At 45.8% G+C, this 121,896-nt stretch overlaps 1 protein-coding gene, 2 long non-coding RNA genes and 2 other non-coding genes across 9 annotated transcripts; 3 read left to right on the plus strand and 2 right to left on the minus strand.

Moving 5' to 3' along the window:
- Positions 1 to 26,840: 26,840 nt before the first annotated feature.
- RCSD1 (RCSD domain containing 1) lies at positions 26,841 to 98,456 on the plus strand. 4 transcript variants are annotated; one of them, XM_071207559.1, is made up of 9 exons: positions 26,876 to 26,934; positions 28,577 to 28,774; positions 29,196 to 29,384; positions 78,121 to 78,228; positions 79,263 to 79,352; positions 82,933 to 83,004; positions 85,594 to 85,797; positions 88,312 to 89,019; positions 96,880 to 98,456. In XM_071207559.1, exons 3-9 carry the CDS (start codon positions 29,379 to 29,381, stop codon positions 96,910 to 96,912), a joined length of 1,221 nt encoding a protein of 406 aa, XP_071063660.1. In that variant the 5' UTR covers positions 26,876 to 26,934; positions 28,577 to 28,774; positions 29,196 to 29,378; the 3' UTR covers positions 96,913 to 98,456. The 4 variants fall into 4 exon arrangements, with proteins under 4 accessions (XP_004464765.2, XP_071063660.1, XP_023446352.1 ...); XM_004464708.4 differs by lacking the exon at positions 28,577 to 28,774 and having other exon boundaries at positions 26,841 to 26,934; XM_058310072.2 differs by lacking the exon at positions 26,876 to 26,934 and having other exon boundaries at positions 28,328 to 28,774.
- Positions 61,435 to 73,188, plus strand: LOC139436288 (uncharacterized). Its single transcript, XR_011645483.1, has 2 exons — positions 61,435 to 62,966; positions 67,170 to 73,188. It is a non-coding gene; the product is annotated as an uncharacterized lncRNA (long non-coding RNA).
- A 2,602-nt stretch (positions 98,457 to 101,058) lies between the features above and the next one.
- On the minus strand, positions 101,059 to 113,699 carry LOC111765636 (uncharacterized). 2 transcript variants are annotated; one of them, XR_009188613.2, is made up of 3 exons: positions 113,465 to 113,699; positions 110,025 to 110,118; positions 101,059 to 101,402 (listed from the first exon to the last, which is right to left on the minus strand). It is a non-coding gene; the product is annotated as an uncharacterized lncRNA (long non-coding RNA). The 2 variants fall into 2 exon arrangements; XR_011645484.1 differs by having other exon boundaries at positions 113,538 to 113,696.
- Positions 113,700 to 114,037: 338 nt separating this feature from the next.
- TRNAP-CGG (transfer RNA proline (anticodon CGG)) lies at positions 114,038 to 114,109 on the plus strand. The gene has a single exon. It is a non-coding gene; the product is annotated as a tRNA-Pro (tRNA).
- A 731-nt stretch (positions 114,110 to 114,840) lies between these two features.
- On the minus strand, positions 114,841 to 114,912 carry TRNAP-AGG (transfer RNA proline (anticodon AGG)). Its single transcript has one exon. It is a non-coding gene; the product is annotated as a tRNA-Pro (tRNA).
- Between the last annotated feature and the right edge of the window lie 6,984 nt (positions 114,913 to 121,896).

Here is a 121,896-nt window from a genome sequence, read left to right on the forward strand (position 1 = left end):
GTGATCCATTTTTCCAAAGTATTTGTACCTTAACATGAGGCTGAATATCCTGGTAACCGATAGCTTTGATACCTGGGGCTTGACCATTCTTTCATAATCCTGAAATTCCTGACAATAAATCTGAGTAACTGGGGGCACTAGGCTCTGAGCTGGGAATAAGAGAAATTAATTGTTCTCCTCAAGTCAGGGGCTCTTTCACCCGCCCTTGTTTCATATGCAGGCCTTGATTCTTGCACACTTTCCATAGCTCTTTCACCTCAACCCCATCAACAGCATCCCTGTTCATGCAGCCTTCGGTAACCCAGGAAACATACTTTCATGAGAAACCTGAGGGACTGGAGGCCCCTTCCGTTCTTCTGATGGCTTATTTAAGGTCCAGTGTCGCAGTGTGGGTTCGCCCGGAGGGCCGCTGCAGGGGCGGTGTGGGCTCGGGCGGAGGGCTGCAACACACGGAGGGGCCTTCCGAGAAGGCGCTCCGGGGCCGGCAAGGTGCGGAGGACGCGCGGTAGGAAGAAGACTACCGAGGAGACCAGGATCTGTGCGCAAGTCTGATTTATTCAGGAAGTACAGCGGTTAATATAGGGCGAAGACGGGGGAGGGGCAGGGGGCGTGGCCGGGGGGGGGCGGCAGACGGCTGATAGGTTCGTGCAGGGGTGCATCACTGGTTGCGGGCAGAAGACGGGGTAGCCAGGGTTCTCGGCGGCAGCGAGGCGGGGCTGTCATGGCGCGGCGGTGGCCCTCGGTGGAGAGGCGGGGTTAGGCCATGGAGGGGGAAGCGGGTGCAGCTGGGCAGAGGGGCGGGCAGTACGCCCGAACCCCAAGCGGAGGGCCTTAACGCCCATTCCCGCCACCCGGGTCCGACTCGCACGGGCGCCTGGAGACAAGCCGACACTTGCTGTCGCCGCGCTCCCACACGGTGCCACCCTACAGTCCAGTTCCCCACAAGCCCCAATAGCAAACGTTTCTCAGTTACTCTATTCATGGACTTACCAGTTTCACTCATTAACAGAGTCATAATTACAATTTTATATGCCGGGGGAGCAGTCTTAATTACTTTATTCCTAACCCTAATTTCCAGAGGAATATATATCAATTCCTCGACCATTCCTAAAACCATGGCAATTTTCATTGCTTCTTCTTTCCGTTTTTGCACACAGTCTTTAAGAGTATACCACAGGTGTTCTGAATTGGCCAAGCTTCCTCAGATGGGTAACGTTGCTGGGCTCCCGGAACAGCGAGCCCGGGCCAGGCTGTCCAGTCGGTCAGCTGTCCCTGGGCAGTGGGAGGATGTTGTTCAGAGCTCCATTCCCTGAAGACTTGTTGTATAGTTGGCTCTCAAGAAATTGTAATAAACTTAGAGGCATCTCCTGGATCTAATCGGATGCCTCTTGCCCCTAATCCATGCAAGTGGACTAGGCAGGCAATCAGAGCCTTGCCATGCTTTGGACTGACACAAGAAATAATATCATTAATTTCTTGTTGGGTAAAATCTTCTACCACATCCTTCTTTACAGACAGCCCTCCTGGCTGAGTTTCCATAACCTTCTGATGAAGGTCTTGCCCCTTTGTCTACAACACCCCCTTCTGGTGGGTTAAAAGGAGTCTCAGGGTCATCATCACCAGTTTCTTCATCCCAGATATTCCCGTCCCAATCATATGGATCCCAATTAGACCTAATGCCAAGGGTACTTTTCTAACATTAACCTTTCCTTTTCTCTTCTTATATGTGTATTTGGCTACCCTTATCGCAGCTTTTTCTGCCATTGTTTGATATTTGGATTTGATCACTAAGAATATATGTTTGACTCTGGAGCATAACCGTTGCCACTCTATAAATCAGCAACTTCTTTTTCTAAGGCCAATTTTTCTTGTACTGTTTTACCCCACAGTAAAACCATGGTTTTATATGCAGTCAAGAAGCAACACCCACTTCATCCCAGATAAGCGTGTTCTTTCCTTTTAATTTCGGGCACCGTTTCTAAAGCCTGAACAACATGTACTGGTTCAGAGTACCAGAGCTGCAAATCTCAATTTTCACATAGACCTGAATGTTTAGCCCATTCCATAGCCAAACTGGAAAAAGGAGAACCATCCCATCTGGGGATAGACTCTACTGGTTTAGCAGAACTTTCCACCAAACAGGATCGAGGGAACAAAGGCATTATGATTTTAAAATCGAATCCTGCTGACTACGCCAAAAGTGTTTGGCCAAGGAAAAGGCAGAGACTCGAAACACAATTATTCAAAAATTGATGTGTAAATGATCAAACATTAATAAACAAATAATCACAGTTATTGATTTAATAGGCTAATTTGACAGTATGAAAAAAGGTGAAAGTATATTTACAAACACTCACCAAACCGCGGGAAAACTCAGCACCTGGGCTTTCAGAGGCTGGGAAGTCCCATTCAGCAGTTGCCCAGGGTCCCGATCAGAATCACGGTCCCAGGCAGAGCGACCTCTCCTGGATGAGACTTCGACTGGACGCCGAGGGACTGCCCCTTTGAAGGAGGTCTGAAACCTCAGATCTCATGCCAGTGGAGCAGCTCGAGAAGGATGAGCGCATTCCGAAACAGAAGCGCCCCAGCCGGGGGAAGAGGCCACTTCCCCCCAGGAGAGGCCCTCAGTCCCAAAGACGTCCTCTTCTAAATCCTTCATGGAACGTTAAACAGGGAAAAAGAAGTTATGTATGGCAAGATAAGGAACTAGGTTACTTAGTAACAGGAATAATGGGTAAGGGGCTATGTGCCTGACGTCAATACCTCTCAAGCACGTTTACATATTAGCAGACCCTCTGTGCGCCTAGCCACCGTCTCCAAGCACGTTCACATGTTCGCTTCATTCCTTTGTGCCTGGAGCAATTATCTCCAGGCATGTCCACCTGTTTAATTTCTTGTTCACAATCCTTCCTTGAAGGTAATAATAATATATATATATCAGAAGGCCTCAGAGAAGATTTTATTTCAATCTCCACTTGTTAAGATAGGGCCCTTAGAGTTTGACCCAAACAGGGCTTTTGACTTACAAAATTGCCATTTCTGCTATAGCTTTAGACTTTGACTTATAATATTCTGAAAATCTCTTTGATCTGCCAGAGGAGTCAAAATGATGATGTTTAATTTGACAATGAACCAATTGCATCTGGGTTATTATCAAAAGATGTGTAAGATTGAATGGTGACTAAATAGTGATCTCTTTCACCAAAGACAGTTATAAGTGACAGACATAAAGTATCACTACTCAATAAATAAATATTCATATAATATTAAATTATTTAAGCTCAAATTTTCAGGCTGGGGTACTTGGAGGTATAGGGTTATTCCACAGACAAGTGTACATGCTTAAATTTTTATGATAAAAAATTGTTTAGGGGAGGGGATGTGGCTTAAGCAGTTGAATGCCTGCTTCCTACATAGGAGGTCCCAGGTTCGGGTCCTGTTGTCTCCTAATAAACAAACAAAAAAACCAAATCAAGGGAGCCAATGTGGCTCAATGACTGAGCACCGGCCTCTCATATATGAGGTCCCAAGTTCAATACTCAGTCCCAGTACCTCAAAAAAAATTGCTTAAATTATGTATCCCCTGATTTTCTGCAAATATATGATATCCCCAGTCTATAAATCAAAAGAGATTTACTTTATTTAAATTTGTTTCATGGTTATTTATTTAGCATCTATTCTGTGCTAAGTACCAAGGAAGCAAAATGAATAAGAAATATTATCAGTTAATATATTTGTTCTGCAAGTAAAAGGAAACTTGATATTTGTGATCTTAATGGAGATTTTGTTTTCTCACATTATAAGAAATCTGAAGAAATACAATCTAGAGCTGATGCAGTGGCTCAGTGACATCATCAAAGATACAAGTTCTTTCTGTCTTACTACTCTCCTTCTTTAGAATGCTGTCTTTTCCATTGTTATGTTTGTTAATTCATGGTCACAAGATGGCTGCTACACCTCCAAGAATCATATTTGCATTCTGGGCAGAAGGAAGGGTAAAGAACAAAGGACAAAAAGCTGCTTTGGCTGCATCTGTGTCAACTGTTTGTTTGACACAGTTTATTGGGAAAACAAAAGCTTTTCAAGAACCACAACCCTCAAACATTTCCAAAAGACTCTTGCTGAAATCTCATGACCACCTCTAGATGCCAGGGACACTGGGAAGTTTAGAGTTTAGATTCCCAACCTCTATAACAAGAGAAACACATGGGAGAAGGAGGTGATGGGTGGTGAGTGAACCAACCTACAACACCTGTCTCATTTTTCTTCCTACATCGCTCTATTGGGATTTAGCATCTAGAGGAAGAAACAAACAGAGTAGAGTGAACAAAATATGGAAGAAGAGGTGAGAGGATTCTGTGAAGGATCTGAGACTTTACCCTAACATATTAACTGTCACAGGTTCATAGATGTTGGCAGAAGATGCGAGACTCTTAGGTCAGAGACAAAGGATTTTCTTACTCAAAGAAATGGCATTAGACAGACTACTAGCATTTGCAATGATTTCCGGAGCCCCAATTTCCACAGGAGACGTGAAGAGGGCCAGGTGTTACCTGCACATACAGTGGGTTGAGTTAGAGGAAAGGAACTTGGAGCTCAGGGAGGCTGAGTCTTTCATTACTGGCAGTAAACCTGCTGACCTTTGTCCAGGAGGTCAACACTATTGTTATTACACTGGACAGTAAGCAAACTGCCCTTGTTCTGGAGGGGGACACCGTCTCTATTTTCCAAGACTCTTTTCTAAACAAACTTCCTTGAAAAGAGAGTCCAGGGAAGTGGATGTGGCTCAAGCAATTGGGCGTCCGTTTACCATACAGAGGGTCCTGGGTTAGGTTCCTAGGGCCTCCTGGGGAAAGCGAGCTGGACCACGCAGCCCAGAGAGCTGGCACAACAAGATGACACAACAAAAAAGAGACACAGAGGAGAGATAGTGAAAGACAACAACCCAGGGAGCTGAGGTGACTCAAGCAATTGAGTGCCTCTCTCCCACATTGGAAGGTCCTGGGATCAGTTTCCCGTGCCTCCTAAAGAGAAGATGTGAAGAGAAGACAAGCAGACACAGAAGAATATGCAGCAAATGGACACAGAGAGCAGACAGTGAGCACAAGTAGTGGTGGTGGGGGATAAATAAATAAATAAATAAATAAATAAATAAATAAATAAATAAATAAATAAAATAAAATAAAATCTTTAAAAAAGAGAGAGAGAGTCTGGACAAAGGCAGTCAGTACCTCTGCTCACAGGATGTACAGACTCATGAACAACTGTCTCCCAATCCCATCCCCATCCTTACTGTTTTAGTTTGTTAAAGGCTGCCAATGCAAACTACAGAAATGGGTTGGCTTTTATGATTGGAATTTATTAGGTTAAAACTTACAGTTCTGAGGCTGTGAAAATGCCCAGACCAAGGCATCATCTAGAGATGCTCTCTCATCAAAGGCCAATTTGTGATCCCCAACTCATGCCACATGGCAGGGCACAGTGGCAGATGGTCTCTGCCACAGTCTCAGCAGTTCTCTCCAGGCTCACTTTCCCCTCACGCTCAGCTGTGAGCCATCAGGTTTATGGCTCATCTCTCTCCTCTCCACCAGGCCTCATTTCTTTCAGCTTCGCAGGGGGCCTCTTTCCACGCCTCTGTGGTCCCCTGATTCCAGCCTCTTTGTGTTTCTCTGTCTCTGCCACTTTTCTCTGTGTGTCTCTGCTTTCAGTCCTTGGTTTATAAAGGACTCCAGCAAGACAGCCAAGACCTACCCTGGGCCATGCCTTATTGAAGCAATCTAATAAAGACCCCCAACTAAATCCAATCTAATCAAAGACTCTGTCACCTATAGAAATGGGCCAATTTAAGAACATAGTTTTCTGGGGTCCACAAAAGAAGCAAACCAACGTACCTACCCTCAGAATCAACATGGTGCCCAGCATGAATAGTGCTTTCTGGAGTTGTCCATCATCCCCAAATCCCCAAATCCCCATGTTCTATGGGATGTCTCTACTGCAATGCCCCTCAGATCAACGCAAACTCCACATGTACAAAATCTAACTCGGGGCCTTCCTCTCCACTATCTGCTCTTCCCGTTTTGATTGGTGCACTGATTACCTAAGCAGAAACTTGAACTGCATCACAGGTTCCTTCCTCCCTCTCCCTCACCACTCTATGTCCCATCCAGTTATTCACCAAGACCTTGAAATTTTATTGCCCCCAAAAGAGCTCAAAAACTGTCAACTTTCTTCCATCCCAACTACCATGGGTTTAGTCCAGGCCTTTATTCTATCCCACATTAATGATTGAAACACCTTCTCAGTGGGGCCCTCTGCCTTCATTCAGTCTCTGCCCCTCACCCAGTTTTGCCTCTATATTTTCATCAAAATGAACTGTATTTTACAAAGCAACCATATTGCTCCCCCAACCATGTAAAACCAAAGTCTCTTCATCCTGGCCTAACTCCAGCTCCCTATCGTCATTCGCCAGGGCTGCTATGACAACTACCACAAACAGGTTGGCATAAACAACAGGAATTTGTTGTCTCACAGTTCAACATCAAGGTATCTCTAGGCCATGTTTTTTCCCCAAATTTGTAGCATTCTGCTACTGGCTTTCCAGCAACCTGTAGGGTTTCTTGGCTTGTAGATACAGCTCTGCTGCCATGACATGGTGCTTTCTCTCACCTTCTCTGGTTTCTCCTAACTGTGTCCAATTTCCTTTGCTTATAGGGACTTCAGCCATATTGGATTAAGGCTTACCCTGATTCAATTTGGCATCATCCAAATAAGATCTTCCAAGGTCCTCTTTACAAGTGAGGTCACACTCGTGAGACCTGGGTTAGGACTTGAATATGTCTTTGAGGGGAACATGATTCACTCTACTATAGTTCCTTCTCCTCTCTTCACACTTCTGCCATGTTATTCCATTAATTAATGTTTTATCTGTACTGTTCGCTTGGCTCAAACCCTACATAGCTAACACCCTCTTCTTGCCCAAGTATCTAAGGGAATTTTGCAATAAAATAGGGCTGTCCGATAAAGTACAGGACACCCAGCTGAAGCTGAATTTTCGATAAACAATGAATAACCTTTTTAGTATAAGTATGTCCCATGCAATATTTAGGACATATTAAAAAGTTAGTTGTTATTTATCTGAAATTCAGCTTTAACTGGATATCCTGTACTTTTGTTTGCTAAATCTGGCAACGCTATCTCCAGGGAGCAGCTCACATATGCATAGGAACAAATATTCATCTTAGCCCTTGTCCCTAGAAAATAAAGCCAGAGGCAAGCCTCACATGCTACAGCTTATTACAAATTCCAAGGCAGCAAGAATGGTGGTGGGGGGGGGGGGCGGGGTAGGTGAGGCAGAGAAGGAGGGGAAGTAATTCAACAGGCTACCTTGTGTTAAAGGCAGAGTAAGAATTTTGAGTGGGAGACATAAATCTTGTTTGAAAGCAACACCTCAAAATGCTAATCAAGGCTGCCCTTGATTTAGGATTGGGGGTGGGGGGTTTGTACTCTTTACTTTTTACTCCAACCCCATTGTAGCTAGACGTGGCCATGACCCTAAGTTCCGGTCAATGAAATGTAAGCACACATACTAGGTGGAACTTCTGGAAATGTCCTTCAAGGAGAGATTGCATCTGTCTTTGCCCATCCTTTTTCTTGCCGTCTGTAATGCAGAGTGAGGGCAGCAGCTCCAGCAGCCACCTTGTGCATGAAGCTGAAGCCACATGCTGAAGATCCAGAGGCATGAAAGGAGCCTGGGTCCTTGTCATTGCAGGGTACAAAACCTTCTCAGGTCTGTCAGTCTCTGAACCTCATTTACGTGAAAGAGGAATAAGCTTCTATATTGTTTAAGCCACTGTGATTTTTCTGTCACATGTAGCCAAACCCAATCCTAATGGATCTAATGGTTTGAGATTATTTATTCTAAAGTCAAATCACTTTTGGCAGATATCCTCCAACATAAAATTGGCTTATAGCAACAATTGTTTACAACAGGTCAAAAAAACATTCATTTGCTTGGGGGCACAATTCTAAGAGGATTTACCAGGAAGTATAATTTAAAATTAATGTAAGACAATGTGTAATATTGAGAGATGATTGTCATAGTGACCAATAACTAGCATCTGCATTAATTCTGAATTTTTTTCCCAGCTAGAATTATCATAGCCCTGCTTTAAGGCTATGGCCTGTATTAGAGCTTCTTGTGTACTTGTGTGAACTGCAGATTTGTAGGCCCACTCTAGAACCACAGAATCAAAGTCAGTGGAGGTGGGCCCAGGGACTCTGCATTTTAAACAAATGTAAATCCCCGTCACACTAAAGTTTGAGAATCTCTTTGAGGCATCTTTTTTCTTCCTCCATAAACTGGAATGAACTCCATACTGTTTTCCGAGGCGGCGGGGGGCGGGGGGGGGGGGGTTGGCTTTCGTTTCTAGTTACTTCCTTAATCCACCCTCTGCTAAAATGAGATGGTCATGATTCAGCCTGGGGAGAATTCTCAATTCTCTTACAAAGACTCAGCTCTAGTCCCTTCCTTTTTTAAGTTGTTAAAAGCATGAAGACCTTTAATCAACAGCCCAGGTTCTTGCCAGAGATTAAAACCTCATCCTCTGCCACACTCAGTTTTAACAAAATCCCAGCCAGAAAAAAATAATATCTGGGGAGGATTTCCTAAGGTCATACAGTACATTCATTTCTTTAGATAGTCTAAATTTTACCCTTCAAATATATCAGAGCATCAGAGAACTGCTTACTTGGATCATATTATATTGGTCCATTGTTTGGATTGCTTTTATTGAAATGTATCCTGGAGTTACTCGATCAGCCTTGCTTTGGACATTGTTATAAGAAATAGCGACGGGAAATTTGTAACTACTTTTGTAGGGCTGTTATTGGGGGTGTTTCCCACCATAAGAAAATAGTCTCCTCCTGAAGAGAAACTCTCTGGTCTCACTGTCAGAAAGCACAATAATTCTGAAAAACAATTGGTTTGTTTTAGTCTAATGGATATGACATACATAATTATTATTTTCTTTCATCCTTACCTAGGTTTCTGAGAAACTTCATGATGAAATAGTTTGTGGCCTACATTGAGCAAATGTAAAGACTATGATATGCATTACTTTGTGCTGATCTTACCCTTGAATTTTAAAATATTACACATATTTTCCCTTCACCAGTTCCCTAAACTAAGCATTGTATCCTTTTTATTGCTAGTGATTCTATAAATGACTGCTAATTGTTTGTGGAAAGAGTACCATGGGTTGGATGGATGGATGGAGGGATGGATGGATGGATGGATGGATGGAGACAAATCCAGATCTCTAATCCAGGCCTGGTTTGCTCTTCGCCATGTCACAGTTCACATCTCTGCACCGCTTTGCCTGCCCCTCCCACACACACTCAGAAAAGAAGAGGTAATTTTTTAAAATCCCCTGAGAGAGAGAAATTAGAATACTGTGGTTCATAAATGAATATTTCTAGAAGTGGATAAGGAAAGAAGAGAGAAGAAAAAAATAAGCAAAGGAAGGAAAAGTAAGAGAAAAAGGGATGAAAAACAAAAAAAAAGTATAAAGAAAGAAGGGAAACATATCAAGGAGGAAGCATCATTTTCAGGTTGAAACGACCAAAGTTTTAGGCTTTTCAGGCTGGTTTAGGACACTGGATCCTGCCAGCAAGGGAGCTGGCAATAGTTACTTGCCTTAATTCTCTCCTGCTGGTCTGAGAACTAAGTAACTTGCCTCTGGGTGGAGTTCTGCTGGCTTAGAGGGTTTGTTTTGTTTTGTTTTGTTTTGTTTTTGGTCATTTCTCCCCTATTCTTTCAGAGATAAAGCCAAACAAAACAAAAAACGTAAAAACTAAGTTCCATGGTTTAACACTTTTTAAAAACTTTTCTCCTGAGTTCAAATGTGTGCTGCACTCCTGACACAGGAGGGCACTATTTCTACAGTTTGTAATATTCACGGTATGACATTCTTGTGACAGAAGCTTGAAGAGAAAGGGGCTTTTCTATGTGTTCCAGGCTTACCAGTTTTTCTGGAATGGTGGAATATGTTGTTAATGTGCCGGACAAACAATGTCAACGGCTTCGGGGCTTGCAAGCTGGCCTTCTGGCTACAGGACTACTGGTGAGAATCTCTTTGAAATCAGGACTGATGGCATCTCATTGATCTGTGTGAGACAGATCGGTATATTAAAACACATGCTCTGGAGTCTGAAAGACCTAGAATCAAAGATGTGTGCCCTAGGGCAAGTTGCTCAACTTCTTCTCAGTTTGAAAATTGAAGTATTCATTATCACAGGGCTGTGGGATGATTAATGATTGGATGATTTAGATATCTAAAGCATGTAGCACAGCACTTGACACCTAATAGTGACTCAGTAAGTGGGAGGTGAAACTCTTTGTCACTTAACAGGTGCTGACACATAGTGGTGCACAATACATGCTCGTTAAGTGAATGAATGAAGGGGGTGTGTAGAAATGCGAAGATTTTACTGGACTTAGGAAAACTAACATCGTCAAGTTTGTTTGGCTGGTTTTTTAGGAGGTACTCGGATTGAGCCCGGGACCTGGGACCTGGGGAGCAGGTGCTTGATCATTGCTCCACACCCCTTGTCAAGGGTCTTGCTAGTGTGGGATCAGCTGGTTGAATCACCTCAGGGCAAAGTAACCAGTTCTGTCTCTGGGAAGCACTCTAACTCTGTAAGGCTTCTCTACTCCTCCTGTGGCCAGTAACAAAAGAGAGATCAGAGGGAAAAGGTGATGTAATAAAATCCACATCTCCTGAGTCCCCGCACAAAGCTTAACCCATAGAGATCACCTGAGGGAGGGCGGGGGTTGAGGGCTGATAGGAATGGGGGTGGGCCTGATGTGCCTGATCATAGAAAATGAATGGGTTTTCATCTGGGTTTGCCGGCACTTGTGAGGGACACGGTTAACCAGCGCAACCACAGGGGGCCTCCCAGCTCCCCCGGCGCCCCTGGGCTGGCCTCTAATCTGAGGGGATGAGCAGGGAGAGCTCTCACTTCCCCAAAGAGGCTAATCCATGTGTTGCAAGGAGCCTTGCGTCATCTCCTCTCTTTGTGCAATGAGGTCAAAAAAGTGATCTTTGTCAGGACCCAAAGGCAGCCTCTGCTGCCCAGTCCAGCCCTGGCTGCCTTTCCCCATCAGAAGCTTCCCCCAAGCTTCCTGACCTTTCCAGAGTAACAAAACAGTTCAAGAGCCCTGGTGAGCTCCCTGGGGGCAGGCCTGCACTCTGCCTTTGATGTAGCAGCAGGAAGTAGTAAAAGTCACTTTTCACACATTTGCTGTGACCATATTTTCCAAATTCAAAGGCAGGACTCATTACCTAACAGGGCTTCGTGCTCCTTCTAGGGACTTTGAGACAGAAGAAGTGAAAATGAACCGGGCCAGGAAATGCAGGGGGGGTGGTTGCCATGCACATGCCATGGGAAATTCTCTCCTCTGGGGGATGCCTGCTAGAAGTCCCATTGGTTTTTGCACAGAGACCAACTGCCATAGGCAACTGGTTAATTTCTACTCTGGTTTTGCCAGGAAGTGGAGCATCTTTCCCTGATTTCACTCACTGTTTTACTGTGTGATAACCTTATTCCCAAACATGCTTTGCAAGGAGCATTCACCTTCAACTATTGGAATGCAACTATGTTTCTTTTTTAAAAGATCAATCCAGCAACTTAAATATATCCAATAAATACTATACTGCCCTCTTCTGAATTTTAGGTACTATGCTGAGCACTGCCAGAGGTAAACTGATGAAAAACGCCATCCACTCTAACGCTTTTGAGCCACTCCTGTAGGCATGAACTCGTGCTGATGCGCAGGGGAGGAGACAAACTCTTAACACAGGGCTTCTGCCCTTTCGCACTCAACTATAATACAAATAATTATGGTATCGTGGAAAGAAAGCCAGGCTTGCTGTCAGAGGACCTGGGCTCAAGCCTTGGCTCCTCCGCTGATGGCTGTGTGGTTCTCAGCAAAGCACTCTTTCAACCCCAGACTCCTTGTCTATTAATATAAATAAGGAAGTAATAGTATCCACTGGCAGGGAGGTTGGGTGAGGAATAAATGCTGGCAGGTTATTTTTGTGCTTGCAACATAATAGATGCTGAGAAAAGACTTCCTTCCTTCCTTCCTCAAGGAGCTCAGAGGCCAATAAACAGGTTCTGCTGTAACTACCACACACTGTAGACTGTAATAGAAGCTAACTAAATGAAGGGTGCAAAAGAATGTGGGGTTGCCCTTTGTTGCATGCAAGATGAAGAAAATGGTGCTGGCTGGCATCACTGGGGGCTGTTGGCTGGTTTTCTCCCGCGGCTTCTGTTCCTGGGCTTTCCACCCAAATCCACTTTGTGAGGAGTTTCAGGGGGGCTGCTTCAGCTTCATGTGTTTAGAATTCAGAAAGAGGCAGGGTGGGAGATTACCAGCAAATTTCACCTGAGGGAGGCGTGGGAGCCCAGGAGAGTGGCTGTGCTCTGGAAGAGCGTTTAGCTAGGTGGGCTAACAATACTGTAACGTTTCAAATATGTGATTTTCACCGTAAACCAAGCTAAGGAGGCAGCGCCAAGTTTACAGTTTAAAAAAATTTTAATTGGGGCTTCCCTATGCATGGTTACTTTCCCTGTGACCTTGAAATCATGACCCCATTGTACAATGTAAAAATTGATAGATTATACAATCTGTCAAAGTCATACTCAAGTGGCAGAGTTGTGGCTCAAAGCCGGATAGTCTGACTCTAAATCCAGATTCTTAAGGAAAATATACACGGCCTATCAAGTCATGCAAAAGCCTCCCCAAATTATTGTAGTAGTGGCTTCTATCTGTCCCCTAATGCCTCTTCTCTTCTTCTACAGCAATAGGATTTTTTACTAGATACATGGCAACTCAGCTAAAGATGACATTTCCTGGCCTCCCTTGCAGCTAGATGTGTCTGTAATTATTTTGGGGCCAACGTGGAATTTAAGTGGCAGTGATGTATACAATATTTCAAGCCATACCCAGGAGAGAAGATGCTCTCCTTGCTGACAGGGATGTAGAATGTGAGGCTAGGAGCTAAGGAAGCCATTTTGTGTTGTACAAGCCCTGAAGAACTCATTTGGAATTTTATGTGAGAGAGAAATAAACTGAAGCTAAAGCCATTGTACTTTGAGTCTCTTTGTTACACTCACCTAACATTTACTCTAACTAATGTGAAAATATTTATCTGATAAGAGTCATGAGAGGACTGGGGATAATAAAGAAGGATGGGAGTTAGAGCAGAATATTCCAGAGCACCTGTTACTAGTAGGCTCTACCTAATGCAGAATCACCTAAATTATATTCACGGAGTTGCTCCCTCATTCTCAGGCACACAGAAGGTGCTCCACCCTGCCCCTCAACAAATTCCCCTTGCATTGAAATGGAGCCATCAGTCACCCTTCCCCTCAAAGTCATTTCAAAGAGCCTAATTCAAAGAGCACCAGACTTAAGACGTGAAGGCTTGAGGTCTAATTCCTTGCCTGCTTTTTCTACCTTACCCTACTTGTTCCGTCTGAGCCCAGGTTTGTTCATGTGTAAAATGAACGTGCTAGCCCCTGCTTCCAGGATCGCTGTGATGGTCATGCTTGTCACACAGCACCTCCTGGGTGCTCGATTCTCTCCTGCACAGCCACTCTGCCTTGTCCTATGCAGAATGGGCTTGTGAGGCCTGAGTGGTTGAACAGAGTGCTGGCCCCACCTCACCCCACCCCACTTGTCTCACCAGCCCACCGTCCGCCCACATCAAGGGGCCTGGACTTTGATGAGGAGAGAGTCTGGAGTAACACTGGCCTGGTCCAGGAGCCTTATTCCAAGCAGGGGTGGATCAGGGAAATTTGGGGAAAGGAGAGTCTTGTGGCATTTGAGAAACATGACAGAGGGGACTGTTATGTGGACGGAGCACTGAGATCATGATCAAAGACTCTGAGCTCTCGGCAGGGCCTTTGGGGTTAGAGGTACCTGGCAGGATCGGCTGCTTGGTTCGCGTTTAGGGTGTCACAATTCTAGTGGCTCCAGTCTCTTCCAAGAAACCTGGGAAAAACCTCCCTGCTGGACAAGCCTGGGCACTGACATCAACCCGAACCTGACCAGGTATCGGGGAGAAGCTTTCTTAACAAATTAGGAACAATTGGGCATTATGAGAGAAGGTACCTGATAGTAGCTGACCCAATTCCACAGGGAGCGTTCTCAGGTATCAGCTTACAGCCCTGGGGGGTGCCATTCACCTGGGGACCTCAAGGCTCCACCACAACCTCCAGCCAGGCCCCACCTGGCTGCCCTTGGCAGGGGCCCCAAGCAGGTACAGGAAGGACTCTATCCTTTGGGGACCTGCAGGGTTCCCAAAGCCAAACTCCAAGGACCCCTGCCCATTCCTGGTCAGCGGCCTGACTCTCTCCCATCCCAGTCCAGTGCAGCCAAGTGCAGGGAAGGCAAACACGCCGCGGGCCTTCCTCTCCCACTCTGGACAGGGATTGAGGCTCTAGGCTGGTAGTGTCTGAGTCAGACAAGGAGCAGGGCTCCCCAATTTATCGGCATTTCCCAAAGTGTGGCATGCAAATTTAGGAAATACGGAGACAAAAACTTTTATTTTATAGTTACATGTTTAATAGGTATAAAAAAAAAAACATGACTAGCCCATCAAATTGGTGATTTTGTGAATGTCATTACTCAGGACAATGCTAAATTTTAAGTGAGTAAGTTTAATAAATACAAAGAAAAATATTGTGTAAATGATGATACAAGTGGCCCATGACATTGTAGATCAGATTTTGTGTTTTAGAGAAAGGACTTAAAATAGGGTTGCCAGGTAAAATTCAGGACACCCAATTAAATTTGGATTTCAGATTAATTATTGTATGGGACATATACTAAGAAATGATTCATAAATGGTCTGAAATTCAAATTTAACTGGACATCCTGTATGATAAATTTGGCAACCCTATTCTGAAAGGGTTGAGTTATTCTCAGCTCTTCCTATTTTTCCCACGTCCCATCCTGGCAAATCACCCTTGTAATGTCTTTCAAAGCCCTTTCCTCCTCCCAGTGTAGGCCGGCATCATGTCTCAGCTGATGCAGCAATAATCTCCTGCCTGGTTTTCCCGTCTGCAAACGTATTGCCTCTGATTTCTCCTACTGTCAGAGTTACCTTCCGAAAATGCAAATCTGACCTGCCTAAGTCTCCCTTCTCCCGCTGGATGAAACACAAACTCCTCAGCTTGTCCAGGCCCGGCCCTCACACTTCTCCACCATCCCAACCACCCTTGCTTTTCCGTCTGCACAATGCACCCTCTCCTGTGCCCTCCGGTTCACTCCCGTAACCCCACAGCCTAGAAAAATCGGAGCGGAATCTTCGTTTTCAATCCCAGTGTCGCTTCCTCGGCGAGACCTCCCCTGCGCCCCAGCTCTCTGGGCTGCCCCTGGCCGAGGCATCTCCAGGGCTCTGGCCACGTCTGTGACGCTGTCACACAGGCTTCCGCAGGGGAGCACTGCCCAAGGGGAGATGCCTGAGTGGGGTGCCGACCACAGCATCGGGTCCAGGAGGAGAAGAAAAGGGACACGTAGAAGGCAGAGAAGAACAAACTTGGAAATGCTGGCTCTTCCTCCTGCTCTTCCATTTGAGTCATCCTTCACTGAGCAGCAGGAGCCGTGCTAGATGCTGTACACACGCGATCTCATTTCATCCTCCACCACCCCCGATTCTCAAAGGGGGAGCTCACCATCAGAGAGGCTGCATGATTTTCCCCCAAACACATAACTAGTCAGAGAAAGAACTAGACTCAGATCCAAGTCTTCTTACTCTGTGGCCAGTGCTCTTGTCCCGTACTCGGCCACACCATCGCCTTCCTCCCCTGACATCACCCTCCCTCCCCCATTACCACCCCAAAGGAGGCTCTGGAAAACAGCATTTGTACTGTACATGACAACTCCATTTGACTTAGTGTATGGAATTTGCGACGATGTTATGGATGTTTTTAAAAGAATCAAAAATAGAAAAAAATGGATTCTTTAATTGCTACTGAGGCAAACACCTGCTGAAAAGGGCTGATGCATTTTGCAAAAGAAATAAGCAGGATGGAAGTCAGGGGCAGGACCAGAACCCTTTCTCTGACCCCTGGACTATAGGACACTCCAGACAGAATTTTCCAAGGAGGAGACTTTTGCTTCCTGAGTCAGAAACTCAGAAAGGTTTTCTTAAAATCTAAAAATATTATCTTAAATTTCATCATCACTTGAGTCTCCCTTGGAAACCCAAAACACTTCAGGGATTTTATTATTTTCTTTTCTTGTTTTTTGTTTGTTTCTATTATTTATTATTATATTGAATTAGAGCATGTTTTGTATTGAGCTCAGTGAATTCTTACACATGTGTACATACACCAGCATCCAGATCAAGATGTAGAACATTTCTATCAGCTCAGAAGAGTTCTTCATGCCCCATCCCAGTCCATGCCATGGCCCACAGATAACTAGAATATTATCCTGAGGTCTATCACCATCGTTAGTTGTGCCTCTTCTTAAATTTTTCAGCATGTACTCTTCTGTGTTAGACTTTAGCTGTTCAGGATTTATGTTTTTGAGATTCATCTATATCATCGTGTGTGTCAGTGATTTGTTCTTTTTTTTAATTGCTGAGTAACATCCCCCCCAGATGGCTCCCTTGTCTGTTCAATTTTTTTTTTTTTGCTTATTGTTTTTGCTCATTTGCATCTGTTGTATACTCATTGTTGTTTATTTTTTTGCTCATTGTCTGCTCATTGTTTTTTGCTCACTGTCTGTTTTGTTTTTTCTGTAGGAGGCACCAGGAACCAAACTGGCGAACTCCCATGTGGGAGGTGGGCACTCAACTGCTTAAGCCACATATGTTCCCTGCTCGTTTGTTTTTGTCATTGTCTGCTCATTGCTTGCTCGTTTTCTTGCTCATTGTTTTTGTTCATTGTCTGCTTGTTTTTTTAGCTGGACGTCTGCTCACTCCATGCTTGTTGTTTGTCTGTCTTCTTTAGGAGGCACTGGGAACCAAACCTAGGACCTCCCATGAGGGAGGCAGGTGCTCAACTGCTTGAGCCACATCTGCTCCCACCTCAGTAACATTTTGTTGTGTGAATATTCCACAATTTGTTCATGTGTTCTCTGAAACACTAAGCTGTTGTTTCCAGTTCTGTACCATTATAGGTAAACCTGATGTGAACATTCTCGTACATGTCTTTTGATAGATAAATGCACTTATAACTCTCAGAAAGCTATGTAGGTGTGCGATTGTTGGGTCATGGAGTAGACTCCCAAATTTCTAAGGAAGTGAATAAAGTGACACTCACAAAAGCCATACGAAGGAGAATGCCCTTAAGCAAATCTCTACGGTAGATAAAGATGTCCTTATTGGGCTCAATTTTTAGTGCCCCCTCCCTGTCCTACAGCAAGAAGACCATTCTGGATGCCCAGGTGCCACGGGTCTGTTCGCTGTTTTTTATTATTATGGAAATTTATAAGGATACATTAACCCAGATAGAATAGTGCTATGAATTCCCATATACCCACACCTGGCCTCAACAACTACCATTACATTCCCAATCCTGGCTCACCTATCCCCCAACAAAAAACTTTTTCAGGAATAGTGTAATAACATTAGCCATGAATATCAATCAGTATGTATCTCTGATAGATGAGGACTTTAAAAAACAAATTTTCCCAGTTGTCTCAATAACATTGGTGTGTTTGAATCAGGGTCCAATTGCATTGTGTTTAATTGATAATTCTTTTGTCTCTTTAAATTTATAACAATTCCTTCTCCTTCATTTTTCAATGTCTTTTATTTGTTGAAGAAACAGTTTGTTTAATCTATAGAAATTTCCCACATTCCAGGTTTTGCTGATCAAATCCTCATGTGTCATTTTACATGTTCTTCCATGTATGTTGTATTTCCTGTAACTGGGAATTAGAGCTGGAGACTTGATTAGAATCAGGCTGAATACACACACACATACAGTAAACAATACATCATAGGTGGTGCCGCACAGTGTGCTTATTGCAGCATATCAAAGGCAGACATTGTCTGGTCCCACTTTGAAAGATGGATCAGTGCTGGCCACTCTTCAGCTTCCCGCCTCTCTCAGGCTTTGCTTGCTTCCCCACTCTACTGGGCTCCTCCCTCAGTGCCCACCTGCCCTTGCCTCTCACACTTCCCAGCCCAATTTTATTGGCCCATAATCTTAGGATCTCAACCTTGGAAACCACCTTGCAAGTCAGAACATGGGTCCTTCTCTAACATCCCCATAAGTGATCATCTGAAATCTGCTTCTGCTCTCCAGTACTGGAGAACACAGTCCTTCTTAAGGGAGACTGGAGCCGGTTGCTACAAAGGTGTTCTCTTTTTTTTTTTAAAGATTTTTTTTTTTTTAATTTCTCTCTCCTTCCCTTCTTCCCCTCCTTGTCTGCTCTCTGTGACCATTCACTGTGTGCTCTTCTTTGTCCACTCACATTCTTGTTAGCAGCACCAGGAATCTGTGTCTATTTTCTGTTGCGTCATCTTACTGCGTCAGCTCTCTCTGTGTGCGGTGCCACTCCTGGGCAGGCTGCACTTTTTTCACGGGGGTGGCTTCCCTACACGGGGACATCCCTGCGTGGCACGGCATTCCTTGCGCGCATCAGCACTGCACGTGGGCCAGCTCACCCTTTATTGACGTCAAATCTGCTTTTTAGAAAGTGTTACCCAGTTAGCCACAGGCCTGGCCTTTCAAGCACACCAGAGAAGTGACTCCAAAGGTGGCAATTTATGGACAGGCATATTCAAGTGTTTACTTTTTAAAAAGGTAGCAATCTTGGACAGATTTAGAAATGACTTTTAACTTCAAAACATCAGTCAGGCATTAGAGATGATAGCCCGGGATTACCAACTGGCAATGGATAACCTGCACAAGGATTTTCCAGGTGTGCTTTAACGGGAGATGATAGGCAGACCCGTCTTGTCAGCTGTGTGCTCTAGGACTTGGGTTTCAAGGGGAGTGATTGCAAAGCAGAGCCGACCTGAACAACCATTCGCCATGCACCACAGGTGACAGCCAACCCTGACATCACCCCCATGTGCGTTGTATGGACCAGCTCCAGGGATGAGTGGGGGAGCCTCTTCTTGGATCCATGGAGGGGACTGGAAGCAGAACTTAGAGAATAATCACCACTTTCCTTCTACCCACTTTGTAGCTTTAGAGACTCAGGGTCACTTAAAGTTTAGAGGTCTTTCCCCTCTAGGCTGGAATGAGAGGCAGGAGAGGAAACAGGAACTAAGATAGAACAAAACGGTGCCCTGATGAATCTAGAACAATATACTGTGGATACTAAAACCAGACATTTAATACATAAGAAGATGGAACTGTGAGCTGCTGCTGCCAGAGATGAAGAGAGAGTACCTTGAAAAGGACCAACCTGCCTTCAGGAGCTGCGTCTCATTTTTCTCAACAAGAAGCTGACTTGGGATAAAATGAGGAAGGTGGGAAGCATCTTTCACTCATTTGACAAGTGTTTCCTGGGCACTCTGTGTGAATAAAACAGCTGCTAGTAGGCACGTGCCCACACATCACGGGGATCTGAGGAAGAGATGAACACCACAAGGTGGTGAGGAGAGAGGGCTATAGGCAGTGCACACTGTAAATGATTTAGGAACCCCTCCTCAGAAATTACTGTTTCTCCTCAGTAACGAACCCTGAGTAAATGATCTCCATCCTCACCAACAGCTAATGGTACAGGCCCTGCTATGCTTTCTTCCCACCAAGCTTTGGTTCTCGTTCTGGTCGACTGGGTGTGTGGTAACCATGACTTGGTGCACATGTGTGAAAGAGAAAGAGCTGGGCAGACACACAGCCACCGAACCAGAGAGATCATTCATGAAGCCTTAAACACAGCTGCAGAATTCAAACAAAACCGTCCGGGGAACAGTGTGTTCCAGCTGACTTAACTTCCTGTTGATAAGTCTTTGGGGAGGAGGGGTGAGGTCTGAAGTCCTAGAATTTGGGGAGAGGGAGGGCAGTGGGCCCATCGGATATAGGGTCGGGAGCGGGAGGAGGCTGTTTTCAGAAATGGTCACTGAGGAGCTGGGTTCCCATCTGCAAGGCTGTTGACACTCACTTCCTGGACTGGCCATAGTCAGAGGAGGCTTTCAGCTACTGATGTGCCCAACCTACAGAAAAACAGGATGTTAGCTTTCAGATCTGATTAAGCCTTCAGATGCAAATGCCTTCCCCACCGCACCCCCGGCCCGCTCCCCCACCCCTCCCACCCACTCCACTCCCCTTTCAGCAGCAGAAATGCATTCACCTCCCTGGGTGCCTTCCGTCAGGGGCTGCCTGAAGGCCCCGGCTTTGCTGCCAGCTGGAGTACAGGTCAGATTTAGTCCTTAAGTCCTTTCAGGATGATTTTAGATTTGTGGTCATTTTGATTAGGAGTTTCTTACCATGTGCTTCAGCGACTGACGAGAATGGCCATCAAATAAGGCAATGTTAAGTAACTTGTCCTTTAAAGAACAAATATGTGGTATAGGTCCTTGAGGCCTCTGCCTGGCCCCTTTGCTTACAGTCTGTGGGTAAGTGACTGCCAGTGTCTCTCTCTTTTCCTTGCTCACTCTCACCCCATCTTGTTCTCTCTGTTCCCTCCTAAAAATCCCCTCCATATGCAATAATGGAAACAGAAAGTGCAAACCAAAAGCAACTCTGCTCAAGTTTAATAATCTTCAAAATGCAAATATCACCTATTTTTAGAAGCAAATACCAAGCATGAAACATTCCCAGGACAATGCCCTGGGAGCAGTTGACTTTCCATAATGAGGCCAGGATGGATTTCAAACCAGTGCCCCTCAAAAGGCTACTGTGAGCCCTGTTGGAGCAGCACTGCCATCCTGAGGAGGCCTGAAGCTGGTCTCTGACCGACTCTCACTTTCCTCTCGACCCCATCCTCAGGCTCCAGGAGCCCTTTGCACAAATGGCTCTTCCACCCAGAGCTCCGCCTCCCTCCTCCACCCTGCAGACCTAGTTCAACTTCTCCCTGTGCCCCAAAGCCTTCTGTCACCACTTCATCCCATGTCAACCCGGCCTGCTTCAGGACCCAGGACCATACAGCCTTGGGGCACTCTAGGAAATTTAGTATTTATTTTTGTGTTATGATTGAAACATTCAGGGTCTATTATTGTCTTCTCAGATAAACAGCTCTCTTAGGATATAGTGCATGCCACACAGGGTCTAGAAGCACACTGGGTACCCCAAAGATGAGCAAAATCTAAAAAAGTCTCAAATACTAACACAGGTCAAGGAGCAGAAAAGATGAATGAAGATATCTGAGTTTAGACAATGTAAAAATGCCATACCCCAAAGCAGCAAAATTATGAAAACGGATTTGGAATGGGAGTTGTAAGGTTATAGGGAGGTAAGAGAGAATAAACTATTAAATATGTGGCAAATTTAGGAAAAAAGCCAAATCCTTGATAATGATAGAAAAACCCTGTAGACATTTATTTGTGTATTGCTTAATTCAGGGTAACTTAAAGCTGGTTTCTGAAATAAAGAAACACTATTCAACATAGTGAATTTTTTCAGGATTGAAGCATGTTGTCTTAGGAGCCAGGGATATGTGAAAACATAACATGCAGAACTGCATCTGGACTTAAAATATTTGAGACCTGTTTGGTAAAGAGCAGGTGAAAAGTGAGAAGACAATGATGAGTCTTTCCTCCAAGGTTAGGCTGTAGCCAAGCAGAGATGTTCACAAAAAGTAGGTGGAAATTATAAGTGGATGGCTTGGAACTGAGCAATGAACACAGAATCTCATTGTAAAAGAAACTCCTTTCATTGCCTAGACCTGCCCCTGGTTAAAATCATTTCTTCATGGTCAAGTATTTATTGTGAAAATTGCTACTATAACAATAATGACCAGCATTTATTAAACTTACTATGTGGTGGCACTATTCTAAGCATTTCACATGTATTAACTCACTTAATCCATACAATAACCCTAAGAGGTAAGCTCTGTTAGTATATCCATTCACAGATGAAAAAAATGGAGGGTCAAAATGGTTAAGTAACTTATCAAGGTCCCAGCTGAACCCAGGAAGTGTGGTTTCAGAGCTGATCTCTAAATCTCTGTGCTATACTGCCTCACACGTTTTTAGGTGGGCATGCAAAATCAGGAACACAAAATGAATTAACTACCTCTTTGCATGAGTCTGGTGTCCATTCAGTCACCCAACAAATATTTATTCCACATTAAACTTGAACCTGGCACTCATCAGAGAACTTTTGCCAAGACAGAATGGAATGTGCCCTCATTTAGCTTAAAGTTTAGTGGGAAGATAAAGAAAGTAAACAGGCAATTATAAAATAACCCTTGCAATGACAGGAGTAGTACACATAGGAAGAATATCTATCCCAGATGTAGGGGAGGGGACAGAGGTTAGTGATGGCCAGGGCTATCTTCCTGGAGGAAGCCTAAGCTGAGAACTGAGAATGGAATAAGAGTGAGCTTTCTACAAAGCAGGCAGAGCAAAGAGGCCATTCGGGAACCTGAAAGCAATTCGGAATGGCAGGAGTGTAGAGTACCTGGGTGTTCTCGGTTGACAAGAGGCCAGGTCAGAAAGGGGGGTTTGAAACCATTTAAGATGTTAGCCTTTCTCCTGAGTACCCTTGAGAGCCAGGTGTGTGTTGTAAAGAGGAAAATAGATGGGGAGAGGCTGTGGGACAAGGGTGGAGAAAAAGAGAACATTAGGAGACACGGAGATGAACTAGGACACTGCTTTCACAACCCAGAAGAAAGATGGCAGTGATTGTGATTGGGGAGTGGGGGTGATGGCAGGAGGGACAGAGAGAAATTTCAGTGCTGGATCTGCAGCACCTGGTTGGTAAAGAGAAAGGTAGAGCCAAGAATGACGACAAGGTGTCTGTCATGAGCTCAGGCTTGGGTGGCAAGCCCACCACAAGAGAGACAGAGAAGCCAAGAGGTGGGGACATGGAGTTTTAGAAGACTTTTGCAAATGAGAACTTGACCAGGGTTGAAAATGAGAATGCATTATGGAGCAAATTTTCCACACATTCCCTGTCTGTTGTCCACGTAAAAAGACAAAGGGGGTAGATGGCGGGTGGGATTTGAATACTATTCTTCCTGAGAACCTGTGCCCCTCGTTGGAGATTTTTGTTTTAAGGTCAAATGGGTAACCTCCAACTTTAAACAGTTCTGGCCCAGTTCAAGATACTGATTCATATTAGTAAATGCCTTTATTGGAAAAACTGTGACTTCACTTAACATCTTCAGTGATATTACAAGGAATTGTAATATGGAGTACTTCATGAAAACATACCTTTATTTCTGTAAATATCACCCCACTTACTTTCCAGAATAAGTTAGTTCTTTTTCTTTGTTAATAATAAGAACAAAAAGATGATTGTCAAACCACCTGCTGTCCACATTGGGTTTAGACACTGCAGAAAAGATCAGTAAACTTGAAGACATAGCAAGAGAAACTATCCTAAATGAAGCATGGAGAGAAAGACTAACAAATGAACAGAGCCTCAGTGAGCCAGTAGACAATATCAAGCTAATTGGAGTCCCAGAAAGAAGGAAAGAGGAGTGACCAAAATAATATTTAAAGAAACAATAGCCAAAAATTTCATAAATTTGATGAAAAATACATACCCACAAATCCAGAAAATAAAAAAAGCTCTAAGCAGAAGAAACAAAACCACACAAAGGAACATCATAATCAAATTGTTTAAGGCCACTGATAAAGAGAAAAATCTTTAAAGTATTCAGAAAAATAGACATTATGTAGAGAAACAAAGATAAGAATGTTAATAGACTTCTTATCAGAAACCATATAGGTCAGAAGATAATGGGGGAAGTGGACTTGGCCCAATGGATAGGGCGTCCACCTACAACATGAGAGGTCCGTGGTTCAAACCCCGGGCCTCCTTGACCCATATGGAACTGCCCCATGTGCAGTGCTGATGCGCCCAAGGAGTGCCCTGCCACACAGGGGTGTCCCCCGCATGGGGGAGCCCCAGGGGCAAGTAATGTGCCCCGTAAGGAGAGCCACCCAGCCTGAAAGAAAGTGCAGCCTGCCCAGGAATGGTGCCGCACACACAGAGAGCATTCCTCATCCCACTTTCACCCACTAGATTTAGCATTCAATGATTTTTTTAAAAAACAAATCCGATGGTGTTTTTACTCTGAATTGGTTAAAACTCTGATGGTTGTCAGATGGTGATTTTCAAACTTTATTATTCTTCTCACATTTGTTAGTTGGCATTCTGCTGTAAGAAAGAGTGCTCTCTTCTTCCCCACATATTTATTCATTTATTTATTCATACGAATGTGGGCTCATCAACTCCTATTTTATTTAATGAGTTATAATCCATCGCCAACATTATTTACTTTGTTGCTTAAAGTACTCCAATATCGCCAGTGGAAGCTTCTTCAAGCTGGCTTTTTCAACTCCCTGTCATTCATCGAGCACTTCCTTGTTTGTGGCACTACAAGGTGCTCCAGGATTGTCTTGTGCTTTCCCTCCCCGGCCCTGTAATCAACCATTTTCTCCAGGGAGCCTGATTTCTGTAGAGGAGAATGGTGTTTAGAATTCAAGATCCGGGTACTGTGTGTACTCATTGCTACTGGAGTGTCACTGCTCCCAGGCCCTCTCATGGCCTCAAACTAGGAAATATATGTAGTATGTACACACATTTATATCTCCTTTTATTTCTATATTTATCCATGTATACTGAAAATCCATGTGTGCAGATTTGGAGGAATGTACCCCAGGAAAACATGTTCTTAAGCTTAATCCATTCCTGTGGATGTGGACCCAAACAAGATCTCTTCAAGATGTTACTTCAGTTAAGGTGTAGTCCAAATGAATCAAGTTGGGCTTTAATCCAGATTACTGGAGTCATTTATAAGCAGAGTGGACAGGTCAGACAGAAAACATGGCCACAGGGAGCAACCAGAAGCTGGAAGTCAGCAGATCTGAGAAGCCAGGCAAGGCCGGCATGTGTATTGGCATGTGACAGAACAGCCAAGGACTGAGGATTGCCAGCAGCCAGCCCCAGAATTCCATAGTCTTCTGGGAGAAAGCATCGCCTTGATGACACTGATTTTGGACTTAAAATCAAAACCGTGGGAGCAGATGTAGCCCAGTGGTTGAGCACCTATCTCCCATGTGTGAGGTCCTGGGTTCAATCCTTGGTACCTCCTAAAAAAAAAAAAAATCAAAACCATGAGCCAATAAATTGCCATTGTTGTGTGGCATTGTGTGGCGAAAGTGGCCATGGTGGCTGCTGTGGGGTAGCGAATGGGAGGAAGAGATGTGATGTGGGGGCGTTTTCCGGGACTTAGAGTTGTCCTGTGTGATGCTGTAGAGACAGTTACCAGACATTGTATGTCCTCCCATGGCCCACTGGGTGGAACGTGGTAGAGTGTGGGCTATGGTGTGGACCATTGACCATGAGGTGCAGCGGTGCTCAGAGATGTATTCACCAAATGCAATGAATGTCTCATGATGATGGAGGAGATTGTTGTTATGGGGGGAGGAGTGGGATGAGGGGGTAGGGGGTACATGGGGACCTCATATTTTTTAATGTAATATTAAAAAAATAAAGACAAAAATAAATAAATTGCCATTGTTTAAGCCACCCATTGCATGGTATTTGCTTCAGCAGCCAAGGACCCTCAAACACCTTGCATCCATGCCAATTTCTCCCATCCAACCCACCACTAAAGGGCTCACAATAGCCCCCCTTTGCTTATTAGTACCTCCCTTCTCGCAGTAGTGAGAAACCTGGCTCCCATTATCCTTAACACAGCTACTTATTTGTTTGATTTCCCTATGCAGCCAACCTTCTGTTGCCCACAGGACCACTTCCCACAGGACCAGCAGGAAGTCCTCCACACAAGCTCCCCAACCCCGCTGCACTGCCTTCCACCGCTCCAACACACTTTGGTGTGGCCCCAGTGCTGTCCTACTGCCTTCCTCCTCAATTTACTTTTCACTTGCAAAGACAGCTGCCATCTTTGTCTGGGAAACTTCCCATTGCTGTTCTTTAAACACATAGAAACACTCAAGCCTTTGTGTTTTCATTTCAGTGCCTTCAACTCCATTCCTCAATGACAGCGGCTTATGGCAGAATGAGTTGTTTTTTTGTTTTGTTTTGTTTATTTATTTTTGCTGCATTCTCAGCCTTTAGAGATGAAGTATATTTATTTTAAAGTTAGTATTTATAGTCATGAAAGAATCTTTGGTTCTTGCTCCTAATTGTAAAAATGGGTGAGCAGCAGCCCAGTTCAGCCACTTGCTAAGAGCTGCTTGATTGGTGCTCTTTGCAGTTCTACTTTAAAACTAATGAAGTTACTGCTTAACTTTGAGTGGCATTTGATGATCTTTTCTCATCCTGGGTCTTTTCTCCTGTTGCATCAATGGCCCATGGAAAAGAACTTTACCTTTGACTTAAAGGCAGAGATGCTACTAATTTGCTTCATCAAAATAGAGTCATTTATCCGTTTACTCATCCAATCATTCATTCACCAAATCTTTATTGAGGGCCTACTATGTGTCAGGCACCCATGCCTGTCCTTGCCGGGGCTACGTCTCGTGTCCTGGTTCTTAGCTCTGTGCTGGTCTCTATTGAGTGCTTGGCTGGTTCAGCTCACCAGCCGGTGTAAAGGGGGAGGCCCAGAAGGAGAGGAAAGGAAGTGGGTCCTTGGGGCCAGCGAGTCCCCCAGAGGGGGAGGGGAACCAACCCCTCAGAGTCAGTTTCCCTTCCCCTTGGGCTCTCAGCTCCTCCCAGGCCACAGAGCAGCGAGTCACAATCTCCGCAACAGGCTACCAGCTGAGCCACCTCTTGCCTGGCTTTGGGGAATCTTCTGGAAGGACGGGAGGGGACAATAAGGTGAGCACACACCCTAGTCACTGAGCTCTGGGCTGTCCCTGCTCCCCTCCCATTTTCAACCCCTTCTTCCTGGTGAAGGTCTCTTCCTGGGCTCAGAGAACCCTGGAGCAGCCTCACCTCTCTACCTCCTGATCTCTGTTAGCGCCAACGGGTTGTGGCCTGGGGCCAGGAGCACGGCAGAAGCGGTTTTGCAGGTCACCTCTTCTCCGCTGGGGGAAGCGCCTGAGCAGGGAGCAGCTGCAAGTCACCTTGGGGGACGGTGATGCAATCTGGGCCTAACGGTTTCCTCTGGGTAGGCACTTCCGCCCACTTGACTGGGAAGCCAGAAACCTGTGCTGGGGCAGCCTCCTTCTGAGCAGAAAGGAGGACTAGGTAGAGGGAGAAAGGCAAAGGCGCCCTGGAGCAGGATTGTAAGGCACGGTGAAGACGATGCTCCCATCACCAACTCACTCCTGCACCTTTAGGGAAGAAAGAAAAAAAGTCACGGGCACAAATGTGCATTTCCTCTCCTCATGCCTGAGCATCCTTACCCGGGTAGCTCTGTGGCTGGAATGGAAGGGAACGCACCATTAATCCCCGGGGTGGGGGCTCTTTCACTGGGCCCCAGGGTGCCAGGCTCTAAATAAAGGAAATACAGGGCTGCTAGTCATTTGAAGCTTATACATGTGGCTAAGCATTATAAAAGAATAGCTAATTTGCCCTGAGTGCCTTCTACACCGCGTAGGTAAGGAAACTGGATCAGAGAAGTTAAGTGACTTATCCTAAGGAAACACACCTAGAAAGTGACGGAGCTGGAGTTCACCCCTTGATCTATCTGGTTCTGAAATCAGGAGGCTTGCCCCTCTGCTCAGCTGTTAGTACTTTAGAAAGTCAGACCTTAGAAGGTTCTATGACAGGAAGGGAGCAATGTTTCCAAGACTGGCCCCCAGAGCGGCAATCTAAGTGCCTGAAAGTCCACAGTGGTGTTAGGCTGCAGGAAAGAATCAGGGCAGTGCTTCACAGAGTAAACCTCGGCTTGTTTCCCTCTGGTTTCTCCATCTGTGCCTTCATGGTGTTCACCACTGCTGCTTCCACAGTCTCCCTCTGCAGTGGTGCTCCTGGTCCCTGGCTGACCTGGAGCCAGGGATTGGGGGAAGTGAGCGGGAGGGCGCAAGAATACTGCAGACTCACGTGAAGGCATCCCTGCCAACTCCCATTCACTCGCAAGGCTCTGGAGCATTTCTCCCTCTTCCTCTCTGCCTGGGGGCAGGCGGCAGGGGGGTAGCGGGCTGATCTAGAAGGGGCACCATGGGCTGTGGCGAGGGCATGAACCGGTACCAGCAAAATTCCTTGATCCAGATGCCAGTCCCTGCATCCCTCCTGTGTGGCCTCCCCTTCTTCAGCCTCTGCTGCCCAGAGGGCTGGGACAGCTCTGGGGGAGGGGTGCTCCGCTGGCCTTTATGGGCATCGGATGCTCAGGATCTTGCCCTTTACTGAATTGAAGAGGAATGGAGAAAAGGCACTTTAGCAAGCAGTTTCCAGGGGCTGAAACTCCCACAAAATCGAAGGCATCTATCAAATTGGAGGAGAGAAAAAGCTTTACTGTGACAGGGAACTTGAAAGACTGCTTGAATTCCTTGTTTTCCTCCTCCTTCTTCTCCAGATACATAGATAATAGGTGGATAGATGGATAGTGATTTCTTGAAAACGTGAGAGCGGAAGGTGTAGGAAGAAAGGGATGTAAAAGAAAAAGCTGGTCCCGCCAGTCACACCGAGCGTGGAAGCTCCCTCTGAGCTCCTGCTTCACAGACACATTCGGCCAAGAGCTGCTCTGCCCACTAAAGAATTCGAGGAAAACCAGGTATGACATTAGTATAATTTTTTTAAAGGAGGAAAGAAATTGGTAAGGACATAAGAGGAGGAAATAGAAACGAGGGGGGAATTAAAAAGAAGGAAAGACCAACTCTAATTTTCAGGGCAAGAAAGAAGAAAGAGGGCATATTAAAAGAGGGAGAAGTTGAGAAGAACTGAAACCGGGGCAAAGCCCAGCAACCTGGAGAAGCTTAGCGAGAAAGAGGAAAGGCTCTCGGCTGCCCCAGCCCCATGTTTGGGCCGGTTAACGGAGTCGCGGCTCCCTCTCTCGAGTCCGGCCCTGGGAGAGACAGTATCTGTTTAGATTTGCGTCTAAATTTAAACCCTGCTCCCTCGCCTCCCTCCCCGCCCCCGGCCCCCTCCCTCCCGCCTCCCTCCTGCCCCTCCTCCTTCCTCGTTCTCTCCGGCAGGGCCCCCGCGGCCCCCGCAGTCCCGCGCCGAGCGGAGCCGGGCTCGCGGCGCAGCCGGCAACCTGCCCCGTGCCCGCCGCAGCCCGAAGCCGGCCGCGCCGGGAGGCGAGACGAGACCGGGCGGCGCGAGCACCGGCCCCCAGCGAGCGGGCGCGCCCGCGGCGGCGGCGGCACCTGGAGGCCATGGAGGTAAAGAGCCGGGCTGGGGGCGCGGGGCGCGGGGCGGCGCGGGCGGGCGGGGCAGGGGTCACGCGCGCCCCTCCGCAGGCAGCTGCCTCTGCGCGAGGGAGGCGCGCGCCGCGCAGTGCCGTTGCCAAGGAGAAGGGCGAATGCCTTCTGCTCCGAAGCTTGCTTTGCCAACTCCGGAGGATGGTCTCTGGTTCCGACCTAGGAGCCCCCTCAGGGCAGGCAGGAGGTCAACTGGGAAAGAGCTTAGAGAAAGAAAGGGGCCCCTGTAGGGGTCCAGGTACATATCTTTTGGTTAGGGACTTAAATGTTTCTGAAAAAAAGTTTAGGAGCAGCCAAGGTTCTGTAGATGGGCACACCGTGTGTGCAAAAACTGCAAGAAGGCAGACGCCCCTGAATCTGAAGAGATGGGGTATGGAAAGAGAAACAGTTGGCAAACTGACCAACTGAGGTTTGCTGTTCTTTGTGGGTCTGTGTGCTTTCCATTTCGCTTGCAGTGTGGCCTTTTAGAGAGGCTCTTTGCACTCTTGCTTCTGAAGTCCCTCCTCTGTCACTCTGGAAAAGCTCCCCTCACTGGGCAGCTGGATGACACTATTTCTGCAAAAACTTCCCCTAGATGCTCCTGCCTTTTGAGACTGTGCGTGTTGGGGTGTGCTGGCCACATCTGTGGGGTGCACTAGGGTAAGACCCACCACCTCTCTACTTACTGAGTGGAGTCCTGGGGACTTTTCTGGAATGGTCCACCTTCAGCCTAGTCCAGGCAATCACCTTCCAGTGAGGGAGAGGTTGGGTGCTTTCCCCACTAGCTCTCTTCTCTGCATCTTGAGGCTTCCATAGATTTCCCTCTTGAAACTGAGACCTGACATTTAGCTCTTTCAATCTCACAGGACCTGGGGCTTTTTTGGGGGGCAGGGGTAGAAAGGTGGGGGGGCGGGGTGGGAAAAGGTGCAAACATTTGTAGCTTCTAAGGCCATTCCCACGCCTATTCAAAAGGAGAGTAAGGCTCCTCGCTAGGCTGTCAGCAGTCACCGCTGCTCCCTCCTACCCACTCCTGGCTTTACCCTGAGCCTTGAGCTTTTAAGCTAGATGCACCCTGCGAAGCCCTGTCGCCATCTGTCTGTGCCCAGCTCAACCAGTTGACTTCAAGGAACCGGGGTCAGCTTCAGGGAGGCTTTGTAAAATGCAAGGGACCATGGGATCCACCAGGGTCTGTAGTGGATCCTCTCTCGACACGTTTTCAAGGAAGGGAACTGCCAAGGCAGGGCGTTAGGGCTGGGGAGAGGTACGCAGAGCAAAGCTCAGTAAGTTGCATTCACAAGTCTACCTCCAGGAGGTTCTCCCAGAGGTAGTATGAACACAAAGCAATGGGGTTCTCTCAGGCTACCGCTTCAGGGCAGAGGAGAGGGATGGCTCAGGGGCCACCCCACTTTTTGGCCTGGGTGCAGCCTCCTAAAGAAGTTGCCTTAGAGCTAGTCTCTCTGGGAGGGTGCAAGGTGGCTCCAGCTGGAGGTTCAATGTGATTCCTGACCTGTCTAATCTCGTGCAGTAATGGGCAGGAGATAAGAGGAAAGCATGCATTATGCTTAAAAACAGGTTGCTGCTTGAGGCCCAATTGCAAGTTTGGACTTTGTTCTGAGACACAGAGGAACTTTCTTTTCTCGCTCTTGAGGAAGGAACAGAGGCCCTGAAACTATCACCAGCGCAACTTCCTGTGTTGCTTGGGGGGGGGAGGGGGTGGGGAGGATGAAAAGAGAAGGTCCTCCAGTCCCTAAACCAAGATGTGTGTAGTAACTGATAATGTGGTTCTACCCACATACCAAAATCACTTTGTGCCAGGGGTTGGGAAAGGGAGGGAGGGAGGGGAGGAATTGCTCAGCCAGCCAGGAAGCCTGTTAGACCACCCCGCAAACACTGTGGGGCATGGATTTGCTGGTTGGCGGTGACTGCTTCTGAAGTTTCTTTGTCAGAATGCTTGCGAAAAACTACAACTGCTAGCTCTGTGGGAAGTAAGGGAAGTGAGGAGGAAACCAAGAGGCTGAGGAAGTGATGATTCTTAGCCAGGAAGTAAATATTTTATGGTGGAACATGATATGCAGGTGTGGCATTCAAGGATTCCTAAAAATCTTAGCAGAAAACCTCTTTTGAGAGGCGGACTCTTCTTTTGAGACAGAACAGGACCACTGTGTTTGGGAAGATTCTGAGTTTTATTACTGCCCAGTGTAAGGAATTCAAACTAGACCAACAAGGGTTACTTAGTACTCAGTCTCTCAAATCCATTTTCCTATTCAAAGCCTTTGGGGGAAAATTTTTTAAGCCATTGTTATTATTCCTTTTGGCCTCTTGGTATGAAAAGATAAAGAGGGCATCTGATCCCTGCCCTTTATAGACTCACAATCCTATAGGAAGGAGACATATCCTGTCATGGATATAATTTTCAAATGCATAAGTTCCAAATGAACTACTGCTGCAGACCCTAAGCTCTACAGGAGTTCAGAGTAGGTGAGACTCGAAACAAGACTTGAAAGACAGGTGTGTGGTAAGGAGGGGAAGTCATAAGCAAATGGATATGGGGAGAACACACCAGCTTTGTTGGCTGGAGAGGAAGGTGGGGGAGCTGGAAGAGTAAAAACATGAAGGGAAAAAATATATAAGGTAAGGCCACAGGACCACCAAGTAGAGTAGATGTTTGGCCAAGTGGGACATGGGGGCTGAAATTCAAGCCACCTAGAGGAAGGGGTACTTTTTCCTCATGGATCTCCTTGCCTAGTTGTGCCCCAAAGGAATGCCTTTCTCTTATTCATGGAGAGGCCCGCAGCAGCCCTCAGAGGGAAACTCAGAAAGGTCTTGAGCAAAATGGAGGCCATGGGGTAGCGGGGACGATAGGGCAGAAGTGCCGGTTCATTGAGTGAGCAAGGAGCCAGGTTAGGGAGCTTCTTTGAGAGTCCAGGTGTACTCTGATTTTGAGATACAAAAAGAAAGGAAAAGATGAAAAAGAGGAAGGCTGGGGGTTAGAAGAGTAGTCAGAAATCACTTTCTATGTTTGAGCTCACCAGGGAGCCCAGAAGAGTAGAGTTGCCCAAGGGGCCAGGGAAAAGGGCAGTGTGAGGTTTTACACATCATATCAGCCTTTTGGAGCAAGGGCTGTCTTGCTGGTCTTTAGGTATCCAGAGTGTAGCTCAGTACCTAGTATGTAATCATATAATTTCTCAACAAAAGTTTGCTTTATAAATGAATTAACAGAAATGGAAATGCCTTCCCCACTCAGTCTGCAGCTCGATGTCTCCACTGGAAACCTTCCCAGATGCCCTCAGAGTCTTGATGAAATTTTGTTCAAACTGCTCTTATAGTTTCAGGCAGAATTGAAACCAATTTACCTGGCTTTCTCCCTAGAAGGCTCCTGGAGGGCAGTGGCTATATCTTATATAGGTAGGCCCGGATGGGTACTCAATAAATGCTTGTTGAATGAATGTGTAAGTGATTGAAGATGGTTAAAAGAGCAGATTAAACAAGTAGGGTTTAAGATATGTTGGTCTTAATTGTTTTAAGCAGAAATGCCCAGCAGTCTAGGAGAAATACAGATCTCTTATGATGCTTGGACTTTATATGCACAGATGATTCTTCTCTCAACGAGATCATAGGTGAATGTGGATAGGAATCCATAGGAAAGAGATGTACAGTAAAGAAAGAGCTGGAGCTTTAGGACTCAAAATTAATATTCTTAGTTGCTTAAATATAAATATTTGGTAGTTGTAGGCACCACCAAAAACCCTGAGTGTAACTTGAAAAGAGTTCACATCTTCCCATATCCATGTTTTCACTATATTGTTGACGAAAAGAGTTCACATCTTCCCATATCCATGTTTTCACTATATTGTTGAATAAAATGAAGAATTTAGTCCATGAAAATTAAACTTTCTTGCCATTGTACATATCATGAATTTCTAAATGAGATGGAGAGAATTAATGAGCCCTGTTCTGTGAGGCAACTCCAAGCGTTTTTCAGATATAGTCATTCATCTATTTATTCAACATTCATTGAGCATTTATGACATACCAGATCTTGTGTTTGAAATGTTAATTTAAAATTATGGGTTTAGGAAGCCTCCAAAAGATCATTTTGGGATTACACCGTGAAGTACTGATAAAAAAACTAACAATCCTTGCTGTTTTTTTAACCCAACTCTTATTAAACCACATATTGGCTGCTGGCTAGTGCTTATGGGTCATAATTTGGGATTGAATGGTCCCTGGAAGCTGGAGTTTGGCTCAGATGGACTTATGGGCACACCCACATACCCCCAAGTCGTTTCTTTGGCTCCCGTGTGCCCTGTGGGGCCCTCTTAGTAACATACTCCCATTTAGCAGACACCTTCCACTTGCCGGGCTGTGATGACAGGGAATCAGAGGGTAGGTCAGACCCAGGCCCTGTCACAGGAGGTTGTGAGTATGCATTCCTGGAGCAGAGTCAGGTTTCAGAGGCTGAGCCCCAGCAGGCTCCTCACAACCAGCCTAGCCAAAGCCTGGGCACGATCAGTTCTGTGGGAAATCTGAGCGCTGGCAGTTCAGCAGACCAGTAATCTTATCAGGGCAGCAAAAGAAAGCATTTTGGTTCCAGAAAAATCTGAAGGCGGCTCTCTGCCTTTCTCCAATAATAATGTTTTAGGTTTGCGGAGCCAGTCTGACCACCCCTACTCAACTCACTAGAATCTGAAAGTCTCGAATCTAAAGCTGAGTGGATTTGAACAATCCCTAAGCACATGCCTGCCATACTGTAAAGGAGAAAACCAAGACTGCAAGAGACACTGAGACTGCCTGAGGGTTTGAACACTATTGGACCTTTGGAAAGCCAGTAGCTTGCAATTTCTTCTCATCTGGAAAGTAGTACTTTTTAAAAAGCCTTAAAAAGTAAGACATTAAAAAGTAAGACAAAAAGACTGGTTCTCGTATTATCAAACTTCTATCACAAAAGCAATATCCACCTCGTGTTCCATCTTCAAGGTCGATGTAGATGTTTCAATCTCTGTGCACAAGAGAAGATAAAATGATCCGCTGACACAATGCAAAGAAGTCACCACCGTCAACATTATTGCCTTTCAGAGGTTCATCAGCTTAATGGCTCTGTCCAAGCCAGACCAGAGGGGTCGCTGACCTCATCCCTTGGTCTTTTGGGCAGTGAGCTTTCCTTTTTTTTTTTTTCCTTTGGGGCTTCCTGAATTGTGGAAAATGGCTGCTGAGCCTGTAGGGCTCACCCTGTAAAGTCATATATTTGAATGGGTCAAATCCTGATCTGGGGCAAGGACCTCCAGTCACTGCAATTCAATTCCAAGCCTAGGAGAGGCGAGGTGGCATGCTAAACCAGGGTGGGCGGTTTTCCTCGTCTAAAAGAGATGCCCCTGAGATGCCATCAGAACCCAACTTAATGGAGTGTATGAAGGGTCCCCAGGCTGGAAGCTCTAGAATGGGGGCCCTGAGAGGTTCTGGACATTGGTGCTGGACAGTCTCCCTAGCCAAGAAGGTGGTCTGCATCATCAGATGTCCTTTGTTTTAAACCTGCTTGCACCATGTCGATGCCACCCACTTGGCCTCAGGGTAGCAATCACAACTATTCCCCTGGCCAGATCTTTTAGCCTTTAATTAGGTCCAACAAACATGCACTGAGCCCCTACTACATGCCAGGGCCTGGATACAAAGATGAACAAGTGACACTGCTGGTCCTTAAAGAACTGCGGTCTAGGAAGGGAGGCAAGCACCTAAACGGATGTTTGCAAAAACAAGGGATGAGAGTTCCCAGACACAGAGGTACCACATCCCGCCCAAGAGGTTTGGAGGCTTCCTGTGGAAGAGATGACCTCTGAGTTGACTCTTGAGAGGCGAGTAGGAGTTATACCAAGCACAGAAAATTGGGAAGAGCCTTCCAAGCAGAGGAAATAACAAGAGCGAAACCACTGGAGCAAGGAACAACATGGTATGCTTGGATATGCCTCAGTATCCTCATCTGTAAACCAGATGCAAAAAAGATAAGAGTGTTTGAGGTGGGCAGGGACTAGATAGGGGGTACAGAGAAATATAAGTGACAGTTCCTGCCATAAAAGGACATGACATGACCAAAAAAAAAAAAAAAAAAAAGAAAGATCAAGGTAGTATCTTGATCATCTCTAAGGTATGTGGGAGTTCAAAGTCAACTTCTCTAATGAGAGCTAGAGAAAATGTACCTTCTCTGCAGGGGACTGCCCCTCCACATGCTGCTCTTCCAGACCTCCTGGCAGCCTTTGGGGTGCACAACAGACAGGGGATGTCAACCTAACAGTGACCACAGTCCCGCCTGAGACCCGGATTCAGTGGCGCCTGCTGAGGAAATCCACCTGAATCAGGCTCCAGGCCCGAGGGGAATGAGCGCCTTCAGTAAAGATCCCAAAATCCACTCCTCAAGCCCTCTTTACCTTCTCCAACAACAGAAAGAAGGCTCTGGGAATACACGACCATTCAATCTGCTTCCATTCAATCTGCTTCCATTCAATCTGCTTCCGCTCACACCTGCACCTGTAGCTCCACTCACCCCTCCCACCGCGGTCTTCGCACCCCCACCCCATGCATGCTCTGAAAAGCCAGCGTTTTTCCTCTCAGCCCAGAGCAGAGCAGGGAAGAGCCAGGGTGGGCCCCAGGGCAGCAGCAAACCACAGGCATCAGCTAAACAGCACAACAGAAACAAGAAGCCGGGCCTTGCGGTTGCTCTTGCGCAATCCAGGCCCCTGCACCAGAGGTCACGGAGCATTTGCATCTCCTGGTGTGCCACAGAAGCCTTCTGGCCTCCCCTGGGCCTCCCCGCCAGTCCCCACCCGCAGTGTGTTCCTTCCAAAGTCATGAGGTCGATGGACAGACAGATCCCCCACCCGGATGGGCGCCCCACAAGCCTCAGCCTTCGCAGATCTGCCCTGGGCTTCTGGCCCCTTGCTTGGCTGGGTTTCCAGATTTATTTGGAAGGATACTGGGAAATTCGTTTCTGAGCAGCGGCACTGATAGCAGAGGGGAAGATACCTAAAGTTCGTAATCATGGTAATCACTAACACTGGTTGGATGCCCATGAGGTACCAGACATTTTAGATAAATTTATCTTTTTTAAGTCCTCTGAAGTCTTATTTGCATCTGGTTTATAGATGAAGATAGGGAGGCTTTGAGATGATGAAATAATTTGCCCAGGGTCTGGAAAATGAGTACTAGAAGAGGCAGCGTTTGAACCCACCTTCTTGTGGGATCTGATGGCCTCTGTTCTTTTTCCTGCACTGGAGAAACTCTGGCTTCCCCTGCAGTGCTTGGGTGGGCTCCCGGGAAGACCACACACTCATGAGGCCAGGAGGCTCAAGGCTGGGGACTTTTAGGGTCTGGCACAGATTTACTCTGAGCCCTCATCTGCACATCTAAAAGACCTCTGAAATGCTCCATTGTATCTCTGGGTAAAACCAGTGTCAATGTTTAAGGCAGAAAAGGAAGTTTAAAAAAAATAAGTCATCTACATGACTTAAAGTTTTGAAAGCAAGAAGGAACCTTAGCAATTTCTCCCATCCCCTTAATTTTTTTTAAAAAAATGCTTAGATTATACAAATGTCACACAAAAAAATATAGGGGATTCCCATATGCCCCGCTCCCCACACCTCCCACGTTTTCCCACGTTAACAACATCCTTCATTAGTGAGGTACATTCATTGCAATTGATGTGTCCATCCCCTGCATTTTAAAGACAAAGAAACTGAACCTGCGTGGTTTACTGGTGATTATGCTTAAAGCCAGTTAGTGGCAAAGTCAGAACCAAACCAACTTCTCCTCATTGCCAGCACAGACCTCCCTTGTGCAGGGCACTCTTGAGACGCATGAAGTTGGCTCATAATCACTTTATTGTCTCCCCACTGGTGTGCATTGTCTTCTGGCTCATCAAAGTTCTGGGGGCCAGTGGTGCTCAGTTTTCTATGTCTCAAGCACTATTATCTCTGGAGATAGAGTGGATGCGGAGAGAAACAGCTTTTATCATTGTTTCAATCAACAAGCGCCAGGAACTCTAGAGCTGAGGCTAAGAGGGCCCTGCCCTGCAGATGCAGCACCACCCATTGCTCTCCTAGGCCTTCTTTCTGCCATGCTCTCCAGGGATCTCTCTAGGAAACCCTTGGCCTTGTTCATCCCCTCACAAAGGCCTGAACTGAAGCAGGAAGAGGAGAATAACAAGGATGATTCCAAATCCTTGTTTTTCCTAGGGGATGAATGGGAGACAGGGAAGGGCCTGGTGCTACATGGTGCCGCCCGCACAGAGACTCCCAAATCCATGGCATTGGCAGGTGATTCATTTCATAGGGCTGCCATAACAAATGACCACAAACTGGGTGCTTAAAACATCAGAAATTGAATCAAGGTGTAGGGGCATGGCCACAGGTCAGCAGTACCGAATTCGCTACACGCCTTTCTGATTTGCAAGCACTGCCCATAAGGACTGGGAATCTGTGCCCTTTCTTCTTCATGTATTTATTTACGTAACACTTAGAATTGCTTCTCCTTCCAGGAACCTTATACAAGATCCCTGTCCTTCATGCCTGAAGGGGTAAATGAAAATCAGTCTGTGAGTAATATTGGATTTAGGCAGTGGAATTTGAAGGAAATGGTAGCAGCAACTTCCCTCTGCTCTGTTCCCCTGAGGTTTCCTTTGTCTGTTACTGGATTTACAGTAGGCCAGAGGTGATGCTGTGCAGGCAGATAGACCATGAGACCTGCGTTTCAGGTCCAAGGTCAGTGTCTACCTAGCCTGATGGGCCTGGTCAGTTCCTCCATCTGTAAAATTGATATCTGCTTTACCTACTTATGGGGCTATTTTGAAAAGTCAGATCATGCATGTGATAAGCTAATTTATGAAAGTGTCTAAAATGTTAGAACATCCCACAATTCATGGTGATGGTGTTAATTGTATTTGCTAAATTGACATTGTGACTGAATCGTTAACAACCCTGAATGCACCTGCTGTGGTAAGTGCTGGCGTTCTCTTTGCCTGTTGTTAATTGGAAGGTGGCAGGAGGGAGTACAACGAGGAGGATGGTGAATATGAGCAAAGCTATTGCTTCTGCTATAGGCCAAAGAGGGTGCATAAAGAGGCTCTATTCTGTGCAGTGGTAACAAGGAAAATACTTCACAAGTCTACCGTTCTTTATTTTCAAAGCACTTTCCTAGATCCCCTAAACTAAGGGCTTCGTTGTCTCCTCTGATAACCCTCCTCATAAGCCCTACGATGGGCATGATATGTGCCCAACACACCTCTTTGAATCAAGGCAGGAACGTGACTTCATTTTGCCTCTTGGAGGGGCACTACAACACAGGGGTTAAAAGTATAGACTTGGGAGCCAGGTGGCTAGGTTGGGACCCTCATTTCCTAGTTTGTGACCTCTCCATGCCTTGGTTTTCCCATATGTAAAATGGAAATAAAATTAGTACCCACCTGGTAGGGTTGTTATGAGGATTCATTACATTAATGCTTACATAAAGTGCTTAAAAACGAGGGAATGAGTGTAGCTCAGTGGTTTGGGTGCCTGCCTTCCATGTACAAGGTCCCAGGTTCAATCCCTGGTGTTGCCTAAAAAGAAAAAAAAAGGAAGTAAAAGGAATTCTGCTGTGACTGGAATGGGAAAGAATTCAAAGAGTTGTTGAAAAATGCAAAGCTACAATCACTATCTAAAATGCTTAAAACAGTGCCAGGCACATCATACGTGTGGTATGCTTGGTGAATAAGTAAGCGGACTATACTGGTCAAACTCTCTGGACTCCTGAAGGAGGCTGGTCCTTGGAGCAGTGCTAGAAAAGTATCCTGTGTAAGTCCAGACTAGAACCTGGGAAACTGGGGGAGCCTTGGGCATGGAATCGCAAAAGCAAGCTGCAGGCTCACTGGGCAGCAAAGGCCTGCAAGAAGATGGGCGTCTCATTGACTCAATAAATACATTTCAGAGAAAAGCAGGGAAGGGGAGACTGCAAGTATATTTTGTGGGTTCACCCTGTGGAGCGCTGAAATGAGGAAGTGGGAAATGGGAGGGAGAGTGGGCTAAGTGAAGCAGAGCATCCCCTCCCCTTCTTCTGTCTCACTTGCCTGGGTTACCTCCGCCCTGACATGTCCTCGCCTTTCTCACTTCCACGGGGAGGCCCCTGCAGGAGAGGTGAATGGGGTGGGGATCTGAGCCTGTAAGACAGCTGCAGGGATTGGAGGGTGAGAGGCTAACCATGCAAACCATGGATCTTTAACTTCTGCCTGGGCTTTGGGAGTTGAGGGCCTTTCTGGGCAAACTCAAGTATTCTAATTCCTCAAACACATTATTTGTATTACAACGGATTTTTTGGCAAGCTGAGTTCAGGGCAGGTTGAGCCATCGGGCCGAAAGTGTTCTGATTAAGGACTCCAGGTCTTTCCTGAGGGAAGTCTCCAGTGGCAAGTCGCAGGGCTCTATCCTTGGCCCTGACTTGTTAAGCATTTTTATTAATGACTTGGATGAAAAATAGAAAGAATCCAGATGACCCACAGCTTGGATAGTTAATATGCTACATGACACATTCAAGTTCAAAATGATTTATATACGAAGGAACACTGGGCCAAAACCAACATAATGAAATTAAACAGAGATGAATCTAAGGTCCGCTGCTTAGCTTTAGGAAAATTTCATGCACCAGTGTAGGGCACACCCATCTTGGAAATAAATACACATTCATTCATTAATTCGTTCATTCGTTCCATCATCCCACAAATATTTATTGAGCCTACAGTAGGAGAGATGTTTTCTGGATTCTTGGAAGGAAGCAAATATAAAAGACCCTATTCAAGAAGCTGACAGTTTAGTAGTGGTGGTGGAAAGGGATAAGATGCATCCCCAAATAAATGCAGGGCACAGGGTGTGCTGAAGTGTCACGTAAGTGGCAAGACCACAAGAAAGACTGGGAGAATTCAGCAGAGAAAGAGAGCATTCCCAGTTCGGCACAACCAGAGAAGGTTTCTTGGGAGAGGGGGACATTGTAGCAGGCAATGAAACTAGGGTGATTTAAAAAAAAAAATAGGGAAGCGGATGTGGCTCAAGTGATAAGGCCTCCACCTACCATATGGGAGGACCCAGCTTTGATCCCTGGGGCCTCCTGGTGAAAAAGAAGAAGAGAAAGCGTACCTGTGCGGCGAGCCAGTGCCTGCGTGGTGAGCCGAGGGCCCGCGTGGCAAGCTGAGGGCCTATGTGGGTGCACGTGATGAGCCGAGTGCGCACGTGGTGAGCTGAGTGCCTACGTGAGTACCCGTGTGGCAGCCAAGTGCCCGCGTGGTGAGTCGAGAGCCAAGTGCCCATGTGGGTGCACAGATGGTGAGCCAAGTGCACATGTGGTGAGCCAAATGCCCACACGAGTGCCTGTGTAGCGATCCAAGTGCCTGCACAGCGAACAAGTATCCACAGTGAGCTGAGTGCCTGCGCACGTGCCTGTGTGGCAAGCCGAGTCCCTGCGTGGTGAGCCAAGTGGCTGCGTGGCGAGCCAGTGCCCATGTGGCAATCTGAGTGCTGCACAGTGAGCCAGTGCCCACACAAGTGAGTCACACAGCAAGATGATGACACAAGAAAAGAGAGACGAAGGCAAGAGTCAAGGTGAAGCACAGCAGAGACCAGGAACTGAGGTGGTGCAATTGACAGGGAACCTCTCTCCACATCAGAGATCCCCAGGATGGAATCCTGGTGAATCCTAGAGGAGAAAGATGAGAAGAAAAGAGAAATAGATACAGAAGATCTCAGCGAATGGACACAGACAGCAAAAAAACAGAAGGGCAGGGGGAGGGGGAAAAGTAAATAAAATCTTAAAAAAAAAATGAGGTGGTGATTGAAGGGAAAAGAAGGCATGGTAATGCTAATGTGACTGAGAGGGAAATGAGAGCTGTATATGGGGAGCTGCGAGGACTTTAAAGGGGATGGGCGCATACCTGGGGATGGGGAAAGGTAGGATAGAAACTGCCAGAAAGATAGGATGGAACAGACTGCATAGCCTGGAAAGACAAAATGGATAACGTGGGCCACAATGAAGGCCTCTGAGTTCACTGGACTGGAAAAGCATGTGGGGCAGAGCTCTGTAGGGCCATTAATCTGGCCTCAGTGTGCAGGGTGAATGGTGCGGAGATTCCAGAGGTCTAAATACCAGGTGAGAGACTAAAGCACCAGTGAGTGGTGGCCTTGGATTGGAAGGGCAAAGAAGCTGCAAAATGACCTGAGGGAAGGGCTTCCAGTATTTGGTATTTGGTTGGAGGCTGCCATGGGGGTGGGGGTGAGAGAGAGAGAGATCAGAGTTCAGTCCCAGAGACTGAATAATTTTACTGACTTGGGTGGGGGATAAGCTTGAGTGTCGGTTGAGACATTGGCAAGACCTCCCATTGGAAATTCACATCTGGAGCCAGGAAGGGCATGGGGCCGAGACGGGGTTCATGGCCATCTGCATGAAGCATGGGCTGAGATGGGTGAAGAGAGGAACTGGCCAAGGGCGGCCGTGGGGAGATCCCTCACGCTTACCATCTGAGGACAGGTGACGGGATGTTTCGACTTACTTGAACAGGAGTGGGAAATTTTAGCTGACCACAAGGTTAACATAAACCACAACTTATTTTTTTCTTAAAAAAAAAAAAAGTTGCCTTATCTCAGGCTTTGTCTCTAGGCTCTGCAAATACCAGACTTGCATTCTCTTCTCTGTCCAAGGCGTCCTCTCCAGATCTCTTGTCTTTGTGTGATCCCCTTGTCTAATGCATTTGAAAGCTGGGGGAACAGGGCTGCACTCCCCATCTGTCTCCTGGGGTTCTGGGGAAACAGGGTCTTCTGTCCCTCTGGGTTGTGACTGGGAAACTGGGATAGTGGAAGCCAAGATGGAGAATGTTGGAGGAGGGGACAGAATCATTTATCCATCAGGCAAATGTCTTTTAAGGGCTTCTAGTAGCAATCAGCTGTGAGTCCTATATTAAATAATGTATAGATCCACAGTCTAGTTTGGGAAGGTCTAGATAAGGCATGTTGTTATTTTTAAAAGAATAAACCCACAGCAACAGAAAAATACTTCTAGAAAATCCTAGGACTTTGTGTTGCGGGTGTTTTCTTAGTTTTCAGTCACTTTGTTTTAAAATATTTATTTTTAAGCTAATCTTAAACATTTTACGGTAAAATGGTAAAAATTCATCACCTTGACATATAACTATTTTCTTTTAGCTGCTCCTTTCTGATCTTCAGTTTTATCTCTTCTATCATTAAAAATTTGGGAAGAATAAAACAATTGTTTAACATAACTTCCAATTTTGAGCATTTATTATTTTTAGCCACATACATCATTCTTACACAGTTACAATCCATGTACTCTTTTTTTTGCTTAATGTTATTTCTAAGACAATATCCTTATTCTACATAGTCATATTTTCATTTTAAATGTCTACATGATATTCTTTGATTCAAATATATCAATTTATTTTATCCTTTTCCTATTTGGGGACTTGGTGCCTGCTTCCACTTTCTCTGCAATATAAATAACATAGCTATGCACAGGATGCGGACCTTTTTTCTTTTTTTGAATTATTTCTTTGGAATCATTTCCCAGGAGTGGGATTATTAGGTCAAAGGATATGAGTGTTTTTATGGGTTTTCATGAATGTTGCCAAATTGGGCCTTGCCTTCCTTCCTTCCGCAAAGGCTCACTGTACCTGGTGTGTGCAAATTGCTGGCTCAACCAGATGAGCTTGAAGTGGGGTGTGCAGTGAGAGCCCCTTGGAGCCTTGTTCAGCAAAGAGCAGTGCTTCCCTTCCAATGCAGTCCTGCCTGTGAGTCCCCTGGGTCCCCCTCTGCCAACAGCGGGGGAGAGGAGGACAGGAAGGGGGTGTGGCACCCTTTGAAAGGAAGCAATATCTGGTACTTCTTGCTGGAGCAGCTATAGATGGGGGGAATTGCATTCCTGGGAGAGGCATGGCAGGGCAGAATAAGCCTGGGGACACCAGGAGCCACACCCACCAGTCAGGGATGGAAGCCGAATGTCTGGGAGGTTTGGGCTAGCCTCGAGCTAAGGACTTGTCCTCTAGGAAATTCCTCAGCCAGGGGTCTGGGCTAGTGAGGAGAAGCAGTCACTCACTTGCTCACTTAATAAATATTTTAATGAGTGTCCATATGTGTCAGGTTCTGGACACAAATTTGGAACACAAAAGAGGATAAAACTTGGATCCTGCCCTAAAAAAGTTGGAAAGGAAATGGGTGATTGTAAACAGTTTGGTTAAGTATTCTATTAAACCCAGGCCCAGGATGCTGTGGGAACTGGGTGTCTGGCCCAGAATGGGACAGGGTACGGGAAGGGTTGGCTTCCTAAAGGAGTGACTTGAGCTCAATCTAAAGGACTAAGGAGAAGTTGGATAGTTGAAGAGTGAAGTGGGGGAAGCAGCAGGAGGGGGAGGCCAGTGTGTGCACCAAGGCTGGGTTCATAATATTTCCACACAGGATTTCTGCACAGTAGGTGCTCAGGGGCAGCAGTCTGACTGCAAGGGAGAGCCTAAGGGGCTAGCCTTGACACTGCATGTGTGTAGCACACTTTTTAACATACCTGGATGCTTATTTTGCTTATTTGAGATTATTGGAGAAAAGTGCAAGCCTTCGAAAGTCACCTCTTTGAATCACTACTTGTTTATTCTCCGAGCAGTGAGGGACTGGGAGCTCCGTGATCAGACTGACATTTTAGCAAGGTCCCTCTGGCTCTGGTTCAGAGGAAGGATGGAGAGAACAAGGCAGGGCCCCTCTTAGGAGGCGGCTCAGTCATCAGGACTAAAGACAAGGAGCTGGGCTTCAGAGGGGGCCAGGAGGTAGAGGGGTGGAGAGGGGTTAGAGAGGAGGAACCTTCCTGTCAGGGCCAAGGACTGTTTACCTAAGGTCCAGCTGAGGGCAAAGGATGGGGCAACGTGGTTCAAAGCAACCTGTGCTCGAATGGCGATGCCCAGGAGTGGCCGTCATGTCTAAAAAGCCCTTAGCCTTGGGACTGGGTTTCTCAGATCCGTTAAAAGAAATAAATAAAACAGCACACTGCCTTCCTGGGCACTTGGGGAGGTGCACTGTTTGTGTGCATGGGTCCACAAATGTCTGTGTATCTGTGTCCGTGTACGTGTGTATCTGCATATTCATGTGTGTCTCTGACTGTGAGTGTCTCTGTGTTTGTGTTCATATGTGTTTCTGTGTGTGTGCTGGAGGAGAGCCAAGGGAACCTTAAGCTCTAGCTGGAGGAAATTGGAATCGTGGCGGCTAGTTCAGGGCTCTAGACCAGACTCCATCGCTAGGTTGCTCCAGGATCTTCAACCAACAGCACAAGATCTGGGGCTTCACCTGGTTGATAATTCCATCCCTGCCCAGCTTTTGGGGAGGATTAAATGAGATAATGTGCATGAGAGGCACTGGAAAGGGAGGTATACGTGACTCTGCAGTTGCAAGGTAGGGTCACCCTTTGTGCTGGAAAACACAGGGAAATATCTGGAAATGACTCGGTCCCTCAAACGGCGCTCTGCAGCCTGGGGGTGTGGCTGAGGGGAGTAGGGGTGTGGGGGGGTAGGGAGTGGTCAGGGCATGGGGTGTGGCCCTCCGCTGGGGCCTCTGCTTCCTCCTCTTCTTGTGGCTTCCCTTTGAAGCTCTGAGCAGCTGTTAGATTAGAGACCAGGCTGGGCAGGGCCCAGATCACTCTGCTCAGAGGAAGAGGCAGCATTTGAAGCTGCAAAGAGGAAACTGCAGCAGGGCGGGCAGGACTTCCTGAATCTCTAGAGTTTGGGTCCCTGCCTCTGGCCTGATACCCCTAGGTCTGCCAGGAAGCCCTGGAGTACCAGCAGACTTGCCATCCACACCAGGACCCCTGCTCCAGCACTCCGGCCAGGAGCTCTACTCCAGCCAAGGTCAAGGCCAAAGTCCAGGAGTTGCAAGAACTTCCCTCTGTACAGCAAAACGTTGCCAGTTTGAGAAACAAAGTCGCTGATTAAAGAACAGAGGTGGGAGAGGGAATGGTGAGACGCCCAGCCCTGCCAACGGCTCTGCTTGTCTGAAGATGGGAAGTTTCCATAGAGTAGGGGAGAGGGCTAGGAGGAGATTAACCTGACGTGTGCCATGGCAGGATTGTGCCAGCCCCAGAGGCAGCTCATACAAGGCCAGGTTCAGGGTTTCTACCCTAGAGGCCCCCTTCCAGCTATGGGTGAGAATGGAAAGGTCACAGCAAAGGTCATCATTCCCAGCCTCGGGCACTGGGGCTGAAATGGAAGGCCAAGGGCCCCAGGACCCCGAGGCTGCCAGGGTCCTTTGGTCCAAGAGGCCCGGGTCCCACCTTCGCTCCACACCTGGGTACTTACGTCATACCTTTCCCTTGCCACATCCTAGAAAGAGCACCAGCTCCAGAGCCAGCAATGTGGCCGCTGGGCTCTCCTCGCCCTCCAACTCCTTCTGGGTTGAAAAGCTCGCCCCCTAACCCAGAGAGCAGTGCTGTGGGCTGGGACCATTTCGAGCCACTTCAGCAAACTGCGTCTTCTAGGCCCCTGCACTCGCTGGTCCCTCTGCCCAGACTCTTTCTCTGCCTCTTCCCACTTCCCCTCATCCTGCCTGAGTTCTGTTACTGTTGAGTTTTTACTCCCCAGTCATTCCTCCATTTGGGGAGCCCCTTCCTCCCAGCCATGACAAAGGAAAGGAGGGTGCAAATACAGAGATGTGGCTGGCACAGAGCAGTCCACTTGCTCTCTGCCCTCTCTGCCAGGAGTCCTGAGGGCAGGTAAGAGGAGGCTGTGGCTCCACCAGGGTTTCTCCCAGCCTTTCCTGTGAGGGGTCCTGTTCCTCCCTCTCTCTGCCCTTATCTGGGTGGTGGGATCCAGATGTTTCCTCCCACCAAGACTATTACCAGCGCCTTTTCTCACAGGAGTGGGGGGGGGCTGTTACCAGGCCCTGGGTGGAGATTTACCCGCCCCTTAATTCCTAGCCCTCCTTTCTCTTCATTCCTCCTGGAGCCATTGATTCCTCTCTTATCATCTGGACTGGAGAGGATTTAAGTTTAAAAGGAACTGGGCCCCTTTAAAGTCGAAACCTCACGTCGCCAAATACTTGAGTGTATTTTCAGCCAAGCAGCGTAAGTAGAGAGATACAAGGACTTGTCAGACTGGAACCAAGCCTGTAGAGAGAGACGGACCAGTTGTTTTCCCAGCCAGGAGCACACAGTGTCCAAATTTGATTTTCTGATCATTGGAAATGTGAGCAACTTCAAAGCTGAGGAATGTTAAATTCTTTGCCTGGACTTCCAAATTCATTCTAAGCTTTGTCAATGTACATTTCTGTTTTATGTCATTGCTATGGACCAGCGCTGTAGATTTTTCAGCCTTTTAAAATTATTGTTCCATGAACATCTCCGTGTTTTAGAAATGTTGATATTTGTCATTTTTAATGGGAGCATAATGTTTCATTGCCTTTATGCTTTATAGTTTAACCATTCTCTAAAATTGAATATTGAAATGGTTTCTAATTTTTCACCTTTTACTATCCACATGCATTTCTTTTTTATTTTATAAGAGTATATTAGAAGAGGCTTGTGTAGAGAAGTCACATCTGAGTCCAACTCTATCACACTCAGGAGCACAAACTCCAAAGTAGGGCCCACTGGCAAGGCACCAAACTCTGGAGCTATCTACCATGACCATAGGACCTGGGTGTCTCCAGAGCCCTCAGAGACCCCACTATTTGGGGTAGTATCTACTTTGGCTGGATATGAGATCCTGCTGACAAGTGCAGAATTGTTACCTCTCTGATGACCTCCTGGGTCATTTTGAATTCTCATTTGTCTTTACCATTTCCCCCTTTTATTCAAGGCCTTTTCCCACTTGCATCATCAGTGGGTACTTGGTATTAATCCTTTGGTGCCAGGGAGGCTCATCCCCACGAGTCATGTCCCACACTGGGGGGAAGATAATGCATTTATATTCTGAGTTTGGCTTGGAGTATGGCCACATTTGAGCAACATGGAGGCTCATAGGAAGTAACTCTTAGGCACCCTACAACAGTAGGCTAAGTTACAATTTCAAGAGCAAAAGGCTCATAAACATAGTTGTCAATATCAAGGGCCCATCAGTAGATCATCCCTCTTTACTAGTCATTGCCCCTGTACTTGGGGGATTTTTACTATTCCATTAGAGAAATATGGCAGAACTTCTCAGGATGGGAATTCAGTATTCTTTTGGTTGTTGTCCGAATCTCTACCCACTGTGGCAATGCCCCGTGAGAATTTGAACACATTTATATACCCTATATGTATGCAGCCTGGGTGAACTTCCTCCCATGTATCCTCCACAAAGCATTTTTGAGTTCATTTCCTCATCCCAGATTATTGTCTCAAAAGAGGGAAAAGTTCATCAATGTGTAATGCTAAAGATTTTTAGCATTTATCTGTAAAATATTTTTAAAGATTTATTTATTTATTTCTCCCCACCCCTCATTGTTTACGCTTGCTGTCTGCTCCCTGTCTCTGTTTGTTGTGTGTTCTCTGTGTTTGCTTGTCTTCTTTTTAGGAGGCACCAGGAATTGAAACCAGGACCTCCCATGTGGGAGGGAAGTATCCAATTACTTGAGCCACCTCTACTCCCTGCTTGTTGTATCTCTCATTGTGTTTCTTCATTGCATCTTCTTGTTGTGTCATCTTGTTGTGTCAGCTCGCTGCACCAGCCCATCACATCAGCTTGCTGTCTTCCCTGTCTTCTTTAGAAGACACCAGGAACTTAACCTGGGTCCTCCCATGTGGTAGGTGGGCACCCAATTGCTTGAGCCACATCCACTTCCCCTAACAGTTGTTTTTAAGGGAACAATTTTCTCCATAATGCTGGCAGCTTTGACATCTTATCATTAAAACTTAATTCTGCCAGGTTAATAGTGATGCAGTGATACTTTAGAGTTAATTTGCATTTTCTTAGTTACTATCAGTGTCATTTATCTTCCTGAGTGAAACTTTGGGTCGGTATTTTCTCCCCTTAATTTGGAAGTTTATCTTCTTTAGTTGCTTGCTGGTGTTTATTTGATACCAATTTCACATGTATAAACATGATGTGGGATTTCCCTTAGCAAGCTTCTCCCCTGGCAGCCTTTGCCTCCACTATCTTATTTTAGATTAAAGAAGTGGTTCTTCTGAATCCTGGGTGCATTTAGAATGATTTGGGTGATTTTTTTTAAAAACACCAAAACCCAGGTTCCACGGCCCACAGTGCTCATGCTCACCCCAGGACCCCTGACACATCCTCAGTCAACATGGGCAGGTGGCGGTGCATGTAGGAACTTGTCAATGCTAAAAAGCTTCCCATGGTGAAAACACCTATGTCCACAAATCAAAATGTTTCTAATTCAAAATAGCTTTTGTGTCCTTGCTACTGACATATGAGATAGAATGAAAACTTGTGACTGAAATATAACACACAAGCACAGACAAAAGTTCTGAGCTGCCCTGGAACTAAAGGAGAGGAGTCCTTGAAGACCTTGAAGCACAGTGGTCCAGAGACTCGAGGAAGAAGCCAAAGCCTGGCTACCCAATGGCGAAGGTGTTAAAACAGCTATTGCATGCCCCTTCTGTGTTAGCCGCTCTGCAAGGTGAAGGGGAAGCCAAGGCCATGGTCCCTATATTCAACGAGGTCACACTCTGGTGACAGATAGTTCCATACTACACTACATAGCATGTTGTGGGGTACATGCTGTGAGAGAGGTTAGCACGGGGTGGCTGTGATGACATAACCCAGGGGAGAAGTCCATGACGGCTTCTTGGAGGAGGTAGCAAGGAGCTGGATCCTGGATGACAAGAAGAGCTACTCAGGTGGAGGGAATAGGAATCAAGGGGTTTGAGGCAGAGGAACAGCACGTGCAAAGACACGGAGGCATGAAACTGCATACTCTGTTCAGAGGGCTGAAAGAGGCTAGTGGTGGGAAGAGCGGGAGTCAGGTCACACCTCCAGGGATGGACTCCCAGCCCCACCGCAGCCTCGTCACCTTCTCCAAGCTCGGATTCTCCCATCCTCAACGTGATGATCATAATGCCTGACTTGGTCAGATGATGGCTGTGAGGATCAAATGAGATCACCTTTAGCAGATACTCATGTAGCACCTGGCACATGCTAAAGGTTCAGTAAGTGTCAGCTATTGTTGTTGAGAAAGTGATATATTTTTTGGAAGGAGAGGCACATCCTGTATTCTCTACTAAGATGTTTGATTACATGAAAGGTACTATGTAGTAGGTAAACCAAGCAAAGACATGATCAGACTTACATTCTAAAAGATTCTTTGGACTGTGTGGTGGAGAATGGACAAGAAGAGGAAGAGCAGAGGCAAAGAAATCAGATAGGTGACCCATAATCTCTCCCACAATCAGAGGCGATGGGGGCCTGAAGTACCTGACCACAGCGGGGTGGAGAGGCGAGAGCAGAGGGATACAGAGAAGGACTAGGCAGTGGTGGCCGCCTGGAAGGGGAAGGCACATTCCCCAAGTCTGCTCCTGATCTCAGCTAAGTCCTGCAGCTCCAGCAGTCACATCACTTCCAAATAGATACCATCTTCCTGGGACTGGGAAGACTGTGGAGGCAGAGCACAAGAGCCCCTTGTTTCCAAAGCTCTCCCCAGGGAAATGATCTCAGATGTCCCAGCCCTTGCTCCTGCAGAAGAAATCTCAAGCTGGGCGGCTTGGAATCTGGCTCCAGGAAGCCTCCCTGACACCCACCCTCAGGCATCCAGATGTCCTGGGCTGTTACAAACAGCACAGGGTCCAGGCCCATCTCTGCCCACAGAAGGGATGTGCTTTGCAGAGAGGAAATGGCTCAAACCAGATATGGCTTTGTTTGTTTTCCCGGCAAAAGAGACCATTATATTTTCCTCTTTTATTTATTTTTTAGGGACCAGGCAGATATTTTTAATTCCTCTGGTTTCCAGTTGTCTCAGGTGTTTCCTATGCATAGTGTTGCTGTTGGAAAGGACAGAGCCCATGACATAATCAACTTTGTTCCTGAGGTTTCCAGAAAGTCTCCCTGCTATGACCTGTGTGTGTGTGCCACCTCAAATGCCCTCTGGACAAGGGCAGGGAAATACACTATCCTTCCATAACCTGTGCTGTGCTCATCTCCCTTCACCTCGTGGTAAAGGCTGTGCTCTCTGTTAATAATACCAAGTGATAGAAGGTATAGATGAAGAGATCAGATCTCCGGCGGTGCTTTGTTGTTGTAGAAAGCTCAACTACTGTGGCTTTGATGACAAAGCCGCTACAGAGCTCAACTACTGTGGCTTTGATGACAAAGCTGCTAGGCAGCTCCAATAGAATATTCTTTTCTTCTCATATGTAGTTCATATGTGCAACCAATTATGACAGCCCTGTAGAAGAGGTGAGGATGCCTTTCTTAATGAAAAGGCAGAATTCTTGTTCATTGGGGAAAAAAAAGATGACATGCAAAAACTAAAACTTCAAAAGAAACATCATGTTTTCCATGGACTAGAGAAGCCCGTTATAGGAAATACTTTCTAAAAAATGAAGAAACTATTAGTAAAGAAACATGATTACCTTTGGTTTATGTTTTAATATATGTGAATTTATGGGGCCACACCTCTATCTTTTAGAAAGGGTGGAACAAACACTGAATACTTTTATGACACAGCTTACCCTTTAAAATCCTCACAACCATTTTGCTCAGCCATTTTACTGATTAGGAAACTAAGGCTCAAAAGAGTTAAGGAAACTAGTCCTGTTCACCTAGCAGCTGAGAGTTAGAGGCAGGACTCAAACCCAGGTCTTCTCATTCTGCCTGGGGGGTCTATACCATGATCCCCTTAGAAGTCAACAGAGAAATATTAACACCTTGGATATTATGTACTATTACGAACAATGATATACTGATGTAAATATAAGAATAACAATAGTGTTTTTTTAAAATTAATATATCAAACCAAAAGACATCTCCTGGGATTGTCTGGGAAAACAGGTAGAATGTGCTAAAACCTTTCTCCCATAAATCAGAAATAGTAAACTGGGGCCCTTCTGGGCCAAATGTGGCAGGCAGGCATTTCCCTCAATTGGGCTACTACTGCTGCTTCTCTCTCTCTCTCTCTCTTATTTTTTTAAGCAGCATTGGGGCTTGAACCCAGGACCCCATACATGGGAAGCAGGTGCTCAACCACTGAGCTACCTCTGCTCCCCCCTATTTTTTTTTCAATCTAGCTGACATTTAGAAGATCAGTAGATTATACTTTAAATCTAGATTTTTAACCTCTTTTGAAAAATCAGATCATTTGGTAAAGCTGCGCCTTAATGACCTGTGACAAATGACCCAAATTCAGGACACACGCAGGCAGTGGGCTGGAGCTGGCAGCAGCGGGCCCTTTCCTCTGGGTGGGCCTGGTCTTTCCCAGCACCCGCCTGCCCCACTCCTCTCCACTGCCTGCCTGGCCTTGAAAGACGTCCCTTGGCAGCACCAGCCCCTAAGTGAAGGGCAGAGGGCAAAGGAAACAGGCTGCAAAGGTAAACCGAGGATCAGACGGGGCTTGCTCTTCGGGAGGGTCTCCATGCCCCCCTACTCTGAAGCGTCAGCTGCATTCTCAGAACAGACACCCCGTAAAGCCCGTGGATTTACATCATGGACATGCAGAAATAGATTTTATAGAAGGGAGGACGGCTGTGTCGTGTGAGGAGTCAAACTGGCCAAGTTTTGAACCCAACTCCACTATACCAGCATGTGACCAGGAAAAGCTACTTAATCTCTGCTACATGGGATTAATAATACAATAGCGCCTTCATAAGCGTATCAAGAATTTCAAACGTATTTGGGACTACTGCAAATGGGGCAAATTAACCTACATTTTACTAAGTCTTATAATTTCTAAAAACTGCTTCAGTGTGCATTTCTCTATTTTCTCTATTTCTCCCCACCCCCTCGTCGTTTGCACTTGCTATGTCTGTTCGTCTTCCTTGTTTCCTTAGGAGGCACCAGGATCCAAACCAGGACCTCCCATGTGGGAGGGATGCACTTAACCTTTTGAGTCACCTCTGCTCCCTTAATGTGCATATATTTAAAATTAGGAACATAATATCTCTATGGAAATACTAGTGACTTCCCCCTTCCCCTTGGGCATATATGCCCTCTTCCCCAGGACCTGGTTTTGATATTTTGAGAAGACTGACAACTCATTCCAGGGTTGTTTTTCAGGTATTGGTTTCTCTGTTCAAACTGGACTTTCTCAAAGGGTTTGGGAGCAGTGCTTGAAACTCTCATTTCAGTATATTTTCTTCATTTTCTTTATTTGATATTTTTCATATTATGTATCTTGGCAACTTGCTTGCTTTCTCTTGAATACATGTCATGGACCGGCTTTTAAGTCAGTTCTAATTTATTCAGGCAAACACATACACACACACATATATAATTTTACATAACTAAGATCGTATTAAGCGCACTGGGATTACATAGGCAGTGTGTTTTTCTTTGTTTGCCTCCCCCAAATCAGTTTTCCCAACCATTTCAGCCTTTGGAAACCTCATATATACCCTTCTATAGGACTCTCTCTCTATATATATATAAATACATACATACACATATAAAATTATATGTTTTATATATATACACACATATATAACTATGTTATATGTTACATAATTATAATTGATTATAATATATAACCAATCCATTATACACACGTGCACACATAGATATACACATACACACATATAGAGGGTAGGTTTTCTTTTTAGTTATCCAGGGCTGGGGATTGAACCCAGGACCTTGTATATGGGAAGCCAACACTGACCATGGAGCCACATTGGCTTCCCTGAGTTGGCTTTTTCATTTGTTTTGCTTGTTGTTCATTTTTGTGTGTTTTTAGGAGGCACCAGGAACCGAACCTGGGACTGCCCGTGTGGGAAGCAGGAGCTCAACTGTTTGAGCCACATCCACCCCCTAAAGGGTAGTTTTTTTTAGTTGTTGCTTTATGAAACTAGGATCATATGATACACATTTCTCTGCATCTTGCTATTCTTACTCTGCAATTTTTCTTGGAAATTTGGAGTGCGCTAATTCATTATCTTTAATGGTTTCACAATAACCCATTCTGTGGACATTTCCCTTTATATGGATGTTCACTTTGTTTCTAGCATCTTACTGCTATACACAACAATGCAGTTAATCTCCATGCCCTTGTACACTGGCACTTTTATGATATGGAGCCGACTCTGCGGGGCAGGAAGGCTGGGTGGAAGGGTATATGTGATCTAATTTACTAGATGTTGCCAGATTACCTTCCCAAAAGGCTCTAACAACTCACATTTCCTCTAGCAACATATCAAGGTTCCTTTCCCCCATTTCCCTAAAATCGATAGCTGTTCTTTCTCTCTCTCTCTACCCTGACTACCTGATAAGCAAAAAGAAAAATCTCAGTGTTAATTTAATTTGCATTTCCCTGACAACTAGTAAGTTTGAGCATCTTTTTATGTTTCCTGGCTTTTTGCATTTGCCTTTCTATGAATCGCCTCTCTCTATATCCTTTGTTATGTATGTTCTTGTCACTTTGCGAAATCACTTTATATTTAGATGTTATCTTTTTCATCTATTAAAAATGCTTTTTCAGATCTATTGTTTTCTCTTTATTTTGTTTATAGTATTTTTGCTATAAAAAAAGTTTTAAAAAATTTATTTATTATAGCCTCTGGAATTTCTCTCAGAGGAAAAAGTTTCGTTTTAACACTTTTTTTCTCTTATCCCTTTCCTCTGGCCATTGCATCCTATGCTTCAACTAAGTAATCTCAGTTTGCCTTCAAAGTGCCATGAACCCCAGAACCAAGCATGGGAATTGAGCAAAGCATTCTGGGAATTGCTACCACAGGCTCCTCTTAGACCACTTGTCCATTTTCTGGCCAGATTCTATAGCTGATACCAGTCTGGAATTTTTCTATCTGCGCTCCCTGCCTCTGTCTTCTCTTCCTTCCCCTGAGAGCCCCCTCCCTGGTTTGCTCCTTAAATGGAAATTTTCCTCCCCTTTTCCCAGCTCTCTTCTATATTTTGTCCTGCTCGTTAGCGGGATAGATGTGGAATGTCCCTGAACTCTACATGCCCCTGCTCCAGAGCCTCCCAGGGTCAAAGGGTCCTTTCCTGCCATCTCAGTGGTGACCCAACCTTCCCTGGAGATCCAGCCCTCTCTCCACGAGGATGTCTGTGTCACTGTGAGCAGAGGGCTGCCCAAGTCCCTATCTTTTTCAGTCTCGGTTTGCATGGTAAAACTTCAGGGCAAACCATTTCCTTTACACTCCTTGCTGGGTTGCCTCTTGGAGATAGATTCCAAATACCTTGACTTGGGGCTTAAAATTGCCTGTAGTTCTTGAGCACTTATTATGTGCCAGGCTCTGTGCTAAGCACTTGACATGTACTTTCTCTCATTTGATTCTTACATGAGCCTGTGGTCCTATGACATAAGTGTTATCTTCCGCATTTTATAAATGAGGCCCCGGAAACTTACAGAGGTTAGCTTACCTGCTCAAAGTCATGTAACTAGTAAGGAGCGGAGTGCGGATGAGATCTCCAGATGTCCACCGAGTGTGCCTTACCATCCCTTCCTTACCCCATTCGTCCCCTTCAGGGGTCGGGAGACACAGCCACACTTACATCACACCTTTGACCATCAGTCACATCTCACTTTGATACCACTTCCGTCTCATTGTCTCGTTAATTAGTTCTTGTATAGTAATCTACCTCAACGTCATGTTTCCCCAAATGGACTGTCAGCTTCCGGGACCACAGAACTTCATTTCTCTATAATTCCCTTTCTTTAGTTGGTCGATTGATTTTCATATTTCAGAAACTTCTCTTGGCCTTCACAAAAATGACGTTTAGTCAAGACTTCTGTCAGAGTGTTGATTGTTCTTAAATCTCACTTGGCTTTAAAAGTCCCTGCAACTATGAACCTACAGAATTCTCTGCTTAACTTAAGCTCGTGACTACCAAGCAGGTTTAAATCCCACGGTGGGCCGGTTCCTGGCCTAACTGAGTAACATCAGTGGAAAGTAGGAACAATAAGTGTTGATTCATAAGGCCCTTCCCATGCGTGTTATTTCACTTTATCTTCATCATGACTCTATCAGGTAGCAAGCACCCCCTTTTACAGAAGGAGAAATGAGGGCCGGAGGAGATAAGTAGGCTGTGCCAGGTCTGACTGCTGGGAGGGGCAGGTGGGCCGAGGACCCTGCATTTGGGATTCCACATCCTCTACCCGCACGGCATCACTTCCAGGTCGTGCCTGGGCTGTGGACAGATAGCTGCAGGCAGCTTAGCATGGGCCGGTCTGCCGCCGAGGTGGAAGAGAACACTGTTTCTGCTCTGTGCTCGGTGAGGATCCAGAGGTTCCTTTGCAATCCCAGATCCACCCTGAGAAATGGGCTGGAAGCCACCAAGAGGGGAGCTGGGAGGCACTGCAGAGGGAGCTACCTTTCCTGGAAAAGCCACAGCCGCAGCGATCCCAGGCTGCTTGGAGGCAGCTGGCAGGTTGTGGGGAGGAGAGAGAGGGGCAGGGAAGGTGGTGTGGGATAGTGAGATAAAGTCCCCATGGGCTGTTCACAGCCCCACTGTCGATAAGAAAACCAGATTGTCCTGGGAATCATTTGTCCAAATACCTACACAGGATGGAGATTGGCCCGTGTCCAAGGGGAGATTTGTCATAAGGTGGAGGGCGGAACAGATCCTGTGATAGGAGCAGAGCTAGAGGAGGTTGGTTTATCTGTGATTTAGACCTTGTAAAGTGTTGTTTCCTGGGCTGGAAGACCCTTCCTGGGTTTCCTGTGAAGGCGGGGAGGCAGCCGCGCAGGTCAGCCTCTGCTCGTCAGCCTCTGCTCGCAGCCCGGGAGCCCCTGGGGGAAGGCAGACCCTCCCCGCCCCCACCGGGCCCTAGAGATTCACGCTGCTCAGGGAGGTTAGTGTATGTCCATCCGCTTCCCTGAGAACCGTTCTATTCTTAGCGCCCTGGACCCTTCCAGCTTCAGAAAGATGAAGCTCCCAAGCTGGCCAGGGGCTGAGCCAGTTGCCTTGCTGTAGCAGAGAGCAAAAAAGTAACATGCCGGAACGGTGTAAACGAGGAAAAGCACACCCATAGTTGTCCCTTCTTTGTGCTTTCCTGAGAACTCGGAAGTGCCGGTCATCCTCTCCCCAGCCAAGCAGCAGCCCCCGCCCTGGGAAAAGCACCCCAGCTCTCTTGCTTTTGCCCTTACACCGATAATTCTTTGGGCCTTCTACCCCTTGATTCATCTTGGTGTGTTTCTTCACTGCCAGCTTTTCTTTCACCCACTTTCCTCATTCATTGCTTTTCAGAGCTGGTCTATTTAGTTATGGCATCCCTTTCTCCTGAAACTTTTCTTTCCAAAAGAATTGCTGACCCTGGGTTGCTAATTTGGGAATGAAAGCATTGTAGCGCAGTGCTCATTTTATTCCAGGTTTGAGAATAGGATAGGGTTCCACTCCTAGGATTTTCTTTGGAGAGAGGAGGAGAAATGGGAGGAGTGTGTGTGAAGCTATCTGGGGGAGCATGTGTAGGGTGAGTGTTCTGTGTTTCCTCGGGATTCCTGAGTTGCCTGGCAGAGTTTGCTTCTGATTCTGTCTGAAGTTAGTTAGGCTGTCCATCTTCATTTTCATCTCACAGAGAAGGGTACCAACTTTTTTTTCCCAATTTTCTTTTCAGTGTTATTAAAATTAGAGGGGGGGGGGGAGAGGGGGAGCTGAAAGGGGCCTTGGAAAGCGTGCTTTGCAAGCCCCTCACTTCCTAGACGAGGAGACGTAAGGGCATGGGGCAGTGAGTTCACACAGCTCCCTTGACCGCCGGGTCAGTGGTCTGGGCTGTTCCTGGGCTGCTCAGCTCTTGAAATAACCCATCTGGGCCTTCCCTTCTGACTCCACAGGACACAGCATGTCTTCTGAGAGACTTAACCCCGTATTCCCACTCCCTGCCCTATTTTCAGCCAGGCTTGTTTTACGCTAGCCCCTCGCCCCCAGTAGGCCCTGAGGGCCTGCTCGCATTTGAGAAATTACCCTGGTCAGCCTTGCACCTGCAGGGGCAGTCACAACCCTCAAATGCTGGCCACACCCCTGAGGCCAGCTGCACCCCCGGACTTTCCTTTTTGGCCCCTTCAGAGTACTGGGCTCTGAGTTAAAGAAAAGAAGCCTCTCTCCACCCCCTACTTCCCGAGCTGGTCCCTGTCCCCATTCTCCCACCCCATGTCCTCAAGACATCCAAATGACCCAGGGCATGAATGGCCCTGCTCTGAATTAGGACACTCCTGGCTGGAGTCCAGAATCACACCCCAATTCGCCAGGCTACTCTTTTGTGTGATCCAGAGGACTCCCTTTTGTAAATTCTTCTGACACTAAGGTGCAATGCCAACTCACCTGGTCTCCTGACTTGTTCTACAAGATGGAAATTAAAATGACTTGGCAGGAGCCAATCCCTACCATCCCCTTGCAATACTTTGGGGGAAAACTGGCAACAACCTGGCATCCCTACAAAGAGTACAAGAGAACCCATATCTAACTAACACCTACTGTGCACCAATTAGTATCCTAGGTGACATAGCAACAACAACAATAATAATAGTAAAATGAGGAAACACTTATTATGAGCTAGGCACTGTGCTGGGACTTTACATGCCCTAGCTCATTTGTGATTTATAGCAGTGCTGTGAGATAAGCCTTATTTTACAAGTTAGGAAACTCAGGCTCAGGAAGGTTAAGTGTCTTAACCTTACTGAGATAGGGTTGAGATTTGGACCCAAACTATCTAACCAAACGATGTCTCTTAAATTCCCCACAGCCAGGAGGTGCTATTATCTGCATTGTACAAATGTGACTCTGAGCAGTTAAATCGCTTTCCTGAAATCCCACAACTCATAAATTGTGCAATGGGATTCAAACTTGGGCTTGTCAAGCTCCAAATCCTGTGCTCTCTGCACTGTTTGCACTGCACAAATCCTGGCAGCAGCCCTAAGCTGGGCGGGAATGGCTGGGTGTGTCCTGTCCCTGGCAGCTGTCAGAGGCTGCCGACTCCCAGCAGCCACATCGCCTTCCTCCCCACGCCCTGGCACCCACAGGACTGGCATCCTGGGACTCTGGACCCTTAGACCCTTAGGCAAATAGAAGAAGACCTCAAGCAGGGGGAATACACTCAACCTTTCTTTTAATTATCGCAAATACTTTAAGACATTGTAATAGCATTACAAGGTTAAAATTTACATACAACTAAATTCCCACATTTTACCCTTAGCGTAATGCTCTTGAGAATCACCCATGCTAAGGGTAAGAAGTCTGACACAAGAGACTCAAATGTATGATTCCATTTACATGACAAAATTATGTATCCGTAGTTTGTTCCTTTTTACCACTGAGTAGTATTCCATGGTATGCATATAACACAATTTGTTTATATTGTTGATGGTTGGTTGGCTTGTTTCTAGGTTGGCGCTATTAATAATAAAACTGCTCTGGAGGTTTGCATACAAGTTTTTATCTGGGCATATGTTTTCGTTTCTCTTGGGTAAATAAATACCTAAGAGTGGGGTTGGGATTGCTGGGTCATTTGGTAGGTATATGTTTATCTTGATAAGAAGGTGCCAAAGTATTTTTCAAAGTGACTGTACCATTTAGCATTCCCACCAGCGATGTGTGAGAGTTTGAGTTGCTCTATCTACCTCCTCACCAATATTTGATATTTTCAGTTTTCCTTTTATTCTTTTTTTTTCCACCTGCCCCAATGGGTATGTAGTTTTAATTTGCATTTACCTAATAACTAATGAAGATAAAGCATCTTTTCATGAGCTTACTAGCCATATACCTTCTCTAGTGATATATGCCCATTTTTATTGGATTGTCTTATTATTATAGTGTCTGGTGAGTATTTTTAACCTTAAAAAATGTTAACTACCAAATGCTTTTGCATCTGGAGACAGTGTGCTTCTGTGGTTAGAAGCCCAGACTTTAGTAGAGTATGATAATAGAGCATGGATGCCAGATCTACCATTAGTAGCTGTGCAATCTTGGACCAGTTGCTTGAGCTCTCCGAGCTTCAGTTTTCTCATTAAGGTGGAGGTGATTACATAAGCCACATCACAGAGATCATGTAAGGAACAAATTAGGTAATCTTCACACAGTACCTGGCACAATAAACTTTCAGTACATTAGCTGTTTTACTGTGGTTGAGGAAATACATGACACAAAAGTACTATTACTAATTTTTAAAGTTTCTACAGAGAGACACTTGAGCGATATAGTAGGTGTGTTTAGAATTATTCAGCATGCAGTGAAGTTGGGTTACAGGAACGTTTGAGCAGCCTGAGGGTCACTCACCACACGCAGGTCTGGACTCACATGGGACCACCAACCTCTAGTGTTCTCAGATGGCCCCTGGAAGGGACAAGGAACATGACTCATCCGCAGCCTAGAAGAGACTGCAGGGGGAAGGGCGGGTAGAAAGGAGAGACCTGACCACCAACAGGCTCCACTAGCCGAACACCAAACACCTCACCCTTCCCAGCCTCCCGTGTTTTGCTGTATAAAAACCCAAAAGAACTTCCTTGTTTTAAAAAAGATTTATTTATTTATTTTCCCTCCTCCCCCTCCCCCTCCCCTGCTCTTTGTGTCCATTTGTCCATTTGTGTTTGCTCTTTGTGTCCATTTGCTGTGTGATCTTCTGTATCTATTTCTCTTTTTGGTCTTCTCATTTTTTCTCCTCTAGGATTCACCAGGATTTGATCCTGGGGACCTCTGATGGGGAGAGGGGTTTCCTGTTAGCTGCACCACCTTAGTTCCTGGTTTCTGCTGTGCTTTACCTTGACTCTCCCCTTTGCCTCTCTTTTGTTGCATCATCATCCTGCTGCATGATTCACTTGCGTGGGCACTGGCTCACCGCGCGGGCACTGGCTCACCGCGCGGGCACTGGCTTGCCTCACAGGCATGCTTTCTCCTCTTTTTCACCAGGAGGCCCCAGGGATTGAGCCACATCCACTTCCTCCAAAAGAACTTTCAAGTGAAGCAACTCAATTCAGCTGGGGAGATTTCATTTTTGTTTATTTCGTTCTCTAAAGAGAGGTGAAAAGAGATAGCAAGGTTGATTTTTCTAAAACTTACCTATTCAATAAATGGTGCTGGGATAGTTAGATATCTACATGTAAAACAACAAAAGTGGAACCCTAATCATACATTATACAAAAATTAACTCATATGGATCAATGATCTAAATATAAGAGCTAAAACCACAATACTTTTATAAGAAAACAGGGAAATAACTTCAGGGCCTTGTATTAGGTAATGGATTCTTAGACCTTACACCAAAAGCATAAGTAACAAAAGAAAAAATAGATAAATTAGACGTCATCAAAATTTAAAACTTTTGGGAAATGGACTTGGCCCAGTGGTTAGGGCTTCCGTCTACCACATGGGAGGTCCGCGGTTCAAACCCCGGGCCTCCTTGACCCGTGTGGAGCTGGCCCATGTGCAGTGCTGATGCGCGCAAGGAGTGCCCTGCCACGCAGGAGTGTCCCCCGCGTAGGGGAGCCCAACGTGCAAGGAGTGTGCCCCGTAAGGAGAGCCGCCCAGTGTGAAAGAAAGTGCAGCCTGCCCAGGAATGGCGCTGCCCACACTTCCCGTGCCGCTGATGACAACAGAAGCGGACAAAGAAACAAGACGCAGCAAATAGACACAGAGAACAGACAACTGGGGGAGGGGGGGGAATTAAAATAAAATAAATCTTTAAAAAAAATTTTTTTAACTTTTTGTGCAAAGAAAATTAACAAGAAAGTTAAAAGACAACTATCAGTCTGCCAAAGGGCTGCCAATGCAAAGTACAGAAATCTGTTGGCCTTTATAAAGGGTGTTTATTTGTAGTAAAAGCTTACAGTTACAAGGCCATAAAAAATCCAACTCGAAGTTGCTTTCTCACCAAAGTCAGTTGCCATGTTTTGAAGCAAGATGGTGGCTGATTCTGGCTGGTCTCTGCCTTCCCCTCTGGGCTTTCTCTTCCTCTTAAAGCTCTGTGGGCCCAGCCTCTTGAGGCTTCATGCTTAAGTGAAGAACTCTTTCTCCTGGAATAGGGCTTGGTTCTTTCCCAGCCTTCTATATCAGTCTTGGCTCTCTTCCCAAGGTCAGCTGTAAGCTATCAGGCAAAACGGTTCATCTCTCCCCAGGGCTTTAGCTGTTTGAGCCTTCTCCTTGAAATGGCAGAGCTCTCTCTTCCGTGTTTGTCTTCTTCTTTCTGTCCGTCTGTGTGAGTGTCTGTTTATATCAGATCCACCAAGGAGGCAGGGACTCAACCTAAGTCATGCCTCACTGAAGTGGTCAAATCAAAAAAGCCCTCAAAACAATCTTAACAGGTAATCTAATTAAAAACCCCTCAACTGAATTTAATATAATCACAGGATATCATACCCAGAGAATAGATTAATTTACAAACATAATCTTTCTCTTTTTTGGGATTTATAAGTAATCTCAGACTGCCGCAACAACCTATAGAATGGGAAAAAATATTTGGAAATCATATATCTGATAAAGGCTTAATATCCAAAATATATAAAAGAACTCTTGCAACTCAACAACATAAAAACAAACAACCCAATTCAAAAATGGGCCATGGGGGAAGCAGCTGTGGCTCAATCACTTGGGCTCCCATCTGCCATATGGGAGGTCCTGGGTTTGCGCCCTGGGGCCTCCTTGTGAAGGCACGCTCGCCTGCACGCCACAGAGTGCCACCCGGTCCGCAAACCCCCCAGAGAGCCAACTCAGCAAGGTGACACAACAAAAAGGGAGACAAGCAAAAACACAGAAGAGCACACAGCAAATGGACACAGAGAGCAGACAGCAAGCAGGCTGCCAAGGGGGGGGCGGAATAAATAAATAAAAATAAAGTACAGACAGAAGAACACACAGCGAATGAACACAGAAAGCAGACAGTAAGCGGGAAAAAAAGCTGCAAGGTGGCAGGGCATTAAAAAAAAAAATGAGCCAAGGATTTGAAAGACACTTCCCCAAAAAGGTATACACATGGCCAATTAGCACATGAAAAGATGCCCAACATCACTAGCCATTAGGGAAACGTAAATCAAAACAACAATGAGATACCACTCCACACTTGCTGGGATGGCTATTATTTTAAAAATGGAAAACAAGTGTTGGTGAGGATGCAGAGACGCAGCAATCCCTGGGCATTGTTGCTGGGAGTGTAAAATGGTGCCACCGCTGTGGAAGACAGTTTGGAGGTTCCTCAGAAAGTTAAGTACAGAATCACCTTATGATCTAGCAATCCCTCTTCTAGGTATATACCCAAAAGAATTGAAAGCTGGAACTCAGATACCTGTATGCCAATGTTCACAGGAGCATTATTCACAATTGCAAAAAGGTGGGAACAACCCAAGTGTCCAACAGCGGATGAATGGATAAACAAAACGTTGTATGCATTTACAAGAGAATATTATTCAGCTGTAAAAAAGGAGTTTTTTGATATGTGCAACAACAAGGATGAACCTTGAAGACGTCATGTTGAGCAAGATAAGCCAGACACAAAAGGTCAGATATTGTATAATTTCACTTACATGAAATAGCTAGAATATGCAAATTCATAGAGGCAGAAAGTAGATTACAGTTTTCTAAGAGTGAGGGGAGAGCTTAATGGAAACAGAGTTTCTTTTTGGAGTGATAGAAAACTTTTGGTAATGGATGGTGGTGATGGTAGCACAACATTGCAAATGAACTGATACTTGAAAATGGTTAAAATGGGAAATTTTATGTTGCTTATATATCACACAATAAAAATTTAAAAATAACTAAATAAAATGGATTCAGGAAGGTCAGCTTTTAAAATTAACATTACATACCAAATAAAGACATCACCCCACCACACACACACACAAAAAAAAACCTTGCATTACTCAATGATGATGACCAAAATACGGCTGTCCCCAAGTGGCCCTCACTGTGCCAAGAGGGCCCCTTCCCTCTCCGGGGTGGATGCTAAAGCCATCTCTAGGAGAAGTGGGCTGGAGAGCAGGCTTTTACTTGCTTTGGGTAAGAACCCAGCATATGAACTGAATTATTGTAGTCACTATCAAAAGCCCAAGAGTAATTCTGGTCTGACAACTCCTTTTATTTATTTATTTATTAAGATTTATTTTTATTTATTTCTCCCCCCCACCCAGTTGTCTGCTCTCTGTGTCCATTCGCTATGTGTTCTTCTGCGTCCGCTCGTGTTCTTGTCAGCGGCACTGGGAGTCTGTGTCTCCTTTTGTTGCATCATCTTGCTGCGTCAGCTCTCCGTGTATGCAGCACCACTCCTGGGCAGGCTGGACCTTCTTTCATGCAGGGCAGCTCTCCTTACGGGGCACAGTCCTTGTGCGTGGGGCTCCCCTACACGGGGGACAACCCTGCATGGCATGGCACTCCTTTGCGTGCATCAGCACTGTGTGTGGGCCAGCTCCACACGGGTCAGGAGGCCCCGGGTTTGACCCCTGGACCTCCCATGTGGTAGGCAGACGCCCTATCCATTGAGCCAAGTCCGCTTCCCTGACAACTCCTTTTATGAACCTGTCTAAAGTGTTACCTATTTTTATGCTCAGAAACTGGTCAAACATCAATAATTTAATCTCTAATCCTTCTCCAATCAAAACTTCAAGATAAAAGGAAAAGTTTGAAAGAGCATAATAAATTGGTTTATTCTTTTCTAAATTAGTGTCTTAATGTTTGAGCAATTACTATTACTAATGAGCAATCATTATATTTGTTAGTTAACTAAAAACAATAATAATTTATACCCCATTTTTGAAATAGATAGATAGATAGATGGACCTGGCATAGAAACAGATTACAGGGACAAAGACTCTTAAGGTACTTGCCTGCATTGGTGAGATGACAGAAGTTTTTAATATTCTTTTTTTTTTTAAAGATTTATTTTTATTTATTTCTCCCCTTCCACCGCCCCCCCCCCTCCCCGCCCCAGTTGTCTGTTCTCTGTGTCCATTTGCTGGGTGTTCTTCTTTTTCTCCGCTTCTATTGTTGTCAGCGGCACAGGATTCTGTGTTTCTTTTTGTTGCATCATCTTGCTGTGTCAGCTCTCCGTGTGGGTGGCACCATTCCTGGGCAGGCTGAACTTTCTTTCGCACTAGGCAGCTCTCCTTATGGGCGCACTCCTTGCGCATGGGGCTCCCCTATACGGGGGACACCATGCACTCCTTGCGCACATCAGCACTGCGCATGGGCCAGCTCCACACGGGTCAAGGAGGCCCGGGGTTTGAACCACGGACCTCCCATGTGGTAGGCGGACGCCCTAACCACTGGGCCAAGTCTGCTTCCCTATATTCTTTTTTTTTGTAATTTGCAATAGTCTGTGCTTCCTATAATAAGCATGTACTGCTTTTGGAATAAACAAAACAAGAGAAACTTCATTTAGAAAACAAACTAACAACTGTTTCTGCAGCACAGAGACCTGGCATCCAGTCTCTCTCCAGTGTACATACTTTCTCTGAAGATCATACTTCCCTCTGGGGGTACCTCTAGGGGTGCAAACTAAGGGACCTGCAGAAATGTCCTGGTCCCTGCAAGGTGATCACCCATGCAAGGTGATCATGATGCCAAAAACTTCAAGCCAAGATTATACTTCATGTGCCATTCTAAGAGTACTGGCAAATTTCAGTGTTAAAATAAAACATTAATTCACCATTCCCCCCCCCCCCCCCCCCAGTGAGTCAGCTTCAAGCCCTCTTTGGCCCCATCCTGAGTAGGCTTTAAAGGAAGTGTTTTAGGCTAGGCTTGCCAGAATGCAATATACCAGAAATGGGTTGGCTTTTACCACGGGGATTTATTAACTTATATGCTTACAGTGAAAATGTCCAAATCATGGCTTTATCAGGTGATGCTTTTCTCCCCAAAGACCAGCTGCTGGTGCTCCTGGACTCTGCTGTCAAGTGTCAAGGCCCATGGTGGCATCTGCTAGTCTCCCTTCTCTTCTGGGTTTTGTGGCTTCAGCTTCTGTCTTCCTCTGACTTTCTCACTGCTTCCGTGGGTTTCCCTCTGCATCTGTCTCTCCATATTCATCCCATTTATAAAGGACTCCAGTAAGAGGATTCAGACCTACCCTGGGTCATGCCTTCCTGAAGTAACCAAATCAGAAGTCCCACCTGCAATTCATTCACACCCACAGGAATGGGTTAGCGCTAAAGACATGATTGTCTGGGGTCCATCCAGCATCTAAATGTCACAGGTACATAGAGCTAGTTCTGTATTTTGGATGGACCCCTTGATATATTAGAGATTGTGGGCTCCTGCTTTAAGTGTCTGTGGGCAGCCAAGGAGCCCTTGGAAGCAGCCTGGGGACATGGGGGCTCCCCTTGGTGACTGAGACCAGACCGGAGATGTGGGACTTCAGATCATTCTACATTGCCATGGGGATGATAAACCCATACTTCCATCGCTCGGTTTGATCCTGATGAAATGGGTCTGAAAATATCAAGCAGCCAACAGAATGATTTAACCACTCTAGATAAAGAAATAGACAAGTATTACATAATTTTTAACATGAGATATGCTGGGTTATTACAGCAAGAGGAGACAAGATACCCAGGGATTGTTATATGAAATTGTAATGGATTTCTTAGCACCAAGTAGACACAGAAGACTCAGATTGTTAAGTAATAGACTGGGCAGGGGGAAGACCTCATTCTTGGCCCTCTAGTTACTAATCCAGTGAACTTGGAAGAGTCATTGAACCTTAATGAAAATATCCAAGCCTGGTGTGCCCAGAGCCAAGCCTGGCTGACACTTTGTTTCCATTTCCACCTCAAGTCTCTTCTATATTTATCAAGCCCTCATAATGTCCCTCCCAAAAGCATTGGTTTTCTAAGGCATCATTCATTTATTCATTCATTTGCAGGCATTTATTGAGCATGTCCTATGGGCCAGGCAATGGGCTAGGGGCTGGAGGTATAATTATACATAATCCCTGTGCTCAGAGTTTATAGGGAAGGAGAAAACCTTGAAAAGCTGCCTTTTCAAATCTCAGATTTTTCAGCCATGCAGCCTCCTTCTTTCAGTTCCTCCATACCTCTTGCTTCTTCTCACTTCAAGGTACTTGTGTGCACTGTACACTCTACTTGGAATGCTGCCCCTGCACACATACGCAGCCTGGATCGGTTCTACATATCTTCCTGATCTCAGTTTGAACATCGTGTCTTTAGGCCAGCTCCCTTTGTGCTTGCTCTCAAAGCCTTTTCCCTCTGCAGCATTTATCATCCTAGTGAACAATAAACTGCGGTTAAAATAATCATGGTTGTTGAATGCATATCTCCCCCACTTAGACCGTAATCTCCATTTTGGAGGACCTGTGTCATCTTGCTCATTGCTATGCCCTGAGCACCTGGCACAGGGCCTGTAGTACTGGAAGGCCTAGTGGATGAATGAAGGAAAAGAATGAGTGAAAATGTCCAAACAAAACAAAAAGAGGGGGCAGCCAATTCTGCCTGAATAGGAGGGATGGGCAAGAGGAACCTCACAGAGGGTTTACTGGAAGTGACCAGGACTCAGCCGTGCCTGAAGGAAACTTAAATGTTGGTTTCTCAAATTGTGTTCTCTAGGTTCCCAGAGATTCTTTCTAGATTTTTGTATAGTGTTTGGCAAATATAAGTAGATTTGTGAATGTTTAATAATTTATAAAACTTAAGTTTTTGTTATTCTTTTATTTTTCTGAATCCAGTTGTTTTTATTCCTCTTCTTCCACATTAGACACATCACCTTGTGAGGGTGCCTTGATTCTAAATACCAAGAAGAGATGATGGTCAGGTGACAATTGGCAACTTGATCAAGCAACCATGTTTCAGAAAATCATCCATGCAGATATGTATTGATTAAAGTGAGAGTGTTCTTTTCTTCCTAGCGTCCTGCATTACCATCCCCTTGACAGCGGGAGCCCAGGCCTGTTGGCCTCCACGGTACTGGCACTGGGCTGTGCCCTGGGCGTGCTTGGACTTCCATGGGCCGCCGTTCTCCGCCAACTCCAAGGATGGGGCTTAGAGCAGGGAGGGCCTGGGGAGCCCTCAGAAATCATTGCTGTTTGCTTCCAAGAGTCACGGCTTCCACTGATCTCCAGCATGACCCTTGTCTTACCTTCTCCTTTCAGTTTCCATAAAACTATTTATATTTAAGATGGATCAGATGGTTCTGAGAACCCCAGAGTGACCCTGCCATCGCTCACAGTTATTCAACCTTTCATGCCGGTTCCCTCAGTCAAGCAGGGCTACTGAAGTGGCTCCCCCGCAGGGTTGTGCCCCACCCATGTACTGTAACAAAACAAGATGATGCACGAGGAGGACCTCACACATGACAGGTGCTCAGGACATTGTAGCTATGAGGATTGTGGCCATTTATTTCATCTGCACATGACCCACATCCACAAGTTAGATGTAAACACGTGTCCTAGTCCTCTCCTCTCTTCCTTCCCTACCCCTGCCTAAATTGTGAGGCTCTTGGGCTGGGACCCCATGGTGACCCAGCGGGCAGAGTGTCCAGCTCCAGAACTGCGCTCTCTCCCAGGGGACGGGGTGGGGAGGGGCTGTAACAGGAGAGGCTGCAGCTGACAGGGAGGCAGGCCTGGGTCCTCCCACGACTTGTTCTAATCTTAGAAGGTATGCCTCAGCTTCCAGCCGCAGCCTGAAGGACGAGTGTCCCTGGACCCAAGGACACACACACACTGTCACCTGACTGCAGGGGTAGCAGGAAGGGGCCTAGAGAAGGGTGTTTATGTGGGGCCCCTAGGTGGCTCCAGCACACACCCTCGTAAGGGAGCTCCCTGCAGCCCGCCCATGCCTTTTCTCAGGGAAAACCAGGTTTATTATAACATGAGAGTAGCCAAGGAGAGGGAGTTTCTGAATTTGGTTTTGAGAGCACCAGATTATCAATTTTTCTGTTGGCCTAGCTGAGTGAGTCCATGACAGTTATGGTATGAAGAGGCACTTCTTCCCCTCGTATCTTCTCCTCCATAAAAATTAAGGGGCTGCCAGGCTGGCAGGGGTGGATTCGGTCTGCACCTCTGCCTCTGCACACCCTCTGGTGGGAGGAGGAAGAAGAGAATAAAGGTCCTGAGTACATCCGAGCCCGACTGAGTAGGGACAGGCTTCTGCCTCCCCACCCGAGCACCCTCTCCAGCTCCCTCGCAGGCTCTCTCCCTTTGCCTGTCTTTAGGCTCTGTCCTCACCCTGTAACGGGAGCCAAGGTTCAGCTCTAGGTTCACCTGACTCCAAAATTCCCAAGCGGCTGTTTGATGAGTTTCCTTCATTATCTGCCTTCCCACGGAGCCTCCATCCTCTCTAGTCCCACAGACCCCCGACACCTGCAGAATATCGGCTCCAGCCCCGTGTCTAAAGCCACCCTCATGTCTGCTCATTCCCAGGGGGAATTAGGTGCTCAGGGTCACCTTTGGGCCCAGCTACCTGCCTCTGCCTCTTTGTTCTCCATTCCCGTCAACCTGCTAGAGTCCAGCACCCTGAGGGGCTGCTCACCCTGTTTGCCTGAGCAAGCCCAGTGCTGCCCCTTAAGGGGTGAATCAGTAAACTCTGCAGCCTGAGGCTCTTCCTTTACTCCTCCAAAGGTGGGACAGGCCACTTCCTCTTGACCCACCCTCTTAAAAAGCACCCACGAATAAAAGGCTGCTGGGGGCAGAATTTCTCCTGAAGATGTGCGGATGGCTGGAAGCGGCCACCCTGACAACTCTCAGAGCAGGGACTTTCTCTTTTTCACCACTGTGTTCCCAGACTCAGAGCACGAACGGGTGCTCAACAAATACCTGTTGACTGACTGGCTGGATTTGTTTTCTGTTGCTGTGGCTTAAGTAATGCTAATTTTTTATTTTAAAGTTCTGGAGGTCTGAAGTAGTCACCACGTTGACAGGGCTGAGTTCCTTCTGAGGGCTCCAGGGAGATCGTTTCCTTGTGTTTTCCAGCTTCTGGAGGCCACCTGCATTCCTTGACTCACGGCCCACTTCCGTCTTTAAAAGATGGAATCCTTTCTCTGTCACATCGCTCTGCATGCCTCTTCTACCTCCCTCTTCCACTCTTAAGACCCTTGTGATTACGTTGGGCCCATCCAGGCCATCTGGGATAATCTCCCTATTTTACAGTCAGCGGGTCAGCACCTTTGATTCCGTCCCGGCCTTCCCTCTCCTTTGCCATGGAAGGTACACACTCGCACCTCCCAGGTATGGGCGTGGCTCTCTTTGGAGGGCCATGACTCTTCCCACCATACTCACTAGCCAAGTGCATTTGAAGTGCTGCCTTAAAGATATCTGTTCCCAGTAGCACATAAACTCTGGGGGTGCAGAAGTATCCTTCTGTGTCCCTCTCATTGGGCACTGTGACTGCCCCTAGCTGGGGAGCTACTCAGTGGTTGTTGGTTTTTTACCTTAGGGGTTCAGTGTTATTTCATTTATCATGTCTTAAATTCTCACAACCACCCCAGGAGGAAAGAAAGGTAGAAGGCAGGTGTTATTCTCATTTCACAGATGAGGAGGCTGAGGCTTTGAGAGCTTGTGACCAGTCCAGGGTCACACAGGCCCAGTGCTAGGCTCAGGACTTACCTAGTACCTTTACCAGTAAGTCTCTGAGTGATCCCAGCATTACGTGGTAAGAGAGCATATAAAATAATAGCAGTAGTCATCATCATAGGAAGGAGAAGAGAAAGAAGGAGACACATTCCTCCTTTCAGTAGTACTGCCTTCAAAGCTTAGCGGCAGTAGTTTCTCCCCAGGGCTCAAGAATGGATTGGAATATGCATTGTTATATTATCTCCTTCCAGAGTCTTCCTTCTAAACAGCAAATCATTTAACTCTCCTTATGAAAATGCTCTAGCGGCTCCCCCTAGCCTAAGGAATAAAGTCCACATTTGTAGGGCAGCCTCAGTATAAGAGCTTTCATTGAAGTGACCACCTGAGAACTGACCCTGGCAGAGGAAACTCAGAATCATCATATATGCCTCATGGCAACACAGTGAGCCGGGGATGGCCCACTTGGTTTTATAGATGAGCCCGCCAAGGCTAAGAGAAATCAAGGGATTTGCTCAAGCTCATCAACACAGCTAATAAAGCTACTAAGTGCTGGAGCCTAAGTTAAAACTTGGATGTCCCTCACCCTGGACAAGCACATCTTTCTAATTCCCATCTCCCTTCCCTCTCACTTTTTGCTTAGCCCATAGTGAACCAATTGAAGTTTCCCATACACACCGTGCTCTTCTCTGCTCTTGATGCTTTTGCACCTGTCGGCCTCTCACCCTCACCTCCTCTCCTGGTGAGTTATTCATCTTTAAGACTCTGCCTAAGCATCACTTCTACTCCTCCCCAAATTCACCCAGGCAGATTGTGTCCCTTCTCCTAAATTTCTATTACAGTTATACCCGTTCTTGATTACAGCAATGGTCTTTGTGCATTATCATCCATCATTTACAAGTGTTTCCACCAGACCAAAGCTCTGTGAGCTCCAGGACCTCACCTTTTCATCTTTATATCCCCACACCTAGCCAGTGTTAGGTATTTAGTAGGCGTTCAATAAATATTCACTGAATGAATAATAAGTGAACAATTGTGGACTGAGTGCCTTCTAAGTATCAGTCCGCTCACTGGGTACTTGACATCAGGCTCGTTCTGTCTTCCTCACACACCTCTAAGGTACCTGATTTTATCCTCAGTATCCCCAGCAGGAGGTTGGAAGAGTCCTCAGATGTGGCCCCAGCTGCAAGGCATGCTGGGAACAAGGGAAGGACTGAGCCTGTGGGTGGAGGATGCAGAACATGAGGGAAGGGAAGTCAGGATTATGGAAGCAACGCTGCTTCCTCTCCATCCCTGGACCAACAAGCCCTTCAGACTTGACATTTTGCTTCCTCTGTTCTGGTTTGACGCAGAGCCTTGGGCAGCTTGGATGTGTGGGTATTCAAGACCTGTGTCATGACCCTAAAAGCCATAAAATTAAACGTAGCTTTATTTCGTTATTTTAATCACCAGATAGTGTGCAATCAGTTCCTCAGGAATGGGTTGAGGGCTCAGGAGTGAGTGAGATTGTTGCACTGTTCCTGGCCTGCTGAGCCCTGTCGGGGCCACTGGCCTGCAGCACCAAGTCCTACAAGGAAATGGGGAGCCCTGGAGGCCCCCAGGAGGGACACACTTTGTGTGAGCAATGTATCTGACCTCTTTCCCTGGGAGAGAATCTCAGAGGCCTGCAATTTTCATATCCTTAAAGTCTACAAGTGGATAAGTAGGGAATATTTGGGACTTTTTTTAGTCTCAAGTGGAACATTTAATCAGCATTTGCATATATTCTATTCCTCTGCCTCATCTATTTTTGTCATTGTTTTTCTTTCCCTCTCCATTTCCATCCACCTCTTCCTCCAAACAAGGCCATCACTGTAATATCAGTGCATTCTTCAGTGTCTGCAGATGCTCAATAAACATTGGGTAAATAAACATCCCAACAAAATGGATGGTGAACAAGATATTTTTCTTTCTAGTGGCATCCCATGTTATTGTATCCTCTGTTACCTAAGTCAAAGAAGTCTCTGGCCCTAACCCATTGCATCTGTCACCTGCATCCCATTGCCTCTGAGGCTCCCAGTGGAATAGCACGAGCCATCCCCTCACCTTGGTCAATGAATGCCAACTCAATGCCAAGAAGGAGAAAACTCAGAATTCAGGCTGTGGACCTCTTCTTTTCCTATGTTGTACTTCCTGTGATTTTTATCTGGCCCCAAGACTTCAAATACCATTTCTAAAGACTCTCAAAGTTTTGTTTCCAGCCTGGACCTCTCCTTTGAACTCCAGACTTGTGTCTTCCACTTGGAATATCTAATGGACATTTCAAAGTTTCATGCCCAAGAAAGAACTATGCATTTCCCATCTACCCACACATACCCCCTTTTCAATCCCCAGTGTCTTCCCCAACCTAAGAAAATATACCCCATACATCCCATTGTCCAAACTCAAAACCCAGGAGTCATCCTTGATTCCCCTCTTTCCCTTACTCCCCACATCCCATGCATCAGTCATTCCTGTAGCCCTACCTCCCCCTTCTCACCATCTTCCTTCCACATGCCTGGTCTACTCCACCATCGTATCTTAGCTGGACCACTGCCATAGCCTTCTTACTGGTCTCCCTGCTTCTACTCTTACCCATTCTCCACAGACAGCCTCTTCTTTTGTAACTCAGATCACATCCCATTCACTCAGAATAAAATCCATGAGGCCCCATGTGCTTGGCACTGGACTACCTCCCACCCCGTCTCCCTTTCTTTCTGTTGTGTACAACATAGTTCCTGCCACACTTCTCTTTTCTCTGTCCCTCAGTCTTTGTGCCTGTCTGTACCTTCTGCTCAGAACATTTCTCCTCCCATCTTTCCCCACCTAGGATTCAACTCAGAAGACCTCTCCTCAGAGATGTCTTCTCACACCCTCTATAGATAAATCGCCCTCTTCGATCTTCTTCATAACACATGACAGATTATCTTATTTGTTTATCTATTTATATGTTTATGGTCTGTTATCCTTGCTGGAATGGCATCTCCTTTAAAGACAAAGACTATGTCTTGTTCACTGTTATATCCCCAGGCCTAAAACAGTAAATGCTTGTTGATGAGAGACTGAACTCTTTACTAGATGAGATTCTAGTAAAGGGAAGACTAGAGTTAGTATAGCATGGTGGTGTGAAAAGAGCTAGAACTTTGAAATCCACAAAATTAAGATTCCTGCACATGCTAACTTGAATAACAAGTTACTTAGCAACTTTGGACCCTAGATTCCTTTTCTAGAAGAAGCATTGTGAGAATTTTAAGATATGTATCAGCTGCCTCAGGGACGTTGCCTCCCACAATAGTAGGTGCTGGAGGTATGCCGGTGGGGAGGTAGCTGGGAAATTGGATTGAATGAACCTACTGGTTCCCAGTTTAGTCCTCTTTCCAAATCTCAGGATAGTAATGGCCACACACTGGGATATATCAAAGATTCAGAGACAGGGTAAGAGTATAAAGGGAGACTCCAGAACCATTTTGGCAACCCAAAGAGACTGTACCTTGATTCTTTTGAAATGATTATGGTCATCATTTGAAGGGGGGTGAGTACTTTGTGTGACTCTCTTAAGATCCATTTCAGCTCTGTAAGAGCAAAGAAGCAAGCAAACCATAGACTTTTAGGCTCTGTGTTCCCAGATCTGTGTCTATGGACAGAGGACCTTCCCTTTAGCCCAGAGCAAGGATTCCTCAGTCCCCAGGCAGAGCGCTCTCACTGTTCCTTCTCCAAGCAGTAGACTAGAGGCCTTCCCTGGTGCCTTGTTTCCCTAAACCATGGTTCAGAGTCTGACATGTAGGCCCTGGACCAAGGAGGAAGGTGGAGAAACAGGGGCAGAGCCAGGAAGGTAAACAGAGCCTGATTCTGGCCTGTGCACAAAGCCTCCACTATATGGATGGTCAGCAGCATCCAGATTGGTTTTCGTCAACATGGCAACAGTGTGGGGGGTGGGGGCGCGGTGGATGTTCCACGCAGTCCAGACACAGGGGCACCTCAGTTCCCAGAAGAAGGTCCCGTTGAAAGGGAAAGTAAACATCAGAGGTGATTTTCTTCTAGCCTCGGCAAAGTCAGACGGTAACCACAGGAGTGGTTTCCAAAACTGGCTGCCAGCTCGGGCTGGAAGGGTGGCAGGAAGGGCTTGGTAAGCAAGATGTACCCCAGGAAGAGGGAGTGGAGCTCCTCTGCAGTCTGTAAAGAGAAGTGTGAACCGAGGCAGGACACAAAGGGAGATGAGTCAAAAGAAAACAAACAAAACAGATTTAAGACAAGGAGATTGGACCAAGAAGAAAAGACAAGCTGAGGTCAAGCAGTGAGGAAGACCCAGAGCATGGCTGCAGGCAGGGGAGGGACCCGCGGTGTGTGGTCCAGAGCTGGCAGTTAAGGCGCTCAGGGATTCTGGGAGCAGGTGCCCAGGATCTGGCAGACTGGGCCGGCTGAGGGGGGAAGAAGCCACCCTTCAGGGAACGCCTTCTCCCAGGCAGGTTCTGTGCTAAGTCCTTTATGGGCATCAAAGGGATAAAGAGAGAACACTCATCCCAGGGAAACTGAGGGATCCCAGGAATTCAGGGAGTAGGTGGGGACACTGACATCCTCAGAGTTAAGGCCATGGCCTTACCGAGACAACCTCAGGGCCAGGAGAGAGCAAGTGAAGGACTCCAGCGCCTCCGCGGCCTGGGGTTGAGGTGACATGGTATTAACCCACTGGAGGAAGGTCGGGGCGGCATCTGCTAGAGCAGGAGAATTACAAAGCAGAAGCCAAGCAAAACCTCAAAAAGGCTGAGCCACTGGCCCTTGTCCAGCCCCAAGACCATGCCTGTGCAACCCAATGACTAATAATAATTTCACTATTTACATGGTGCTTTACAGTTTTCAAAGCAGTTTTGCAAATTACGCTGTTTAAATGATGCCCATTGCTCGATTATCAGGGGTTGGAGGCAAGTGTTTCTCAGATTATTCCTGGTTCTGCCTCTGCTGGGTGACTGGCAAAGTCACTTGCCTTCTCTGGACTACAGTGTCCCCAGCTCTCCACAACTTAGAATGACACGTGTCTGAGGATGGGCTAGTGGTGAGGGGATTTGCCAGGCTTAAGCAAGTTCTGGAGTCCTCAGACATTCCAAAGAATATCCATTCACCAGGCTCCAGGAAAACAAGCACAGACATATTATAATCTTTCCTTCAACCCAGTTTTTAAGCCCTAAATGCTTCCAGAAGCCTCGTGGTTCTCTCCTCTGAGTCCCTTGCCAAGCCTGGTTTCAAGACAGGGAAGTGAGGGAGGAGTTTTTGATTCCTGTACAGCTCTATTTTTAACTGGAATGTATCCTGTGCCACCAGCGTTTGGCGCCTTTGAAGCCGAGGTAAAGTGCACTGTCAGCGGGACCTAAGCAATAAATAGCAGTGGACAGAGAGACCAATCTGTTATAGGGACAGAAAGTTGGACAGATGGACAAACCAGTCAGCCCAGCGTCATTGCCAGGAGCGGCTCAGTTAATCCCGCACTGTTCCTGAAGCCTCTCCATTGTCCCAGAAGGACAAGGCGTTCCTTTCTGACCACTCTGAGCATGGCGAGTGGGACTGTCAAACAGGTGTGTGTAGAGTTCTGCCCAGTGGGGGCATCTGGCGCCGTGGCTTTCTCCCAGTGTTCCGCGGGAATCTGGCATCTTGAACAGAGGTGAAATTGACAGTTGGTGTTTAGGCTAGGAACGGGGTGAACTTAAATGGATAACAGGAAACAGCAAAGAGGGACCTGTCTTTTCCTCTAAAACAGTCCCTATAACAACAAGAAAGTCCGTGGCCCCATTGATTTGTTTCCCATCCATAAACAAAGGTGTGTTTTTTTTTTTCATTTTGTTTTGTTTTGATTTCTTTCTCTCACCATCGCCACCGCCCCAGTTCTGGGCTCTGTGTCCATTCGCCGTGTGTTCCTCTGTGTCCACTTGCATTCTTGTCAGTGGCACCTGGAGTCTGTGTCTCTATTTTGTTGTATCATCTTGCTGTGTCAGCTCTGTGTGTGCAGTGCCACTCCTGGGCAGGCTGCACTTTTTTCGCATGGGGCGGCTCTCCTTACAGGGTGCACTCTTTGCCCGTGGGGCTCCCCTGCTCAGGGCACACCCCTGCATGGCAGGGCACTCCTTGTGCACATCAGCACTGCACGTGGGCCAGCTCACCACATGGGTCAGCAGGCCCAGGGTTTGAACCTTGGACCTCCCCTGTGGTAGGCGGAGGCACCAGCAGTTGAGGCAAGTCCGTTTCCCACAAAGACTTTTTTTTCAACAAAGCTTTGTTTCCATTTATGCAACTTCACCATCTGGGAAGGAGGGGGGCGGCTTGCTCCAAGGGGGCAGTATCGTAAAGTCAGTGACATTGTCTCTGGGAGGAGCATCCAAATCAGAAAGCTTGGAGGTGCTTTTACCACGGAAAGGAGGGCCTGGAGGTGTGAGTGTGTGTGTGTATGCGTGTGTGTGCACGCATGTGTGTGCATGTGACGAGGGACTGCCGAAGGCGGCAGCTCCATCTTCAGAGGCCACAAGCCACACAAAGGCAGAGATGGGCTTGCCTGAGCAAATCCTCCCAGTTTCAGAGCAGACGTGACAAATGGAAGGGGTCAGGGATTCTGCAATCTGTGTAAGAAATGCCGTCATCATGGCAACAAAGGGCAAAGGCCAAATGTCTCTGGAACTGGAGGTTTTGATGACTAAAGCCAGGTGGTTTGCAGGCCGTCGAGTGTAGCAAGGCGGCGCGGAAGGAGCGTTTCCGCGTGCAGGCTGGCCCGGGGTCTTGCAGGTGAACCGCCAGCGGGAGTGAAGGCTCTCGAGGGCTTATCTTTGCCTCTTCAGGGAGCCTGGAAGCACCTTTTAGGAGGGAGCCACTATAAACCGATGACCTGAGATGGGGCAGAGCAGGGGTGTGGACATGCTAGTCCTCAGCTCGGACAAACCTAACTTTCAGGGAATTCCTTCAGTAAAAAGGAATATAAAAGGGGCTGGTCCCTCTCAGTGAGGACACTATGGAGATATGTAAATAATTGAACTAAATGATCAGAAATGCTCTTTCAAAGACCCCATTCCTAATAATAATAACTTACAGGGAGTGGATGTGGCTTAAGCAGTTGGGCACCCGTCTCCCACATGGGAGGTCCTGAATTCGGTTTCTGATGCCTTCTGAAAAAACAAACAAGCAAAACAAATGAAAAAGCAACTCAGGGAAGTTGCTGTGGCTCAGTGGTTGAGCACCGGCTTCTCACTTTCAAGTCCCGGTTCAATCCCCGGCCCCCGGTACCTCAAAAAAAAAAAAAAACAACCCCCCAAAAAACTAGCTTATAAAGCATTTACCACGTGCCAGGCCCTGTCCATATACAGAATAACCTTATGAGTGATGTGTTACTGTTATCCCTGTCAAGGCACAGGAAGGTTAAGTAATTTGCCCAAGGTCATAGAGCTAGGAAGGGACAGAGCAAGTCCGTGGCTGAATGCAAGCAATCAGCCCTAATCCAGTATGCTACCTGGCTCGTGTTATTTATTTATTAATTCAACAAATATTTACTGAACACATCTTTGCCCAAGCCCCTCATTTATGCAGGGGAGACAGAACAAATGCATACATGTTAGAAGTTCAACAAAGGGCATTTGCTCACCCCTTCATACAACTAGAGGTCGCACCTAACGCACGTTGTCAGCCCCCATTTGTCCAGGCCTCATCTGAACAAAGAAAGGAGCCTCTTTCTCTGTCACTGATAGATCCCGTTTCACGTGGGAACTCTGAGGAATGGGGAGCTCAGGGCTTGCCTCCTAGGTCCCTCTCGGGACCGGACTAACTTGTAATCCTTTCCAAGGGGCAGTAGTCACTAAATGTGGCTGAATGTGTTTGGTTTTTTTTTTCACCCTACCACCAATACCTTGCATTGTTGTTAAACATATTAAACTAATGATTAAAGAGCATTGTCAAAATATTACTATTTTGACTGGTTTTTGTAGTCCTTTAATGCAGGAGCCAATTGCAAAAGGCTGTTAAAACACCTCATTGTCACATCAGGCCTGCTTGTGGCCGTGCAACAAGTGCCTTGCCTGGCGCCCAGTTCCTGACACTTGGAAGATGCAGAGCCCGTATCTGCTGATTAACTTTTACGTCTCCTCGTTTTGCCAGGAAAGACCACGACCGGCGGAGAACAATGCCAATGTGGACAGCTCCGCGTCCCCGTCAGTGGCCCAGCTGGCCGGGCGGTTCAGGGAGCAGGCAGCTGCAGCAAAGGAGGTGAGTCAAGGAGGCTCAGAGCCCCTCTTGGGGGTTGGGGGTGCTGGAGGGAAGGGAAGTCTGGGTCAGGCGCAGAGGAGAGGGAGGGAGGAGACTTGGTAATTACCAAATTAGGAAGAGAAGCCCGAGAGGGGTCCCTCTGAATGTGAGGAATGTCGCTGCTGCTGTGCCTGGTGCAGAATCTCTCCGCGCTAGAATGAGGCTCACGCGCTGGCGAGGATGGCGAGAAACAGGGCAGAGAGCTAGAGTGCCCGTGAATCCAGACACGGCATCTGGATGCCCTAGGAGGCAGCCGTCGGCGGCCTTGTCATCTGGATCATCCGCTGCTGCAGGCGTAGATCTCGCACAGCATCCAGAGGGCCCCACACGCGGCCCCTGCCCCCAGCCTGGGAGTCTGCAGCCAGGCAGGGCCTGCGCAGATTCCGCGTTGGGAATTGAGAAGGAAGAGGGGACATGAAGGGACGCCCCTTCAGAGGGGAAGCCAGCGGTCAGGAAAGAAGAGGATCCAGCGACCACCCGGAGGGGAAAGTGTGCACCTCTGGGGACTGTGGGGCTGGACTGACTTGAGCCCTGCAGTATGAGGGACTCCCTGAAGGTGAGCCGGGGGAAGAGGTTGACCCTGGGCCTGCCGCAAAGGAGAGCACAGTTGACCGGCCCTCTTAGCCGGGTGCCAGGATTCTGTGCTTTGTTTGCCCATCTGAAAAATCGGGTCCATAATTTCTAGACATTACAGGAATGTCATAAGGGCGAAGAAGGTAGCATTGATCTATGGCACTGGCACTGCTTGAAAGCCGAATGTCCATCTCATTTTGCGATATTGTTTCCTGTAGCAGGAAAGGGAGAGGCAGAATGCCTCTGTGTTTCTGTAGTAAACGGGCAGTCCTACAGACATGCAACGCCTCCTCTCCCTTCGTTTGTCCTCCAGACAGCCCGAAATATTCCTAACACCCATTTCCACCTCCTTCCTCTTCCTCTCTGTTGCCTGATTAGCTCTCTCTCTTTTTCTGTGTGTCTGTCTCTCGCCCTCCCTCTAGACACCATCCAGTAAGCCAGCGAGAAGGAAAGTACCCTGCTCGCTCCTCTTGTTTCCCCCCAAAGTAGAGCTGGGCCAGAATGGTGAGGAGGTAAGTGATGCTGCCGGGCTCAGAGGACGCTAGCTGGGGTTTGCCTTTCCCTTCTCGTAGGAAGGAGGGCCGCATTCACATCTTTGGCCCTCAAAAGCTGCGCAGGGAACTTTTTACTTCTGGTGCCGGAAAGAATCTCCTTAAGAAACGCTTCCTGAACACTTTACTTTGAAAACCAGGGTCCTTCCTATTTGCTCTTACCCAGCCTCCTTTCTCACCTGCCGAGGCCAAGAACAGTACTTTTCAAGCCTGAGGATTTTGAGCAAAGAGAAGGGGCCTATAGCATTGGCGTACTGTATCCCGGAGTCAGGAAAGTTATATTTCAGCCCCAGTTCTGAGTTCTATGACCTTGGAATAGGCTTCAAACATAGCTGGAAAGGGGCTACCTTTGCACAAGGCAAAATATTGTGGGAGAGAATTGCACGGTTCCACGGTCTCCTTGTAAAGGCTGCCTATTGTTCTGGATCTTGAGAAGAAAACTGGAGCACACAGGAGGGCTCATTGCCCTCAGATATAAATAGTCAGTGCTACCCACACGAGAAAGACTGGGGTATCATAGATCATAGCCAGTAATAGATCCCCTGCCTGCAGTCACTGGTAGCTGCGTGAGGGACTTCTCGCCCCTCCCAGCAGTCGTGACCATCACTGTGGTCCGAGTCCCTCCCAGAGATGAGTCTGCCTGTTCCACCATCCAGTTTGGGAGGCCCAGCCCCAAATAGGACAGATGAGCCAAGGGACACTTCAGTGCCAAATCCCACATCAGCCACCTCTTTTTTTCTCCCCCTCCTTTTTTTGGGGATCAGCATCTGATGATGGACACCAGATACCCATGTGAATTTGGGCAAGCTTCTGGGTACCTACATTTTCTCATCTATAAAATGGGCAGGTTGAAGTAGCTCTTTTTGTCAACCCAAGGCTTATAGGCAGAAGCCCATCTGACAAGTTCAGAGCTGCTCGTGATCCAGTGGGGTGAGGGTCTGGAGCCCCATCTGAGAATTCCTCCCCTCCCCCTCCCCCACCAGACAAGGGTCTTGAATTCTGGGGTGGGAAACCTAAGGAGGTCAATTTTAAAAATCCGTTTTTTGTTGGGGCCTCTTCAGGCTCTAACATTATGTTTCCTGGGCTTCTTGGGGTTGTCGGCCAATGCTCTTAATAGGACCGCATATGTGCCAACAACCCCCCTCTCCAGAGGGTCACCTGTACCCTCTGGGTTTTGTGTCTGTGCTGCGATGTGACAGGCTGAGGCCACAGCCAGTAAGGACCCTCATGCCCGCCTGCTCCCTGGTGTCCGGGGCTTGGCCCAGGAGAAGTCCCTGCACTCCTCAGAGCCCGTTCCCTTGTTTGTTAGGTGGGGACAAGAACCCAACCAACAGCCTATGGGGGCTAGATGGCCAAGTCTTTCCCTGGAATCAAAACTGAGTGAGTCAGGCTAGTGGTGACTGGATAAAACAGCTCTGTTGCAGGGGTTCTGGGGAAACTAAACGTGTACGTTTCATGCCACCGGCACCACCCGATAGCTAAAGGGCATGGCCAGGGCCTGGAAGAATAGGAAGGTGGATTGGGGAGCGAAAGTCTTGCCTGGAGCCTCGGGCTGCTGGCACACAGGAAGGACGCGCCTCGGGGGACCTCTGACTGCTGCGCCTTGAAATTCACAGAGTGATAAAATGAGTGGTGGCTTTGACTGGATGGAGGCTGCTCCCACACAACCCCTTCTATTAATATCTTCCCAGCGCTCAGCCTGCAGGGGCACTATGTCAGCAACCACGCAGGACCACAGTCAGCCCCCACCCCAGCTCCTAATGCACAGTGCTGGGAAAGGGCCTCCCCTCCCTTCTTCACCCCCTCCTGCTACCTACCTGAGCCAAGAAGGCAGGGTCAGCCCACCCGGACAGCACCTGCCCAGTGCAGGGCTTCTACACACAGGGTAACCAAGGAGCCTGCTGCCTGGAGGACCTAACCAAAAGGGGTTTTAATGAAGCCACACATCTGCCTCAGCTGCCCGGAAAAGGGCTAAACGCACTCGCGAAAGGCTGGTTTTCCTCCACGGATGGAGTTAGCTGCTTGCCTTCAGTTGCTTCTTAAATTACGCCAAAGGAAATGCTGCCACCTGCTGCCGTCTCCCGGACCTGGCATTAGGGGCTATTCTGGGTTCTTCCGGCTTTGCAGTTCAACTCAAATCAACAAGGGCTTTGTGGAGCATCAGCTGGGACACCAGCCCTGTCCTGGGCTTAGGGGACAGTGTTTGTTGAATGGCCACTGTCTTCAGAGGGTGTTGGTCAGTTGGAGAAGAAAATAATTTATGACACAAAATGAGCTTTACCAGCAAAATTGTTGCTCAGTTTCTCAGTTTCACCAAAAACAAAGGCCCATATGAAAAGCACAGAAATTAAGAACAACCCAGCTTGGGCCAGGAGCTCTTTTTACTCACCACTCACTGTGGGCAAATGGCTCCTGGAAAGGCTGCTTTAGGAAAAGCAGTTACCCTCTCCCCTTTCATCACAAAAATACAATTGTATCATTCAATAAATAGCAATATTTCCAAGAGATTAACTATTATTCATCTTATGATCCAGGTAATTTAGTATGTGGGATAGGGCAGGTAATACACTTTGGATTGCTAAACTATAGAAAAATCTCTTCTCTGCTTTAACTTCTACCAATGATAAGAGAGTTATCATGAATCTTTATCTTCTTTTTCTCCATCAACCTCATCATCATCACTGTCATCATTCTTACATGTGGGAGATCAACATACCCTGGAAACTAGATTCAAATTGGGATTTTATACAAGTCTCAAGAAGGAGTCAGTTTTTTTATTAGATAATATCAAATCCTAAGGCAGAAAGGATCTTTGACATAAACTCATCACAAAAATATTGATGACTATATAGTATATATAGGTGTGTATATGTTTACATATATATTTACACATATACACACACACATGCTTACATATTGACCACTAGAAGTTAGAAATTAAATCATATTCATCTTTATGTAACCAAAACAATGTCTTAATAAATGTCTGCTTAATTGAATGAATATTTGATGTTTTGGAAAATTATAATTTATAAAAAATGCCACTGGTGGGACTGTCCAAAACATCATTAGTTCAAGGGGGAATTAAAATAATACCTCTATCAGGTTTCACTCATGATCTGTGGTTTCTCATTTTGTTTGTGACAAACAGAATGGATGGTAATTTTGCCCTTTATCTTTGAAATTCCCTCATATCGTTGGTTCACACTGTTGGATGTCATGAGGTAAAGATCTTGCTCCCCTCAGAAATAGTCTGTCCACTCATCATGACTGTGAAGACATTCTTTCAGGGATAGAAATCCTCCTCTGATTTAGAGATTCAAGTGATCTTGCTAGTGTGAGATGAGGGAGGGAGAGAAGGGGAGCATGCATCACTCATGCCCTGGCCAGGTAAGTGGACCTCTGAAACTAAGTGATAAAACCAGCTTCTCTTCTCCTTCTACCTGTGGCTTCTGGGCTCCAGCTAGAACCCCCCTCCTGTCACTTCACTCATTTTGTTGCCTTTTGTTTTGTTTTTTTTTTTGGTCTATTTCCTCCATAGAAATCATCACCCAATGCGAGCCATCCTCCTAAAATCAAGGTGAAGAGCTCACCTCTGATTGAGAAGCTTCAGGTAAGTGTAGAAATCATTACCCAGTGCTACATCTTATCCAGCCCCATCACATATCCAAAATTTTCATGAGTTTAGGTCTCCTAGGGGTAAGCCCATCTGGCCACCGGATAATGAGAGCCTCCAATAACCTTCTAGTGGTCAAACTGTACAGGCCTCCTCCTGTGGGCAAGGAATAAAATAAGGGGCGTATCACATATGAACTTATATGGTTAACATTTAAAGGTTGGTGGTGGATAGTGGTATGCCTCAAGAATCTTATGGGAATAGGACATTATAGTTTCAAGAAACACCCAGAAATCCTCCTAATCAGGCCCAACTAAGAGAACTAGTTCATCAAACTTCATTTTGAAGCCATTAGGGGGTACCAAGACAAATATCCACAGCCACTGCACTTCCCAGCTGTGGGAGAGCCCAGGGATTTATTTCCTTTTGGGGGAAAGGAAAGCGCCTCTGGCTTCTGACCGTGAGCCTACCCTAAGGAGGGTTGGGGAGGATGCTGTAGTGTTTCCCGAAAGCTTAACTAGTACTGAGAAGTGTTTATATGCTCTCCTACCAGCTGCAGGAAGGGCGTGGGGCTGCCCCTCACTCTGGCAGGCTACAGGACCCCCATGTGCATAACAGGACTCTCTCAGAACCCTGACATCCCTGCTAGCAGCACATCTGCCTCCCTGCTTCCCACCACAGCTTTCATCCAACTGCCAGAAATTAGTTCCCAAATGCTCTGCACCCTGCAGTCTTGGTCTCATCCCCCTTTCTAGTAATTAATGAGCCTCTTTGGGAAACACAGAGGCTTGAGAATGATCTCTAATTGTTTAATCTCATTAAGAATGTCAACGGTAGTAGGGCAATTTGGCCAAATCATATAGGAACTTTGTATTTGGGGGTTATATGTGGGCAAAGAATTAAGAAATGAATCTTCAGCTAGATTTTTCTTCTAAATATTCTGTTGGATGAGTTATGAACTATGATTTTTCTTCACTAGAGTAGTTCAAAATCCAGTGTTCAAGTTTTTTTCTAGCAGGATCCGTTTTATTCATAAGAAGTCTTGGAGAGGGAATTGCCCAGCCTGGGATTTGGGGTTGGCGGGTCCTCCTTAATGCCCAGGTAAAGCCCCCTCTTCCATGAAGCCCCTCTGAACCATGCCAGCTCATCAACTTCCTTTGCAGTTTGGCTGTAGACAGCCTTTGTAGTCCAGACCTTCCCTGGGTGCACATCAGATGCATGCTTTTTGGACCTGGCTTGGATTCACAATGTTATTTAACTTTTACAGTTTTACCATGACTTAGTCTTACTGCCACAACTCTATTGCAAGTTCTTTCTTAAAATGACAATGGAGGTACTCAGGCCTTCCTAAACACGTGTAATGCTTTACAGTCTGCAGGTCCTAAAGAACTCTCCTTTGCTGGTGGGAACGTGGTGCCAAGGGGAGTCTGGAGGGAGATTTTGCATAGGATGGTGGCAAGATCATAAAGGGCTTTGGGGGTCAAGCTCAGAAGCTTGGACAAATAAAGAATCTGAGACCTAGGAAGGCTGTTGGACTCACTGAAGGTCACATTGCTATTAAGGGAAAGAGCCAAGATTTGGAGTCAGGCCTGTCAGCGTGGAGAGCCCATCTACTTTCCATTGTTCCAGCTGCCTCTCAATCCCTGCCCCTTCCCTCTGAGGCCTTGCTGCCGTCCCTCCCAGACTGGCACTGCCTCAGGGTCTGCAGGCTGGAGTTGTTTGGGGACTTGGAAATGCAGAGGGGGGGAAGAGGAAGTAAAGGGTTCTTCCCCTAGATGGCGCTAAAGAGGATTAGGACTCGTGTACAATCCTCCCCATAGACACCTTCCTGCACCCACCACCTTCACTATGGCAGCAGCCTGGGTCTGGGACTACCTGCCTCCTCCCACCAAACTCATAGCTCCCTCAAGCTTTGATTACCTTTAGTTGCCCTCAGGGTTTATTTTGATCTGTTCTCACCTGTACTCTGATGTCTCAAGTGGTGGTGCACACTTAACTGCTCTGCTGCCTCCCTCCGGGAAGAGCGTGGCAGCCTGCGGTGTCCACCCTCTAGCTCTCTACCAAGAGAGCACCTGGTACCTTGAGTGTCAAGGCCTGGCTTGAATCACAGAGATTTCTTGGCCATTTTCCTAATTTGTACAATGAAAATAAAACTGAATAGGCAGAGATTTATGGAGGAAAAAAAATGCATATGTCCAGCAAATAACAGACCTCCGGTAAGCAGTACTATTATTGGCTGTCACTGAGAAAGATGGTAATGGGTGCTGACTTACTGTGAGCTCTTAGTGCCTGCTGGTGCCTGCGGTTGTTTTTCAGCCCATTTGTCCTTAGGTTGGGGCTATTGCCGGGGCCTCTTGGGTGAGTCCATGCTGGTGTTGTCTGGAATATGGCCTGTGGCAAGCCAGGGGGCAGCAAGGGATGGATTGAGCAGGCAATGCTTCTGGGAGCAGGTCGTGGAGAGACAGTGGGTAATTGGTTGGGAAGTCACACAAAAAAACCTCTGTTACTTCGTTTCAATGAGTTCTGGGGCCAGGTAACCAAGAAGCTAAAACAGAGGCACTTATCTTCTCCCTCTTGTCTCAACAGGCCAATTTAGCCTTTGATCCTGCAGCCCTTCTGCCTGGGGCCTCACCTAAGAGCCCTGGACCCAAGGCCACGGTGTCACCGTTTCACAGCCCTCCCTCCACCCCCAGCAGCCCTGGTGTGTGGTCTCGGTCTAGCGAGCCAGAGGAGGTGCCGGTCAGCTTCGACCAGCCGCCTGAAGGCAGTCATCTCCCCTGTTACAATAAGGTAAACGCTGGGTCCCAAGTGTTGAGGCGTGTCTGTGGAAACACGGGGGCTTGACAACCCTGAATTTTCCCTCACCGGTTGCTATCCTGGCGAAAGGCGGTTGAAACAGATTTCCCTGAACTAAGGTCACCCCTCTACCTTAGCCTGCCTGTCTCATCTCCTCTCGCAATAACGATGCTACTTACCTGAAAGGCAGGGGCTTAGGGCATGGAGTACTCTATCCTTGTGGAGAAAGAGAAGGAAATTCGGTGCTACACAATAGTTACATAAAAAACTAAAGGCAGGGAAGCAGCTGTGGCTCAATCAGTTGGGCTCCCATCTACCATATGGGAGGCCCTGGGTTCGCATCCCGGGGCCTCCTTGTGAAGGCAGCTCACCCTCATGCTGCAGAGAGCCGCTGGCCCGCAAGCACCAAGGAGAGCCCACTCAGCAAGGCGATGCAACAAAAAAGGGAGACCAGCAAAAACACAGAAGAGCGCGCAGCGAATACAAGGGGGGAGGGAAAATTAAAAAATAAATACAGACACAGAAGAATGCACAGTGAATAGACACAGAGAGAAGACAGCATGCAAAAAGCCACGGGGGAGTGGGGAGGTGGGAAAGGGGGTTAAAAAAAAACACCAAAACTAAAGGCAAAGGCTAAAGACCTGAGAGATGATTTACACAGAAGGGTGGGCGAGGCCACTAGGATCCCCACTTCATCCTGGCCTGGCCTGAGTGTCCCAGGACCAGTCAAATCATTCTTACTGCAGCTTGGAGAGCAGGTGTAGCTCAAGTGATTGAGCACCTGCTTCCCACATACAAGGTCCTGGGTTCTATCCCTAGTACCTAGTGAAAAAAAAAGTCTCCGACATAGAAACCCTTTACAAAAAGATGTATGACAGGCTTTGTTTCTGTAGATGCTACCCCGCTGCTTTTGTACGTTTCCATCAAATCCCTGACTCTACTACGAGGAGGTAAGACTCAGGGATACAGGCCAGTCCTGGCCAAGCAGATCCCGAGCAAATCTGGACCAGAGCCAAGCAGGGCCCAAGGTTCAAGGGGGTCTGATCCCAGGGAATGGCAAATGAGTGTGGCTTTGGAATTAAGGATGGAGAGAGTGGAATCTTCCAGGCCAATCAAGGAAATGCATCTAGAGAAAAGTCAAATGAGTGAAAACTGGTTGAGCTCAAGGAAACCAAGCTGATGGTAAGGAGGAGGTGGAGCAGGCTTGAGCCTCACCGTCAGGGACAGGGTACAGAGCCCCCAGCCCAGGGTGATGGAGAGACCCCTCAAGGCAGAACCAAGTGAAGGGTTCTTGGCGGGCAGCAAGGGCAGGGAGGTGGAGGTGCTGCTGCCTGGTCATAATAGCCAGGGTGGAGGTAGGGGCTGGGAGGGTTGCTTCAGCCTTATGGCACACAGCAGGCAAGGTTATTTCTGGACCTTGCTGGCCATAGGGACTGAGGCTTTGATACTCTATGGGGCTGGCCTGACAAATACCAAAATGTAAACCAGTGGGAAAATAAGACTGACGAAAGTTTAATTTACATATACATTTTTAAAGGCCACATCACTTGGGTAAAGTAGGGGGTCCAATTGGAAACATTTCCATGACAACTCGGATAAAGTCCAGTGGGCCCAGATGGAGCCTGATTCTGAGATTCCCACACTTCCCAAAGTGGAAATTGTTTTCCGGCAATTCTGCTGGGTGCTCCTCGGGTGTGGCTTCTGACAGTGGTGGAGCTGCCTCCTGGGAAGCAAATGGCCCAGCGTTCCCAGAATCAGCCAGCTTCGTGGGGGATGGAAGGGTCCAGGTGGGAAAAGAGGAGGTGGGTCCAACTGAGGACCTGTGGAGTCCCAGTGTCAGGCCCAGGCCTAACTCCCTCATCTGTTAGGTTCACCTTTGTCAGAGTATGGTTTTCAAAAAGTTGAAAATGTGACTCTTATTCAGAATAGAAACAGATTTTAATTTAGTGCGTCAATTTATGAGGAAACCAGTTAAATGGTAAAGCAGGTTCAAGAGCATGTGAAGAACTGGTTATTTTATTGGCCATAAAAAAAAACAACAAAAGTTAGAATGAAGTTGCTAAGTTAGACACAAAAGTGGTTAACATTTTATTTAATAGTACATAAAAAACCATGAGTTATCTCTTTGACTAGGTAGAAAGCATTGCATCTGCATGAGACAAAAATCTGCAACTTAGCATGTAATTTCACATTTTCACAGGGCTCTAACCTCTAATAAAGAGCAAACGATGGTACATTCTCCTAAGAATTAAATTATCCTTGAGTGGGCATGTTAAACAATGCTTTTTAGACTGACATCAAAAGAACCTACAGGGGAGCCGATATAGCTCAAGTGTTTGAGCGACTGCTTCCCATGTACAAGGTCCTGGGTTCAATCTCTGGTACCTCCTAAAAAAACAAAAACCAAAACAAAACCCATGCAGTCCTCCTCTTGGCCTGTTTTAGTTAGTTTGGTTTGGTTTGGTTTTTTTCAGGTTTTGAGTAATTTTTCTTAACACATTCTTCCAGGTGCGGACACGAGGCTCACTCAAAAGGCGCCCCCCCTCCCGGCGATTCCGAAGGTCTCAGTCGGACTGTGAGGACCTCAGCAACTTCAGGGCAGCAGAGTCATCTCAAGAGAACGGTGCCGAGGAAGACAATGGCAAAACCCCAGGGTCCCCTCCGTCCAGCGATGGGGTGGAAGAGGAAGGGAGCAGAAACCTGGGGTCCAGTGAAAAACCTCCTCTGAGGAGGACGCCCAGCAGGACAGAGAAGCGTGAGAAGGATGGGGTCACAGAGGAAGCCAAACAGTGTGAGAAGGCAGAGGAGAACCACCAAAGCCCTGCCCAGGAGGAGGCCACAGGACCGCCCCAAGTCCCCAGCCCCACGAAAGAGAATGGGTGCGGAAGCCCCGTGGAAGAAAAACCGGCCGGAGAGGAAACGCAGACAGAAAAGTCCACAGAGGGGAAGCAGGAGAGGGCAGGAAGTGAAGAAGATGAGCCTGGACAGAAGAGCCGAGGCACAGAGAAGCCGGTGGAGAGCGCTGCAGGGAAGGAGACCTTCCCAAATACCCCTGGAGAAATGGAGGGTGGCAAAGCCCCCGAGCAGGAGACAGAGAAGGAAAAGCCAGCGGAGGGGGAAGTAGTTCTCCAGCCAGACTGCATCCCCGGGACTGGCCAGGCCCAGCTAGAGCCCGACAGTGAGGTTCTGAGCAGGCCAGCGGCCCCCGAGGCAGAGGTGAGTGACCCGGCTTGTTCACACAGGGAGGGCAATGCCAAGGGCAGTGTGCAGAGCTGGCCTTTTCTGCCTTTGTCACATGCCCTGTTCCTTACAGTCCGATAGTAAATCAGCTCAGTGTGCAGTAATAAAGGTGTCAGGCTCCCGCCTTGTGCCGCACTGGATTGAGAGAGGCTGTTGCCCATTGGTGAGGGGACAAAAGCACAAGGAGGGGAAGTCGTCTCCCATGCTCTGCAGCTTCTCTCTGACTGGGTGTATACAGAGTGACGCAGAGTTGGCACAAGTCAGTAACTCAGATCAGCAAATGTCTACCGAAGCAAAGCGCAGGGTCCTGGGCTCACAGCTGCAGGGGTGAATGGGGGTCCTCCTCCCACACAAAGCTTACAGCCCAGCACCAATGACCAGCGGCTCCGAGGGTGCATCAACAAGGCAGAGAGTGCGGCACTGGCAGGGGATCTCCTAGGAGAGTCCAAAGCACAAGGGAGGGAGGAAGGAGTTGTGTGAGGAGAGTGAGGAAAGGTGGCATTGGAGGTGGGCCTTTCAAGGAGACTTTAGGTCACCCCAGTCACTCACAGTTATTGGGCCCCTGTTGCACAGGAAGAAGGGGGAGATAACTCATACCCTGTCTCCTGTCTGGGTGCGCACTTGGACCTTCCCTTCACTTTTCTCTTCCCCACCATCTTGAGCCATGTCTCTGTGCTTTAGGAGACTTTCAGGTTGCACAAGAAAAGCCAGATGCCCTGAGCAACCTCCCCTCCAGAGGCCCCCCCCAACTACCTCGTCAACTCAGCCACCCTCGAGTGGTTGCCCCTTCCCTTCATCTTAGTGCATTCATTCATTCATTTACTCACTCAAGTCACCAACAGCTTTCTCTCGACCTACATTAGCCTTTTCCCTGGCATCCTGCTTCCATTTGTTCTGCCTCTACAGTCCATTCTCTGCACAACAACCAGAAGGTTTTGTTTTGTCATCTTTTTTTTTTTTAATCATCTACTCCACTAGAATTACTCACTCCCTGTATTAGTGTCCTAGGGTTGTTGGAACAAATTACCGCAAACTTGGCAGCTTTAAACAACAGAAATTTATTTTCTCACATTTCTGGAGATAAGTCCAAATTCAAGGTGTTGACAGGGCTGGTTCTAGCTTGTGCCTCTCTCATGGCTGCCAACAACCCTTGGAATCCTTCCTTGCCTCTTGCAGCTTCTGGTGGTTGTCAGCAATCCTTGGTGTTCCTTCACTTGTAGATGCAGCACTCCCCTGCCTGCCTCCATTTTCACATTGACCTTCCTCTGTGTTCATTTGTCTCAAATCTCCCTCTCTTTTCTCTTCTAAGGACATCAGTCATTGAATTGATCGTGTCTTAAGATCCTTAGCCTAATTACATCTGCAAAGATCCTGTTTTCAAAGAAGTTCACATCCACACACTCCAGGGCGTAGGACTTTGACATATCTTTTTGGAGGACCCAGTTCCACCCATTAACCCTCCCCACCCTCTCACTCCATGACTTCGCCTTGGACTCAGAATAAATCCAAACCCTCTCCGTGGCCTACAGGCCCCTCCTGGTGGGCCCTGCTCACCTCTCCCTGACTCTCTCCATCGCTGTGCTCCAGCCTCATGGATGTTTTTATTCTTCTTCAAATACCCCAACCTCAGTCCCACCTCAAATCTCTATCTTTGCTGCCCCCTTTTCCTAGAACACTTTTCCTTCTGATCCTCATATTGACCACATCCTACCCTTCGTTCAGATCTCAGCTCAAATGCCTCCTATTCACATAGGCCTGCCTTGACCACTTTATCTAAAGGAATCTAGCCCACCCCCTCTCCCATCATTCCGTTTTGTCATCATGGCACTTATCACTACTGGAAATTCCTTTATTATTATTATTATCTCTCTTCTTTTTTACCATCTACTATAGAACCTAGAGCATAGTAGATCCTTAAAAAAAACTTATTTGTTGAGTGAATGAATTTTAAGAGAAGAGAGAAACGTGCTTGTCCCAAAGAAAATAATCCCCGGCAATACAACTACAGATGTAAGAGGAGCTGGTGTGTTTGTGGAGGGTTTCCCAGGGGCCCTTGCATTATTTATGGTCAAACTAAATTGCAGAGAAGAAAGTGAGCCCCAAAGACTCATTGCCATGACTGGACCCCTCTAAATGGACTGTTAGGCAAACATGCTTTGGAGCTCTTTAACATCATCCATTCTAAATGAGCAATCTGATCCCTTTTTATCTCCACAGAAGGCAGATACTTGCCTGGCTTTTTTTTTGAGGTACATGGGAAGCCAGTGCTCAATACCATGCCACATCAACATCTCTGAGTTGGCCTTTTTGTTTGTTTGCTTTTTGTTCACTTTTTTGTTTTTAGGAGGCACCAGGGACCAAACCTGGGACCTCCTGTGGGAGGCAGGCACTCAACCACTTAAGCCACATCTGCTCCCCTGGAATATTCCTTTTTGAGTCCTAGGAGGCACCTACCTTTCTAGGAGAACTTCCCATCTCACTCTTAGGGTTAAGAAGTCAACTTAGTTAAAAAGCTAATGGGATCTAAGCCCCCTCTAGATATAGATGTGGAGTGGACATAACCATTCCAGGGTCCACAGGATGGAGGAATAGAGTATGGATTAGGGTGGACTTATTAATATTCTATTCATGAACTACTGTAATTAGTAATCGAAGAAAATGTAGCATTAATGTGGAGAAAGTGGTCATGGTACCTGCTGAGGGTAGAGGGAGTGGGAAGAAGAGATGTGATGTGGGGGCATTTTCAGGACTTGGAGTTGTCCTGGGTGGTACTGCAGGGACAGTTACTAGACATTATATGTCCTCCCATGGCTCACTGGGTAGACTGGGGGAGAGTGTAAACTATAATGTGGACCATTGACCAAGTGGTGCAGCAGTGCTCAGAGATGTTTTCACCAAGTACATATGAATGTCCCACAATGATGGAGGTTATTGTTTTGGGAGGAGTGGGGTGAGGGGGGTGGGGGTATATGGAAACCTCATATTTTTTTAATGTAACATTAAAAAAAATAAAGACAAAAAAAAAAGGCTAATGGGGAAGGTCTTAGGTAGAAAAAGGCTGCCTGCAGAAACTTCAGGAGCTTTGGAGCAAGCTCACTGGTAATTTCTCAAGGCAAGCAGAAGAGAATGCCCAGTACCCTCAGGAGCACTCTTCCCTGAATAGGCAGCTCAGGGGAAGAGAGACTAGCTTCACCCAGCACTCCTCAGTCCTTTTTCCTCTCCTTATCCACCACTGAGATTCAAAACTTGGGTGCCATTTAGCCTAGTTCCCTGGTTTTAAAGAGAAAGAAACAGTTTCCAAGAGGGAACAGAAGCTGCCCAAGGTCACAGAGCTGAGTCAGTGCTCACATGTTAGGCATCTACTCTAGTCATTATAAAAAGCTGCTTACAGAGCCCCTCTGCACTTCTGCTTAATGTATTTGATCTGGGAGGGGCATTGCCTCCAGTCCTCTTTTATCTCTTTCATGCCTGGCCATGGTTAGAACCCCATTGGTCAGGCACCAAGGCAGGAGGATCCACCATAAGAACAATTGTAAAATAGGTCCCTTTGGTTATGACATCCCCTGGCTCCCAATGCCTGTCGCAGGTCTTTCTCAAATCTGGCTGAAGCAGCACACTCCACTAAGTAGATAGCTTTCCAGCTCCCTCTTAGTCTCCATTTTTTTCCTTGACTAGAAGAAATAGATTGATAGGATAAACTAATTATGGTTGCATCCATACAATCAACATTTACTTAGAACTAGTTAACTAAGCACTGTGTGAGATACGGGGGTAAAAAAAAGCATAAACACATAATAAGACTGCAGAATAAATGTGATTCTTCCTGGGAACAACGGTACTATGTGAAGCACAAAGGATGGGGCAATTCATTCAAGAGAAAGCAGGGAAGGCTTCATAAATAGGCCACAGGCATCAAATATGTGTAAGTACTATTGAGGGTTAACTACCTTTGCCCATCACATCATGCTGAAAGAATGAGCGATCCTGGGAATTTTAACCGGGGGCAGACTGGACCTATCAAATCACAGCGCTTAGGCTTCTGTTTATAGGTAAAGTAACCTTGCAAAGAGGGCACTGAATAAGATCCAACTCTAATACTTTCAATAATTTAACAAGCGTTTCTCAAACACTCATTATGTATCCAGTACTGTGTAGGTCATGCAGGTATGCCAAAAGCAAACTTATCCAAACAAAGACATCTGAGATGTTCTGACATCATATCCAAGACTTTGTTGTACTTACAGTAAGTGCTGACTTCCTAATTGCCTAATTCAATTTCTCTTCCAAGTCATTCTCTTTGATTTCTCAATATTTTATTTGAAATTCTTTTCTCCCTCAACTGATAAGATAAAACATTCTCTTGAGACTTCCCCTACCTTTACAACAATCTAAGGGTTTTCTTTGCTCTCTCCTCATTTTTCTCCCTCCCAGTTAACTGGGCAAGTCCCTGAGACTCAGGTCTTGGCCCTTAGCCCTTCTCAATTCTCTTGGGGCCACACTCCCCTGTGGTCCCACCTCATCCCTTCCTTAGTACCTGTTTTAGTTTCCTAAGCTGTCAAATGTAGACACCATAAAATGGGTTGGCTTCTAACAATGGGAATTTGTTAGCTTACAAGCTTACAGTTTTGAGGCCATGAAAATGTCCAAATCAAGACATCAACAAGACGATGCTTTCTTCCCAAAGACTGGCTGCCAGTGCTACTGGACTTCTCTGTCACATGGCAAAGCACATGGTGGCATCTGCTGGTCTCTCCCTTCTCTTCTGGGTTTCCTTGCTTTTAGTTTCTTGCTTCTGTGGCTCTCTCTCTCTTTCTCTTTCTGCCCCCCCCCCCCCAGTATTCATCCTGTTTATAAAGGACTCCCATAAAAGGATTAAGACCCACCCTGGACCACACCTTAACTGAAGTAACCTCATCAAAAGGTGCTACTCACAATAGTGAATTTTATACCCAGAGGAATGGTTTAGCTTTAAGAACATGGGAAACGGACTTTGGCCCAGTGGTTAGGGCATCCGTCTACCACATGGGAGGTCCGCGGTTCAAACCCCAGGCCTCCTTGACCCGTGTGGAGCTGGCCATGCGCAGCGCTGATGCGCGCAAGCAGTGCCGTGCCACGCAAGGGTGTCCCCCGCGTGGGGGAGCCCCACGCGCAAGGAGTGCGCCCACGAGGAAAGCCGCCCAGCGTGAAAAGAAAGAGCAGCCTGCCCAGGAATGGCGCCACCCACACTTCCCGTGCCGCTGACGACAACAGAAGCGGACAAAGAAACAAGACACAGCAAATAGACACCAAGAACAGACAACCAGGGGAGGGGGGGGGAATTAAAATAAATAAATAAATCTTTAACAAACAAACAAAAAAAGCTTTAAGAACATGATTTTCTGCTCTAACCTACCACAGCCTCTGAATGTGCCCTTCACTGTGATCACCTCCTCCCTGCCCTACCCAGACCTCACCCACAACCAGCCACTTAAGTGCTGTCTTTCTGCATCTTATTGTCCCTCTTATCTTTCATTCATTCTGTCTTTGCACATTAATCCCCCAAGACCACCCTCTTTGCCAAGGCTTATGAGTGTCATTGGTGGAATTTACAAACTGCGTTGCCTGGATCTATTATAAACTATTATCAGCCCCACTGAACCATACCCTGTCCTCACTCCTGCCTGGAAATCCTCTCACTCTATATCCATCATCCCACATTCCTCAAACTCCCAGTCTTATCCGCATCCTCCCACTCTCTGCAAATGACCTCACCTCCTTCCTGACTACAAGGAAGACCACCCAGCTTCCCAAGATTCCCTGCCTTCTTTTCCCCATGAGGCAGAGGAGATGCCACTTCTTTTTGACAAGATAAAGCCCCTTGTCTGCTGTGCTCTAGCTTCCACTCCCTGCTGCCATTTTCTGGACTTTCATTTTCAGGATACGTGTGTGTGTACGTTAAGTGAGGCGTTAGACTAGATGTCTCCAGTCAGTATTATTCTGTATTTCTAGATCCTCACTTGCTTGCCCCTTTCTGCCTACAAACATGCTCAGAGCTCTCTGATCCTAAAGAAAACATCATCCTTCAAATCTGCTTTCACCTGTCACAGTCCTATCTTCTGTGTGCGTATCTCTGTCTCTCTTTCCCATGTGTGCCTCCTTGTAAAATGGCTCTTATCAATGACTGTGAAGCTCACAAATGGCCTCCCTGCCACCACATACTGGTCATGACTCAGTTCTTGTCATCCTCCCCTCTGCGAAGCTGAGACCCACCCTGACCTTGAAACCACCTCTGTCCTTTTTCTGTCTGGCTGGGCTGCCGCAGGCCCCTGCCTCTCTTGTCCCCCCTCCCTTCCTCCCTGCCCCATAAAGGAGAAGAGCACCACATTCTGAGCTTGGCAGTCTTCTCTGGCTTCCCTCCCAGGCTTCAGCCTCACGTTTTGTGGATGACTCCTAAGCACATGCCCTGCAATCTCCTTGGTGGGACGACTACTGACACTTCTGCCTGGCTCCCCGCCGATGCCCCAAACACACACCAGCAGACCACCCAGCTGAGAGCTGCACCAGTCCTCACACTCCATATTCCTAAAACAAACTCATTTTCCCTTTCTTCACTCATATGCAATGAAAACCCGGAACTTCCTTTGCTTCCTCCCTTTGTAGGCACCCCTGCCCCCCAATACCTAATTAGTGCCCTGGTCTTGTTAAATTGCCCCTTTGGGCCGTTTTATCTTTCCCTCTCTCCATCTCCTCTGCCATGACCCTTGTGCCGGCCTTCTTTCTTATCTCTACAATCACTACCCACTTCTAACTGAATTCTAGTCTCCAGACCCACCCTGCACATTCACACCAAATTCATCTTCCTAACAGTACCATATTGGTTGATTACTCTCCGACCCAAAACCCTTGAAACTGCCCATTGGGGCATCAGGTTCATGACATGCTGAGCTTTGCCAGGTCCCTCTTCTTTACTGTCTACTCCTCCCACATCCAGCAGCCTACATCTTCCACACTGCACAGTAGGTGTGTTCTCACCCACTCCTGCCTCTCCTTCCACTGCACTATGGACTGAGGTTGCTCACAGCCCAGCTTGGGCACCTCCTCCCCAGGTCTTCTCTGATTGCTCTGATTACAAATGCCCCAGCTCCTCACGTACCTACTCACACTCAGTATAGTCTATTATGGGGACCTGCCTCACGTGCCACCTTGTACTGTGGACACATTCATAAATGGCTCTGTTTCTTAGCTAGAGAGCGAAGGGCAAAAAAGCCTGAGTCCCAGCACAGCTCCTAGCGCAGAGGGAGCAAAAAGCAATACCTGTTGAATGAATATTGAATCAGTAGCTACTTTCCTGCCCTCTCACTCAAGTATCAGTCTTTTCAATTCTTCCTGTTCTTTTTCCATTTTTATGCTGTCAGAGATTCTTGAGAAGTGTTTCAGGTAGATCAAATTGAGGGGGAATGAATGGGTAGGCAAAAGGCTAGGCGGGGGCATGGAAAGCCAGGTGTCAGGGGATCAGGCAGCCTCCCTGGGAGTTGAAGGGGCGAGCTCTGGTCCCTGGGCTTTGATCTTGGCCCTAGGAGGAGTGACTTACCTTCCCTGTGCCTATTTGCCTCACCTACAAAACAGAACTAATAGAAGCACCTAACTCATTGCTTTTGTGTGGATTAAATGAGTTGATGTATGTTAAAAAAAAACAACAAAAACCTGTGAGCACAGAGCATTAATAATGCTATTATTATTACTAGTACTAGCACTATCATTGTTATTTTTGCCCGATCTAACATTCCCAAGCTGTTATATGGAGTGTCAGGATTTTCTGCTCTCTTCCTAATCCATTCTTTCTTCCTCTGCTCACAGAATGAGTCCCGTGTCCAGGACACTAGAATGTGAAGAGCCATTACGTCCTCGTGATGAAGGTGCTTGGAGACATCTCTTTGGAAGTAGCAGTAACAATGGCAGGGGCAGCCAATGACGCCATCACAGAAGCAGAATATGCTGAGTGTCTGGAGCCAGCCTGAAGACACAGGGTGCATTATTTCCTGGCTTCCATGTGAATGGAAAGCAACTGAGGGCAGCAGACTTTTATCAGCTTGAGTCTGGGTTAGAAATGTCACTTGATGGACTTGGTTGGGGGGGGGGAACCTTATTTAAACCATTTACTCTGGTGACAACTCCCCAGGGACACTGATCAGCTGTGAGCCCTGGATACACTCCACACCCACCTGTCCGCTGACCTCTGAACTGAAGTCTGATTTAGCTTATCAGACTGCTTGTATAGCCTTTTTACTGTTTGGAAACTCTTACAGTTCTCATGTATAAGTAAGGACTAATTCCAGGGTGCCCAGAAACAGAAGAAAGTAGTGTTGCTGCAAATAGAAGTCCTTCTTAGTTAAGAATACCTTAACTTGCATCAAGACTCTTGAGTCAACCTTCCAGCTTTGTCCAAATTTGAACCAATCAATTTTTAAAACATTTGTCTAGAAGTGATAATTATTGAAACATCAAAAAATACGTGCATCTCTTTCACTAAGAGGAACTTCCCTTTTCTATAGTTTTCAACTTGATGCTTCTCATGAGAGTCTTCCACCAACCTTGAGAAGGGTGTGGAGGATCTCCCAGGGAGAAGTAGGATGGCAGGAGGTTTCCTTCTCTGCACTGCAGGGCAGAGGTGCCTGAACAATAACTGTCCTCTGATATCCTGCCGTGATATATTTACCGATTGGAGAAGGTCGACCCTGAGCATGAATTAGATTCTTCCTGGGAGGTGCTTTGAGCTCTATGGTATCCACGCAACATAATTAATGATCCATATCCTAGCTAGTCTCCCATGTAGCTCTGCTTGAGTCTAAGTCAAGGCTTTTCTTACCAATTAGGTGTGAGTCTCTTCTCGTTAGATAGCACTTTCTTTAATATTCTATTTGGAGAGTGCAGGAAGTTTTGCAAGAAACAGGAGTTCCTTGACATCTCTTCACACAGTCCTGCTGAAAGATGTTAATCCAAATAAATGTTTTATCCCTAGGGTTGCTCCTTATTCTAATTTGAGTATTTCAATGTCTCAACATGCTAATTTGGTAATTGGAGCAGCTGTTTTTCTGGAGGTCTGTTAGACTGCACCCTACCTTGATTTCAGAAAACGGTCTCTTAAATGAAACGCCTTATACCACCATTGGTACCTCAATTTTCTCTTTTGATTTATGGTTTTTCTAACTCCAGGATAGTGTTCATATTGGGGATATATATTTTTTTCAAAAATATTTTTAAAAAATAATGCATCTCTTAAGATTTGTAACTTTGTCTGGACTGATACTGTCATAGCTTTGGTTTTTAGCATATTTTGGGAGATGGGTGTGTCAGTTATTTGGGTGTCTATATAATGTATATCTATCTTTATCTATCTAGATGTATACTCCCTAAATAATACTTGGTTTTATTTATATATGACTTTGGATTGTTTGTACACTCACACACATATGCTAATGCATACATCTAAGCAAGAATTTTGTAAATATGTGCATGATTATGAGTGTGTGCGATGAAAAGGGGACATCTCTCACTTTCTCTTACTTGAAAAAGGAGTGGAACAGAAAGCATGGGATGTAGATATGAAAGTAAAACTGTATTTTCCTTCTGGGAGGCCTATGCATAAAGGAGAAAGGAGTAACTAAAAAATGACGAGAATGTGACACTGAAGAGCATACTTGATGGGGTCAAGATACCTTTTGGAATAGTCCCCTGTTAGCCGCATCATTTGATCTATTTTGTAAAAAGACAAAGGCCCTATTCCCAGGGGTTGTTAATGAATATGGGGAGCTCTGCAGCTCTTGGTGGGAAATTTATGAAGTATAAGGACTCTCCCTCAAGCATTCCCCACCTCTTCTGTGTTGATGCTGCAGTCTGACCACCTGTGGCTCTCCTTTCAGAGTCAACTATGCTTAGGTATTGTGATCACATTGTTGATCCTGGGATTTCAGACTTTGGGAATAAAGAAACCCATTTGTGCCTTAGGTGGCACAAAGACATTACCTGCCCAGGAAGACCTTGTTACTTTCAGAATGTATTCATAGGCTTGGAAGAAAACACTGCTTCTTCACAGCTACAACACTAAGGAGAAGAGCCAGAATCATTCCTCTACCATCTTCGTAGTGGAGTTTGAATTTCAAATTTTGTCCTTCTTTTCCCCAGACAGGAAGCAAGAAAAAAATCTGTGTGCTTTGAAGGGATATTGCAGTGTTAGAAAAGGGAACTGTGATGCTGTCTCAGCTGCATGTGCAGCTAAGTACTCAGATGACCATGAGAAGGTCCAAGGGCCTTGGGACTCCACCACCTCACTGCAGTCACCTTGAGCCAAGTCCTGTTTGCCGTGCAGACTTTGGCCCATGACCATCGGTTGACTAGATGCTCAACAAATATATGTCAAATAAAGGAATGAATAAGGAAGAGAAAACCAGTTCATCACCTTCTTTTGATTAGGTACTCTCAGGAGTGTAAAAGTTTAGTAAAGCTGAACGTGTGAGGATGCTCTTGTGATAGCAGAAACCCAACTCAATCTGGCTAAAGAAAAAGAACTGTATCTATCTGTGAGTCTCTTTCTCTCAATCTCCCTCTCTCCCTCCCTTCCTTTTTTTTCTCTCTTTCTCCTTTCTCCCTTACCTATGTATCTTTATACTTAGTCATATAACTGAAAAGTCCAGGGATATAGACCTAATTAAAGTCATTGAAGCAATGCCAGGGATCTCTATCATTGGCTCTGCTTTCTTCTGTGTTGGCCTTATTCTTTTTTTTGAATTTTTTATTTTTTTAAAGATTTATTTAATTTATTCCCCCCACCCCACCCCATTCCCTCTGTTGTCTGCTCTCTGTCCATTCACTGTGTGTACTTCTGTGTCTGCTTGTATTCTCATGAGGCAGCTCCGGGAACCGACCCTGGGACCTTCTGGAGTGGGAGAGAGGCGATTCCTCTCTTGCACCACCTCAACTCCCTGTTCTGCTACATCTTCTTACTTTCTCTCCTCTGTGTCTCTTGTTACATCATCTTGCTGGGGCAGCTCTCCGCATCTGCTGGCACTCCTATGCGGGGCGGCTTTACCGCACTGAAAGCACTCCGCGGGGCAGCATTCCCACATGGGCCAGCTTGCCGTGTGGGCCAGCTCGCCATGTGGGTCAGTTCGCCCTCACCAGGAGGCCCTGGACATCGAACCCTGGACCTTCTATATGGTAGACAGGAACCCAATTGGTTGAGCCATGTCTGTTTCCTGCCTTATTCTTAAGCAGGCTCTTCTCAGCCTACTAGTCCAATAGGAGGAGCTTATTCTTTCCCTGTTACTGTGTGTGTGTGTGTGTGGGGGGAATCCTGAGGTTTTCTGTAGGCTGTATATATCGTGTCCATAGCTAAAGCAATCATTATGGCCAAGGAGATTCAGAGATCTGATTGGCCAGACTCAGCTGGAGTTGGGGTCCAGATGAGTAAACCATTTCATCTACAAGCACTGCAAGTGGAAGCAAGGTGTTTCCTCAAAATAAAATCAGAATACTGCTACCAAGACAAGTGATGCCATGCAGGCAAAAGTGACAGGTGGTCTCAACAGGGCAATACCTGAAATACCAAATGACTATTTCACTACTTGCTTCAAAATTAAGTTTTGTTTATCCCAACTAATTCTAGTCACTTTTGTGCTCTATAGATCAGGTAAAATTAATATGAATTGGATATCTCTATAAGATGTATGATCAAGAGGATTATGAAGGTATCAGAAGCACCAAACAAAATTCAAGTGCTTGTCAAATAAAATGAAATTGAATTTCCTAAGCTACCAAAGAAAATCAGCCTCGCTGCTTTATGTAACTATGCATTGCTGTGTCCAGGGTATCCTGTAGCTCCATGAGGGCATGGTTGGTGTTTTTCTATGTTATTCTTCATTGTGCCCAGAGTATCATACGTGGTAGGTGCTCAATAAATATTTGTTCAATAGCAAATGAGTGAGCTGATTTCAGATCTGGAAAATGATTATTGTCAATGAAAGAAATAACTGGGAGACCTTCTATAAAGCAAGAAACAAGTTTTATTGAGCAAGAACAGTATGCATGTGGAGCAGCACAAAATGGGGGTTTCTGCTCAAAAGGCTAAGCTCTGGAAGCAGCTTAGATGGCTGTTCAGGAGTGGGAAAGAGTTGGGGGTGGGGTGCATGGGTTAGTCAGGACAGAGTGTCCTTGGGCAATGATCGGTTAATTAGTAAACCACAGAAACAGGATGCTTGTCACCAGCCTTGACTTGTTTGCTACAGTTTCCTTTCCTTATGGGGCAGAGGTCTCTGTCACTACCGCAAAGGATCATTGGTATGTCAGCTTAGCACAGTTGACCTCCTTTTCTTCTTCATAGTTTCCTGGATAAAATGGAACCACAAGCAAATCATGATGGTTAGTAAAGTCATTTACCATTCCATTTTCACATGATTTTCAATAACCACTGTATCAATCAGCCAAAGGGGTACTGATGCAAAGTACCAGAAATCTGTTGGCTTTTATAAAGGATATTTATTTGGGGTAGAAGCTTACAGTTACCAGGCCATAAAGCATAAATTACTTCCCTCACCAAAGTTTATTGCCACATGTAGGAGCAAGAGGGCTGCCGACTTCTGCAAGGGTTCAGCCTCCCTCTTCCTCTTAAGGCTCTGTGGTCCCAGCTTCTTCTAATATCAGCTGAAGGCTGGGATCAGTCTCGTCTCTCTCTCGGCTCAGCTGCTCTGGTCTCTCCACAAGGTCATCTGTAGACTATGAGGCTCTCTCTCTTCCCAGGGACTCTGCCATGTCTACAGAGCCATCTCTCTTCCTCTGTGTTCTCCTGTGTGTTTACTTCCTGGGGTTACAGCATCCAAAACTGCAACTAACTCCCCTGCCGTGTAGTTTTCTCTGTGAGTCCCCACCTACCAAGGGGCGGGGACTCAATGGCCTACTGACATGGCCCAATAAAAGCCTTAATCATAATTTAATCAAGTGAAAGTGAAACCTCTGAATCCAGTACAATCTAATATGCCAAGAGGAACAGACCAGTTCACAAACATAATCTAGTATCTATTTTTGGAATTTATAAACAATATCAAATTGCTACAACCCCCACTGTCCAATATCTCCTTTATCTGATACCAGATATTGCAAAGGTCATAATTAGCAACTGATTCCACTGGCTTTGGGCTTCCTTCCCAATCACAATGCAAATACTCCTAAGAGAAGTAATATTTTAAGCCTCTTACGTCATTCATGCCTTGGTGTAGTGGTTCTTGAGACCCTTCTGTGACAGTCTGAATCTTGTGAATCACAGAAAAGATTGCTCTTGAACTAACCCATTCCTGTGGGTGTGAGGCCTTTGAATGCATTAAATTCAATTAAGGGGCATTAAATTCATTAAATTCAATTTATAGTATATGCATTTATATAATAAATGCATTAAATTCAATTAGATCACTTTAGGGCACTCGACTGGACTACAGTGAGGTGTGACCCAGGTTAGATCTCCGCCCTCTTGCCGGGCCTCATATAAGTGGAGACACAGAAAAGGGAGCTCTGCCATTTGGACCCAGCCATGTGAGAGAGAGGGCTCAAGGATGGCTAGCAGCTGAAGCTGAAACTGAAGCTGAAGCACCAAGTCCCCAAGAGGCTGGGCCCTGGGAGCAGCTCAAGGCTGAAGAGATGAACCATATGCCTGATTGCCCACAGCTGGGCTCAGGGAGAAAGCAGACCGGCTGAGGCTGAGTGAGGAGGCCCTGAAGGAGACAAGCCATATGCCTGATTGCCCACAGCTGAGTTCCGGAGACAGTGCGCCTTGAGGGGAAGGAAAGAACCTTGGCAGACAGGCTGCCAGTTTACCTCGCCACACGGCGGGACACCAGGATCACCAGCAGCTGACTTTGGTGAGAAAGCATCTCCACTTGATTTGGACATGCTTGCAGCTTTTCCCTTAATAAAGTTCCCATTATAAAAGCCAACCCATTCCTGGTATTTTGCATCAGCAGCCTTTGGCAAACTAAGACACCTTCCCAGAGGGTGTTGAGAACGAAGAACAAAGCCTACAAATGTCTAGGAGCCGGAGACACTTTTTTCTGACTTCCCAATCTTGCTTGAGGTATTCCAGGCTCATATTGAGCCCAGTGAGGGTCCTGACCGGAAGTGGCTACGGATAATTCGAAAGGACCATTATTGCAGTTCTGCCCTCAAACCCCAGGCGAGCTATGGGAATTCCAGAACAGGCCCCACTGTGGTTAAATAGGGCAGGAAACTGGTTCTTTGAATCTCCTCATAGGAGGAGGAGATGACGTATGTGTTAATACATGCCTAAGAACGCCAGGGAGCCAAAAGTAAAACCACCCGCCTTTTTGAAAAGAAAAATGAAACTTCTTGTCCTCCTAATCATAGAAAACTGTGGGACTTCTCCATGAAAGCTAAACAACATGGTCCTGGCACGGCCTGGGAGATGCCACGAGGAAAACAGGATGTAGAATGCAGAGAGGTCGAGCCAGGCTAGGATTTCCCCCAAGGAACTCCTGTCACGGATTTTGGCCCTTCCTGATATAGGTTTACATAGAAATTTGAGAAAATTACTCAAATTTGGACAAATCTATAATGTCAGTTATCATGCTTATCAACTGTGTCTGTTTTTTTTTTTTTAATTGTGGATGGAATTGTACTTTAACCAGCATTCAGAAATAAGATTCTACAATAAGTACATGTTTGGTATGCAAAAAATGGACATTACCAGTGGAAAGATACTAATTTCCCTCCAAGGAAGATAACGGCAACTTCATATAATAGGACCTCCAGCACCAGGGGCTACTGTGACTAAGGGACTCGGGTGCTGGGTGGTGGCATGCGTGTCACCTTCCTGGCTGCATCTGGCCTCTCGAGAGGATGCCTTATTGATGACCTCTGGAAGCAGATGGGATGGGAAAGTACAAAAGAGCCTGCTTTATGTCACCTCTAATTCTGTGTCTCTTCATTCTGCCAGCTCAAGGGAACACAGTTTTAAGAACCCTGTTTTCTTTGTGGTTTAGAAATGTTAATTATCCTGATCTTTTCTCATTATAAAAGCAATACATCCTCATTTTAGAAAAATTAAGGGGTAAATTTTTGAACAATTAAATGAAAAGTTACTCAGTTCCACTACCCTGAAATAAGTAGTATTAATATTTCATGGTTTTCCTTCTAGTTTTTTTTTAACACTTTTTAAAATTAAAGTTAATAGATCACAAAGAACGTTACATTAAAAAACATAAGAGGGTCCCATATAACCCACACCCCTTCTAGTTTTTTTGATGCATATCTATCTATAGATATACATATACACATATAAATATAGCTAGTCTTGCTTTGTTTTGTTTTCATTCTTTTTTTTTTTTTAAAGCTTTTGCTATCATTAGCCAAGTGACTAAGAGTGGCGTCCTTTTATTTTTTTTTAAAGATTGATTTATTCCTCTCCCTTTCCCGCTCGGCCCCAGTTGTCTGTTATCTGTGTCCATTTCCTGTGTGTTCTTTTGTGTCGCTTCTAGTCTTGTCAGCGGCCCAGGAATCTGTGTCTTTTCGTTGTGTCATCTTGCTGCATCAGCTCTCCTGTGTGCAGCACCACTCCTGGGCAGGCTGGACTTTCTTTTGTGCTGGGTGGCTCTCCATATGGGGTGCACTCCTTGCGCGTGGGGCTCCCCTACGCGGGGAACACCCCCACGTGGCTTGGCACTCCCTGAGCACATCAGCACTGCGCGTGGGCCAGCTCCACATGGGTCACGGAGGTCCTGGGTTTGAACTGTGGACCTCCCATGTGGTAGGCGGATGCCATTGAGCCAAGTCTGTTTCCCGTTGTTTTCATTCTTGACTGTTACAAAATTGGGTTTTTATTGTATGTAATTTTGTATCCTGCTTTTTTGGTAACATAATATCATGAATATGTCTTCATAAACAATCACAGTTTTAATCATGAAAACTATATACTTTTGTCCTCTTCTGTTAACCCAATAACCTCTAGAGCAAGACTAAGTCTGTGTAAAACAGAGAAGTAATACAATTCCCTGGTGGAAATGAAGGTGTTCTACTGGAAAACACTTCTTTTCACAATCTAAGGCTGAGATTCATGTTTCATCTATGAACTCAGGCACTCTCAAAACTCAAGACAAGTGAAAATGTTTTAATGAAAAATGCAAGGACTGAGGCAACTCCAAAAGTTCATTAATGGTGTTCAGCAAAAGGATTGCAAAGTTCAGAGGGAGGCAAAATATAAGCCTCAGAAATAGGACCATGGAGGAAAACCAGATAGAAATTTTTTTTCTTAGGTACCAGGGGCTGGGGATTGAAACTGGATCCTCATATGTGGAAAGCTGACACTCAACCACTGAGCCACATCAGCTTCCCTGAGTTGGTTTTCTTGTTTGCTTTGTTTGTTCTTTGTTTCTGTTTTTTCAGGAGTCACCAGGAACGGATCCTGGGACCTCCCATGGGAGGCAGGTCCTTGACGGCTTGAGCCACATCCACTCCAGAACTGTTTTTAGTGAAAAATAGCTGAGGCTATTATAGAGTATTGGATTGAAAAAAAAAACACAAGTTTTCAATCAGATCCAAGTTTCTGTTTCTGTGAATTAGGGCAAGGCTTGCAGTGAGCAAAGCAAACCTACTACCACGTGACAACTGCACTGACCGTAAGCCAATTAGTGATAATTCCAGAAGCAGGGAGCCAGGCTCAGCACATGGTAATGAGGCCAGGCATATGTACCAAACTGGAAAGGAAGTTCCTTTGAATGAGTAACCCACATAATTTAATTGTATTCTCACTTCCAAGGAGTGGCCATTCTAAGTCAGAGGAAGCGGATGTCTGTACCACTTGAGTCTAAACTGGGTCATAATTCAGCTGCCAAGTGTACATTAGTTACAAAATAGCCAATAACCCTATAGTATAAGTTATTTAAAAGCCCATTCACAGTTTTAAGGCATCAGCAGTGACATTACCCTAGAGCAGGGGTTCTTAGCCTTTTGTGTTGCATGGACCCCTCTGCCAGTTGGAAAAAACCATGGACCCCTTACTAAGTCCACACTAGACTGTATATTATTTAATAGATATATCACACCCACACCAACATGTCCCCACAAGAGTAATGGTTTTTTGAATGTCAATTCAAGCTCACAGAACCCTTGTTAAGAACGCCTGCTCTAGAGCTATTCTGATCATCTCCTGTTGGGCCTACTCTTTTTCTGATTTCATTTCTCCCTCTTATGCACCTGACCCCATGTCAAATTGTTATCCTCAATAATACTTTTAACACTACCATCATTCTCAAGAGCTTTGATGTCACCAAATCCCTTAAATAGAAATAAAAGAGCAAATCATGGGTTTCAAAGTTCTCCAACAACCACTGTGCCTCTTCTATCTTATTCACTCAGCCAAGTCAAACTCACTTGCACGGAATAGGATTGAAAGCCATAAAAATGTTCTTCCCCTTTGCCCATGCCCGTTCCAATAATGTGTCCTAAGGAAATAGTCCAAAACATGTAAAAAGTATATACACAAATGGGTTGATCAAACAATATTTATATCAATGCAATATTGGGTACAAATTATTTATCACGCAGTGGAAAAATAAGGAAGTTATTCTCTATCGTCTTGATGCAATAGTATGAAGCTATTACAAAACAACTTAAAGGGGTGGGAAAGCAGACCTGGGAAATTAAAAAACAATAAAACAACAATGGACAGCAAAACAAAAATGAACACCTGACACAGGTAGGAAAGGTCTCCAGCCTTGCCATCTTCTGTGGTGCTGTGCCGACCTGAGGGAATAAACTGAAGTCCCCAAGAGTAGTGTACAGCTTGAGTGGGGCAAAGTGAGCTAGTAAAGCAACCATCTCAGAAGGGAGGGCAAAACTTAGATTGCTCAGGAAATGCCCTGGATAAGAACTCCACCTTCACCCCAAACCCATCCTCAAACTCAAAAGAGCAGATTAAAAGAAATTTCCAGCTGTCAAATCTTAACTCAGCAGGAGGAAGAAAAATGGTCATAGACAAGGAGAGAATGTCAATGGGAATCTACACACCATCAGAGCAAATAGAAGGCTTGGACAGAATCACCCACCTTAGGTATGAGCAAGAAGGAAAAAGGCAAGGCAACTAAGCAAGCACATGGAAGAAAAGAAGGAAGGAAGGACTGGAGGAAAAAAGAGAGAAAAAGAGAGAAAGGACAGAAATGAAGAATGGAAAAAAAGAAAGAACTAGGGAAGAAAGAAGGAAAGAAGAAGGCTGAGGAACTTTCTGGAAGAATACACCACCAAAAATAGAAGCAGATTGCTCTTGAGTGCTTTGAACAAAGATAATTTCGTAACTATCAACATTCAATAAAGTACGATCTCAAATATGAATTAACAAAAGAATTATGTTGAAAAGGAAGACTATTGCTATGGACACAAATGGAGAACCAAAATGACATTGTCACAAGACCAAGAAAAACTTAGAAACAGCAAGAAACAGAATAGACAGGGCTGAAAATAAAATAAGTGACCCAAAGGAAAGGTTTGCAGAAAGTAAGTGCAGATGAAAAAAAACTTCTTCAGGAACACAGTCGCCTAAAGGGAAGAGGGCGAGGTGAGATTTGTCAGCCATCTAAACAGGCAATGGCACATCTAAACAGAGTCATCAAAGAGAGCTAAATGAGGGGGGCGGGTATTTATGTAGGGACTGGAAACATCCAGGGACTAGCAACAGTGGGGAGCTGGTCCCCATTGTCATCAAGGGGGAAGGGGAGGGAATGACAGGAGCTGTAGGGCCAAGTGCCTGCACAGGAGCCTTGACCTGATAGGGAAGGAGCCAGGAAACTCCCACTTCACTCTTCCCTGCCTTCCATTCAATGGGAACCTCTCTTTATGATTTTTCCCTCTTAAACTTTTTATTTTGAAGTGATTTCAAACTTACAGATCAGTTGCAAAATTAATTTTTTAAAAACTCTTATAGAGAGTGCCAACATACCCTCCAAGCCCCCAATACCAAGATCCACCAATTCTAACATTTTGCCAGATAGCTACCATTCCATCCACCCATCCATCCATCCATCTATCTATTTATCATCTTTTCTAAACATATGAGTATATTATATACATCATGATCCTAAACACATAATGCTTCCATGCACATTTCCTAGGAACAAGGATATATACTTATATAACCACCATAAGTATAGTTACCAAGTTCAAGAAATCTAATATTGATATAAAGCTTATGGTCTATATTCCAATTTTTACATATATCCCAATAGTTTCCTTTTGAACCTTTTCTCTTCCAATATTAGATCCAGTCTAGGATCATATATTGTCTTTGTCATTGTCCCTTTATTTGCTTTTTTTAAATTGTGGAAACACATACAGTATAAATTTCCCCATTTCAACCACTCCCAAGCATACCATTCCATAGAATTATGTTATGATATTGCACGACTCTCATAACCATGCATTACCAGAACTTTCCAATCACCCCAAACATAAATACTATACCTATTATGCACTAACTCCCTATTCCTTCCCCCCGATCCCCATAAATTGTACTCTACTTTCTGACTCTGAGTTTGCATATTCTAGGTATTTCATGTAAGTGGAATCATACAATATCTGTCCCTTTGTGTCTGACTTATTTCACTCAACATGAAGTCTGCAAGGTTCGCCATACAGTGGTATGTATCAGAACTTCATTAAGGCTGAGTAATAATATTCCATTATATGTATATACCACATTTTGTTTACCTATTCATCTGTTGATGGCCACCGTTGTTTCCAGCTTTTGGCTATTGTGAATAATACTGCTATGAAAATTGATGTATAAATATCTGTCTGAGACCCTGCTTTAAAGTTCTAAATTTTTATGAAGTCTATCTAGTTTTTCTTTTGTTGCTCGTGCTTTTGGTATAAATCTAAGAATCCATTAATACAAGGTCCTGAAGACATTTCCCTTTGTTTTCTTTTGAGTTTTATTGTTTTAGCTCTTGTATTTAGGTTATTGATCCATTTTCAGTTCATTTTTGTATATGAGGAAGGGGCCCACTTTCATTCTTTTGCTTGAGGATATTCAGTTTTCTCAGCACTATTTATTCAAGAGACTGTTCTTTACCCATTGAGAGGATTTGGCTCTCTTGTCAAAAAATAATTGGCCATAGGTGTGAGAGTTGTTGTTTTTTTTTTAAAGATTTATTTTTTATTTATTTCTCTCCCCTTCTTCCTCCCCCCAAGTTGTCTGCTCTCTGTCCATTCACTGTGTATTCTTCTGTGTCTGCTTGTATTCTTGTCAGCAGCACCGGAAATCTGTGTCTCTTTTTGTTGAGTCATCTTGCTCGTCAGCTCTCCGTGTGTGCAGCGCCACTCCTGGGCAGGCTGCACTTTTTTTTTTTGCATGGGGCGGCTCTCCTTGAGGGACATAACTCCTTGCGCATGAGGCTCCCCTATGTGGGGGACACCCCTGTGTGGCACGGCACTCCTTGTGCACATCAGCGCTGCGCATGGGCCAGTTCACCACAAGAGTCAGGAGGCCCTGGGTTTGAACCCTGGACCTCCCATGTGGTAGGCAGACGCTCTATCAGTTGGGCCAAATCCACTTCCCTGAGAATTTATTTCTGAACACTCAAATCTATTCCATTGGTCAATATGCTGTCCTTGTGTCTTTTTGGATTTTAAAATGTTGTTTCAGTTTAGGATGAGTTGTTTGGCTCCCTGATCTAGAAGATGAAGGAAGTACTAGTCTTTCACATTCTCTCTCTTCTCTCCTCCTGTTTTAGTTTCCTAGGCTACTCAAAGCAATACCATGAAATCGGCTGGCTTAAACAATGGGAATTTATTAGCTTACAGTTTGAGGCTGAGAAAATGTCTATATTAGTTAGGGTTCTCTAGGAAAACAGAAGGGACAGGATATATATATATATATATATATATATATATATATATATATATATATATATATACACACACAAATAGTAAGCGATTTTATAAAATTATCTCACATGACTGTGGTGATTCATGAGTCCAAATTCTGTAGGGCAGGCTGCAAACCAGGGACTGATGGTCTTTAATGAGTTCCCAGGAGATGTTGGCTGTCTGAAATAGAGATGGGAATTCTCTCTCAGAATGCTGAGATCACTTCTAAGCCTTCAATTAATTGGATGAGACATCACCCATTGCTGAAGGCAAGCTCCTCAGTTGACTGTAGATGTAACGAGACATCTATGCAATCAATTCACTGATGATTAAAGTCCATGAAATGCCCTTGCATTACAATTAACCCAGGGCTTGCTTGACCAAACAACTGGGCACCATAACCTGGCCAAGTTGACACACTAGCCTAACCATTACAATGTCCAAATCAAGACATCATCAAGGTGAAGCTTTCTCCCTGAAGATTGGCTGCCGGTGATACTTGGCTGCTCTGCCACATGGCAAAGCACATGGCAGTGTCTGCTGGTCTCTCCTTTCTCAGTTCTGGGTTTCCTTGATTTCAGCTTCTTGCTTCCATGGCCTTCTTTCTGTCTGAATTTACATTCTCTTATTAAGGACTCCAGTAAAAGGATTAAGACTCATTCTGATTGAGGTGTGTCACACCCTAACTAAAGTGACATTATCAAAACATCCTATTGACATTGGGTTTATACCCACAGAAATGGATTAGATTGAAGAGCATGTTTTTCTGCGGCACATACAACTTCAAACTACGACAGCCCCCCAAAAGTTGTCCACATCCTAATTACTGGAATCTGTGAATATTACTTTACATAGCAAAGGGACTTTGCAGGTTTGATTAAATTAAACTTATTTCAAAAGTCTTTTGTAGTCTATGACCTCATTCTTATAAAATTGCTTCTATCAGTGTTTATATTTCTATATATCCAGTTTCTATTTATTCATAGACAGATATCTGGAGTTACTTTCATTATATTTCAACCTTCATTATTTCTGGGTTTTTGGTGATTTGTGGTTTGTTCTTTGTGCCTTTCCATATTATTTGTTTGAATTTTTAATAAGCTTATCTAGGGAAGCAGACATGGCTCAATTGATAAGAGTAACTGTCTACCACATGGAGGATCCAGGGTTCAATCCCCAGGGTCCTGTGACCTGTGGACACAGAGAGCTGATGTAGCAAGATGATGAGATGTAGTTTTCCAGTGCTGCAGGTGGATGTAGACAATGGGGGTAAGGGGAGAGAAATAAATAAAATAAATCTTTAAAAAGGAAAAAATAAGCTGATGTAATTTTTGTGAAAACAATAAAGTCATTTCTAAAAAAACCTAAGCTATAAAATAGGAATCTGCAAAAAGACTGAAAGGGGATACTCTAGTAATAATGGTTTTATTAGATAAAGTTACTGATTTTTTCCTTTTCTTTTTCTCATTTCCAAATTATCTGAAAGTGATTGTTTACTAATTTTTTTCAAACATTTATTTATTTCTCCGCCCCCGCCCCAGTTCCCATTGTCTGTTCTCTGTGTCTACTTGCTGCATCTTCTTCTTTTGTCTGCTTCTGTTGTTGTCAGTGGCACAGGAACCTGTGTTTCTTTTTGCTACATCATCTTGTTGGCAGTACAGGAATCTGTGTTTCTTTTTGTTACGTCATCTTGTTGTGTCAGCTCTCCGTGTGTGCAGCACCATTCCTGGGCAGGCTGCACTTTCTTTCACGCTGGGCGGCTCTCCTTACTGGGCGCACTCCTTGTGCGTGGGGCTCCTCTACGCTGGGACACCCCTGCATGGCAGGGCATTCCTGCGCATCAGCACTGCACATGGGCCAGCCCCACACGGGTCAAGGAGGCCTGGGGTTTGAACCGCGGACCTCCCATGTGGTAGACGGATGCCCTAACCACTGGGCCAAGGCTGCTTCCCTGTTCACTAATTTTAAAAATGAGGTTTTTTTTTTTTTCCAAAGAAAACTTTTAGGGGGTGTAGCAGTTTGATATAGTTATGAATTCCAAAAATAGATACTGGATTATGTTTGTAAACTGGTCTGAACCTGGGGATGATTAAGTTATGATTAGGGCTTTGACTGGGCCAGGTCAGTAGGGTGTTGAGACCCTGCCCCTTGGTGCAGGGAGACTCACAGATAAAAGACATGGCAAAGGACAGAGTTAGAGGGGTTTTGATGTTGAAGTTTGTTGCTGAAGCTGGAGCCCCAGGGAGAGAGACAGAGCCCTTTGCCTGACAGTCTACAGCTGACCTTGTGGAGTAAATAGAGGAGCTGAGCCCAGAGGAGCCCAGGAAGCCTGAACCCTTGCAGACATGGCAGCCATCTTGCTCCAACACGGGGAAATAGACTATGGTGAGGGAAGTAACTTACGCTTCATGGTCTGGTATCTGTAAGCTCCTACCCCAGATAAATACCCTTTATAAAAACCAACCAATTTCTGGAATTTTGCATCAGCACCCCTTTAGCTGACTAATACAGGGGCAATTTATTGACTCCCAAATTTTCTCACCCTTCTTTCTTCTGACCCCACCCTCTTAGAATAAGACCTTAGCTCCAGCCTGCGTCCCCCTGTGTTCCCTGCTCCCAAGAACAGCAGGGCTCTGGGATCTCTCTTTTTTTTTTTTTTTTTTGTTTAGTAGTAATATTTTGACAATGCTCTTTTTTTTTTTTTAATTGACTTTGTAATAATATTACATTAAAAATATATATGTGAGGTCCCATTCAACCCCACCCCCCCACCCTGGGATCTCTCTTTATCACCAGAATTGCTTATAAAAAAGGTTTGCCGTTTTTGCCTTTGTTTTGCGATATTTCACTTGTATTTCCCCTGTCACACTCCTCAAGAGTATGCTCTCTGGTCGGGACCTATTCTTGTGGGGCTCCCCAAGTACCCACTGGCATCAGGAGGTAAGAGAAGGGGTTAGAGAGGAGAGAAACGGAAGGCGAGAAGGGAGGCGGGAGGAGAGGAGAGCAGGGAAGCCGGTGCAAGCAGGCAGCTTTCAGTCAAAAGGTGAGAGGGCAAAAACACCACCTGGACCCTCGGAGGCCAGTCTAATGAGGTGATGGGAGACCCTGACCTGGGACTCTTGCCCCGGTGGTGGAAGGGCTTGAGGATAGGCGCGAATCTGTGCGGAGGGTCGAGGGCACCAAATTGTAGGCCTAGCCCCCTGACCAATGCCTCCTCCCCTGCTGTGAGCTACCAAAGCACCCAGTCCCCTCCCAGGCCTTTTTGTCCACCCACCCACCCACCATTCATCCCACCTATAAGAGTTTCGGGAGTTTGCATATCGGTGCCATCACCTTCTAGCTGTGTGGCCTTAAGCGAGGAATTTAAACATCTCTGAGCCTCCATTTCCTTATCAGCAGTGAGGACAGATAGTTATGAATATCAAACGAGCAGAATACATGAAAAGCCTTAGAAGACTGCGCATCCCATAATGAAGGCTGGGACAAAGCTGTTAATGTTGTCCCCTTCCTACCACTCTTTTCTTACCCAGGACAGTCTATTCCCTCGTCTCTCCTGCTCTTCCTCCCTTACTTCACTGACACACCCGCCGAGCACGCACCATCTGGCATCACGGGCGCAGGGGATGGGCCGTGGGCGCTCGGCGATCCGAGCAGAGCGCGGCGAGAGCGCCCAGGAAGCGGCGGGAAGCCGCGGCTGCGAGCTCTGGGCCTCGGCCGCGGCGCAGGCGTGTCGCGGCGCCCCTGCCGGCAGCTGCGCGCCCCACCCCGCCCCCCGGCCTGTGGCCCCCGCGGAGGAGGGGGAGGGGCGGGGGCGGCCCGGCTCCCGGAGGGCCGCCTTCGGGATTGGGTGGCCGCGGCCCCGGGCCGGCGCGCGGGCCCGACGGCTGGAGAGCTGCCACCGGCCCCGCTGGGCAAAACGGGCGTCCGTCCCCGCTCCTTTTCCGATTCCTCGGCGTGGCGAGGAGCCTCAGAACCGGAGACTGGGGTCTGAGAGGCCCAGGTTGTACGAGAAGAATCGCAGAACGAGACCGACCAGGAAGCACGGCGAGGGGGCGGGGCGAGGCTGAAGGAAGGCGCCGGGAGCGCCTCTTCCGAGAACGGCTCGTTGGTCTAGGGGTATGATTCTCGCTTCGGGTGCGAGAGGTCCCGGGTTCAAATCCCGGACGAGCCCGGCTTATTTTCTCGAACCTCTCACATGAACTGTTGTGTTTTTTTTTCCCTTCCTCTTTCACATAGTACATTTAAAGATTTAAATAAAACTGTTTTGATCCCGTGAACTTGAACGTGAACTTGAACGTTGATTCTCTTAATTTGGTGACGCAAGGGACCGGGTGAGATCAATGCCTGCAATATATGCTTGCTGTACGTAGGAGGCATCAAAATTGCTTTGTAACATTTAAAACACACGCACTTGGAAAAGAGACGCCCCTTGCGGAATACAGGGCACCCTCTGAAGCCTCCAAACATGAACAAGGGATGTCGTCGATTAATTGGTCCCAGGTTCGGGAATAAACGTTTCCGCGAGAAAGGGGTGCACCTTCCTCTTACCGGAAGGCGTCTCCAGCACCGCTGTGCAGATGGACGTGTACTGGCATGTGCATGTTCAAAGCACATCGATAGGTAACTAAGAAGAGAAATTTGGCTATGTCCCTAACACACACGCTTGCTCCAGGAATTGACTTGTGGTGACAGCGTTTTTATAAAAGTTTATTAGCAAACTTTTTACATTTTCATGTTACTTCTGTTAATGGTATTTAAATTTAAACCGTGCTTTAAGTTCGAAAAAGTATACATTTTCTGTTTTGCTCTTTTGTAGTTATTACATTTGTGTTTATTACAGTTATTGACCTAGTAAAAAAAATTAATTCACTTGAAATATTTAATATAGGAGCTGGGAAAACAGGGCTCGTCCGGGATTTGAACCCGGGACCTCTCGCACCCTAAGCGAGAATCATACCCCTAGACCAACGAGCCAAGACATCATTTTTATTTTCAGTATAATGAAAGAATATTTTATTACTTAGTCCCACACTCCCGAGTGATGTATATCTATGTTTTTATACCTTTTGAGTGTTTTTGCATTCTGCTGATAACATTTTAGATTTTCCTTCTTTTTTGCTGTTTGAAAGGCAATGACCCATAAGAAAGAAATGGTGTCAGTCATCACCAGGGTAATAGTTACCTCTTATTTTGAAAACTGTAACACTATTTATATTCATGGCTAATAAATTCTGATGAGTGTGCAACTTTGTCCTTGTGGCAGATTCCAGGTTCTCCCCCTTACTGAGTTCTGGGTGCTGCATTCTTCCTCTCTCTCACTTTCCAATAACAGTAAAATTGTCAGTTTCTTGCTAATACTTTTTAATCCCAGTGTTCAAAGTTCCACCTTTCAGCCTTGTGAATTCCTTTTGAATAAACCCCCATCTCTGACCTTCCTGGAAAAGGCAACAGCAATGAACTATTCAAAAAGTAAATCAAGAAAACAATTAGATCTACAATAGCAACTAAAATAATAAAATATCTAGTAATAAATTTAACCAAGGATATAAAGGACTTGTACACAAAAAACTATAAAACTTAAAACCATTTCTACAAAATATAAATTCCAATGAACTAAATAAAAACAGAATAGCAGCTAGATACAGTAGAACAAGTATAGAAAAAAAAAAACTATAAAACTTTGCTGAACTTAGACTGAATAAATGGAAAGACATCCTGTGTTCATGGATTGGAAGGTTTAATATTAAGACATTAACATTACCCAAAGCACTTTACAAACTCAATGCAACTAAAATTCCAACCGTTTTTTTTTGCAGGGATGAGAAGCCAATCATCAAATTCTTATGGAAGTGCATCAGGGGCCCCAAATGCCAAAAACATCTTGAAAAGGAAGAACAAGGTTGGAAGACTCACACTTCTTGGTTTCAAAATTTATTATAAATCACAGTAATTGAAATAGCACTGTTCTGACCCAAGGACAGACATATAGACCGATGGAATAGAATTGAGAGTTCAGAAATAAGGGAATATCTTCAGGACCTTGTATTAGGTAATGGATTTTAGACCTTACACAAAAAAGCATAAACAGTAAAAGGAAAAATAGATAAACAGGACTTCATCAAAATTAAAAGCTTTTGTGCTTCAAAGAACATTATCAGGAAAGTGAAAAGACAACCTACAGAATGGGAGAAAATATTTGAAAACCTTATATCTGATAAGGGTTAAATATCCAAAATATACAAAGAACTACAACCTAACAACAAAAGAACAAATGACTCAATTTAAAAACGGGCCAAGGTGTCTCATTCTGCAGCATGTTCACGGTCTGTGTCTCAACTGTGTACTTTTCTTGTTTTCGTGTTTCTCTTTTTTTTTTTTTAATTTATTTATCTCCTCTTCCCCCCAGTTGTCTGCTCTCTGTGTCCATTTGCTGTGTGTTCTTCTGCATCTGCTTGTATTATCAGGCAGCACTGGGAAAATTTATCTCATTTTTGTTGCGTCATCTTGCTACTACGACAGTTGTCCATGTGTGTGGCACCACTCCTGGGTGGGCTGCACTTTGTTCACACTGGGCGGCTCTCCTTGTAGGGCACACGCCTTCCATGTGGGGCACCCCTTCGTGGGGGAAACCCCTACATGGCATAGTACTCCTTGCGTGTGGCAGCACTGCATGTGGGCCAGCTCACCACATGAGCCAGGAGGCCCTGGGTATTGAACACTGGACCTCCTATATGGTAGCTGGACACTCTATCAGTTGAGCCAAATCTGCTTCCCTTATGTTTCTTAATAAACTCTTCGCTCCCTTTCCTAAAAAAAAAAAAAAAGGAAAATAAAAGAAGAAAAGGGCCAAGGACTTGAACAGACATTTCTCTGAAGAAGATATACACCTGGCCAATTAGCACATGAAAAGAATGAAAAGATGCCCCATATCATCAGTCATTAGAGAAATGCAAATCAAAACCACAATGAGGGAAGTGGACTTGGCCCAGTGGTTAGGGCATCCATCTACCACATGGGAGGTCTGCGGTTCAAACCCCGGGCCTCCTTGACCCATGTGGAGCTGGCCCATCAGCAGTGCTAATGCGTGCAAGGAGTGCCCTGCCACCCAGGGATGTCCCCCGCGTAGGGGAGCTCCATGCTTAAGGAGTGTGCCCCATAAGGAGAGCCACCCAACGCGAAAGAAAGTGCAGCCTGCCCAGGAATGGGACTGCGCACACGGAGAGCTGGCAGAACAAAACGACGCAACAAAAAGAGACAGATTCCTGTGCCACTGACAACAACAGAAGCGGACAAATAAGAACACACAGCAAATAGACACAGAGAACAACTGGGGTTGGGGGGAAGGGGAGAGAAATAAATAAATAAATAAGTTTTTTTTTTTTAAACCACAATGAGATACCATTTCATATCCATAAGAATTGACTATGTATTTTTTAAAAATAGGTGTTGGTAAGGAAGCAGAGACAGAGGAACCCTCATGCATTGTTGATAGGAATGGAAAATGGTGCAGACATTGTGGAAAACAGCTTGATAGTTCCTCAGAAATTAAGTTTAGAATTACCATATGACCCAGCAATCCCACGTCTAGGAATATACCCCAAAAAATTGAAAGCAGGGACTCAAACAGACACCTGTACACCAATGTTCATAGCAACATTAGTCACAATAGCCAAAAAGTGGAAGCAATCCAAGTATCCAATAACGAATGAATAGATAAATAAAATGTGTTATACACTCATGAGGGAATATTATTCAGCTGTGAAAAGGAATGACCCTTAAAGACCTTATGTTGAGTGAAATAAGCCAGACACCAAAGGACAAATATTCATGTTTCCACTTATATGAAATAACTAATATATGCAAATATATAGATACAGAAAGTAGATTATGGTTTACCAGGGGTGGAAAAAGGGGGGATTAATTTTTAATGGGTACAGAGATTCTGCCTGGGGTGATGGAAAAGTTTATGTAGTGGATGGTGGTGATGGTAGCACAACAGTGTGAGTGCAGTTAATATCACAGAATTGTATACTTGCAAGTGGTTAAAATGTAAAACTTCATATTGTTTATATGTTACCAAAATAAACATTTTAAAAAATTATATTTGGTATATAACTGGTTTGCTGTCTTGTCTCCCGTAATTCTAATTTCTTGGAGGCCAGGACACCAATACCAGTACTTATTTCTACTATATAATTTACAATGAATTGCATAATTGCATCCAATTGTTCCAACTTCATTGATTAGATAAAGAAACCATGGCTTCTTTACTATATTTTAAATTCTTAAATATTTAACACCTAGGTTTATATTAACAAAGCTGGTACCTAATGAATAATTGCTGAATGACTGCAATGTGTTCCAAATTCCTTAGCAATAAAAATTTTGGTACTTGGACAATCAGTTGTGAATTGTCACCCTAGCAAATATCCACTCAGTTAGGAAACAACTTGAGTAAACAGGATGTCTGTCGTAAACAAACCCATTCATTTATTTCATTTCCTGCTATGCTTTTCATTCATTCATTCATTGATCATTATTTCGTTCGATTGCTCATTTATTTAACAAACGTTTAGCAAGGATAAGGTGCCAGACATTGAACTGTCGGCTTTCTTCCTACGGTTTGACACCAGTAAATTATAGTTTTGATTCCTAACAGTCAGTCTCAGCCCTTCTTTGTTTTATTTGAAACTGCCCTAACTTGAGTCTTCAGTTCTTCTTAGCGCTCAAGGCAGGGAGGACAAGAATATCTTTTAAAATGTTAATGAGCTCTAACTACCAGGATAGCCTAGTCATCAAAACCTAACTGGAAAAAAAAATAATGCCCTGGACACTTATGAAATTTATATTCCTTCCTAGAAAGAAATGCAACTTGTTAGGTAAAATATTGTAACCACTTTGTATGCTGAAAATTCTCATTCTCCACAAGTTATTAAGAGGCCTCTGTGCTGTCCTCCCCCACACGAATGTACTATGGTTATTATCATGTTAGGTTTTTTTCCTTACTCCTGCTTCTCTCTTGTGATTGAAAATGAGTTTGTCTTTTACTCTGCAGGCTCCACCAGCGTATCTCATTTGCCCTCACAGTAACTGTGCAGGAAGACTGAAGTCAACAAAACTCAGTATCAATTTACTAATTTAGAGTGGGAAATATCCCTTTCTCAGTGGGAGGAATGCCTGTGACTCCTCTCCAGCGCACATTCTTCCTGGAATTAGGTCCTTATGAGCACGTTTGCAGGGCAAAAGGAGACAGAATCTTGAGGAACATTTTATTCTGGCCATGGTAAATGAAGAAGTCTAGTGCAAGTTTCTATAACAAGTAACACCTTCCTCTTAAGGACTCCTTTATTCTTTTATGGTAAGTGGTGGGGCCTGGAAAGTTCCATTTATTCTTTTTTTTAAAAAAAAAAAACAACGTTACTGAGATATATTTACTTTGTTTCCCCAACTTGGTGTCTCTGTGTCCAAGAACTCCAATGGCCAGACTTTCCAAAATTTCTAGCAAAGATTAAACCCTTCTGGATTGAGATATTCTTTCCATAGAAATGTTAATGAAGCTGATTTGGCTTCAGGTAAGTCTTTCTCCCGGTGGCGGTGGCGGGGATTCAACTTTGTCTCTATTTGTTCATCCTTAACAAATTCTCATTGTACCTGGAATGTCTTGCTATTATCATGCACAGATCACTGAGTTCATATTTCCCTCTGGCAACTGATCTTAAAGATGAAGAGGTGAAGGAAACCCCACAAGGGTCCCTCTGGGTTCTTGCCTGGAGCAGATGCAGTGGAGTCCACACCCGAACAGTCAGGAGAGAAACGTCTGGCAGAAGGACAGGAGACAGGGGTGTCTCAAATCTGCCTTCCCCAAACAAGGGGGAGCAGGAGTTTTTATGGATTCAAACAGGGGAGGGTGGAGTGGTTGCCGTCACAATGGTAAGTATACGCAAGGATGAGCCTGGTTCTGAAACACCATAAACAAAGGGTAAGGTCAGTCCAGGGAGGTTCAGTAATTTAGGTATTAACTTCTTGATAGTCTCAATACACAGGAAAAGTAAGAAAAAGCATCTGTATATAATGTTTCAGTAATCATAATCACTTGTTAACTCTTAACTCTTGCTTATAATTTCAGGCTTTGTTTTTCCTTCACAAGCTGGGCACTTTTGTTTATCAACTAAGCAACTAAAACTATTTTAACATTAGGTTTTGGAGGACAGGACTGCCCCAGTCAAGACCCTGATGTTTGCAGAAACCAAAACCAAGCTGGGTTTGGATTTAAATTGCTGTGGTTCAGAGGGAGGGAATGATTTAAGCAAAACTCAGACTACTTCTTGAGCTTTTCCTGGCCAGCAAGGGAAGACTTCTCTACCCCTCTGGTGACCGTGTCCACAAAACCTAGCAAGTATTTGAACTTTCTTGACGCTTTGACCATTTCAGTGAAGTTAAGTTAATCTGAGGAGTGAAGAGCACTGTGGGTTGTCCCAAGGTAACCTTCAGGTTCTTGATCACAAGTGTCTGTCACAGTCTTTAGGCAAACTGGCCACCCTTTGACTATTATTGGATTTGTTCAGACAAGCCACTGGTGGAGTACTGTTTTCAAAAGTTTGGCTTAGAACTCCTAGCAACTCCTTGGCGCTCATGTACAAGCTTGCCCAGAAAGGATGGGACATTCTTGACGTTTCCCCGATTCCCTTTCTAGTGGAATGCAATAGAAGGTTATCTTTTACGTAGCTGCGGCTCTACTTCCCCTCCGGCTGAACGCTCTTTCAGACGTGGTGGAGTGTTCCGCAGTCTCACCTTGACTTCCCATGCTTCAGCTGCGCGTGCTGCGGGTCCCCTCACGCGCATACTTGGTGCTTTATTCTTCGGGCACTCCAAACCTCTTGGTATTTTGAGCCTTCTCCGCCACCCGGGACACCCTCACAAGGAGGTGGGGGAGCAGAGGGGTTTAGGAGCGAGTCCAGCACTTCATCAAAAGGGCTGCTTTCCTTCCTCTGGCTTTTTACCTGAACCAACCCTTGCTAACTAACATTACTCCATGTCCAGACATTAACATTGTTGTTTATCATTGTTAGCTAAGGCCATAAAACATTGTGCATGAAGTATTTTTATTCCATTTATCTCATATTTTGATCTACTCTAGTCAGTTAGATCCATTATCAGTTTTATTCACTTTTTAATAGAAACCTGATTTTTCTTTAACTTTTTAATTTGGGGTGGTCTTTTAGAATTAATGCTGCCTCTTCAGCACTTTTAGAGGTGACTGACTAGCTCTGAGTTCCAGATGTTATACAGGCACTTAAAAATTCTAGGGAGCTATTAGGTTATACACAAAAAATAAAGCATCTCAGGATTTAGCAATAACAAGTAGAGATCAGAGCCCAGGAATAAATGTGACTGCTGCAAGAGCTTATAGTCTAGACCCTAATTTCCTTATGAGTTATTTTAAATAAAACTGTTTCTAGAGATCAGTAACTATAGACCAGAGTAGAAATTTTGTTTCATTTTATTTTTACATTTGTGCTAAGTTTATGTGGTTTTTTTTTTTTTTAAGATTTGTTTATTTCTTTCTTTCCCCTTCCCCACCACCCCTGCCCCAGTTGTCTGTTCTGTGTGTCTCTATTTGCTGAGTCTTCTTCTTTATCCACTTCTGTTGTTGTCAGCGGCACAGGAATCTGTGTTTCTTTTGGTTGCTTCATCTCGTTCTGTCAGCTCTCCCTGTGGGAGGTTTACGGGGTGCACTCCTTGCGCGTGGGGCTCCCCTACGCCGGGACACGCCTGCGTGGCACAGCACTCCTTGTGCCCATCAGCACTGATGATGGGCCAGCACCACATGGGTCAAGGAGGCCCGGGGTTTGAACTACCGGCCTCCCACGTGGTAGACTGACGCCCTGACCACTGGGCCAAGTCCACTTCCCAAGATTACGTTAATCAGCAGGGAAAACACAATTTATAGACCTGCCT

Source organism: Dasypus novemcinctus, chromosome 13 (genome assembly GCF_030445035.2).
Source record: "Dasypus novemcinctus isolate mDasNov1 chromosome 13, mDasNov1.1.hap2, whole genome shotgun sequence".
Classification (NCBI taxonomy): domain Eukaryota; kingdom Metazoa; phylum Chordata; class Mammalia; order Cingulata; family Dasypodidae; genus Dasypus; species Dasypus novemcinctus.

Coding starts and splice junctions, on each gene's coding strand:
- RCSD1 (XM_004464708.4), top strand. Junction 79,353..82,932: donor TGGGCCAGAATGGTGAGGAG/GTAAGTGATGCT, acceptor TTTCCTCCATAG/AAATCATCACCCAATGCGAG. Junction 85,798..88,311: donor ATCTCCCCTGTTACAATAAG/GTAAACGCTGGG, acceptor ACATTCTTCCAG/GTGCGGACACGAGGCTCACT.